This window comes from Heteronotia binoei, chromosome 8, assembly GCF_032191835.1.
Source record: "Heteronotia binoei isolate CCM8104 ecotype False Entrance Well chromosome 8, APGP_CSIRO_Hbin_v1, whole genome shotgun sequence".
Lineage (NCBI taxonomy): Eukaryota > Metazoa > Chordata > Lepidosauria > Squamata > Gekkonidae > Heteronotia > Heteronotia binoei.
In genome coordinates this window covers 120,433,697-120,576,641 of record NC_083230.1, presented here as the reverse complement: position 1 = coordinate 120,576,641, position 142,945 = coordinate 120,433,697, and the positions used below count along the sequence as shown (strand labels likewise).

General features: G+C 47.8%; 3 protein-coding genes and 1 non-coding gene across 5 annotated transcripts; 1 reads left to right on the top strand and 3 right to left on the bottom strand.

Annotated features, from left to right (window-relative positions):
* Nucleotides 1-43,622: 43,622 nt before the first annotated feature.
* Nucleotides 43,623-63,717, bottom strand: LOC132575932 (cobalamin trafficking protein CblD-like). Its single transcript, XM_060244620.1, is given in 8 exon segments — nucleotides 43,623-43,918; nucleotides 50,576-50,662; nucleotides 51,630-51,760; nucleotides 53,531-53,636; nucleotides 58,621-58,758; nucleotides 58,760-58,845; nucleotides 60,735-60,879; nucleotides 63,682-63,717. Coding segments are annotated over 8 exon segments (924 nt in total). The 5' UTR covers nucleotides 63,691-63,717; the 3' UTR covers nucleotides 43,623-43,696.
* A 3,360-nt stretch (nucleotides 63,718-67,077) lies between these two features.
* On the bottom strand, nucleotides 67,078-67,150 carry TRNAS-GCU (transfer RNA serine (anticodon GCU)). The gene has a single exon. It is a non-coding gene; the product is annotated as a tRNA-Ser (tRNA).
* Nucleotides 67,151-76,737: 9,587 nt separating this feature from the next.
* Nucleotides 76,738-120,112, top strand: LOC132575765 (centrosomal protein of 83 kDa-like). The gene is made up of 16 exons (XM_060244455.1): nucleotides 76,738-76,939; nucleotides 84,990-85,253; nucleotides 86,269-86,419; nucleotides 88,549-88,641; nucleotides 90,514-90,645; nucleotides 95,428-95,679; nucleotides 97,508-97,639; nucleotides 99,297-99,411; nucleotides 101,904-102,048; nucleotides 104,613-104,762; nucleotides 107,303-107,378; nucleotides 108,322-108,479; nucleotides 112,619-112,748; nucleotides 115,347-115,450; nucleotides 115,611-115,788; nucleotides 119,978-120,112. Exons 2-16 carry the CDS (start codon nucleotides 85,102-85,104, stop codon nucleotides 120,110-120,112), a joined length of 2,103 nt encoding a protein of 700 aa, XP_060100438.1. The 5' UTR covers nucleotides 76,738-76,939; nucleotides 84,990-85,101.
* A 10,947-nt stretch (nucleotides 120,113-131,059) lies between these two features.
* Nucleotides 131,060-138,951, bottom strand: LOC132576631 (short coiled-coil protein-like). 2 transcript variants are annotated; one of them, XM_060245994.1, is made up of 4 exons: nucleotides 138,918-138,951; nucleotides 135,426-135,497; nucleotides 135,258-135,341; nucleotides 131,060-131,279 (listed from the first exon to the last, which is right to left on the bottom strand). In XM_060245994.1, the coding sequence occupies exons 2-4, from the start codon at nucleotides 135,445-135,447 to the stop codon at nucleotides 131,137-131,139; spliced, it is 249 nt and encodes an 82-aa protein (XP_060101977.1). In that variant the 5' UTR covers nucleotides 135,448-135,497; nucleotides 138,918-138,951; the 3' UTR covers nucleotides 131,060-131,136. The 2 variants fall into 2 exon arrangements, with proteins under 2 accessions (XP_060101977.1, XP_060101976.1); XM_060245993.1 differs by having other exon boundaries at nucleotides 138,931-138,951.
* Between the last annotated feature and the right edge of the window lie 3,994 nt (nucleotides 138,952-142,945).

The following is a 142,945-nucleotide window of genomic DNA, read 5'->3' as shown; positions in this document are numbered from 1 at the left end:
CACGGGGCTCACTTGTGTAATCACAGGCGGCAGGCATGGCAATGAAAGAAAACTGTTCCTGGTTCAGGAACCATTCCTGATTCAGCCAGAACTAGCTACATTGATCCGTGACTTGACTACTGCAGTGCATTGTACTTGGGGCTACCCTGGAAGGGTGTTCAGAAACAGCAAAGTGCAGAATGCTGTGGCTATGCTAGTTGGGGTCAGCTGCTGGGAGCATATACCCCCAATACTACCGCAAATAGCACTCCAATCCAGTCCCAAGCCTAATTCAAGGTATTGGTTTTGTCCAGGGGTGGCCAAACTGCAGCTTGGAAGCCACAGATATTGTGCAGCTCCCAGAGGTCAAGGAGCACTGACCCATAGGTAGGCGACTATTTGCAAGCTCTTCCCCTCCACCACAGAGGTCCCCCGGAGACCTAGAGTGGGGAAAGAGAGCGCAAGAGCCAAGGAAGCCACTGGAAGGAGGGATGGAATTAAAGAGGGTGGTGCAGGGTTCCCCCTTAGTTTCATAGCTCTTGTAGGAGCTGTATTTACTAAACTTGGTGTCAAGGCAAATAGAGAGATGCATAATGATGCAAATAATGGTCAGTGGTACATATATGTCTTTCCTTCTCCCACCAGTGCCAAAAAACAATCCCCTAACCTTTCCCTATGCTGGTTTTATGGGGACTGTTATTCCCAGCTTTTCTTTTTTTAAAGATCTTCTTCGTGGTCTCTGTGCTTCACACTCATGGGGTAGAGCGCCTGCGCCGATCCCTGAATTGGTATCTGAAAAGCCCGGGATTTTTCCGCGCTCAGCGCCAATAGGCATGCGCAGGTGTCCCAGTACGCATGCTCACTGGCACCAGCACGGGGATCCCGCCAGTTCCTTCCTGACCGCTGCGATTCGGGGATCGGCGCAGGCGCTCTATCCCATGAGCGTGAATGCACAGATGACCACTCGAAGATCTACAGTTACAGGTAAGCAACCTGTCTTTATCCTTCAAGCATGGCCGTGTTGTGAAGCAAATACACATGTATTTTTGTCTTTCTGTGCAAAGAAAGTATTAAGAGCTACTAAAGACGGTGTGTATGTTATATTTGTTCATTTCTTGCGGCTCTTAAACTTCAGATGCTTATTCTATGTGGCTTTTACATTAAGCAAGTTTGGCCACCCCTGTTTTTGTCCTTTAAATCCCTACATAGCTTTGGACCTGGGTATCTGAAGGAACGTCTTCTCCCATGTGTTCCTGCCAGGAAATTAGGATTGCGGAGAGAGGCCCTTATGATTGTCCCACCAAAGATGCTCTTTGGTGCATACACCAAACTGGGTTTGGCATCCCATGGCAGCTCCACAGTTCATGGAACAACCTCCCCAAGGGGTATGCCTGGCCCCCTTCTTGATAATCTTCAGGCACCAATCGAAGGCTGTTTTATTGAAGGCGTTTTGATTGGCTCACCTTTTATTATCGGCAGTCCTAATTGGAGTTTTTGAATTCTGACTGGTGGTGGTGGCTAAGCATAAGCATGTGGAGCAGAGGTCCACCGGTGGTCATTAGCCACAAGGTATAGATGGAACATTGTCTGGGGCAAGTGATGTTCTGTATTTTTGGTGTTTGGAGGGGGGGGGCACAGTGGGAGAGTTTTCAGAGTTTTGGCCCCGCTGGTGGACTTCCTGATGGCACTTGGATTTTGTGGCACAGAGTGTTGGACTGGATGGGACATGAGCCTGGTCCACCAGGACTTCTTATGGCCATGCTGGTGGACCTTCTGAAGGTGCCTGGGCTTTGGCCATTGTGTGACACAGTGTTGGATTGGATGAGTCATTGGTCTGATCCAACATGGCTTCTCTTATGTTCTTATGTGACACAGAGTGTTGGACTGGATGGGCCATTGGCCTGATCCAACATGGCTTCTCTTATGTTCATATGTGACACAGAGTGTTGGACTGGACGGGCGGTTGGCCTGATCCAACAAGGCTTCTCTTATGTGACACAGAGTGTTGGACTGGAGGGGCCATTGGCCTGATCCAACGTGGCTTCTCTTATGTTCTTCTGTGACACAGAGTGTTGGACTGGACGGGCCGTTGGCCTGATCCAACAAGGCTTCTCTTATGTGACACATGGTGTTGGACTGGACGGGCCATTGGCCTGATCCAACAAGGCTTCTCTTATGTGACACAGAGTGTTGGACTGGACGGGCCATTGGCCTGATCCAACAAGGCTTCTCTTATGTTCTTCTGTGACACAGAGTGTTGGACTGGACGGGCCGTTGGCCTGATCCAACAAGGCTTCTCTTATGTGACACATGGTGTTGGACTGGACGGGCCATTGGCCTGATCCAACAAGGCTTCTCCTATGTGACACAGAGTGTTGGACTGGACGGGCCATTGGCCTGATCCAACAAGGCTTCTCTTATGTTACACAGAGTGTTGGACTGGATGGGCCATTGGCCTGATCCAACATGGCTTCACTTGTGTTCTTATGTGATGCAGAGTGTTGGACTGGATGGGCCATTGGCCTGATCCAACATGGCTTCTCTTATGTTCTTATGTGACACAGAGTGTTGGACTGGAGGGGCCATTGGCCTGATCCAGCATGGGTTCTCTTATGTTCTTCTGTGACACAGAATGTTGGACTGGATGGGCCATTGGCCTTATCCAGCATAGCTTCTCTTATGTTCTTATGTGACACAGAGTGTGGGACTGGATGGGCCACTGGCCTGATCCAGCAGGGCTTCTCTTATGTTCTTCTGTGACACAGAGTGTTGGACTGGATGGGCCGTTGGCCTGATCCAACAAGGCTTCTCTTATGTTACACAGAGTGTTGGACTGGACGGGCATTGGCCTGATCCAACAAGGCTTCTCTTATGTTACACAGAGTGTTGGACTGGACGGGCATTGGCCTGATCCAACAAGGCTTCTCTTATGTTACACAGAGTGTTGGACTGGATGGGCCATTGGCCTGATCCAACATGGCTTCACTTGTGTTCTTATGTGACGCAGAGTGTTGGACTGGATGGGCCATTGGCCTGATCCAACATGGCTTCTCTTATGTTCTTATGTGACACAGAGTGTTGGACTGGAGGGGCCATTGGCCTGATCCAGCATGGGTTCTCTTATGTTCTTCTGTGACACAGAGTGTTGGACTGGATGGGCCATTGGCCTTATCCAGCATAGCTTCTCTTATGTTCTTATGTGACACAGAGTGTTGGACTGGAGGGGCCATTGGCCTGATCCAACAAGGCTTCTCTTATGTGACACAGAGTGTTGGACTGGATGGGCCATTGGCCTGATCCAACATGGCTTCTCTTATGTTCTTATGTGACACAGAGTGCTGGACTGGATGGGCCACTGGCCTGATCCAGCAGGGCTTCTCTTATGTTCTTCTGTGACACAGAGTGTTGGACTGGATGGGCCGTTGGCCTGATCCAACAAGGCTTCTCTTATGTGACACATGGTGTTGGACTGGATGGGCCATTGGCCTGATCCAACAAGGCTTCTCTTATATGACACAGAGTGTTGGACTGGACGGGCCATTGGCCTGATCCAACAAGGCTTCTCTTACGTTCTTAGTAGGGTATAATGCTCTGCCGTTTGCCTCCCAAAGCAGCCATTCTCCATTTCCCCCCCACCCCCGGGAGAAGTGGAACGAATGTTTTAAACCCACAAATAAGGCAGAAGTGATTAATGTAGTCTGGAGACCAGTTGTGATGCCAAGAGATCTCCAGCCCCCACCTGGAAGTTGGGAACCCTAGCTGTTGGAACCTGGCCTCAGCCAGCTCTCTAAACACAGCCGCACTCCACTTGGCTCTCTGGCCAAACCTTGCGACTAATCGCCCCTTCTCCCAATCAGAAATCTTGCAGTCTTCCCTTCAAAGCTCTGGAGCAGTCTGTTCCTTCCGTTTGCCCCCTCCGGGTGGATGCCAGTTTGAGACACTGCCCCGCCCTAGGATCAGTGAGAAGAGAGCTTCCCAGGAAGCGAAACAGATTTTCCAGCCTCTACTTTCTGAATAGGGAAGCGGCCTTCTAACTAACACGGACAGGAGGCTCTCTAGGAAAGCCTGGGACCTCTTTCAGTCTGATTGCACGCACGCCCCCTTTTCAAAGGGCACTCTTTGCTTTACTCCTTGGTCCCTCAACATTAAAAGAACTGAAAGAGACCCCCCCCCCCTCCCCAAAGGGCAAAACAAATGCATTGGTGCACTGTTTGTGAACTCCTCTCCAGATGATAGAAATCTGTTCCCCTGGAGAAGGTAGAAGGGGCCGTGGCTCAGTGGTAGAGCATGTGCTCAGCATGCAGAAGGTTCCAGGGCCAGTCCCCGGCGTCTGGTTGCAAGTGATGTAAAAGATCTCTGCCTAAGACCCTGGAGAAGCTGGCACCAGTTTGACTAGACCAGGGGTTGCCAAACTTGCTTAAAGTAAGAGCCACACAGCATAAATGTCAGATTTTGGAAGGAAGGAAGGAAATAAACATATGGGGAAGGAGGGAGAAGTGGAAGGGAAGCAACTTTAAATGCATTCTCTAGGCCAGCCAACGGGGCAGTGGGAGTTTCGAGAGCCACACAATATGTGTTAAAAAGAGGCACGTGTATCTCCCAAGCCCCACAGTAGGTCCGCCTCTGGACTAGACAACACAACTTTGAGGGACTGAGGGTTTGAATTCAGTATGAGGCAGCTTCCCACGACCTGATGAGTGCTCCCAGTACCCTTCTCTTTGCCCCTCCCCTTAAAGTCCTTAAAAAAGTCAGAAAGCGTCCCCTAGACCAGGGATGGCTGACAGTAGCTCTCCGAGGTGTTTTTTTGCCTACAACTCCCATCAGCCCCAGTCAGCGTGGCCAATGGCTGGGGCTGATGGGAGTTGTAGGCAAAAAAAAACATCTGGAGAGCCACCGTTGACCTCCCCTGCCCTAGACATTGCCACAGTTTCCTCTTCTGCACAGTTCCAGGAGAAGTTTGGTTTATTCGATTTGTATCCCACCCTCCCCGCCGAAGCAGGCTCAGGGCGGCTCGCGACACGAAGTGACGTCACAATAAAACCGTTAACTCAAAACATCAGTGAAAACAGTTAAAACTATACAAACAATTCGGTGCTCGTTACCATTTAGTTACAGATGGCGTTCAGCATCCTTAGGCATCCTTCAGAGCTAGTATTTCGGCAAAGTTGAAAGCTAACTGAAACGATATTGTCTTGCGGGCCTTGCGGAACTGTGTGTATCGTGAGCTGTGTGTATCGTAGAGCTCTGCCTTTCACGAGTGGCGACGTTGCTGCGTATTTTGCACCCTGTGAGAGCCAGTTTGGTGCAGTGGTTAAGTGTGCAGACTCTTATCTGGGGGAACCGGGTTTGATTCCCCACTCCTCCACTTCCAGCTGCTGGAATGGCCTTGGGTCAGCCAGAGCTCTCTTATCTGGGAGAACCGGGTTTGATTCCCCACTCCTCCACTTCCAGCTGCTGGAATGGCCTTGGGTCAGCCAGAGCTCCCTTATCTGAGAGAACCGGGTTTGATTCCCCACTCCTCCACTTGCAGCTGCTGGAATGGCCTTGGGTCAGCCAGAGTTCTCTTATCTGGGGGAACCGGGTTTGATTCCCCACTCCTCCACTTGCACCTGCTGGAATGGCCTTGGGTCAGCCAGAGCTCTCGCAGGAGTTGTCCTTGAAAGGGCCGCTTCCGGGAGAGCCCTCCCAGCCCCACCCACCTCACAGGGTGTCTGTTGTGGGGGAAGAAGATATAGGAGATTGTAAGCCGCTCTGAGTCTCTGATTCAGGGAGAAGGGCGGGGTATAAATCTGCAATTCTTCTTCTATGTAGACTGGCAGCCCCCCAAACTCTTGCAAGGGGAAGAAATGTGTTGTTGCATCATTTCCCCACCCCCAAAGCAGCACTGAACGCTACCGTGTGCGTCGGTAGATTTCCATTTGCCTTTTACTCCCATCTTAGCAAACACGCCTGTTTGTTCCCGCCTTGCCTTAATTACAGAGGCGCTTAGGAGGAACACGGTGAGCTTTCGATCGGGTTCGGCGGACAATTGGACAGATGATGCCAAACCTGGATTTCTCAGGCGTTGTCGATCCTCCTTTTTCTCCAGGGAACTCTTAAGTGAGACACGCAAAGCCCTTAACTGTAGCCAAACAACAGATTTCCGTTCCTGATGTCGTACAGAGGTTCGAAGAAGGGGCGCGAACCGCCGGTTTATCGTTTATGGAATTTTAACAATGCGTCGCCTTTTTTGTTGGTTTTGTGTATAATTTTTCTGCACTCCCCTTCGAATCCCCAGGGCTCGTAACAAAGGACAACCGCTAGAGGGGATACAAACTGAAACAGTTGTCAAAGAAAATAGTCGTAGAACGCCGTTAAAAGTCAGCAAGGGAAAAGGGAACAAGTTCGGAATCAGAAATTCAGTTATCAAATACTCAATACGAAGGGAATCGGCGGGGAGTTGGCGGGGCAGGTGAGCAGAGGACGAGAAGAGGCAAGCAAGGAAGAGGGAAATGAGCGGAGGAAGAGGCAAACTAACATTTTGTTTATGGCATGGGAGGGTCAAACTCAGTGCTCCCACCCTGCTGGCGCTCTAGGCATCCACCTAGTTTGCCTAGTGGAAGGGATGGCCGTGCATGAGATACAAGTAATTTTAAAATAGCTGGACATGGCAACCACTGGACCACTAGGAATCTCAATCTTGGCCTGATGTTTGAGATTAAGAAGGGTTTTTTAAAAACTGATTATTCATTTATGTTCTGTACCTTTCTCAGTGAGGTTCAAGGCAAGTCACACAGTGCCGGGCAAATGCTTCTCCTAAGGAGGGGGTTCCACAGTATTGGTGCAGCTGTTGAAAAGACCCTGCCCTGTGCTGCCTCTCCTGTTATCTGTGATAGCGGGGGGGACGAAGCAAAGACCATTTGCTATGGTCACATAGGGCACGGGTTCATGTAGGAGAAAGCAGTCAGAGAGAGAGAGAATTTATGTGATTTGTGTCTTCGTAGGCCCAAAGATCTGGAGGGGGACGCAAGGGTCATCCAGTCCAACCCCCTTGCATAATACAGGAAATTCACAACTAACCCCTCCCACACTCTCCCACGCTCTTATGTCCAGAGGAAGGGAAAACACCTCCATGTGAGTACTTTTGTGTGTTTCTTGAGGGATACCTGAACACGTATCTAGTACAGGGGCGGCCAAACTCACTTAACGAAAGAGTCACCTAGAATAAACATCAGATGTTTGAAAGCCGCAAGGAAGGAAGGGAAAATATAGATGGGGAGGAAGGAGGGAGGGAGAAGTGGAAAGAAAGCAACTTTAACTTTAAATGCACTCTCCAAGCCACCAGCTAGCTTGGCTTGGAGAAGTGATTTAAAGAGAGAAATACTTTCTCCAAGCTGGCTGACGGGGTCCTTGAGAGCCACACAATATGTGTGAAAGAGCCTCATGTGGCTCCCAAGCTGCAGTTTGGCCACCCCTGATCTAGTGCATGCGCTAGATCCAGGTGGGCAGCCATGTTGGTCTGAAGCAGCGGAACAAAGTTTTTTGAGTTCAGTGGCACCTTGAAGACTGACAGATGTGTATTCAAGATACGAGCTTTCACGTGCAAGCAAGAATCTGAAGAAGCGTGCATGCACACAAAAGCTCACTGGAGAGCCAGTTTGGTGTAGTGGTTAAGTGTGCAGACTCTTATCTGGGAGAACCGGGTTTGATTCCCCACTCCTCCTCTTGCACCTGCTAACATGGCCTTGGGTCAACCATAGCTCTTGCAGTGTTGTCCTTGAAAGGGCAGCTGCTGTGAGAGCCCTCTCCAGCCCCACCCACCTCACAGGGTGTCTGTTGTGGGGGAGGAAGCTAAAGGAGATTGTGAGCCGCTCTGTGACTCTTCGGAGTAGAGGGCGGGATATAAATCCAGTACCTTCATCTACCTCACAGGGTGTCTGTTGTGGGGGAGGAAGCTAAAGGAGATTGTGAGCCGCTCTGTGACTCTTCAGAGTGGAGGGCGGGATATAAATCCAATATCTTCATCTACCTCACAGGGTGTCTGTTGTGGGGGAGGAAGCTAAAGGAGATTGTGAGCCACTCTGAGACTCTTCGGAGTGGAGGGCGGGATATAAATCCAATATCTTCTTCTTTTTCTTCTTCTCACACCTCGAATAAACTTTTGTTGGTCTTAAAGGTGCCACTGGATGCAAACTTCGTTTTGGTATATGTGAGCTTAATTCTGCCTCAATCCTTTTTCTTATTTTGCAGTACCCGCTTTTCGGATTTTCTTCGTTGGCTGACGCGGCCCATCCATCGCAGCTTTTACAGTGTGGTGCTTTTTAGCATTCCTCACCCCCACCCCCCTTTCTGTTTGTGCCCACCGTTTCCCCTTCGGTGTGGTTCAGGCCAGTCCCTTTACCATCACAGTGCCAAAAAAGCTTTCCTTAAGGCAGTCGGTTTGGGGCTACGATTGTCGGCCGCCGCTCTCTTTTCCGCCTCCCTCCCTCCCCCTAAATCCCAACTCAAAAAACAAGAGCAGGAGAACCTCCCCAGGAATAAAACAGATTCCAGGCGAAGGACATTCTGTTCCCGTCAAGCTGACGGGCAGTTACATCACTTTGCATGTTTGTTTTCCCTTTTCTCGTTCCTAGCCCCTGAAGCATACACAAAGAGGGCAGGAGGAGGGGGGAGGAGTGAGCGAACATGCGCAGCGCCGAAGACGGTGTTGTTGCTTCAGGAGTTTGCCGTGATTTTTACGAGGCTAGCGATTAACTCTTGTCACCCATTCGTGCTTCAGAACTCTTCCCAAGGCTTGAAAAATCGACAGGAAGCTTCCTTTTGAATGTTAGCCTGTGAAGTGGCGAACGAATGTCCAAATCCCAAATAAACAGGGACAATCGGTTGAGAGAGCTCCCAGAGCATTTCAGGAGCTCTTCCTGGTGCATCGCCAGGGCCGGATTAAACCCTGTAGAGGACCCTAGGCAGTCAAAACCTCCGGGGTCCTCTCGTAAATTATCTCAGAGTTGGCACATTTGGGGCCAAGAATCTCAGCTACAAATACAAGCTGATGGGGTGTGAACTGGCAGAGACTGACCAAGAGAGAGATCTTGGGGTCATGGTAGAGAACTCACAGTGTGCAATTGCAATAAAAAAAAGGCCAACGCCGTGCTGGGAATTATTAGGAAGGGAATTGAAAACAAATCAGCCAGGATCATAACGCCCCTGTATAAATCGATGGTGCGGTCTCATTTGGAGTACCGTGTGCAATTCTGGTCACTGCACCTCAAAAAGGATATTATAGCATTGGAGAAAGTCCAGAAAAGGGCAACTAGAATGATTACAGGGTTGGAACACTTTCCCTATGAAGAAAGGTTGAAACTCTTGGGGCTCTTTAGCTTGGAGAAACGTCGACTGCGGGGGTGACATGATAGATGTTTACAAGATTATACGTGGGATGGAGAAAGTAGAGAAAGAAGTCCTTTTCTCCCTTTCTCACATTACAAGAACTCATGGGAATGAAATTGTTGAGCAGTCAGGTTAGAACGGAGAAAAGGAAGTCCTTCTTCACCCAAAGGGTGATTAACATGTGGAATTCACTGCCACAGGAGGTGATGGCGGCTACAAGCATAGGTAGCTTTAAGAGGGGATTGGATAAAAATATGGAGCAGAGGTCCATCAGTGGCTATTAGCCACAGTATATATATGTGTGTGTGTGTTGAACTGGATGGTCATTGGCCTGATCCAACATGGCTTCTCTTATGTTCTTATGTGACACAGAGTGTTGGACTGGATGGGCCACTGACCTGATCCAGCATGGCTTCTCTTATGTTCTTATGTGACACAGAGTGTTGGACTGGATGGGCCACTGGCCTGATCCAGCATGGCTTCTCTTATGTTCTTATGTGACACAGAGCGTTGGACTGGATGGGCCATTGGCCTGATCCAGCGTGGCTTCTCTTATGTTCTTATGTGACACAGAGTGTTGGACTGGATGGGCCACTGGCCTGATCCAGCATGGCTTCTCTTATGTTCTTATGTGACACAGAGTGTTGGACTGGATGGGCCACTGGCCTGATCCAGTATGGCTTCTCTTATGTTCTTATGTGACACAGAGTGTTGGACTGGATGGGCCATTGGCCTGATCCAACATGGCTTCTCTTACGTTCTTATGTGACACAGAGCGTTGGACTGGATGGGCCATTGGCCTGATCCAACATGGCTTCTCTTATATGACACAGAGTGTTGGACTGTGGACCATTGGCCTGATCCAGCGTGGATTCTCTTATGTTCTTATGTGACACAGAGTGTTGGACTGGATGGGCCATTGGCCTGATCCAACATGGCTTCTCTTATGTTCTTATGTGACACAGAGTGTTGGACTGAATGGGCCACTGGCCTGATCCAACATGGCTTCTCTTATGTTCTTATGTGACACAGAGTGTTGGACTGGATGGGCCATTGGCCTGATCCAACATGGCTTTTCTACGTTCTTATGTGACACAGAGCGTTGGACTGGATGGGCCATAGGCCTGATCCAACATGGCTTCTCTTATGTGACACAGAGTGTTGGACTGGATGGGCCACTGCCTGATCCAACATGGCTTCTCTTATGTTCTTATATGACACAGAGTGTTGGACTGGAGGGGCCACTGGCCTGACCCAACATGGCTTCTCTTATGTTCTTATGTGACACAGAGTGTTGGACTGGAGGGGCCATTGGCCTGATCCAACATGGCTTCTCTTATGTTCTTATGTGACACAGAGTGTTGGACTGGAGGGGCCACTGGCCTGACCCAACATGGCTTCTCTTATGTTCTTATGTGACACAGAGTGTTGGACTGGAGGGGCCATTGGCCTGATCCAACATGGCTTCTCTTATGTTCTTATGTGACACAGAGTGTTGGACTGGATGGGCCATAGGCCTGATCCAACATGGCTTCTCTTACGTTCTTATGTGACACAGAGCATTGGACTGGAGGGGCCATTGGCCTGATCCAACATGGCTTCTCTATGTTCTTATGTGACACAGAGTGTTGGACTGGATGGGCCATAGGCCTGATCCAACATGGCTTCTCTTACGTTCTTATGTGACACAGAGTGTTGGACTGGATGGGCCATTGGGCTGATCCAACATGACTTCTCTTATGTGACACAGAGTGTTGAACTGGATGGGCCATTGGCCTGATCCAACATGGCTCTGTTATGTTCCTATGAGCGACCACCCCACTGCCTGTGGCCCCTGCTGCAGCCTGCAGGCCCTTTCTCAAAGCCCCCTTGACAAAGCTGCAGGGGAGAGGCGGAGAGAGGCAAATTTGGCAATGACGCCAGCAGCAGCCACACCAGGCAAGTCGGGCAAAGAGCGGCTCAGTTGCCGGCTGCACGTGCAGGCTGGGAGAGCTTCAAGCAGGGGGGGAATTGGGGTGTGTGGGAACTGGTCTGGGGCCCCTAAAGGCCATAGACCAGTGCCTACTTGGCCTAATTGTTAATCCAGCCCTGCACATCATGTGCTGATGCTTGATGTCAGATTACTGGCAAGCATTGCGTGTACGTGACCCCATCTCTGTGGCTCACTCAACATACTCTAAGTCAGGGGTGTCAAACATGTGGCCCAGGAGCCAAATCTAACCCCCGGAGGGCTCCTATCAGGCCCCCGAGCAACTGGCTGTCATCTGCTTCCTTCTCCCTCTCTCTTGCTTCCTTCTGTACCACGGCTTGCTTTCGTAGGAAAGATAGCTTGCTTTGCCAGGCTCTCTCAATCGCACAACAGAGTTACTGAACCAAGCCTCTCTTCCTTCCATTGACTGAGACTCCCCCCCAGTTCCCTGAGGAAGGAAAGAGCTTCCTTTGCCCAGTTCCCTGGATCCCATGGGAGAAATACAAAGAAAGCACCTTTATGACCAAGTAGTGCTAATGTTTTAAACATGTTTTAAGGTTTTTTCTTTTAAAATCTTTGTGTTTGTCTTTGTCCTTTATAAAGTTTTATATCTGTAACCTAATCTTAAATAGGTACACACATGGCCCGGCCGGACAGGGTCTTATTTATGTCAGATCTGGCCCTCATAACAAATGAGTTCGACACCCCTGCTCTAAGCCAGTGTCCAAAAGACATCTCTCTGCAGAAGGTGATGTCAGGGGGTGTGGTCTCATATGCAAATGAGTTCCTGCTGGACTTTTTCTTTTTAAAAAACTGCTGTGTGAGACAATGGTGACCTCAGGGGGTGTGGCTTAATATGCAAATAAGTCCCTGATGGGCTTTTTCAACAAAAAAGCTCTGTGTGAAACGATGGTGATGTCAGGGGATGTGGCTAGATATGCAAATGAGTTCCGAATGGGCTTTTCGACAAAAAAAAAACCCTGTGTGAAACAATGGTGATGTCAGGGGGTGTGGCCTAATATTGAAATGAGTCCCTACTGGGTTTTTTCTACAAAAAACCCCCTGTGTGAAAAATGATTGTCAGGGGGTGTGGCCTAATATGCAAATAAGTTCCTGGTGGACTTTTTCTACCAACAACGCCCTGTGTGAAACAATGCTGATGTCACGGGGTGTGGTTTAATATGCAAATGAGTCCAGCTGCGCTATTTCTAGAAAAGAAGCCCTGTGTGAAACAATGGTGACATCAAGGGGTGTGGCCTAATATGCAAATGATTTCCTGCTGGGCTTCTACAAAAAAGCCCCAGTGACTCTTACGCTAATATAAGACAGCCCCCTCTTTGTATGGTATTTTGGAGTAAATACAGTACTGCAGGGGTGGCCTGCGGTAGCTCTCCAGATTTTTTTTTGCCTACAGCTCCCATCAGCCCCAGCCATTGGCCATGCTGGCTTGGGCTGATGGGAGTTGTAGGCAAAAAAAACATCTGGAGAGCTACCGTTGACCACCCCTGCAGTTTGGTGTAGTGGTTAAGTATGCAAACTCTTATCTGGGAGAACCGGGTTTGATTCCCCACGCCTCCACTTGCACCTGCTGGAATGGCCTTGGGTCAGCCAGAGCTCTGGCAGAGGTTGTCCTTGAAAGGGCAGCTGCTGTGAGAGCCCTCTCCAGCCCCACCCACCTCACAGGGTGTCTGTTGTGGGGGAGGAAGGTAAAGGAGATTGTGAGCCGCTCTGAGACTCTTCGGAGTGGAGGGCGGGATATAAATCCAATATCTTCTTCTTCTTCTACTTCACTGATTCCGTAGATATTTGTTTGTTTGTTTGATTTATACTATATATAATATAATAATATATCATACTGCAATGGCTAGAGCACAGTTCTGCCCCCAGTTCCTTATTGCAGCCTTTCATTATTGGTATTAATTTCCCTGTTTTGTTTATTTTACACAAGTCATAACTTCTCTGCTAGAAATTCCATTCAGGGGACCTCAAATCTAGCATAATGAAAGTTAAACAGGAGGGATGTGTTGGAAGTCTAGTAATTCGGAGAGAGTTAATTGCAATTTCATAACCAATTTCCCGACGCTTGCAGTTATAATTCCCACCAGGATCCTTTCGGTATCTTTGTAATTCCCACCAAATGTGCGTAATACCTGCTCCTTTTCTTTTGACATACACAGCGTTTCTTCTTCCCGGGATGCTTTTGAGCTTTTAAAAAAAAAAGTAAAGGAAGAAAGAAGGGATTTTAGTTTTAAAACCCACTGGCGCAAACAGAGAATGCCTGAAGTCTTTAGAGATTACCACCAAATTCTTTTTGCCTCTGAGCAGATCAGTAAGGAGATTCCTAGAAAGGGGGAGGGGAGACTGTATTTCCAGTTTATTAAATCAAATAGAATCATAGAGTTGGAAGGGACCGCCAGGGTCATCTAGTCCAACCCCCTGCACAATGCAGGAAACTCACAAACACCTTCCCCTAAATTTACAGCACCTCATTGCTGTCAGAGGGCCATTAGCCTCTGTTGAAAAACCTCAAAGGAAGGAGAGCCCTCTTCAATAGAATCATAGAGTTGGAAGGGACCTCCAGGGTCATCTAGTCCAACCCCCTGCACAATGCAGGAAACTCACAAACACCTCCCCCTAAATTCAAAGGATCTTCATCGCTGTCAGATGGCCATCTAGCCTCTGTTGAAAAACCTCCAAGGAAGGAAAGCCCACCACCTCCCGAGGAACCGCTCTAACTGTCAGGAAGTTCTTCCTAGTGTTGAGCCGGAAACTCTTGATTTAATTTCAAACTCTTGATTTAATTTCAATTTCTGGTCCTACCTTCTGGGGCCACAGAAAACAATTCCACCCCATCCTCTATAGGACAGCCCTTCAGGTACTTGAAGATGGTGATCGTATCACCTCTCAGCCGCCTCCTCTCCAGGCTAAACATCCCCAGCTCTTTCCTCATAGGACTTGGTCTCCAGACCCCTCACCATCTTCATCGCCCTCCTCTGGACCCATTCCAGGTTGTCTATATCCTTCTTAAAATGTGGTGCCCAAAACTGAACACAGTACTCCAGGTGAGATCTTACCAGAGCAGAGTAAAGTGATACCATCACATCATGTGATCTGGACACTATACTTCTGTTGATACAGCCCAAAATTGCATTTGCCTTTTTAGCCACCGCATCACACTGTTGACTCATGTTCAGCTTATGATCCACTAAGACCCCTAATAACAAGAGATAAGCAAGATTTCGGGGGGGGGGGTTAATTGCTGTGTACAAATGTGCAGAATTCCTGTGGCACAGAGTGGTAAAGCTGCAGTATTGCAGTCCAAGCTCTGCTCACAACCTGAATTCAATCCCGGTGGAAGCTGGGTTCAGGTCACCGGCTCAAGTTTGAGTCAGCTTTCCATCCTTCCAAGGTCGGTACATAGGAACATATGAAGCGGCCTTATAGTGAATCAGACCCTCGGTCCATCAAAGTCAGTATTGTCTACTCAGACTGGCAGCAGCTCTCCAGGATCTCAGGCTGAGATTTTTCACACCTATTTGTCTGGACCCTTTTTGAGTACCCAGCTTGCTGGGGGTAAAGCGTAGATGACTGGGGAAGGCAATAGCAAAACACCCCATACCAAAAAGTCTGCCAAGAAAACGTCGTGATGCAGCGTCACCCCAGAGTCGGAAACGACTGGTGCTTGCACAGGGGACGACCTTTACCTTTTTACAAGTATGTACAGAGACAGCGGATTTCATTCACTGTTCATGTGAATGCTGGAGAAATCGATCACTGTCCGTGAAACGTCCCGAGATTTCGATTCCCCCTCCTCATTGTCCCAACCTTCTAATTTTCATCTAGGTCAGGACATTATAGTGTGGGGTTTTTTTGCTCATTTAAAAAAAACAGTCTTCTAGACCTACAGTGTCTCCAAGATTCCTATGATCGGGGATCTTGTTACAGCGATTTCAAAAAGGACAGATTAGAGATCCACAGGAAGGTGGCATGAAGGAGAGAGGGAGACAAAAATTATTTGGAAGTGGAATAGTAGAAGAAGAAGATGATGGTATTGGATTTATATCCCGCCCTCCACTCGGAAGAGTCTCAGAGCGGCTCACAATCTCCTTTACCTCCCCCCCACACACACACACAACAGACACCCTGTGAGGTAGATGAAGATATTGGATTTATATCCCGCCCTTCACTCCGAAGAGTCTCAGAGCGGCTCATAATCTCCTTTACCTTCCTCCCCCACAACAGACACCCTGTGAGGTAGATGGAGATACTGGATTTATATCCCGCCCTCCGCTCCGAAGAGTCTCAGAGCGGCTCACAATCTCCTTTGCCTTCTTCCCCCACAACAGACACCCTGTGAGGTAGATGCAGATATTGGATTTATATCCCGCCCTTCACTCCGAAGAGTCTCAGAGCGGCTCACAATCTCCTTTACCTCCCCCCCACACACACACACAACAGACACCCTGTGAGGTAGATGAAGATATTGGATTTATATCCCGCCCTTCACTCCGAAGAGTCTCAGAGCGGCTCATAATCTCCTTTCCCTTCCTCCCCCACAACAGACACCCTGTGAGGTAGATGGAGATACTGGATTTATATCCCGCCCTCCGCTCCGAAGAGTCTCAGAGCGGCTCACAATCTCCTTTGCCTTCTTCCCCCACAACAGACACCCTGTGAGGTAGATGCAGATATTGGATTTATATCCCGCCCTTCACTCCAAAGAGTCTCAAAACGGCTCACAATCTCCTTTGCCTTCTTCCCCCACAACAGACACCCTGTGAGGTAGATGAAGATATTGGATTTATATCCCGCCCTCCACTCTGAAGAGTCTCAGAGCGGCTCACAATCTCCTTTACCTTCCTCCCCCACAACAGACACCCTGTGAGGTGGGTGGGGCTGGAGAGGGCTCTCACAGCAGCTGCCCTTTCAAGGACAACCTCTGCCAGAGCTATGGCTGACCCAAGGCCATGCTAGCAGGTGCAAGTGGAGGAGGGGGGAATCAAACCCGGTTCTCCCAGATAAGAGAGCTCTGCCTGACCCAAGGCCATTCCAGCAGCTGCAAGTGGAGGAGTGGGGAATCAAACCCGGTTCTCCCAGATAAGAGAGCTCTGGCTGACCCAAGGCCATTCCAGCAGCTGCAAGTGGAGGAGTGGGGAATCAAACCCGGTTCTCCCAGATAAGAGAGCGGTGGCTGACCCAAGGCCATTCCAGCAGGTGCAAATGGAGGAGTGGGGAATCAAACCCGGTTCTCCCAGATAAGAGAGCTATGGCTGACCCAAGGCCATTCCAGCAGGTGCAAGTGGAGGAGTGGGGAATCAAACCCGGTTCTCCCAGATAAGAGAGCTCTGGCTGACCCAAGGCCATTCCAGCAGGTGCAAGTGGAGGAGTGGGGAATCAAACCCGGTTCTCCCAGATAAGAGAGCTCTGGCTGACCCAAGGCCATTCCAGCAGGTGCAAGTGGAGGAGTGGGGAATCAAACCCGGTTCTCCCAGATAAGAGAGCTCTGGCTGACCCAAGGCCATTCCAGCAGGTGCAAGTGGAGGAGTGGGGAATCAAACCCGGTTCTCCCAGATAAGAGAGCTCTGGCTGACCCAAGGCCATTCCAGCAGGTGCAAGTGGAGGAGTGGGGAATCAAACCCGGTTCTCCCAGATAAGAGAGCTCTGGCTGACCCAAGGCCATTCCAGCAGGTGCAAGTGGAGGAGTGGGGAATCAAACCCGGTTCTCCCAGATAAGAGAGCTCTGGCTGACCCAAGGCCATTCCAGCAGGTGCAAGTGGAGGAGTGGGGAATCAAACCCGGTTCTCCCAGATAAGAGAGCTCTGGCTGACCCAAGGCCATTCCAGCAGGTGCAAGTGGAGGAGTGGGGAATCAAACCCGGTTCTCCCAGATAAGAGAGCTCTGGCTGACCCAAGGCCATTCCAGCAGGTGCAAGTGGAGGAGTGGGGAAATCAAACCTGGTTCTCCCAGATAAGAGAGCTCTGCTGACCCAAGGCCATTCCAGCAGTGCAAGTGGAGGAGTGGGGAATCAAACCCGGTTCTCCCAGATAAGAGTTTGCACACTTAACCACTACACCAAACTTGCTCTCCATACATAGTAGTGTAGTGTGGCTCATAGGATTCCCCAGCTTGTTGTTTTTTTTTTTGTAGCAGGAACTCCTTTGCATATCAGGCCAAACACCTCTGATGTAGCCAATCCTCCAAGAGCTTACAGAGCTCTTAGTACAGAGCCTATTGTCAGCTCCAGAAGGATTGGCTATATTGGGGTGTGCATGTCCTAATATGCAAAGGAGTTCCTGCTACAAAAAAAGCCCTGGGGTTCCCATTTATGGAGGTTTGAGGGGGCAGGATAGGATTTGCGGAAGGGCAAAAGCTCAGTAGAGCATAGTTCCATAGAGTCCACCCTCCGAAGCAGTTCTTAGAGGAACTGATAGCTGTCTACTGGAAATAAGTTGCAATTCCGAGAGAGAGAGAGAGAGAGAGAGAGAATTTCTTTCAGATTACTCTTCAGCACCACCACAGCAAGTGGCCACAGATGGTACTGCAGCTTGCAGTTTAACAGGAAGCACAGGGAGGGTAGAGGGACAGGCAGGTTACGACTGTTCCTGTAAGACCTTAGTCAGAGGCAGCTTCTTGCAAAGGTACAATGTGAGCTGGTTTCAAATGGTACATCCAGTTTTACCTGCACTCACAGCCTTGGTAGTCTGCCTGCCTTCTAGCCAGATTCGTTCCTTGGCTAGCTAGCAGATTAGCTGCCTGGCCACCCTGAACCCAGCAGATCAGCTTCCTGGCCTCCCTGAATCTGGAAGCAATCACGCAAAAGGTGCATAATGATAACAGGAAGTTCTGTTTTCAGGAGCTAAAGCAGAACTGGACTTCCTGGTCTTTATCAGGGGTGTCAAACCTGCAGCCCAGGGCTGAATCAGGCCCTCAGAAGGCTCCTATCAGGCCCCCGAGCAACTGGCTGTTCTCTGCTTCCTTCTCCCTCTATCTTGCTTCCTTCCATAACAAATGAGTTCAACGTCCCTGCTTTATGTGTTTTCCTCAATGGGCTGGAACTTCTGAGTGGAAGATCTCTTGTTATTCACTCATGTGGGTTTCTCAAGAAAGACATTTCAGTCCCCCATGGGTCCCCTATAGGGTTTCCAAGTCCAATTCAAGAAATATCTGGGGACTTTGGGGGTGGAGCCTGGAGGCTTTGGGGGTGGGGCCAGGAGCAAGAGTGTGGCAAGCATAACTGAACTCCAAAGGGAGTTCTGGGCATCACATTTAAAGGGACCACACACCTTTTAAATGCCTTCCCTCCACTGGAAATAATGAAGGATAGGGGCACCTTGTTTGGGGGCTCCTAGAATTGGACTCCTTGGTCCAATATTTTTGAAACTTGGAGGGTATTTTGGGGAGAGGCACTGGATGCTCTGCTGAAACTTTGGTGCCTCTATCTCAAAAAACAGCCCTCCCAGAGCCCCAGATACCCACAGATCAATTCTCCATTATACCCTATGGGAATTGGTCTCCATAGGGAATAATGGAGTACCCAGCAGACATTTCCCTCCCCCCCCTCCACTTTCTGATGACCCTGAAGCAGGGGGAGGGCCTCCAAACCGGGGGATCCCCTGCCCCCGCCTGCGGATTGGCAACCCTAGTCCCCCACTCTCTGTCATGAACTTTTCCCCATCAAACGCCAGTTGCAGGCTAATTCCTTTGGCCCTTGCGAGCCAGGGTGTGGTATTTACCGGTTGCTTTCATTACTTCCCCTCATTCCCTCTCCTGCCTCCTCGCTTGCCTTGAAAGCAGAGAATGGAGGCCAAGGAATGCCGCTCGTAAACGTGGCGGGGAGGAATGTTACTGGCATCACTGGGAATAAATCATCTTCTCTTTTTAAACCTTTTCAGGTGCAGATGTTCACCCGGCGAGGATGCCCGGCGCCGAAAAGGTGCGCTCCGAAAAGAAGCTGGCTGCCACGCAGAGAAGGTGGCGTTTTCTCACGGCTCTTCAGAGCAAGTATGATTCAGCGGTCGTAGCGTCGGGCAAACCTGTGAGGAGAGGGGCGTGCAGACTACAGCTTTTCCGTGAGAAACGCGGCAGAAATTGGTTCAGAATCGGTTGGCTAATCTCAGCGTTTACTGGTAAGCAAGCCCCAGGATCGTTGCCTTCGATACCAGGAAGTAGATCCAGGAATTGCAGCTTGCTAGGCTCTGGAGGGGGGGGAATGGATTTGGGAACCTGAGCCAGCCAGGAACAACTTGCTGGGAAATGCGCTTTTATCCCTCTCGCAAGTATTTCTGAAGAAGTCCAGAGTTGGGTAATGGTGTCAGCCTTTGGGAAGAGAGAAAAAAGTTGTTTTCGCTACATCTGTATAACATAGTGGGTTCAACTCATAGAAGAGGCGAGGTTGTAGTGATAATAGCTCTCTTTATTCAGTACAACATAGTGACGGCTGAACTATAACAGAGGTCCCCAACCCCCAGGGCGTGGACCAGTACCGGTCTGTGGCATGTTAGCAACCGGACCATGAGTTGTGTAATTATTTCATTATATAATATCATATAAGAAGAAGGAGATGACGACATTGGATTTATATACTGCCCTCCGCCCCAAATTTCACAGTGGTTTACAATCTCCTGTATCTTCCTCCCCCACAACCTCCCCTGTGAGGCGGGTGGGACTGAAAGGGCTCTCACAGAAACTGCCCTTTCAAGGACAGCTCTGCAAGAGCTGTGGCTGACCCAAGGGCCATTCCAGCAGCCGCGAGTGGAGGAGTGGGGAATCAAACCCGGTTCTCCCAGATAAGAGAGCTATGGCTGACCCAAGGCCATTCCAGCAGCTGCAAGTGGAGGAGTGGGGAATCAAACCCGGTTCTCCCAGATGAGGGTCCACACACTTAACCAATACACCAAACTAATAGAAATAAAGTGCACAGTTGTATCGTCTTGAAACTGTCGCTCATTAATCCGCCACAAACACATCGATTCCCTTCGTGGAATCTGAATGTAGCGTTTGAAGCTCTCTGTCATAAACCATTTGAACCGACGGCTGCGTGTCGTTTAAAATGGTTTAACGTTGAAGATGGTTTTTCTGGTTGGAATTACATCGGCCCGCAGAGTATCCAAACTGAAAGCGTCGTCTGTGCACAAAGATTTGTGCGCTTTGCCATCCGGATAGGGCAGTCTCGAGACCTCATCCTGCATTTGTGCCGAAAGTTAACTCGTCCTTTCATAGGTCAGAAGATATCGTTCTCCTCTCTTTTTGCCCAAATCCAAAACACGACAGAGAAAAGTTGTGGCGCTCCCTAGATGTCCGCAGAGCATTAAGCTTTTGCTTGGGCAGAACGAAGTCCCTTTGGACCTCTGACTCCTTGTTTGTTTCCTTTCGTAGTAACTCACTAGGGAGGGCCACTTCCAAGGCGACAATCAGTAGATGGTTGCGGGGTTCTATCACTGAAGCCTACAAGGCTCGAGGCCTAGAACCCCCCATCAGGAATCACGGCTCACTCCTTAAGAGGGGCCGCTACATCGGCAGTCTATAGGTCAACTTTAACAGAAAGGAAGAAGGCATTTCCATCCACCATTCTTGGTATCCAGCTCTGCAAAACACCCTACAGACTACAAATTGCAGAAGGTCACAGAACAACCAGCACATTCCAGAGAACAAGCAGCACAATCAACAACCATCTTCCTTATCTTCACACCCCTTCCAACCCTCCCAGCAATCAACACAGAACAATGGTCACATTCCACAGCCAGTTTCCTCATCACCACCCTTCCAGGAAGCCCCACCAAACAATGGGCACATCCGCAAACCAATTGCCCTCTCACCACACCCCCTCCAGCCTAGAAATAGCAGCTCTCCAGCAGCCCTGGCCTCACTCAATGCACAGCAGCCAAGAAGGTCAGAGCACCTGCTCCGGCTGCAACGCCACTGAGGATGTTCTCCGCAGCTGAGAACGAAACGTCTGGAAGGAAAACTTTCTCCAGTAGAACACGGCACTTGATCCCGAAAGATTCTACAAACCCTAATGATGATGCCAGCCGTGAAAACCTGAAATCTTTGACAGTCTATAGGTCCTTTCCTTCTATGGAAGTGGTGTTCAGAGCGGCAACCTGGTGTTCGGTCCACTCCTTTACGGAGTGCTGTCGTATAGATAAGATTGCCTCGGCGGAGGCAGCTTTTGGTAGAAAGGCGCTTCAGCCTGTAGTCTGATTCTGGAGACTGAGCAGGCCCACCCTTGGGAACTGCTTTTATTATGTCCCAAGAGTCAGGACTGTCCCACTACTGGGAACACCGGAGAACGGAAGGTTCTGTTCACTCGCCGTGAAGTTTTCCTTCTCAGTGGTCCCGGAGTGGGCCAGTCCTCCCCGCCCATTTTATTTTTTTTGGATCTGCGCTGTCTCCGTGATGGAACGGGCTGACGAGGAAAATCCAGTTCCGTTGCGCAAAATCTGCTGTACACCATGTGGAGCGACACGGTATAGAGTGTGTGGCCACAAAAGGTTTTTGGTTCTACGAAGGTTAATACTTGCAATTTCCTGAAGAAAGGAAGTCGAATTGGTAGGCCTTGAGACTCCTTAATGGACGGTCTGGGAGGGGGGGAAGTTGTTATACTCTGCTTCCTTCCTAGAGATAAGGGTTCCAGGTTCCTTAGGAAGTCGGACGGCTTGGCAATGAACTGAAAGTAGAGGGGAACGTCGCCCCCTCCTGGACTAATCGTTTGCTGGCGCTGCCTATGGAGAGGAGGAGCTGATTTCCAAGAGTCAGCACTGACCCACTCTGGGACCACTGAGAAGGAAGTGAATGGAATCTTCCGTTCACATGAGTCCACATACACAACAATCCGGAAGCAAGGCGCCACGAAGTCGGCCACGGGCTGGCATCAGGGTATGCTGACAAGGGGCCACATCCACAAGCACCCAGGCTTCCAGCTACATGTGCTGCTGAGCATTGTTAGGGGAAAGAAGACGACTGCAGATTTATACCCCGCCCTTGGAACGGGCTGAATCAGAGACTCAGAGCTGAATCCGTGGAACGGGCAGAATCAGAGACTCAGAGCGGCTTACAATCTCCTATATCTTCCCACACACACACAACAGACAACCTGTGAGGTGGGTGGGGCTGAGAGAGCTCTCACAGCAGCTGTCCTTTCAAGGACAACTCCTGCGAGAGCTATGGCTGACCCAAGGCCATTCCAGCAGCCACGAGTGGAGGAGTGGGGAATCCAACCCGGTTCTCCCAGATAAGAGTCCGCACGCTTCATCACTACATCAAACTGGCTCTTAACCACTACATCAAAGCATTCAAGCGGCGGATGGAGCCATGTTCCTGGCATCTGCGGCCACAGCGTCCCCAGCTACTCATGCTGCCTGTTGCCTTCAGGCACGTGGCACGCAGGCAGCGTGGGCAGCTGGGAGCAGCGCAGGTGGTGGGAAGACCTGGAAACGGGGGAGGGACACCCCAGGCAGATGTGGGGGCGTAGGGTGGGTGTAGGGTTGGCAGTCCCCAGGTGGGAAATGTACCTACACACAGGAAACCACCGCAGATGGATTGAACAGCACAGACTGCTGGTGAAAAAAGTCTGAAAGACCACTCAAATCCTTTGCAAGCCAAATTCTGTTATATCCATAGCTCTCATCAAAAGAGCATGTTGTGCTTTTCATATATTACATTATTCGTATCATTGCATTTAGAACATAAACCCTTATCGACGTTCTTAAAGTCACAGTCCCGGGCACTTGCAATTAGTTTGTTCTGCAGTCATCACGCCACGATTGTAATATCCAGCACTAAGAAGAAGAAGAAGAAGATGATGATGATATTGGATTTATATCCCGCCCTCCACTCCAAATCTCAGAGTCTCAGAGCAACTCACAATCTCCTTTATCTTTCTCCCCACAACAGACACCTTGTGAGGTGGGTGGGGCTGAGAGGGCTCTCACAGCAGCTGCCCTTTCAAGGACAGAGACTCAAAGCGGCCTACAATCTCCTATATCTTCCTCCCCCACAACAGACACCCTGTGGGTGGATGGGGCTGAGAAGGCTCTCACAGCAGCTGCCCTTTCAAGGACAGAGACTCAGAGCGGCCTACAATCTCCTATATCTTCCTCCCCCACAACAGACACCCTGTGAGGTGGATGGGGCTGAGAAGGCTCTCACAGCAGCTGCCCTTTCAAGGACAGAGACTCAGAGCGGCCTACAATCTCCTATATCTTCTCCCCCCACAACAGACATCCTGTGAGGTGGATGGGGCTGAGAAGGCTCTCAAAGCAGCTGCCCTTTCAAGGACAGAGACTCAGAGCGGCCTACAATCTCCTATATCTTCTCCCCCCACAACAGACATCCTGTGAGGTGGATGGAGCTGAGAAGGCTCTCACAGCAGCTGCCCTTTCAAGGACGGAGACTCAGAGCAGCCTACAATCTCCTATATCTTCTCCCCCCACAACAGACACCCTGTGAGGTGGATGGGGCTGAAAGGACTCTCACAGCAGCTGCCCTTTCAAGGACAGAGACTCAGAGTGGCCTACAATAGCCTATATTTTCTCCCCTCACAACAGACACCCTGTGAGATGGGTGGGGCTGAGAGAGCTCTCACAGCAGCTTCCCTTTGAAGGACAACTCTTATGAGAGCTATGGCTGACCCAAGTCCATTCCAGCCGCTGCAAGTGGAGGAGTGGAGAATCAAACCCGGTTCTCTCAGATAAGAGTCCGCACACTTAACCACTACACCAAAGTGGCTCTCAAATCCAGTTGCCAACTTTTCTTCTCTAATGGGTGGTTTTGTCAGGTAGCACTTGTAGACTGTAAAGTATTAGGGAAAGTATTTCTTTCACTAAATAGGCAGCAACATGAATCCTAGGTTGACTTCATGTTTCTGCAATCCTTCTTCTCGGCCACAATGTAATATATTACATATATGTAATATATGAGAAGCATAATGTGCTTTTTTGATGTGTTCTATGGCTATAATAGAGCCCCTTGGTGCAGAGTGGTAAAGCTGCTGTACTGCAGTCTGAGCTCTCTGCTCTTTTTGTGTGCAATGGCTGTAGTACCTTTTTGTGCATACTGGCCCTGGGCCATTAGTTACTCAGGGATACACAGTATCCCCAATCCTATGAAGAAAGGTTAAAACACTTGGGGCTCTTTAGCTTGGAGAAACATCGACTGCGGGGTGACATGACGGAGGTTTACAAGATTGTGCATGGGATAGAGAAGGTAGAGATAGAAGTCCTTTTCTCCCTTTCTCACAATACGAGAACTCGTGGGCACTCCATAAAATTGCTGAGCAGTCGGGTTAGAACGGATAAAAGGAAGTCCTTCTTCACCCAAAGGGTGATTAACACATGGAATTCACTGCCACAGGAGGTGGCAGCGGCTACAAGCATAGACAGCTTCAAGACGGGATTGGATAAACGTATGGAGCAGAGGTCCATCAGTGGCTCTTAGCCACAGCGTACTGTTGCAACTCTCTGTCTGGGACAGTGATGCTCTGTATTCTGGGTGCTTGGGGGGGGCACAGGGGGTGGGCTTCTAGTGTCCTGGCCCCTCTGGTGGACCTCCCAATGGCACTTGGGGGTTTTTGGCCACTGTGTGATACAGAGTGCTGGACTGGGTGGGCCATTGGCCTGATCCAACATGGCTTCTCTTGTGTTCTTATGTTCATTAATAAACCTGAAATCAGCTGATTTATGACGACCCCGCAGTGTAGAGTGTTAAAGCTGCAGTACTGCAGTCCTAAACCCTGTTCACAACCTGACTTCGATCCTGGCAAAAGCTGGGTTCAGGTAGCCAACTCAAGGTTGACTCAGCCTTCCATCCTTCCGAGGTTGGTCAAATGAGGCCCCAGCTTGCTTGGGGAAAAGGGTAGATGATTGGGAAAGGCAAGGGCAAACCAGCCCGTATAAAGTCTGCCATGAAAACGTCGTATCACCCCCGAGTCAGAAACGACTGGTGCTTGCACAGGGGACTACCTTTACATTTTTTAATATATGAGAAGCATAATATGCTCTTTTGATGTGTTCTATGAATATAATAGAATTTGACTTGCAAAGAGTTTAAGTGGTATTTAAGACTTTTTCACCAGCAATCTGTGTTGTTCAAGCCCCAGATGGGGGCAGGGAATCCCCCAGTTTGGAGGCCCTCCCCCCACTTCAGGGTCATCAGAAAGCAGGGCGGGGGAGGAAATGTCTGCTGGGCATTCCGTTATTCCCTATGGAGACCGATTCCCATAGGGAATAATGGAGAATTGATCTGTGGGTATCTGGAGCTCTGGGAGGACTGTGTTTCGAGGTAGAGGCACCAAACGTTCAGCATAGCATTTGGCACCTCTCTTCAAAACACCCTCCAAGTTTCAAAAATATTACACCAGGGGGTCGAATCCTATGAGCCCCTCAAAGAAGGTGCCCCTATCCATTATTTCCAATGGAGATAAGAACATAAGAGAAGCCATGTTGGATCAGGCCAATGGCCCATCCAGTCTGACACTCTGTGTCACATAAGAACATAAGAGAAGCCATGTTGGATCAAGCCAGTGGCCCATCCAGTCCAACACTCTGTGTCACATAAGAACATAAGAGAAGCCATGTTGGATCAGGCCAATGGCCCATCCAGTCCAACACCCTGTGTCACATAAGAACATAAGAGAAGCCATGTTGGATCAGGCCAATGGCCCATCCAGTCCAACACTGTGTCACACAGTGGCCAAAAATATATATACTGTATATATATATACACACTGTGGCTAATAGCCACTGATGGACCTCTGCTCCGTATTTTTATCCAATCCCCTCTTGAAGCTGGCTATGCTTGTAGCCGCCGCCACCTCCTGTGGCAGTGAATTCCACATGTTAATCCCCCTTTGGGTGAAGAAGGACTTCCTTTTATCCGTTCTAACCCGACTGCTCAGCAATTTCATCGAATGCCCACGAGTTCTTGTATTGTGAGAAAGGGAGAAAAGGACTTCTTTCTCTACTTTCTCCATCCCATGCATAATGTTGTAAACCTCGATCCTATCACCCCGCGGTCGACGTTTCTCCAAGCTAAAGAGCCCTAAGCGTTTTAATCTTTCTTTGTAGGGAAAGTGTCCCAACCCTTGAATCATTCTAGTTGCCCTTTTCTGGACTTTCTCCAATGCTATAATATCCATTTATAACAGGCATTTATAAAAGGTGTGCGGTCCCTTTAAATGTGATGGCCAGAACTCCCTTTGGAGTTCAATTATGCGTGTCACAGCCTTGTTCCTGGCTCCACCCTCAATGTCTCCTAGCTCCACCCCCAAAGTCCCTGGATATTTCTTGAATTGGATCTGTTAGCCCTAGGTGTGTGGGAAAGAGAGGTGCAATCAGTGGGGGGGGGGGCCTGGTGCCCATGGAAAGCCCCTGCCCAGTGACCCCACACCCCAGTTATGTTGAAATGAAGTCCAGTAGCACCTTTAAGACTAACAGACTTTACTATAGCGTAAGGTTTTGAGAAGCACAGCTCTCTTCGTCAAGCGCATCTGACTAAGAGAGCTGTGTTTCTCGAAAGCTTATGCAACAGCAAAAGTTGCTAGTTTTAAAGGTGCTGCTTGGACTCTTTGCTCTTTTGAAAGCAGAAGCTTTCAAGAAGCACAGCTCTCTTCGTCAGATGTACCTGACGAAGAGAGCTGTGTTTCATCGGAAGCTTGTGCTACAATAAAAATTTTGTTCGTCTGAAAGGCGCTGCTGGGATCTTTCCTATTTTGCACCCAGCAGACTAACGCGGCTAACCTCTCTTTGGATCTGTGTCTGTTTCCAGAATCTTATCTGCGAGCCAGATCAAAGGCAATGCCACACGAGAGTGGCGTTTTTCAAGCCACACGGATGCCTGTGCCAGCTAAGAAGAGGAAGGAGGTCGTGTTCATCCTTTCGGAATGCTCCAGGAGTCCCGTCTAAGAGGCCGGCGGTTCGAATCCTTTGTGATTAATCTCAGAGTCACCCGATCAGAATGTGGAAAGTTGCTGTTCTCAGGAGCCAAGGGGGGCAGAACGGATGACTTCTCATTGAGGACCACAGGAATGTCCCTATCAGGAAAGGGCAGGAAATGCCCAGCTGGTGAAGCAGAGACCTTGGCATTCTTTTCACTCTCTGCAAGTTGGGAGATAAGAAGGGAATTAAGGAACAAAACTCTTTGGAACAAGAACGGAAGCCGGGCCCTGCCAGGACCCCATTCTCTAAGACACACGTGAACCCAGGCCTCGGATTCAGTGGGAGCTCACAGAAGAAGATGATTATATTGGATTTATACCCCGCCCTCCACTCTGAATCTCAGAGTCTCAGAGCAGCTCACAATCTCCTTTATCTTCCTCCCCCTCCCCAACAGACATTCTGTGAGGTGGGTGGGGCTGAGAGGGCTCTCACAGCAGCTGCCCTTTAAAGGACAGCTTTGCCAGAGCTCTGGCTGACCCAAGGCCATTCCAGCAGGTGCAAGTGGAGGAGTGGGGAATCAAACCCGGTGCTCGCAGATAAGAGAGCTATGGCTGACCCAAGGCCATTCCAGCAGCTGCAAGTGGAGGAGGGGGGAATCAAACCCGGTTCTCCCAGATAAGAGAGCTCTGGCTGACCCAAGGCCATTCCAGCAGGTGCAAGTGGAGGAGTTGGGAATCAAACCCGGTTCTCCCAGATAAGAGAGCTATGGCTGGCCCAAGGCCATTCCAGCAGCTGCAAGTGGAGGAGTGGGGAATCAAACCCGGTGCTCGCAGATAAGAGAGCTCTGGCTGACCCAAGGCCATTCCAGCAGCTGCAAGTGGAGGAGGGGGGAATCAAACCCGGTTCTCCCAGATAAGAGAGCTCTGGCTGACCCAAGGCCATTTCAGCAGCTGCAAGTGGAGGAGGGGGGAATCAAACCCGGTTCTCCCAGATAAGAGTCTGTGCGCTTAACCACTACACCAAACTGGCTCTCTGGAACCTTTCTGAGAGTTCCCCCTCCTCCTCCCCACCTTGTCCATTGAATAGTAGGTGCAGCTGCATAACAATCCCTGGATGAGCTCCACCACCTTTTTTTCTACAAAACGACCCCTGCATCAACCAAAGTTGCACATCTACGCAGATAATTGGTGGACGTCCCGTTAAGGCCGAAGATCAAGATCGTCTCCTCGGCGAGCCTGTTGAGTCTAGAACCAAAACGCAGAGTCGAACTCTCTGTACTGGAGTAACTAGAAGTTGTAGATGGTGGAAAAGGCTGGAAACCATGATCTAGAAAACCCGGGATACAAACATCTGGAAACCGTGATCTGGAAAACCCAGGATAAAACAGTTAGTGTTCCTGCAGCTGGTTTGGAACTTGTCCCACCAAGACAGGCGGGACCAGGGCTCAGTGGTAGAGCATCTGCTTGGCATGCAGAAGGCTCCAGACTCAATCCCTGGAATCTTCAGTGAAAAGGTAGAACAGCTGGATTTTGACTCCAGCAGCACCTTATAGAGCAGGGACGGCCAAACTTTCTTAAGAGCCACATAGAATAAATGCCAGATGTTTGAGAGCTGCAAGATGTGAATGTCAGACGTTTGAGAGCCGCAAGACAGGAAGGGAGGGAGGATGGATGGAGAGGGAGAGGTGGAAAGAAAGCAACTTTAATTTTAAATGTATTCCCCAAGCTGCTGGCTGGGTTGGCTAGGAGAAATGATTCGAAGAGATTTAAAGAGAGCTGCAAGACAAGAAGGAAGGAAGGTAAGCAGATAGTGGGAGGCAGAGGTGGACAGAAAGCAGCTGTCATTTTAAACGCATTCTCCAAGCCACCAGCTTGTGTGGCTGGGAGAAGTGATTTAAAGAGACATGCCTTCTCCAAGCTGGCCAACGGGGCGTTGGGACATGGGAGAGCCACCCAATATGTGTTAAAGAGCCACACATGGCTCCCGAGCCACAGTTCGGCCACCCCTGTTCAAGAGCGACAAGATTTTCAAGGCATTTGAGAGTCAAAACTTCCGTCATCAGACGCAAGTCAGAACAGAGATCTCGGAGTCGTCTTATCTCAGCCAGAGAGTGGGTGGGATATTGTGAAGAAGGGGCTCAGATCTACACGGTAATATCGTTTTTTTACCTGGGCAAGTTTCCTTCATGAGGTTGACGGATTTCCACCACTAGCGATCACGTTGTTGGCAATGTGAAACGATCACCTTCCATTTCATTGATTGCTTCTACAATAACAGTCTTCAGCAGTTATTCCATACCAAAGCTGCAATAAGAGGGATAACAATGATAGCAGCAATACATAACAGTAACAGTGGTAATAGCGACAAATTGGGTGGGATTCTAGCAGGAGCTCCTTTGCCTATTAGGCCACACACCCCTAACGTAGCCAATCCTCCAAGAGCTTACAAAAAAGAGCCTTGTAAGCTTGTGGAGGACTGGCTGCATCAGGGGCGTGTGGCCTAATATGCAAAGGAGGTCCTGCTAGAATTCCTTACAGGGCTCTTCGTACAGGGCCTGCTGTAAGCTCCAGGAGGATTGGCTACATCAGGGGTGTGTGGCTAATAGTCAAAGGAGGTCCTGCTAGAATTCCTTACAGGGCTCTTCGTACAGGGCCTGCTGTAAGCTCCAGGAGGATTGGCTACATCAGGAGTGTGTGGCCTAATAGGCAAAGGAGGTCCTGCTAGAATTCCTTACAGGGCTCTTCGTACAGGGCCTGCTGTAAGCTCCAGGAGGATTGGCTACATCAGGGGTGTGTGGCCTAATAGGCAAAGGAGGTCCTGCTAGAATTCCTTACAGGGCTCTTCGTACAGGGCCTGCTGGAAGCTCCAGGAGGATTGGCTACATCAGGGGGGTGGGGCCTAATAGGCAAAGGAGGTCCTGCTAGAATTCCTTACAGGGCTCTTCGTACAGGGCCTGCTGAGAGCTCCAGGGGGATTGGCTACATCAGGGGTGTGTGGCCTAATAGGCAAAGGAGGTCCTGCTAGAATTCCTTACAGGGCTCTTCGTACAGGGCCTGCTGGAAGCTCCAGGAGGATTGGCTACATCAGGGGGGTGGGGCCTAATAGGCAAAGGAGGTCCTGCTAGAATTCCTTACAGGGCTCTTCGTACAGGGCCTGCTGGAAGCTCCAGGAGGATTGGCTACATCAGGGGGGTGGGGCCTAATAGGCAAAGGAGGTCCTGCTAGAATTCCTTACAGGGCTCTTCGTACAGGGCCTGCTGGAAGCTCCAGGAGGATTGGCTACATCAGGGGGGTGGGGCCTAATAGGCAAAGGAGGTCCTGCTAGAATTCCTTACAGGGCTCTTCGTACAGGGCCTACTGAGAGGTCCAGGAGGATTGGCTGCATCAGGGGCGTGTGGCCTAATAGGCAAAGGAGCTCCTGCTGGAATCCCACCCCCGGTGACAATAATAACAGTAAATTTTTGTTGTTGTCGAGTCCGACTCTGCGACCCCATGGACCAAACCACGCCGGGCCCTCCTTTCTTCCACCGTCCTCCAGAGTTCGTTCAAATTCATGTTAGATACATCAGTAACAGTAAATACACGATAGATATTACAAATACACCCATAACAGCTAAAACATCAAGTTAGGCAGCTCTCATTCTCTATTAGGTTCGATTACGTAAGAGGAAAACGTAGCAACGGGCCGGGGTATCATTTTGCTCGCTTCCAGCCGAAAGAGTCTGTAGCTTACAACGGGCTGCAAAACTAGCCACGTCCTTTAAAAGGGGAGGAATAAACATGATTCTGTACCTCCACAATGTTGGACAGTGCAGTAAACAATGAGGTAAGGTTGCAAGACACACACACACACACACCCCTGTATCGCAACTACCTTTGTGGTACAGTGCCCCTACTCAGTACAAGTGAGCATCACGTGTGAATTACAGTCCCTTTAGGAAATAACAGGAAACTGGGGAGGGACGGTGGCTCAGTGGTAGAGCATCTGCTTGGGAAGCAGAAGGTCCCAGGTTCAATCCCCAGCATCTCCAAAAAAGGGTCCAGGCAAATAGGCGTGAAAAACCTCCGCTTGAGACCCTGGAGAGACACAGGGAGGGACGGTGGCTCAGTGGTAGAGCATCTGCTTGGTAAGCAGAAGGTCCCAGGTTCAATCCCTGGCATCTCCAAAAAAGGGTCCAGGCAAATTGGTGTGAAAAACCTCCGCTTGAGACCCTGGAGAGCCGCTGCCAGTCTGAGAAGACAATACTGACTTTGATGGACCGAGGGTCTGATTCAGTAGAAGGCAGCTTCATATGTTCATATATGATTTTACCATTGTTGATTTTACCATAAGGCTCAGATTGCCGTTTTCCCTGGGACGTCTGCCTGGGCACCAGTAGAAATGCTGAGCGGGACAGACCAGTGGAGTGCCGATTTGTCTCTCGTCTCCCAGCCTTATCTGCTTCCTCCCTTCTCCTCCATCTCACCCTTTTTCTTGTGCAAATAGCCCACGTTGTGTGTGGGCTGCCCGACAAACAGGAGGAACAGATCGTCACAGATTCTACGAGATCGCCGGGGAGCCACAGTTCATCTACGTTCGCCGTGTGTCTGTTGAAGCAGCTGGATCGTTCCTAACCGTTTCCCTTCCGGCCTCCCTTCTTTCCCCCAGCGGCGTTACGAGGGTGATGCTTTTGATAGGAATCTTACTTCCCCGTTCCTGGTTGTCAAAGTCCGCACAAAAGGGAAAAAAAACCTGTAACCCAAGTGTGAGGCCTCTCTCTCTTTCTCTCTCTAGGTCAAGCCAAGGACTTTGCTGCAGCAAGAGGAAGTCTGTCCGGAGCTCCCTCAGGAAGCTGGTTTCACGTGGTGGTTTAGATTTAAGTACCTGATGTCTAGCACCATTTGAAATCAGTGTTCTTGGGGAGAGAATGGCGACTTTTCCCCCGTCAGCACAGGAAACCGGATGGAAGGGCTCGCCGGGAAATGTTTTTGTGAACGTCATGTTAAAAACGCAAAGCTGAAACGCCAGAACCCGGTTTGTTTGTTTGGCTAATTCCTGGAAGACGACTCCCATGTTGAAATGTTGTTGGGTTTTTTTAAGTGTCCTGACAAGCTGCATTTCATACTGCGGGGTGCCATTAGCGGCTAAGCTTCGTTTCTTAGGATCCTAGAGTTGGAAGGGGCCATACAGACCATTCTAGCCCGACCCCCTGCTCCGTGCAGGATCAGCCGAAAGCATCGCCGGCAAATAATCATCTGGCCACGTTTTGAAGTCTGCCGATGAAGGGGAGATCATCACCTTCCGAGGCAGCTGGTTCCATCTCTGGATTGCTCTGACTGTAAAAAAAAAATTCCTAATATCCAGCTGGTACTTTTCTGCTTGTAATTTGAGCTCATTACTTTGTCTCATAGAATCATAGAGTTGGAAGGGACCTCCAGGGTAATCTAGTCCAACCCCCTGCACAATGCAGGAAACTTACAAATACCTCCCCCTAAATTCACAGGATCTTCATTGCTGTCAGATGGCCATCCAGCCTCTGTTGAAAAACCTCCAAGGAAGGAGAGCCCACCACATCCCGAGGAACCGCTGCACAATGCAGGAAACCCACAAACACCTCCCCCTAAATTCACAGGATCCTCATCGCTGTCAGATGGCCATCTAGCCTCTGTTGAAAAACCTCCAAGGAAGGAGAGCCCACTTCCCGAGGAACCCCCTGCACAAGGCAGGAAACTCACAAACGCCTCCCTCTAAATTCACAGGATCTTCATTGCTGTCAGATGGCCATCTAGCCTCCGTTGAAAAACTTCCAAGAAAGGAGAGCCCTCTTTCATAGAAACATAAGAGTTGGAAGGGACCTCCAGGGTCATCTAGTTCAACTCCCTGCACAATGCAGGAAACTCGCAAACACTTCCCCCTAAATTCACAGGATCTTCATCGCTGTCAGATGGCCATCTAGCCTCTGCTTAAAAACCTCCTAGGAAGGAGAGCCCTCTTTCATAGAATCATAGACTTGGAAGGGACCTCCAGGGTCATCTAGTCCAACCCCCAGCACAATGCAGGAAGCTCACAAACACCTCCCCCTAAATTCACAGGATCTTCATCGCTGTCAGATGGCCATCTAGCCTCTGTTTAAAAACCTCCAAGGAAGGAGAGCCCACCACCTCCTGAGGAACCCCCTGCACAATGCAGGAAACTCACAAATCCCTCCCCCTCAATTCACAGAATCTTCATTGATGTCAGATGGCCATGTAGCCTCTGTTGAAAAACCTTCAAGGAAGGAGAGCCCACCACCTCCTGAGGAAGCCTGTTCCACTGAGGAATCGCTCTAACGGTCAGGAAGCTCTTCTGTATTCTTGGTGCTTGGAGGGGCAACAGGGGGAGGGCTTTGGGGGTTCTGCCCCTGCTGGTGGACCTCCTGATGGCACCTGGGGTTTTTGGCTACTGTGTGACACAGAGTGTTGGGCTGGATGGGCCATTGGCCTGATCCAACATGGCTTCTTTTACGTTCTTAATTCAAGACACAAATATTGCCGTGTTAGCCAGTGGGCGTCGATGCAGAGCTGATTATTCCTTATAGGCAATACATTTTTGTTTGTTCGTTTTGGAGATACCGTTTTGCGCTAGGACAGAACTGCCGCCTTCTCACGAAGACCCTGGACGCTGATGAAGTCCGAGGAGATTCCCAACTGTGTCATGAACTCACCGCCACCTCTTGCCTTGCCGCAACCCCCTTTAGAGGATGACTGATTTCTTCTGGTGTTCAGAGTCCATTCCTCTTTCTAGCACCATTTGAAATCGGTTATAGTGATGGGGGAGTATCGCCAGGCCGAAGTCTACGAAGCATCGTTACCAACAAACAGCCAAAAAAAATGTCAAGGAGAATCCTCACTGGACAAAATAATAATAATAATAATATATGATGATGAGGCCTCTTTTTCTAGGAGGAGCTCCTCTGCATATTAGGCCACACACCCCTGATGCAGCCAATCCTCCTGGAGCTCTCAGCAGGCCCTGTACGAGGAGCCCTGTAAGGAATTCTAGCAGGACCTCCTTTGTATATTAGGCCACACACCCCTGATGTAGCCAATCCTCCTGGAGCTTACAGCAGGCCTGTACGATGAGCCCTGTAAGGAATTCTAGCAGGAACTCCTTTGCCTATTAGGCCACAACCCCTGATGCAGCCAATCCTCCTGGAGCTCTCAACAGGCCCTATACGAAGAGCCCTGTAAGGAATTCTAGCAGGACCTCCTTTGTATATTAGGCCACACACCCCTGATGTAGCCAATCCTCCTGGAGCTTACAGTAGGCCCTCTACTAAGAGCCCTGTAAGCCTAATATGCAGAGGAGCTCCTGCTAGAAAAAGAGCCATAATCATGATGATGATTCGATTTATATCCTGCCCTTCACTCTGAATCTCAGAGTGGCTCACAGTCTCCTTTCCCTTCTTCCCCCACAACAGACACCCTGTGAGGTGGGTGGTGCTGAGAGAGCTCTGACAGAAGCTGCCCTTTCAAGGACAACTCTGCAAGAGCTGTGGCTGACCCCAGGCCATTCCAGCAACTGCAAGTGGAGGAGTTGGAAATCAAACCTGGAGAGTCAGTTTGGTGTAGTGGTTACATATGCAGACTCTTATCTGGAGAACTGGGGTTGATTCCCCACTCCTCCATTTGCAGCTGCTGGAATGGCCTTGAGTCAGCCATAGCTCTGGCAGAGGTTGTCCTTGAAAGGGCAGCTCATGTGAGAGCCCTCTCAGCCTCACACACCTTACTGGATGTCTGTTGCGGGGGAAGGAGATAAAGGAGATTGTAAGCTGCTCCAAGACTCGATTCAGAGAGAAGGGCAGAATATAAATCTGCAATTCTTCTTGTTCTTCCAGATAAGAGTCTGCGCAGTTAACCACTACACCAAAGCGTGCGCATGTCTCAGTAGTTAGAGGGCCAGAGATGCTAACCCTCGGGTTTCTCTGCGATAGTCTAAAGTTGGACGGGAGCCATGCCATTTTGGAGAGGGCAGTGGGTGGGCTACTTTAGAGATGTTGTGACGCCAGAGCAGTAAAAAGTGTAACACAGTATGTAAATAAGCAGCACAAGGGGAGTCACAATATTCATGAAGCGCTCAAGCCCCACCGCCAACTACCTAGAGCAGGGGGAGTGGCCAAACTTGCTTAATGTAAGAGCCACTTGGAATAAATGTTAGATGTTTGAGAGCTGCAAGACATGAACATCAGATGTGGGAGGGAGGAAGGAAGAGAGGGAAATAGATGGGGAGGGGAAAGAAAGCAACTTTAAGTGCATTCTCCAAGCCACCAACTGGCTTGGCAAAGTGATTTAAAGAGACAAATGCCTTCAAGTTCTTCACACTGGCTGATGGGGGTGGGGGCGGGGGTTGAGAGCCACACAATATGCACGAAAGAGCCCCATTTTAGCCATCTTCCGTTTCTCCTTCCCTCCTGGCCTCATAGTGCAAGAGACTGGATCCGTTGAGGATGTGCCGCCCTCTAGTGGTTGAATGCAACATCTGTACAATGCGCTTCCCTTGCTGTTCAGCTGTTTGTGCTTTTTAAGGGAACACTGGAGCACACTCGAAAACAGGGCGCTGAAATTACTGCCCAAAAAGGGTTCATCAAATGACGATGTATTGTATTGTGTTTTCATGTATGCACTGTGTTGAATAGTCAATATTTAAAAAAAAAACAGAAAAGCTTGCAGGAAAAAAGGAAAGCTTGTGCGCAACACGTATCTGAACTGAAACCTTTTGAAGCAAAAGTAAACTTTTTTATGAAGCAAGTTTCAAACTTCTGATGCTTCAGTGGACTAAAATCTGAGGACGGGAATTTGCAATTCGACGTTGAAAGAGATGTCAACGGACGTTTGGGGAGGGACGGTGGCTCAGTGGTAGAGCATCTGCTTGGTAGGCAGAAGGGCCCAGGTTCAATCCCCAGCATCCCCAACTAAAAGGAAAAGGAAAGGTCCCCTGTGCAAGTACCAGTCGTTTCCAACTCTGGTGACATTGCTTTCACAACATTTTCGCGGCAGACTTTTTATGGGGTGGTTTGCCATTGCCTTCCCCAGCCATGTAGACTTTCCCCCCGGCAAGCTGGGGACTCATTTTAATGACCTCGGAAGGATGGAAGGCTGAGTCAACCTCGAGCCGGCTACCTGAAAACCCAGCTTCCGCCGGGGATCGAACTCAGGTCGTGAGCAGAGCTTAGGACTGTAGTACTGCAGCTTTAACACTCTGTGCCACAGGGCTCTCGAACGAAAAAGGTCCAGGCAAATAGGTATGGAAAAACCTCAGCTTAAGACCCTGGAGAACCACTGCCAGTCAGGGGAGGGATGGTGGTTCAGTGGTAGAGCATCTGCTTAGTAGGCAGAAGGACCCAGGTTCAATCCCCGGCATCTCCAACTCAAAAGGGTCCAGGCAAGTGGGCACAAAAAACCTCAGCTTAAGACCCTGGAGAGCTGCTGCCAGTCAGGGGAGGGATGGTGGCTCAGTGGTAGAGCATCTGCTTAGTAGGCAGAAGGGCCCAAGTTCAACCCACGGCATCTCCAACTAAAAAGGGTCCAGGCAAGTAGGTGTGAAAAACCTCGGCTTGAGACCCTGGAGAGCTGCTGCCGGTCTGAGTAGACAAGACTGACTTTGATGGACTGAGGGTCTGATTCAGTATAAGGCAGCTTCATATGTTCATATGTCAAAGCACTGAACCTCTGGCAGGTGGAATTCCAGAACAGATTCGCTGATTGCCATAAGCATGGAAAGGAAATAAGAATGTTTCAGAATTCATCTGAAGTAGCACCGGAAGATGAATTCACTAGTTGTGAGCAAGACGAGAAAGCCACTAAGATAGAACAAGCAAAGCTTTGCAGCAACACACCCTGAACCTGAACATCAAGTCAAACATTCAGAACTGTGACACGGCGCCTTGCGTTACGGTGTCTGAAACAAACTCTAAATCAAAAATGGAATCTAGAGGTTCAATGTCACGTGAACTTGGACCAATGGGAAGATTGTTGTAATAAAATTAGGAAGTCCACTCTGGACATCAGGTTGATAACTATACAACAGAAAGTATTGCATAGAGTTTATTGGACCCCACTTCGTATGTTTAAGAGAGCAATGCTATCCTCAGCAGAGTGTTGGAGATGTAAGAGTAGAGAGGCGAATCTCACACATATGCTATTTAATTGTGAGGTGATTCAGAATTTTTGGCAACAGGTGTTATTGAAAATAAAGGATACAATTAAACGTTAACTACCATGGCAAGATAGTCACTTAATACTAAACTTTTTTCCGAAATAATGGAAATTAAAGAAGGGGCAAAAATTATGGTTAGGAAGGGCTCTGTTGATAGCAAAACGCCAAATTCTTAAACACTGGAAACAAAATGATGTAATTCCAATTCTTCTTTGGGAAGATGACTTATTGAAACTTGCAGCTTTTGAAAAAATATCGTTTTCTGGTCGTAGACAAATGTGTCGTTTTAATGAGATTTGGAGTCCATTTATGCAAATGATGAATGTTTAGCTGATTTGATTTGATATCGTTGTAAACTGTATCGCTTTACTTTTCTTGTATTCACTATATGAAAGTTAGGTTGATGTTCTTCTTTCTGATATCTATTAATGTTCAACTTGAGTAACTATTGTAATTTTATGCACTGGGGTTTCACAATAAAAATTTTAAAATATGAAAAAAAAAAAAAAGAAAGAAACAAACAACTCATCACGAGGATCCCACCGTTTGGTTCCGAAAATATAAAATAACACTTTTGGGATTTTAAAAAAGGTGATTTATTGACAAATTGCTAAGAAATAACCATGTACCTACTCAGGAAAAAACCCAGTAACAAATAATTTAGTTTTAAATCTTACCTCTCGTGTTCAGTACAAAGCTGAGAACACAGAGAGCTCACTCTTAATACAGAAAGGATACTGCTAAATGTAGCTGCATTAATTCTATGTTAGTGTCGGTTAGTCTATGACTCTTGGGAGACATAAACCACACAGGCTGTTCTCTTCTAGATTTCAAGTACCATCGTTTCCGGGACCGAACAGGGATATTGGTTTGCATTATTTATTTATTTAATTTGTCACGCCTTCCCCGCCAAAGGCAGGCTCGGGGCGGCTCACAGATTAAGGGTCACACAAATAAGCGTGACCAAACAAGATAAAACAACAGAACATAAGAACAATTATTAAAACATCAACAGGTGCTAGTACAGTAGCTTCAGATAATTAATACAGATAATTATACTAAACCCACTTTCACCAAGTATAGCTATATATCCACAGTATTCCAATGTATTTCTCTTTTAGGAGAGTGTATCAGAATGTTTTTTTGTATTGACAAACGCCAATAGGGATACTGGCTGTTTATCTCATTGCCAATACTAACCCAACTGCCACTATATTTTAATGTATTCTTTTTTCTGTTGGCAAACTAGAAGTAGGTTTATGTGTGTGTGACATGTTTAAATCAAACCTCTGAGAAACCTATGCCCTCATTTTAACCCAGAGCTAACACTACAACAGACTCTCATTTATTGCACTTCACTCCCAGGATACTTAATGGGTTTAGCGCATGGACATCCATCTGCTATTCCAACTTAATCCCCCTTGGTTGTTGTTTCAGCCCAGTTAACACTGACTAACAATCACCAGACCCCAACTTGTGACTCCTTTTATCATCTGCTAAAAAACATTTCCATGATTTCGCCTGCTGATTCACTGCCCACTTTCTCTGCATTTAGGACTGCTTGCTATTCCGTACTATTGTCTGACGACGTGTGCTTCTAGCACACGAAAGCTGACATCCTGAATAGAACTTTGCCGGTCTTCAAGATGCAACTCGACTCTTGCCATCGTTCCCCGTATCACTGCCCACCCAACTCACATATAGGATGTTAGCGCTTGCCGTAAGCACTGATACCCAATACTCCTTGAAGCATCTTGTTCGTGTAACAGCAAGAACTGAGCACCGATGCAACCCTCCCCGCCCTCCCTCAGTTCACAGAATCAGCCTTGCTGTCAGATGGTCATCTAGCCTGATCCAAAGGAGAGCCCACCATCTCCCAAGGGAGGCCTGTTCCACTGAGGAACCACACTGTCAGGAAAGTCTTCCTACTTCTTAGTTGAAAATTCTCCCCCCCCCCCATCCCAGTGACTCTGGTTCACCCAGGGGTGGAATTCTAGCAGGAGCGCCTTTGCATATTAGGCCACACCTCCCTGATGTAGCCAATCCTCCAAGGGCTTACAAAGAGCCTTGTAAGCTCTTGGAGGATTGGTGACATCATGGGGTGTGGCCTAATATGCAAAAAAGGTCCTGCTAGAATTCCACCCCTGGACCATCCGCCCAAGCTTACAGTCTTATGCCGACTCTTGTCAGCTTGGACAGCAGCTGCTGTCTGTGTGACTTCTTGAGCACTCACCAAAAGAAGCTTGGGGTGGTTGGAAGAGGAAAGCAAGGTCTCAACTGAGTGGCCCCATCCCCTTTACACCAAGAGGGCACAGCAGCAGTGTAAGGGGTATACTGCTGCTTCTGTAGGTGCGAGCCGTTCCACAGCAAGCAAAATGTCAGTAGGCATTAGGGAGGCATGTTAAAAAGGGGCCACGTTCCATGAAGACAGACTTATTTGAAGAGGGTTTTAAATGAAAGTAGCCTGAAGCTGGTCTATAGATGTTGCAGAATGAGGTGATAGGGCAGACTCTAAGCTGAGTTAGTGTGCGCTAGCTCACACATTTTTGTCTTCGCGCAGGGAAACTGGCCCCAGAGCACACTAATTTGTGCAGGAGCTCACAACTTTAATACGAGTAGCTCACAAAGTAGAATTTTTGCTCACAAAATTAGAGGGAATATTAGTAAACTTTAGTAAACAGCTTAGAAGGAATATTAGTAAACTTTTATTGGGGGCGGGGGGAGAAGATTACTGGGTTTTTTATATATATATAAAAAAGCTCCCCATAGGAAAACAGATTCCACACTAGTAAAAAAAAAACCCACCAACCTAGTGCACCGGAAAGAGTTTAGCATAGTCTGCTAATTGCTATAGTTCTCTAAATACAGATTTTTTTAAAACGCAGAGACTCATTCAAAACTGCCGTTTTGAAGAAGTTTACAATATCTTACACCTCATTCTGATCCGTGAGAAAAGCAGGCTGCAGAGAAGGAGAGCATCTCACGTAGCACCTTTAACCCGTGTAAACAAGATTCCACTAGGGGAAAAAATACATATATATACACACACACACACACATCCTGCCAGAAAAAATACAGATAGACCTCTAGTCACTTAGCCATGGTAAACATTAGCAGCGGGGGTCGTTTAGTAGAAAAATAGGTGGTGGAGCTCATTAGCATATGCCGCCCCCCAGCCAAAAGCAACATGATGCAAGAAAGGAGAGCCCCGGGAAAGCGAGACCTGTTTGGGCTGGCTAGAGATCCAGCCAGCCAAGCAGGCCTTGCTTGCCTGGGGCTCTCTTTAGCCACACACACCCCCAGTCAAAAGGCCAGCAAGCCACCCAAAATCACATAAGAAGTGGAGAAAGGGTGGCGTGGGCTTCTCCAGGGGTTAATGAGGGCTGCTGGGGGTGTGGCAAAGCTCCTGGTGGCTGGCTGGCTGCCCGCTCTCCTAATCCAGGGATTGTTATGCAGCTGCACCTGCTAATTCAATGGACAAGGTAGGTAGGTGGGGTGGAGGGGGGGCCGTCAGAAAGGTTCAGGAGCTGTGCGGTGAGCTCCTGCTAAATCTGAGGCCTGATTATTAGCACATACATCTACTGGAAAACAGCTTACCTCTTGAATTGGCAACTTTGGCACCACAGAAGGGAGCCAAATAGTGACTGATTAACCAGAGAAATCCATGAAGCTAATGATATTTAACAGCTGCGCTGGCCTTAAGCTATTTGTCTCTGAGTTCTCCACAGAGAACCAAGATAAAACGCACATGACCCATCCTGATTCCCCAGCAGCTAAAATCATTCAGACAAAATAAGACCTCCGTTCACAGAATTCAACGTATACCTGCATTCAGCATTTGGGCACATTGGTACCATTAAATAACAGAATCTAAGAGAGAGAACAGAGAGATACTAAGAGAGAGAACAGAATCTGAGGTATTACTAAGAGAATCTGAGGTACCTACTTGCTAAGTATGAGGAAAATGGCACACTGTTCTGTGGTTCACTTAAGAGCAGGTAAGGGAATCTCATTTTGAGATCTGAAAGTGTCCAAATCACCCTCCAAAAAAAAAGGATTTTAGAGTGTTATGCTGGTGTAAACCTCCTGACGATCATTTCTAAGATTTATCCAGTATGGGCTGGCCACACTGTGGCTCTTTCACACATATTGTGTGGCTCTCGAAGCCCCCATCGCCCCATTGGCCGGCTTGGGAAATGCATTTAAAATTGCTTTCTTTCCGCCTCTCCCTCTCTCCCCATCTATTTTTCTTCCTTCCTTCTCTGAAACATCTGACGTACATGTCTTGCGGCACTCGAACATCTGATGTTTTATTCTATGTGGCTCTTATATCAAGCAAGTTTAAATCACTTCTCCAAAGCCAAGTCAGCCAGTGGCTTGGAAAATGCATTTAAAGTTAAAATTGCTTTCTTTCCACCTCTCTCTCCCCCATCTATTTTCTTTCCTTCCTTCCTTCCTTCCTTCCTTCCTTCCTTCCTTCCTTCCTTCCTTCCTTCCTTCCTTCCTTCCTTCCTTCCTTCCTTCCTCCCTCCCTTCCCGCTCTGAAACACTTGACGTTCATGTCTTGTGGCACTCAAACATCTGATGTCTATTCTTTATGGCTCTTACATTAAGTAAGTTTGGCCACCCCAGATCCAGTACGTGTGTGAATGAAAGCTGCAGTTATGTAAGCACTTCCACGGTTAAGCCTAGTAGGCCTGTTAGAACCATATTTCAAGCTAGTGAGCTGTACATAGTGGGGTCATTAGAGGACGCAACATAGCCATCGGTCACGTTTTCCTCCTCCCAGGAGTTTCTCTTCCAGCTCCGAGAAAGTGGACTCCAGGGTTGTGGGTCCTCTTTGGACTTGGCCCCTCCTTCAAGCAGCCCCTCCACCTTCACAGCTGTTAAGAGAGCCAGTTTGGTGTAGTGGTTAAGTGCGCGGACTCTTATCTGAGAGAACTGGGTTTGATTCCCCACTCCTCCGCTTGCAGCAGCTGGAATGGCCTTGGATCAGCCATAGCTCTGGCAGGGGTTGTCCTTGAAAGGGCAGCTGCTGTGAGAGCCCTCTCAGCCCCACCTACCTCACAGGGGGAGACGATATAGGAGATTGCAAGCCACTCTGAGACTCTCAGAGAGAAGGATGAGGTATAAATCTGCAGTCTTCTTCGAAGAGAATGCAAAGCTCATCAAAGCCTTTAAAATGGGTCAAACTTAACTTAGGAGAAGAAGATTCTGGATTTATGTCCCGCCTCCACTTCAAATCTCAGAGTAGCTCAAAATCTCCTTTACCTTCCACCCCAACAAACACCCTGTGAGGTGGGAGGGGCTGAGAGAACTCTCCCAGAATCTGCCCTTTCAAGGACAACTCTGCAAGAGCTATGACTGACCCAAGGCCACTCCAGCTGCTGCAAGCAGAGGAGTGCGGAATCAAACCCAGTTCTTCCAGAAAAGAGTCTGCACACTTAACCACTACACCAAACTAGCTCTCACTTAGATACGATATGCATTGTGCTTTTTAATCATCATGAAATAGGACCTTGCATTCAAATGTATGTAGTACATGCCAACTTGAAATAAACTCTATACTCCAAATAAATACAGAAAATGGAAACAAAACAACATGGTATCTGTTACAAAGCAAGGGTTGTGGTTAATTTTGTATAACAATAGCCAATTGCACACCTGTGAATGTTCTCTCAAAACTGGTTTTGTTGAAAATCAAAGACGCTCCCAATTTACATGCAATCTGTATCAAAACCGCTGCCTCCACAATTTATGTAATATTTTGCAACTTTTACCTAAATTACAGATTTGCTCAGGGACGTCCAGATGGAACTGACATCAAAATGTCAAGGATTCATGTTCTGAAGTATTAATTTCATTGACAACCGGAGAAAAATACCTTAGGTTTACATATATGCACCTCCTCAATGAAAAAGAATAAGAAGACTGCAGATTTATACCCCGCTCTTCTCTCTGAATCAGAGACTCAGAGCGGCTCACAATCTCCTTTATTTTCTCCCCCCCCCCACAACAGACACCCTGTGAGGTGGGTGGGGCTGAGAGAACTCTCACAGCAGCTGCCCTTTCAAGGACAACTCCTGCAAGAGCTTTGGCTGACCCAAGGCCATGCCAGCAGCTGCAAGTGGAGGAGCGAGGAATCGAACCCGGTTCTCCCAGATAAGAGTCCGCCCACTTAATCGCTACACCAAACTGGCTAGGTGAGCTACCATTACGGATTGCGTAGAGGCACAACCCGCTGCTGAAAATAAAACAGATTCTTTTCGAACTTCAGAGCTGTGTAATTTAACACTTCTTGATTTTCCCCAACAGGGTTTGTCGACCAGGGCGTGAATCAAGGCACCTGCGCGGTGCCCTGCCATTCACTTCCACTCAGTTTCTTCATGACGGGGCTGTCGGGTGCGGCGTTGGTGAAAATGCTTCCCACCACCACGTGAGTTCCCCAGAGATTGTGGCGAATAACTTTGCAACAGCCCAGGTCCTCGATGGAGAATCCTAAATGGCGATAACGTTCGTCGGTTTCGAAAAGGGTCTGGTTTGTATAAGGGCCGAAAAACTGAAAGCCAAAAAAAGAAGAAACAGAGGATGGGTCATCAGTCTTAATTAGATTGCTGAATTTATTAGGATTTCAATATATTAGAGAATCATAGAGTCGGGAGGGACCTCCAGGGTCATCGAGTCCAACCCCCTGCACCGTGCAGGAAACTCACAAATACCTCCCCCTAAATTCACAGGATCCTCATTGCTGTCAGATGGCCATCTAGGTCCTCTTGTGGATCAAAAACTGGCTGAGTAATAGGAAGCAGAGAGTGAGTATAAATGGGCAGTCTTCGCAGTGGAGGGCGGTAAGCAGTGGGGTGCCGCAGGGCTCGGTACTGGGTCCCATGCTCTTTAACTTGTTCATAAATGATTTAGAGTTGGGAGTGAGCAGTGAAGTGGCCAAGTTTGCGGATGACACTAAATTGTTCAGGGTGGTGAGAACCAGAGAGGATTGTGAGGAACTCCAAAGGGATCTGTCGAGGCTGGGTGAGTGGGCGTCAGCGTGGCAGATGCGGTTCAATGTGGCCAAGTGCAAAGTAATGCACATTGGGGCCAAGAATCCCAGCTACAAATACAAGTTGATGGGGTGTGAACTGGCAGAGACTGACCAAGAGAGAGATTTTGGGGTCGTGGTAGATAACTCACTGAAAATGTCAAGACAGTGTGCGTCTGCAATAAAAAAGGCCAATGCCATGCTGGGAATTATTAGGAAGGGAATTGAAAACAAATCAGCCAGTATCATAATTCCCCTGTATAAATCGATGGTGCGGTCTCATTTGGAGTACTGTGTGCAGTTCTGGTCGCCGCACCTCAAAAAGGATATTATAGCATTAGAGAAGGTGCAGAGAAGGGCAACTAGAATGATTAAAGGGCTGGAGCACTTTCCCTATGAAGAAAGGTTGAAACGCTTGGGACTCTTTAGCTTGGAGAAACGTCGACTGCGGGGTGACATGACAGAGGTTTACAAGATAATGCATGGGATGGAGAAAGTAGAGAAAGAAGTACTTTTCTCCCTTTCTCACAATACAAGAACTCGTGGGCATTCGATGAAATTGCTGAGCAGTCAGGTTAAAACGGATAAAAGGAAGTACTTCTTCACCCAAAGGGTGATTAACATGTGGAATTCACTGCCACAGGAGGTGGTGGCGGCCACAAGTATAGCCACCTTCAAGAGGGGTTTAGATAAAAATATGGAGCACAGGTCCATCAGTGGCTATTAGCCACAGTGTATGTGTGTATATAACATTTTTGCCACTGTGTGACACAGAGTGTTGGACTTGATGGGCCGTTGGCCTGATCCAGCATGGCTTCTCTTATGTTCTCTTATCTAGCCTCTGTTGAAAAACCTCCAAGGAAGGAGAGCCCACCACCTCCTGAGGAACCCCCTGCACAATGCAGGAAACTCACAAACACCTCCCCCTAAATTCACAGGATCTTCATTGCTGTCAGATGGCCATCTAGCCTCTGTTGAAAAACCTCCAAGGCAAGAGAGCCCACCACCTCCCGAGGAAGCCTGTTCCACTGAGGAACCGCTCTCACGGTCAGGAAGTTCTTCCTAATGTTGAGCTGGAAAGTCTTCTGATTTAATTTCAACCCACTGGTTCTGGTCCTACCTTCTGGGGCCACAGAAAACAATTCCACACCATCCTCTATATGACAGCCTTTCAAGGACTTGAAGATGGTGATCCTATCACCTCTCAGCCGCCTCCTCTCCAGGCTAAACATGCCCAGCTCTTTCAACCTTTCCTCACAGGACTTGGTCTCCAGACCCCTCACCATATTCATCGCCCTCCTCTGGACCCGTTCCAGTTTGTTTATATCCTTCTTAAAGTGTGGTGCCTAAAATACACAATAAGACCAGGCAAGGTCTTACCAGAGCAGAGCAAAGCGATACCACCATTTCACGTGATCTGGACACTACACTTCTGTCATTATTAGAGATATTTGGCTTAAAATCCAAGCTTAACAGCACCACCCTAAGCAGAGAAACATCCTTCTAAGCCTAGTGACATTAGTGGACTTAGAAGGCCATACCTAAGAACATAAGAGAAGCCATGTTGGATCAGGCCAATGGCCCATCCAGTCCGACACTCTTGTGTCACATAAGAACATAAGAGAAGCCATGTTGGATCAGGCCAATGGCCCATCCAGTCCGACACCCTTGTGTCACATAAGAACATAAGAGAAGCCATGTTGGATCAGGCCAATGGCCCATCCAGTCCGACACTCTTGTGTCACATAAGAACATAAGAGAAGCCATGTTGGATCAGGCCAATGGCCCATCCAGTCCGACACTCTTGTGTCACATAAGAACATAAGAGAAGCCATGTTGGATCAGGCCAATGGCCCATCCAGTCCGACACTCTTGTGTCACATAAGAACATAAGAGAAGCCATGTTGGATCAGGCCAGTGACCCATCCAGTCCAACACTCTGTGTCTCATAAGAACATAAGAGAAGCCATGTTGGATCAGGCCAATGGCCCATGCAGTCCAACGCTCTGTGTCACATAAGAACATAAGAGAAGCCCTTTTGGATCAGGCCAAGGGCCCATCCAGTCCGACGCTCTGCGTCACACAGTAGCCAAAAAAAACAACAGGTGCCATCAGGAGTTCCACCAGTGGGGCCAGGACACTAGAAGCCTTCCCACTATTGCCCTGCCCACCCCCAGCACCAAGAAGACAGAGCATCACTGCCCCAGACAGGGAGTCCCATCTACCCTGTGGCTAATAGCCACTGATGGACCTCTGCTCCAGATGTTGATCCAATCCCCTCTTGAAGCTGGCTATGCTTGTAGCCGCCGCCACCTCCTGTGGCAGTGAATCCCATGTGTTAATCCCCCTTTGGGTGAAGAAGGACCACCTCTATTGCGCCGCGCCTCTTCTTAATAGTCTGCTTTACTTTTTCCAATCTCATTGCTGCTTCGGTCTTGCGAAGGTGTCGCTCAACAGTTTCTTCTCCGATGGTAGATAATAGTCCCCGCATGATCTTCAACACACACCATCATTAACAAATTTCTACCTTCCTTTCTACCTTTAATGAGATTAGCCATGCAGACCATTACAGGCCATTCTGTGATCAGCACACAGCAAAGTTTCCATGTATTACATACGACCTTGTCTTGCCTCAAGGCCAATGTTCCCTCTAACCTGAGTTAGTGTGAACCATCTCAGTTTTTTAGCCCCCGGGCCCACATATTTTGTCTTCGCTCAGGGAAAAAAGGCTCCAGAGCAAGCTAATTTATGCAGTCGCTCACAACTTTCTCCACATGTTCACGCCTTTCTCCACATGTTCCCCAAAGAGCACTGCGTTCAGGGACAAAACATCTATCGTCCATCCCTGGACCAAAGGAGACTAGGTTGAATCTGACACGGGCTAGGGCCTTCTCGGTGGCAGCACCAGAATTGTGGTATGCTCTCCCGGAGGCCATAAGGGCCCTGCGGGATCTTTCCACTTCCCGCAGGGCCTGTAAGACTGAACTGTTCCGACTGATATCTAACCTGGAGAGAACTGCCACCCGACATCATTATAGAGTACCAGGTGATCACCGTCAGAAAAGAAGAACTCGCTTATATTGTGATACGGGACCACGAAATGGTTTCAGAATCTTAAATTGTAATTACGTTTCATTGGTTTTTATTGGTTTTAACTTGTGAATATGAATGTTGTCAGCCGCCCCGAGAGGGCGGGATGGAAATTTAAAATCATAATAATAAATACACTTTAATGCCAGTAGCTCACAAAGCAGAATTTTTGCTCGCTAGTCTCCACAGCTTAGAGCAGAGATGTCGAACTCATTTGCTTTGAGGGCCGGATCTGACATAAAAGAGACCTGGTTGGGCCAGACCATGTGTGTGTCTATTTAGGATTAGGTAGCAGAGATATTTAGCCTGGAGAGGAGGCAGCTGAGAGGTGATAAGATCACCATCTTTGTCCTTGGAGGGCTGTCATAGAGAGGAGGGTGTGGAATTGTTTTCTGTGGCCCCGGAAGGTAGGACCAGAACCAATGGGCTGAAATTAAATCCAAAGAGTTTCCAGTTCAACATGAGGAAGGACTTCCTGACCGTTAGAGCGGTTCCTCAGTGGAACAGGCTTCCTCGGGAGGTGGTGGGCTCTCCTTCCTTGGAGGTTTTGAAACCTCCATCTGACAGCAATGAGGATCCTGTGAATTTAGGGGGAGGTGTTTGTGAGTTTCCTGCATCGTGCAGGGGGTTGGACTAGATGACCCTGGAGGTCCCTTCCAACTCTATACTCTACGATATAAATTTTATAAAGAACACAAATACAAATATATTTTTAAAACAATTTAAAACATGCTTAGCACTCATTGGTCTTAAAGGTGCTTTATTTGTATTTCTCCCATGAGGCCCAAGGAACTGGGCAAAGGAAGCTCTGGCTCTTTCCTTCCTTCCCCAAGGGAGGAGCCTCAGCCAATGGAGAAAACAGAGACTTTGCTCTGTAGCTCTGCTGTGCGATTGAGCAAGCCTGACAAAGTGAGCTGTGAGGCAGAAGGAAGCAAGAGAGAGGAAGAAGGAAGCAGACGACAGCCAGTTGCTTGGGGGCGTGACAGGAGCCCTCCGAGGGCCTGATTCAGCCCCTGGGCTACGTTTGACACTCCCGTCTTAGAGGAAGTATCGCTCATATTCTCTTTTGAGAGCCAGTTCGGTGTAGTGGTTAAGAGTGGCAAATTCTAATCTGGAGAACCGGATTCGATCCCCCACCCACTCCTCCACATGCAGCCAGCTGGGTGACCTTGGTACAGTCACAGTTCTCTCAGAGCTCTCTCAGCCCCACCCACCACACATGTTGTCTGTTGCGAGGAGAGGAAGGGGAAGAGATTGCAAACCACTCTTGAGATGCTGAGTGAAGGGTGGGCATAAATCCAATATCCTCCTCTTCCTCTCCATTTTATCCCCACCATAGCCCTACGAAGTCAGTTAGGCTACGAGCAGGGGTGGGATTCTAGCAGAAGCCCCTTTGCCTATTTGGCCACACACCCTTGATGTAGCCACTCCTCCAAGAGCTTACAAAAAAGAGCCTTGTAAGCTTTCGGAGGATTGGCTACATCAGGGGGTGTGGCCTAATATGCAAAGGAGCTCCTGCTAGAATCCCACCCCTGGCTACAGGCATCTGACTGGTCTAAGGCATGATGAAAACTATTCTTGTCTGCTTTTGTCAGGCTGCTCTCAGGGCCGGCCCGACGCCCTGGGGTGCCCTATGAACATATGGAGCTGCCTTTATACTGAATCAGACCCTCGGTCCATCAAAGTCAGTATCGTCTTCTCAGACTGGCAGCGGCTCTCCAGGGTCTCAAGCTGAGGTTTTTCACACCTATTTGCCTGGTCCCTTTTTTGGAGATGCCGGGGATTGAACCTGGGACCTTCTGCTTCCCAAGCAGATGCTCTACCACTGAGCCACCATCCCTCCCCGTTTATGGTCTACTGTTAGTCTGGATGGAGTTTTTAAATCAAAAACATTGTTATTGTGTTAGATTAAACCAATTTGAACTCTAGTGTGCTGGATATGTAACAATAACAGCTGTAGGTGTTGCGAAATTTTTTGCTCCACTGTAATGTTCTGATATCTCTAGACCACTGTTTCTCATTTGCAGGGTCGGGACCTGGTACAAGGCCACAGAAGCCTCACTACCGGGTCACAAAAAAAGCCAAAGCTAGCCCCACCCCACCCCCAGCAAGCCCTAGGTAGACTTGCTGCCTGGTGCCCCACCCCAAAGCGCCCCCATGGCTCCCCCCCCCCACGGCTCTGTACCCCCTCCCCTCACCCCCACCCAGTGTCCCCTAGCCCTCCCCCGCTCTCTTCCCCCTCAGGCTTGCCGGCTAAAAGTAAGCATTGCCGGCTTCCCAGACTGCACCTGTGCGTTTTGTTAAGAGAAAAAACACGCAGGCGTGAGCTGCAAAGCTGGCTTTTAGCCGGCGAGCAGGAGGAAGGAAGGGAGCGAGCGAGCGAGTGGAGCGCTGCCATTAAAAGCGGTGGTAGGCAGGTGAGCAGAGTGTCTGGGGGGGGGGGCAGGATGCCACGCCAGGGGGTGGGTGGGCAGCGGTGGCCCGGAGAGGGCTAGCAGTGGCAGCGGCAGGGAGTGGGGAAGGAGGCAAGCTGAGCCAGATGTGGCCTGGCCCAGCGGGGGGAGGGCGAGAGCCTAATTGGCTTCCCCCCACTTCTCGGCGCCCTAGGCAACCACCGGCCCTGGCTGCTCCTTAAGGTTCCAACTGGCAGGACAGTTTCTCAACGTCACAGTGAAATGGAAAGCATCCCAGAAACAAATTTAGATGGACTGTCACTCCTTTTGTTTTCATTTCCATCTGTTGCCAGTCAATGGCGTTCAACAGTCCTTTGAGAGGGCCAGTTTGGTGTAATGGTGAAGCGTGCGGACTCTTATCTGGGAGAACTGGGTTTGGGAGAACTGGGTCTGGGAGAACCTCCTCCACTTGCAGCTGCTGGGATGGCCTCGGGTCAGCCATAGCTCTCATAGGAGTTGTCCTTGAAAGGGCAGCTTCTGTCAGAGCTCTCTCAGCCCCACCCACCTCACAGTTTGTCTGTTGTGGGGAGAGAAGATATAGGAGATTGTAAGCTGCTCTGAGTCTCTGATTCAGAGAGAAGGGCGGGGTATAAATCTGCAATTATTCTTCTTCTTCTACTTCGATGGAATCACTTACCGTCAGTCCTGAAGTCGGGTCAATGAAATCTGCCCAGTATCCTTCAGCGGACAAAGCGTAGCAAATTTCCTTGGCGCCGTTGATAAACTAAGCAGAGAGGAAACAAATGTTAAAGATTAGTTCCTCGTATGCCGAATGCCCTTTTACGCTGACTGCGTATTTATTGCCTCTGCACCAAATTACTGTAATAACAGCGTTGTAGTCAAGAACGTGGAATTACTTGTCACATGAGGTTTGCTGAAAATTCTATGTTTTAGTCAGAAAGGGATTAATACAGTTCTGTAACTAGGAGAATGGAATTGCTTTGATTGCTCAGGCTTGAGAATAAATAAATATAAGCCTTTTGTTGCCTTTTGAGGATTGCCTGGTTCGAACATTAGTCTTCCAGTTCCGAGTGCTCAATATTTTGTCAATAAAGCAGAAATTAAGCTCAGTTATTCGTTTACAACTGCAGTTCAAATTCTTCCCAGATTTTCTTTCTAAGCAAATTATCTGCAAAATGGAGACATTATAATACCTTCTGATGCTACTCTACAAGGTAAAAAGGTAAAGGTAGTCCCCTGTGCAAGCACCAGCCATTTCCGACTCTGGGGTGACGTTGCTTTCACGTTTTCATGGCAGGCTTTTTACGGGGTGGTGTGCCATTGCCTTCTCCAGTCATCTACTTTCCCCCCAGCAAGCTGGGGACTCATTTGACCGACCTCGGAAGGATGGAAGGCCGAGTCAACCTTAAGCCGGCTACCTGAAAACCCAGCTTCCGCCGGGGATCGAACTCAGGACTACAGTACTGCAGCTTTACCACTCTGTGCCACAGGGCTCTTAGGGGATATTCATTTTCCCTGCACCAAATTACTGTAAAAGTGACCAGTGGGTTACTTTTACAGTAATTTACAATAATCAGTAATCATTACAGTAATATACAGTATTAACAATGCGCATTTGTCTTGCCTTCTATGGAGCATCAGAACTAACATGACACAATGCACAGACTGTACAAAACCCTGCCTCCAAGGAAGATGAAGGGCATTCTAGTCTCACCCCCCCGACGACTTACATTTTCTATGAGAGTCTCTCGCTCACTTTCAACTTCTTCGCTCCAGGAAGTCATATCGTTGGTCGTTTTCTGAGTTACTGTCAGTATGGTTAGGCTGCTGGAAGTCACATCTGGGAACATGGTCTCAAAATCTACAAAGGAGGAAATCAAAGAAAACACCAAGAGCAGCTTCAGTCATTGTTATGCTCTTCTCTCCCATCCGTATTTTAAGTAAAGTTATCGATCCCAGCAGAAGCTGGTTCAGGTTGCCGGCTTCAGGTTGACTCAGCCTTCCATCCTTCCGAGGTCGGTCAAATGAGTCCCCAGCTTGCTGAGGGGAAAGTGTAGATGACTGGGGAAGGCAAGGGCAAACCACCCCGTAAAAAGTCTGCCGTGAAAACGTTGTGAAAGCAACGTCACCCCAGAGTCGAAAATGACTTGTGCTTGCACAGGGGACGACCTTTTTTATTCTCCCAATAGTTGCCTATCAGAATGAAGACATACATCTATTCCTGAGAGGACTCGAAGACTGCTGTACTAAATATCTTGCTTTAAATAATATAAATATATATATATATATATATAAATTTTATTTAGCAAATCATTTTAAAAAACACTATTTACAGATAACAAGGCTAGTGAAAAATCAACAAAAACAGCACATATTTAAAACTACAATCTATCCTATAACTACAATCTATCCTATAACACTATATTCACAGCTAAATTTTTATCCTTCCAGATCAGTTCCTTCAAAGCAAATGCCTCTCATATAGTTGTCTTGAGGAATTGAGAATTTACGTTAGAAGACCTATTTCCATCTCCTCTCAATGTGAATATTCTAAACATTTAATAATCAAAAAAAAATCTCTATAACTTTCATTTTCTGGCAGGATCGCTCTTTCAGTTAGATAAGTGAGCATCGGGTAGCATAAATCTAAGAATTTCTGATATTGATTACTTGTATAATCCTCTTCTTACTTCGCTGTTATTTTAAATATTTTGAGATAATCCGACAGTTTTTGATACCACAAGTCTCTATTTGGTAGGTGTTCTGATGTCCAACGTGAGGCTAACACTAGTCGAGCGATGGCGATCAATAAAGAAATTATTTCTTTCTTATCCTTTGGGATTTCTTTATCTGTAAGATGTATTAAAATTACTTCAGGCTTCAATTACTTCAGACTCAGCCTTCCATCCTTCCGAGGTCAGTAAAATGAGTCCCCAGCTTGCTGGGGGGAAAGTGTAGACGACTGGGGAAGGCAATGGCAAACTACCTCGTAAAAAGTCTGCCGTGAAAACGTTGTGAAAGCAACGTCACCCGAGTTGGAAACGACTGGTGCTTGCACAGGGGACATTTCCTTTCCTCAATGGTACTAAATGTTTTGCACATGCAGAAAATGACCTTTTTCTTAACGAAAGGCCCAAGGAAATTAGTTCTAGTAGTTCTCAGTTCATTTATTGTAATTAGCCATTGGCTGTCACAAATCTACAAAAATCTCAAGAAAAAGGAAAGTAAACTAAAAGTTAAAACATTCGAAGTATCGTGTAAGGTATAACGAAGGTACAACAACAGATACAATACAATGGCAATAACAATAAAGATGCAGATATAAAGCTTAAAGTTATCCCTTCACATTGCCGCCTCGGCACGTATGTTCTTTGCTGCAAGGGCAAAGACTGAAACTATTGGCCATGCTGTGGCTGGGGCTGATGGGAGTTGTAGGCAAAAAACATCTGGAGAGCTACCGTTGGCCACCCCTGAGATAAAAGAAATACTGGTTTTTTCCTCCACTGCATAAGCCTTTAGGCCTAACAGAATTCCTTTGAGTACTATTAACAAAAGGGCCCTACGACTTTTTGCATGCAACATTAGTTCATGAAAGTGATATATATATATATATACAGGGCAAATTCCATACCTTTGCGCAATAGTTTCGGGCACGCTTGTATTGCACATTCCACCTTGGCAGCTTCAAAGTACGCTTTTGCGTTACTGACTTCCTGTTTATGAGGGGCATCCGCATTCTGAAGAAAGAAGAACAGATCGTTCCCAGTCCCGTGCAAACTACAGCAGGAATAGCGATGGAGTATTTTAGCAGAGAGTTTCCCCCCCACCCCCGGCATCTGCAATTTGAAGGTCCACCGAAACGACGGGCAGCTTCTGGACAGCTGAAATGCAATTCTGTTCCTGACAAACTGCAGGATGCTACCTAGGAAGCAGGAGCACCTATCCTCAGGAGCACAGGACGCCCTTTCAAATTTGAGGGTGTGGGGGAGAGAGGTTCACAGGCCTGCTTTCGGACACATTCAAGAGCATTTGTGATGATTTTTGTTTTAGACCAGGGGTGTCAAACATCTGGCTCGGGGGCCGAATCAGGCCCACGGAGGGCTCCTATCAGGCCCCCGAGCAAATAGCTGTCATCTGCTTCCTTCTCTCTCTCTCTCTGGCTTCCTTCTGCATCACAGCTTGCTTTGCAAGGCTTGCTCAGTCGCACAGGAGCTGCAGAGGAAAGCCTCTATTTTCTCAGTTGGCTGAGGCTCCTCCCTTGGGGAGGAAGGGGGGGAACAAGAGCTCGCCTTGCCAGGCTGTCTCACACAGAGCTACTGCGCCAAGCCTTCTATTGGCTGAGGCTCCTCTCCCTCCTGGTCCCCTGGGGGAGGAAGGAAAGAGCCAGAGCTTCCTTTGTCCAGTTCCCTGGTTCCCATGGGAGAAATACAAAGAAAGCACCTTTAAGACCAAGTGCTAACATTTTAAGCATGTTTTAAGTCTTTTTTTTTTTAAATCTTTGCGTTTGTCTGTGTCCTTTATCAAATTTATATCTCTGCTACCTCATCTTAAATAGGTACACGTATAGCCTGGCCCAACACGGCCCAGCCCGACGAGGTCTCATTAATGTCAGATCAGGCCCTCATAAGAAATGAGTTTGACACCCCTGTTTTAGACCTTGTGAGGAAATGCATTTTCTCCTGGGAGGCTGGCAAGGAGCAAAACCTTCACTTGGCAGTTTGGCTGGGTAGTGGGAATTCTTTTCTTTTTTTTTGTTGTATTTGTGTGTGTGGGTACATCCCTGGAAGTCATGGCAACTTCCGGCGACCCCTACTGGGGGCCTGGAGGATATTCGGCGAGGTGGCTGAATAAAGCCTGCCCCTGCTTCTGGCTCTGGTATTCCAAGGATGTCTCCCATCCGAGTACTTGCCAGGGTCGGCCCTGTTCGCTTCCAAGACAGGGCTTCCCTACCGCTTGGTGTATTAAAAGGGGGGGGGGAGACTCCAGACGTTCCTTGGCCCACGTTCATGAAAGCGCTAAGAGGCCTTCCCCCTTCTCTGCGTCTCCCAGGCAGTTATTACAGCAAGGATGTCGAACTCATTTGTTACGAGGGCCGGATCTGACACGAGACCTCGTCGGTCCGGGCCACGTGCGTCATAAAACGTAACGGCAGGTAGCAGAGATATAAACTTTACAAAGGACGCACGCAAAGCTCACAATCTTTAATGCCAGAAGCTCACAAAGTAGAATTTTCGCTCACAAGACTCCGCAGCTCAGAGGGAATATTGGTCCTGGCCTGGTCAGGTATAAATACTCTTTAAGTGTAGCCTTGTGCCCTTGCTTAGGATACAGATGGAATATTTCTGCCTCCAGAAGGATTTCAAGATCCATGTCTCTTATGTTCTTCTGTGACACAGAGTGTTGGACGGGATGGGCCACTGGCCTGATCTATCATGGCTTCTGGACGTTGATTGCATTGGCTTTGGAGCTGGACAATGCATAGGGTTGCCAAGTCCAATTCAAGAAATATCAGGGGACTTTGAGGGTGGAGTCAAAAGACTTTGGGGGTGGAGGCAGGAGACCTTGGGGGTGGAGTCAAGAGATTTTGGGGGTGGAGCCAGGAGCAAGGGTGAGAAAAGCACGATTGAACTCCGAAGGGAGTTCTGGCCATCCCATTTAAAGGGACTGCATTTCTTTTAAATGCCTTCCCTCCATTGGAAATAATGAAGGATAGGGGCACCTTCTTTGGGGGCTCATAGAACTGGACCCCCTGGTCCAATCTGTTTGAAACTTGGGGGGTATTTTGAAGAGAGGCACTGGATGCTATGCTGCACGCTTGGTGCCTCTGCCTCAAAAAACAGCGCCCACTCCCCAGAGCCTCAGATACCCAAGGATCAATTCTCCATTACAGCCTATGGGAATCGGTCTCTGTAGGGAATAACGGAGTGGCCAGCAGACATTTCCCTCCCCCCACCCCCGCTTTCTGATGACCCTGAAGCGGGGGGAGGGCCTCCAAACTGGGGGATCCCCTGCCCCCCCCCCCGGGGATGGAGCAACCAACAAAGAGCAACGGGGATACTGGAGCAGAAGAACAAAGTAACGATGAACCTCTACAAGAACCAGCCTCCAAAACGGGCCACACTGAATGGATGTTAGTATAAGCGGCAGCATGTGAAAAAGAAAAAAAAAACTTTTGAGAGCCCGTAGAAGCAAAAGCGAAACATGGGAACGAGTACTACTGCGTCGCGTCTTACTTCTTCACCCAAGGGGGATTAACATGTGGCTGGGGTGGCCCAAGGTAGCTCTCCAGATGTTTTTTTGCCTACAACTCCCATCAGCCCCAGCCAGAGCTACCGTGGGCCACCCCTGCCACATGTGGAATTCACTGCCACAGGAGGTGGTGGCAGCTACAGGCATAGCCAGCTTCAAGAGGGGACTGGATAAAAATATGGAGTAGAGGTCCATCAGTGGCTATTAGCCACAGTGTGTGTGTGTGTGTGTGTGTGTGTGTGTATATATATATATATTGGCCACTGTGTGACACAGAGTGTTGGACGGGATGGGCCACTGGCTTGATCCAACATGGCTTCTCTTATCTTCTTATGTGACACAGAGCGTTGGACTGGATGGGCCACTGGCCTGGCCAACATGGCTTCTCATATGTTCTTATGTGACACAGAGTGTTGGACTGGATGGGCCATTGGCCTGATCCAACATGGCTTCTCTTATGTGACACAGAGTGTTGGACTGGATGGGCCACTGGCCTGATCCATCATGGCTTCTCTTATGTGACACATAGTGTTGGACTGGATGGGCCACTGGCCTGATCCAACATGGCTTCTCTTATGTGACACAGAGTGTTGGACTGGATGGGCCACTGGCCTGATCCATCATGGCTTCTCTTATGTGACACAGAGTGTTGGACTGGATGGGCCACTGGCCTGATCCATCATGGCTTCTCTTATGTTCTTATGTGACACAGAGTGTTGGACTGGATGGGCCACTGGCCTGATCCATCATGGCTTCTCTTATGTTCTTATGTGACACAGAGTGTTGGACTGGATGGGCCACTGGCCTGATCCATCATGGCTTCTCTTATGTTCTTATGTGACACAGAGTGTTGGACTGGGTGGGCCACTGGCCTGATCCATCATGGCTTCTCTTATGTTCTTATGTGACACAGAGTGTTGGACTAGATGGGCCACTGGCCTGATCCAACATGGCTTCTCTTATGTTCTTATGTGACACAGAGTGTTGGACTGGATGGGCCACTGGCCTGATCCAACATGGCTTCTCTTATGTTCTTATGTAACACAGAGTGTTGGACTGGGTGGGCCACTGGCCTGATCCATCATGGCTTCTCTTATGTTCTTATGTGACACATAGTGTTGGACTGGATGGGCCACTGGCCTGATCCATCATGGCTTCTCTTATGTGACACATAGTGTTGGACTGGATGGGTACTGGCCTGATCCAACATGGCTTCTCTTATGTTCTCATGTGACACAGAGTGTTGGACTGGATGGGCCACTGGCCTGATCCATCATGGCTTCTCTTATGTTCTTATGTGACACAGAGTGTTGGACTGGGTGGGCCATTGGCCTGATCCAACAGGGCTTCTCTTATGTTCTTATGTGACACAGAGTGTTGGACTGGATGGGCCATTGACCTGATCCAACATGGCTTCTCTTATGTTCTTATGTGACACAGAGTGTTGGACTGGATGGGCCATTGACCTGATCCAACATGGCTTCTCTTATGTTCTTATGTGACACAGAGTGTTGGACTGGATGGGCCATTGACCTGATCCAACATGGCTTCTCTTATGTTCTTATGTGACACAGAGTGTTGCACTGGATGAGCCACTGGCCTGATCCAACAGGGCTTCTCTTATGTCACACAGAGTGTTGGACTGGGTGGGCCACTGACCTGATCCATCACGGCTTCTCTCATGTTCTTATGTGACACAGAGTGTTGGACTGGATGGGCCACTGGCCTGATCCATCATGGATTCTCTTATGTTCTTATGTGACACAGAGTGTTGGGGCTGGATGGGCCACTGGCATGATCTATCATGGCTTCTCTTATGTTCTTATGTGACACAGAGTGTTGGACTGCATGGGCCATTGGCCTGATCCAACATGGCTTCCCTTGTGTTCTTATGTGACACAGAGTGTTGGACTGGATGGGCCATTGACCTGATCCAACAGGGCTTCTCTTATGTTCTTATGTGACACAGAGTGTGGGACTGGATGGGCCATTGGCCTGATCCAACATAGCTTCTCTTATGTTCTTGTGCCTTGCTGTACAGAAGAAAAAGTTTGTGGAGCTGGGATCTCCGCGGAAGACTCCTTAACTCAGATTTGAATTCTTACGAGCAGCGCTCCGTGGGAAAGTCTTTGTGACTGGCTTTTTCACTTACACCCTCCTGTTGGAATATGCTGGACATTATTGGCTTATTGGAGAATACTGGACATCATCTGCCTTTTGGTAACTTTGGGTGTGGGCATATGTTCCTTTTTGGTTTGTTATAACGATGTGGCTTTTGCGAAGAAATATCGTGCGTTTTTTCTGAGAGTTGCTTGCGGCGTATGAATTAATTTTGGAGGCTGGTTCTTGCGGAGGTTTTGTGGTTACCTTGTTTTTCTGCCCTACCTGGGGACTGGCAACCCCAACGATGCCTTCCCCAGATCTTGCATGACCACCCGAGGTCCTTGCGTGACGCTGTCGCCAGATTGTCACCTGGAACTCGTGGACGTACTGAGCCATCACAAACCCGTGCCTTTCGCTCGCCAAAGGCTCCGCTAAAACGTCAGGCGAGCCTCTGTGGACTTGCGTTGGCTTCTGAGACGCTGTACCGTGCAGGTGACGGTCGACGGTCGAAACCTATGTTGCCCGGTAGCCGGAATCTCTCGTCCTGAGGTCCAAAAGGTCCCAATACTTCATCTGGCCACACTGTTCTGGGACCTACACGAGAATCTAATTTAATAATCCCCCTCGTTATTTTCAGAAGCGAAACAACGAGCGTTTCCGCGCACACCGCTGCAAGAAGAAAAGGGACAGAAAGGTTCCAGTAACCCAAGGCTGTCGTTCTAAGCATACTAATTAGGAAGTCAGCCTCACCAAATTCAGTGGGGCTCGCATCCTGAAGGTACGGTTAGAATCAGGGAGTATGTTCCACAAGGCAGAGATCTGTTGAAAAAAGCGAGGCCTTTTTTGTAGCAGGAGCTCCTTTGCATATTAGGCCGCACACCCCTGATGTAGCCAATCCTCTTGGAGCTTACAGGGCTCTCAGTACAGGGCCTGCTGGAAGCTCCAGGAGGATTGGCTACATCAGGGGTGTGTGGCCTAATATGCAAAGGAGCTCCTGCTAGAATTCCACCCCTGCTTACAGGGCCTCCTGTAGGCTCCAACAGGATTGGCTACATCAGGGGGGTGTGGCCTAATAGGCAATGGAGCGCCTGCTACAAAAAAAGCCCTGGAAAAAGGTATTTGATTTTTTTTCTTTTTAACCCCAGATAGTCAACAAGGGCTTTTTTAAAATGGGGGAACGCGGCAGAACAGTTCCAGAGCACCTGTTTGGTGTAGCGGTTAAGCGTGCAGACTCTTATCTGGGAGAACCGGGTTTGATTCCCCCACTCCTCCACTTGCAGCTGCTGGAATGGCCTTGGGTCAGCCAGAGCTCTGGCAGAGGTTGTCCTTGAAAGGGCAGCTACTGTGAGAGCCCTCTCCAGCCCCACCCACCTCACAGGGTGTCTGTTGTGAGGGGGGAGGAAGGTAAAGGAGATTGTGAGCCGCTCTGAGACTCTTCGGAGGGCGGGATATAAATCCAATATCTTCATCTACCTCACAGGGTGTCTGTTGTGGGGTGGGGAGGTAAAGGAGATTGTGAGCTGCTCAGAGACTCTTTGGAGTAGAGGATGGGATATAAATCCAATATCTTCATCTACCTCACAGAGTGTCTGTTGTGGGGGGCAGGGAAGGTAAAGGAGATTGTGAGCCACTCTGAGACTCTTGGAGTGGAGGACGGGATGTAAATCCAATATCTTCATCTACCTCACAGGGTGTCTGTTGGGGGGGGGGGGAGGTAAAGGAGATTGTGAGCCACTCTGAGACTCTTTGGAGTGGAGGGCGGGATATAAATCCAGTATCTTCATCTACCTCACAGGGTGTCTGTTGTGGGGGGGGGGGAAGGTAAAGGAGATTGTGAGCCACTCTGAGGCTCTTTGGAGTGGAGGGCGGGATATAAATCCAATATCTTCATCTACCTCACAGGGTGTCTGTTAGGGGGGAGGAAGGTAAAGGAGATTGTGAGCCGCGCTGAGACTCTTTGGAGTGGAGGGAGGGATATAAATCCAATATCTTCATCTACCTCACAGGGTGTCTGTTGTGGGGGAGGAAGGGAAAGGAGATTGTGAGCCGCTCGGAGACTCTTTGGAGTGGAGGGAGGCATATAAATCCAATATCTTCATCTACCTCACAGGGTGTCTGTTGTGGGGGAGGAAGGGAAAGGAGATTGTGAGCCGCTCGGAGACTCTTTGGAGTGGAGGGAGGCATATAAATCCAATATCTTCATCTACCTCACAGGGTGTCTGTTGTGGGGGAGGAAGGGAAAGGAGATTGTGAGCCGCTCGGAGACTCTTCGGAGTGGAGGGAGGGATATAAATCCAATATCATCATCATCTTCTTCTTTGTGGAAACAAAATTTTAAAGTTCATGAGGGGCACCCGTGCGTTTCTCCTTCGTGTCCCTCTTGAGAGTTCCAGCGTGCCTCTCTTCCCAGAAAGAAAAAAAAAAGCCCCCGTCAACTTGAGATGTTAACCAATGTGAAATAAATTCTTGGGAATTGTCCTTACCTACGTCGGGAGGCGCCGCGACGACAGAAGGCTCATCTGAGCTGGAGGAGCCTGCAGTGGAAAAAGCCTTGGGCGCTACAACCCTTCTAACCCAAGAACAACATCCCGGCAGATACGTCACCAATCTAGCTCTGCTAGAAAGCACCTAAAGGGGGGACACAAAGAGAACAGGATGTGGCACTGGCTGCAAACGACAAGGAGGACTTCAGTACGCCAAGCCTCGTCCAATGAGAAAAAGAAAAGAAACACAGTCGCTGCCGTGCGTGAAGCCATTTTCTGCCTTACCGGTTCGATGGTTTTCTCTAAACGTAGTTAAACTTTTTAACGTTTCAGGCAGGAAAATTCTGTACAAGATCTCCCATACGGCCAAGTCTCCAAACAGCATCGGGCATCAGTGTTCCCTCCAAGTTGAGTTAGCGTCAGCCGGCTCACCGTTTTTTACCCTCCGGCTCACACCTTTTTGTCTTGGCTCAGGAAGGATGACCCCGGAGCACCCTGATTTATGCAGGAGCTCACACGACTTTTAACGCCGGCAGCTCACAACGTTAACGGCAGCCGCTCACAAAGTTGAATTTTTGCTCGCAAGACTCTGCAGCTTAGAGGGAACATTGTTTGGCAGGGAGAAAAAAGCCAGGCTAAAGATGTACTCCGATAAGCAAAATGCATTGAAAGAGCAAGCTGGGTTTTTTTTTCAGTTAGTTCCGCCGGTTTGTCTTGAGATGTTACATTTCCCACAGCCGGTGTTCCCTCTAAGCTGAGTCAGTGTGAGCTCCCAGCTCACACATTTTTGTCTTGGGGAAAATGGCCCCGGAGCAAACCAATTTATGCAGGAGCTCACAACTTTAATGCCCGTAGCTCGCAAAGTATGTAACCAGCGATGAAGATCCCGTGAATTTAGGGGGGAGGCGTTTGTGAGTTTCCTGCATTGCGCAGGGGGTTGGACTAGATGGCCCCGGAGGTCCCTTCCAACTCTGTGATTCTATGAAAGTAGAATTTTTGCTCACAAGGCTCCACAGCTTAGAGGGAACACTGCCGACAGCGAAGCCAGCAATCCAGTTAGGGACAGCTGGCCGCGATGCTTGGTCATTATGCTCAGTAGCAGAGAATTCAACTCCAGCCTCACGCAATGGAACTGTGCTCAGGCCTAAGCTTAAAAAAATGACATCGAACTCAGAAAGTCTTCATCCAGACAAACGAGCATAAAATGGCTTCTCTTTTTATTCCTGAATCAGAAAGCAGCCTGAATCGATAGGACCAGAGGAATTAGCTTTGTTCGTCTGTTGCTGCAAAACAGTAAAGAGTCCAGTAGCGCCTTTAAGACTTAACATGTTTCATTGTCGCGCAAGCTTCCGAGAAACGCAGCTCTCTTCCTCGTTTGTGTCTGACAAAGAGAGCTGTGTTCCTTGAAAGCTTACGCTACGAATAAAATGTTCGTCTTAAAGGTGCCGACCAGACTCTTTGCTACTTTGAATCAACAGGGGGCTCAGAGGTGCGGTACCTTCTCCACGCGGCTTTGTTCTGAAGCCTAGTGACCACAAATGCCAGCGTTATTCACTAATGTACTGACACTGATGCTATATTCAAGAGTTGAGTTTACAATTTCAGACTCCCAGGGTAACACAACTTTTAGCTTCTCTGAAAAACTACTGCAAATTAGTTACGCGCTCACAGTTCAGCTATATAAAACGGAGTGGCCAAACTAACTTAACGTAAGAGCCACATAGAATAAATGTCAGATGTTTGAGAGAAGAAGAAGATGATGACGATATTGGATTTATATCCCGCCCTCCACTCGGAAGAGTCTCAGAGCGGCTCACAATCTCCTTTCCCTTCCTCCCCCACAACAGACACCCTGTGAGGTAGATGAAGATATTGGATTTATATCCCGCCCTCCACTCCGAAGAGTCTCAGAGTGGCTCACAATCTCCTTTACCTTCCACCCCCCACAACACACACCCTGTGAGGTGGGTGGGGCTGAAAGGGCTCTCACAGCAGCTGCCCTTTCAAGGACGACCTCTGCCAGGGCTATGGCTGACCCAAGGCCATTCCAGCAGGTGGAAGTGGAGGAGTGGGGAATCGAACCCAGTTCTCCCAGATAAGAGTCCACGCACTTAACCACTACACCAAACTGGCTCTCCAAGGAGGAAGGGAAGGAAGGTAGGTAGGTAGGTATAGGGAGGGAGGGAGGGATAGGTGGAAAGAAAGCAGCTTTAAATACCAGTGATTTAAAGAGAGAAATGCCTTCTCTAACCTGGCTAATGGGCAGTGGAGGTTTCAAGAGTCACATCTGGCTCCCGAGCCACAGTTTGGCCACTCCTGCTATATGTCATTCCTTGGCTCAAGTTATAAGAGTTCCACGGAAAACAATGGCAAAGGAACAATTTACAATTGCAGACTTCATCCTAATCGTATGCATACATTGTTTCTACTAAGGAAAGAGAAAGTTACTCTTGAATAAACATGTATCTAGCAGGCTGTAAAAACGCAATTCTACGGAAACTAAATTGAGAGTTATCCCGCCCCCCATCCCAAAAAACCTCAGTGGGTTTACTTCTGAGTAAACGTGATTTTGTTTCAGTAAACAGCGTGATGTCTTCTTCAAAGACAGTTCAGCAGTGAAGCAAACCGGTTTTATGCAACGCTTTATACAAAATAAAACAGAACTCTAATAGCACCTTGAAGACTAATGAAATTTGTTCCGGAATAAATTCTCACGAATCAGAGCTCCCTCTTCCTATTCATGGGTTGTTCAAACAGCATGCCATGGCTTATTGATTATTCCCGTTTGGGCGTTTCTATTTGTTTTCTCGAGCTTTTTGCAAAAAAAGAACGGAAAAAAGCGCTTTTCCTACACGCCGTGTGAGTTACTCGATCCACAGCACAGCAGTTAAAATACGATGTTATTATAAAGTCAATTTTTAAAGATAACAACATGGTTATTACTTACGCTGGCCATTTCCACGGGCCTTTTCGTTTCGAGGACGACTCTCTCTCTCTCTGAAACAGGCAGCCGCACAAGCGTAACTGGTTACATAACGTGTACTTCTGTTGCAACTTGTTATGGATCTGAGTTATGCTGAACTGTCACATAAGGTTAGCATGCATCATTAACATGCCCTGCTCCTCTTTGCCTGAAACGATTACTAAAACCTGCTCGACAAAACGCAGGGTCAATTATTTCTGCTTTACCTTAATTTTAACATAGAGCAGGGGTGGCCGGACTCGCTTAACGTAAGCGCCGCATAGAATAAACGTCAGATGTTTGAGAGTCGCAGGACAGGGAGGAAGGGAGGAAAGCGAGTAGATGGGGGGAGGAGAGGGAGGGAGGGAGAGCTGGAAAGGAAGCAACTTTAACGTCAAATGCATTCTCCAAGTTGTCGGCTGGCTTGGCTTGGAGAAATGATTTTAAAAACGCCTTCTCCGAGTTGGTCAATGGGGCTTCAAGAGCCACACAATGTGCGCGAAAGAGCCACATGTGGCTCCCGAGCCCCCGTTTGGCCACCCCTGGTATAGAGTATGCTGCGCAAGTAGAGAAACGATATAAGATCACCCACAAAAACATAGCAGAATGTTCAGATACCAAATCTGACCTTAACCCTGATCTCCTAAGTAGTTGTATGCATACAACGCCATTGTATTTTTTCTCCCTAAGCTTCAAATCAAAGGCTGTGTTTAGTTTAATAAGTTCCTAATTGGTAAAGGTTACGGAAAATAACGTGTAAAACTCCAACACAAATAAATGGTGCAAAGTCCTAGCTTAACATGAAGTGCCAGCAGAGAATGCACTGGTATTTCTGTACTGTGATAACAATGAGTGGGGATCCCCATTTCTTCAGAGTTTTCAAAAACAGAGGTGGCCTGTATTCTGTGGCCCCTCTTATACCTGCAAACCTAGGTATGCTCCCCTTGAAGTCAACTCCCATTGTACAAACTGTAATATATTTCTGAGCAAGTATCCATCACAGGGATAGGCCGCAGAGGGTAATTTGTGCACATAGTTTTAGAGCGGAGAAAACCGTCTCAAAAGTTTAATATTAAGTCCTATAACCAAAGCCCTCACTTCCTGAAGCCAAAGAAGTATTGAAGCCGGAGCAAAAGATTTATGACAGGGGTGTTAAACCCGGCCTGGCCCGACGAGGTCTCATTTATGTTGGGACTAGATGACCCTGGAGGTCCCTTCCAACTCTATGATTCTATGTCAGATCCGTCCCTCCTGGAGGTCCCTTCCAACTCTGTGATTCTATGTCAGATCCGTCCCTCCTGGAGGTCCCTTCCAACTCTATGATTCTATGTCAGATCCGTCCCTCCTGGAGGTCCCTTCCAACTTTATGATTCTATGTCAGATCTGTCCCTCCTGGAGGTCCTTCCAACTCTATGATTCTATGTCAGATCCGTCCCTCCTGGAGGTCCCTTCCAACTCTATGATTCTATGTCAGATCCGTCCCTCCTGGAGGTCCCTTCCAACTCTATGATTCTATGTCAGATCCGTCCCTCCTGGAGGTCCCTTCCAACTCTATGATTCTATGTCAGATCCGTCCCTCCTGGAGGTCCCTTCCAACTTTATGATTCTATGTCAGATCCATCCCTCCTGGAGGTCCCTTCCAACTCTATGATTCTATGTCAGATCCATCCCTCCTGGAGGTCCCTTCCAACTCTATGATTCTATGTCAGATCCGTCCCTCCTGGAGGTCCCTTCCAACTCTATGATTCTGTGTCAGATCCGTCCCTCCTGGAGGTCCCTTCCAACTCTATGATTCTATGTCAGATGATCCGTCCCTCATAACAAATGAGTTTGACACCCCGATTATGAAAAGCAAAAAGTCAGTACAGCTTGTATGTTAGACCTGGGGAGAGCTGGGTTCAAATTCACAACAAGCCATGAATCTGATCATATGATCGCACAAGAAATTCTCAGAGCCTAGCTTACCCTGGCTATTGTGAGAATTCAGTGGAATCAAAGGCCCTTCTTGTCACCCTAAACCAGGGGTGTCGAACACATTTGTTATGAGGGCCACATCTGGCGTAAATGAGGCCTTGTTGGGTTGGGCCATGTCAGGCCAGGCCGTGTGTGTATCTATCCAAGATTAGGTAGCAGAAATATAAACTTTATAAAGGACGCAGACAAACACAATTAATTTAAAATAAAGAACAAACCTTAAAAACATGCTTAAAACATTAGCACTCAATGGCCTTAAAGGTGCTTTCTTTGTATCTCTCCCATGGGATCCAGGGAACTGGACAAAGGAAGCTCTGGCTGTTTCCTTCCTTTCCCTTTAAAGGGACTGGGGGGGAGGAGCCTCAGCCAATAGAAGGAAGAGAGGCTTGGCTCAGTAGCTCTACTGTGCGATTGAGCAAGCCGTGCAAAGCAAGCTGTGATGCAGAAGGAAGCAAGATTTAGGGAGAAAGAAGCAGATGACAGCCAGTTGCTCGGGGGCCTGATAGGAGCCTGATTTGGCCCCCAGGCCACATGTTTGACACCTGCACCCTAAACCCTTTGGAAAAACCATGAAATAGAAATGTGAATAAATCCCAAAAGTGTCACTGTCTTAACCAGCTTCACCCAAAGTAACAACTCCTGGAATTCAGGAGGGGAATCCACGTTACTCTGACGCAGCAAAACTATACAGCAGTTTCGCATCTCCTGAAAGACAATAAACTAGGGTCCATTTTTGCAGTGGCGATGGGGATCCTTGCTTCCCACTCCTTTTTAGGGTAGCCACGTCCCCCCTGGACACCAGCAGGGGACGGGGCAAAGATCCAGGGCCAGATCCAGGGTGGAAAACTCCTGAAAATTTGGGGATGGAGCCTGGGTAGGGTAAGGACCTCAGTGGGGTACATTGCCAGAGTCCCCCCTCCAAAGCATCCCTTTTCTCTGGGGGGAACCGATCTCTGCAGTCTGGAGCTGAGCTGTAAATCCAGAGATCTCCAGGTCGCACCTGGAGGATGGCACCCCTACTTTACGGAGCAGGTTAGAAACAACAGGCTCGAGGGCCATGAAATGTGAGAAACACCCTGGGAAGCACCACTATGTGAAATGCAACACTATATAACGACAATTCACTTGGACCTATGAAGCTGCCATCTACTGAATCAGAACCTCGGTCCATCAAAGTCAGTCTCGTCTACTCAGACTGGCAGCGGCTCTCCAGGGTCTCCAGCTGAGGTTTTTCACACCTATTTGCCTGGACCCTTCTTAGTTGGAGATGCCGGGGATTGAACCTGGGACCTTCTGCTTACCAAGCAGATGCTCTACTGCTGAGCCACCATCCCTCCCCTGACTGGCAGTGGCTCTCCAGGGTCTCAAGCTGAGATTTTTCATGCCTACTTGCCTGGACCCTTTAGTTGGAGATGCCAGGGATTGAACCTGGGACCTTCTGCTTAGCAAGCAGATGCTCTACCACTGAGCCACCATCCCTCTCCATATATATGAAGCTGCCTTCTACTGAATCAGACCCTCGGTCCATCAAAGTCAGTATTGTCTACTCAGACTGGCAGCAGCTCTCCAGGGTCTCCAGCTGAGGTTTTTCACACCTATTTGCCTGGACCCTTCTTAGTTGGAGATGCCGGGGATTGAACCTGGGACCTTCTGCTTACCAAGCAGATGCTCTACCGCTGAGCCACCATCCCTCCCCTGACTGGCAGTGGCTCTCCAGGGTCTCAAGCTGAGATTTTTCATGCCTACTTGCCTGGACCCTTTAGTTGGAGATGCCAGGGATTGAATCTGGATCTGCTCACCAAGCAGATGCTCTAACACTGAGCCACCGTCCCTCCCAATGGGGGCATTCCATATCTCTTGACACTATTCTTGGTTTATTTTTTTCTTTCTACACCTCCTACATAAAACACCTACATCATCGGGATTGCTTTAGAAGAATGGGACTCTCATCCACAGAAGTTTAGGTAGCGCTAAAATGTGAGTGTTTAAACTCTCATCTACAATTAAAAGAGCTGTATAGCAAATTTCTTATCAGCTAGCTCAGGGGTGGCCAACAGCAGGTCTCCAGATGTTTTTTGCCTACAGCTCCCATCAGCCCCAGCCATTGGCCATGCTGACTGGGGCTGATGGGAGTAGTAGGCAAAAAAAAAAACATCTGGAGAGCTACTGTTGGCCACCCCTGAGCTAGCGCATAAATAACATGGAGAAGTTTCAGGGTCGATTCTTTCTGGAGCCTCCACCTGATGCCAGCCTCCAGGTGGGACCTGGAGATCTGCTTTTACAACTGATCTCCAGCAGGCAGAGATCAGCTCCCCTGGAGAAAATGGCTGCTTTGGAGGGTGGGGTCAATGTATCATGCTGAGGCCCTTTCTCTCCCCAAGCCCCACCTTCTCCCAACACAGTATTTTCCAACACAAACCTGGGAATCCTACAGAGATCAGTTCTCCTGGAGAAAATGGCGGCTTTGGAGGGTGGACTCTGTGGCGTTGTACCCCACTGAATAGGGTTGCCAATCCCCAGATGGAAGAGAGCCCCCCCCCCCCACTTCAAGGCTATCAGAAAACAGGGGAGGGGAAATGAAATGTCTGCCGGGCGTTCCATTATTCCCTATGGCAGGGAATAATGTTTCCCAAACTTCCCCCCCGTGGCCCAGTTATTTTTACACTTCTCCTTCATGGCCCACTAAAATTCGGGGGTGGAGCCAGACTTTGGGGGTGGAGACAGGAAAGCCTGTCTCTTTCTTCTATAGAGGTCTCCAAGGAAAACAGAGCTCAGGCTTTGCAGCCTGTGTCAGTCTTCAAGCCTAGCTTTTCTCTGCACAACAGAGAGACGGGAAAGGAAGAAGGCAGAGCAGAGCTTATGCTTTGCTGGGGGTGGGGCGGGGCTAGCTTTGGCTTTTCTTGTGACCCAGTATTGAGGCTTCCGTGGCCCAGTACCAGGTCACGACCCTGCAAATGGGAACCACTGCCCTATGGAGACCGATTTACATAGGGTATTATAGAAAATAGATCCGTGGGTATATGGGGCTTTGGGGGGGGCTGTTTTTTGAAGTAGATAGAGACACCAAATTTTCAGCATAGCATCCAGTGCCTCTCCTCTAAGCACCCCCCAAGTTTCAAAAAGATTGGACCCGGGGGGCCAATTCTATGAGCCCTGAAAGAAGGTGCCCCTATCCTTCATTATTTCCAATGGAAGGAAGGCATTTAAAAGAAATGCAGTCCCTTTAAATGCAATGGCCAGAACTCCCTTCGGAGTTCAATCGTGCTTGCCACACCCTTGCTCCTGGCTCCACCCCCAAAGCCTCCCGGCTCCCCCCCCCCCCAAATCCCCAGATATTTCTCGAGTCAGACCTGCCAACCCTCCCACTGAGGTCCCTGTCCTCCCCAGGCGCCATCCCCAAATCTCCAGGAGTTTCCAGCCTGGAACTGGTGACTCTATCCCTGCCCCGCCCCCACCTGTGGCCAGAGGGAACCTGACAACCCCACCTGGTTATGAAGTTGCCAACCCCCAGATTCCCCCTGGAGCAAATGCCCACTCTGGAGGCTGGCTATGTCATCGTGCCCACCCTTCCAGGCTCCATCCCTTAACCTCCAGGAATTAGCGTTGCCAAACCCAATTCAAGAAATATCTGGGTACTTTGGGAGCGGAGCCAGGAGACTTTTGGGGGCGGAGCCAGGAGACTTTGGGGGCAGAGCCAGATGCAAGGTTGCGACCAGCATCATTGAACTCCGAAGGGCGTTCTGGCCATCGCATTTAGAGGGACCGCACACCTTTTCAATGCCTTTCCTCCACTGGAAATAATGAAGGATAGGGTGTAAGGTAGCGGCACCTTCTTTCGGGTTCATAGAACTGGGCACCTGGTCCAATCTTTTTGAAACTTGGAGGGTATTTTGGGGAGAGGCGCTGGATGCGATGCTGAAAATTTGGTGCCTCTATCTCAAAAAAACAGCCCCCCCCCGCAAGAGCCCCAGATACCTGCGGATCAATTCTCCATTATTTCCTATGGGAATAAGTCTCCATAGGGAATAATGGAGTTCCCAGCAGACATTTCCCTCCCCCCCCCGCTTTCTGATGACCCTGAAGTGGAGGGAGGGGCTCCAAACGGGGGGGGGGGTCCCCTGCCCCCTACCAGGAATCCCCTCCCCCCCCTTGAAGCTGGCAACCCCAGACCAAAGGCATCCCACGAGGCGAGACCGTTATCTGTCAATCACCGGAGTGGGGGGCCACCACCCGCCAGGCTGGGCTGGTACCTCTTTCCTTGCTCTCCTCTTGCCCATAAAAAGACAATTCAGGAAAACCAATCGCACCCACCCTTCCAAGATCGATCGGGGAAGGGAAACCCGCCCTCCTCCGCGGGCTGCTATGAGCAGGCTAAACCAATCGAGCCCTGACGCTGACGTACTCCCCCACCCCCGGGATGAAATCGAAGAGGAACGAAGGGAGGGCTGACTAATCGAGCCAGTTCCTCGTCGATGAGCTAGGCTGCTGCGGGAGAGGCAATCGATCCCAGATGAATCGATGAGCCTGCCTGATTCTGGCGCTGGAAGGGCTGCTGCGTGGAATGAATGGAGGCGCCTCCGCTCATTGACTGCGGAGAGCAGAACTGGGAGTGCGGCCCTTGGAGGCATGTTTTTACCCCGGGCAGTCTCCTGCTCAGCTGCCTTCAGGCCAATATAATCTGATCCGCCTATGTTCAGGATTTTGTATAGCACCAAATATCTTAATTTTTTAAAATTGTTCATGTTTTATCGTTTTAAATTTGTAACTGAAATGGTTGGTTTTGCTCTGACTGTTAGCCGCCCTGAGTCCACTTCTGGAGTGGCGGGATATAAATCTAAGTAAATAAAATAAATAAACTGAAATGACTTCGTTTCGTTTCAGTGTCAAAAGCCATAGGAATTCTTGAGGATCCATGCTTCGGACCCACGGTTTCAGGCTGCTGCAGCGCCGCAGTGTTAGGTCCTTGTGAACGGTCCAGTCCATAGTCCTGATCTCCACGTGATGCTGTGGATGATCCTGGTTTTGGTGACGTTCTCTTTAAAAAAGTGGAGGATCCATGAAGATCCGACTCCTCCTCCCCTCCTGCACCTAACAGTAGTAAACTGTGTATTGTAAGGAAACAAAGTCCATTGTGTCTTATACATTGTAATGAAATCACCGTTCCTCCAACATAAACATAGACTAGGCCGAGAGGGCACACTGTGCATACATTGTCATCTTTGGAAGTAGTTCCCGCTGAAGAATTTATTCGTAAATAGTAGATACTGGACGGCAGCCACCACCAATGGTCTTAGATTTATACCTGGGGGTGGGTGCGTGCGGGGGAGTGACTGTGTGTATATATATATTTACGTATATACAGAGGTCTTGTAGAAAAATAGGTGGTGGAGCTCATCCAGGGATTGTTATGTAGCTGCACCTACTATTCAATGGACAAGGAGGTGAAACTCTCAGGAGGAGGAACTCTCAGAAAGGTTCAGGAGCTGTGCTCCTGTGAGTTCCCACTGAATCTGAGGCCTGCATATATACTTCCTTGGCAGATATACGTAAAGTGGCTACGGGGTGGGTGGGTGTAACAGTGAGGGCAAAGGGCGAAGCTCTATTATAGGTTCAGAGGATGTCATACTTTAGTTGGACAAGAAAAACTTCTGGGGAAGAAATGCCCTCATTTTGACCCAGGCTTATTAGCAATAGAAAGAGCCCCGTGGCACAGAGTGCTAAAGCTGCAGTACTGCAGTCCTAAGCTCTGCTCATGACCTGAGTTCGATCCCCGGCAGTAGCTGGTCTCAGGTAGCCGGGGCTCAAGGTTGACTCAGCCTTCCATCCTTCCGAGGTCAGTCAAATGAGTCCCCAGCTTGCTGGGGTGAAAGTGTAGATGACTGGGGAAGGCAATGGCAAATCACCCCGTAAAAAGTCTGCCATGAAAAGGTTGTGAAAGCAACGTCACCCCAGAGTCAGAAACAACTGGTGCTTGCACAGGGGACCTTTCCTTTCCTATTAGCAACAGAAGAATTAACAGGCCTTCTCACAGTCTGATGTGTTACTATTTTATTGGTTTCCCACACTAATGCTACCCAGATCAAAGGTTTTCTGAATTTGTTAATTTTACTATTCTGCCATTGGATTTTAATTTTGTACCACTTCGCATTCTAAACCCCACAAGCTATAAGTAGCTCTGCTTACTGTACCTCATTCCTCATCTGAAGAAGTGTGCATGCACACGAAAGCTTACATTCTGAATAAAAGCTTGGCCTTAAAGGTGCCACTTGACTCCTGCTTTGTTCTACTGCTTCAGACCAACGCGGCTGCCCACCTGGATATACCTTAACATTGTGTGCTTTGCACAGGGATCATGCAGTTTGTCTCTTGCACAACAGTGCTCTTTGGTGTTTTACATTTTTATTAGTTTTCCAAAGTGAAAAAGAGACAGAAGAAAGACAGGGGTGACATGATAGAGGTTTACAAGATAATGCATGGGATGGAGAAAGTAGAGAAAGAAGTCCTTTTCTCCCTTTCTCATAACACAAGAACTCGTGGGCATTCGATGAAATTGCTGAGCAGTTGGGTTAAAATGGATAAAAGAAAGTCCTTCTTCACCCAAAGGGTGATTAACATGTGGAATTCACTGCCACAGGAGGTGGTGGTGTCCACAAGCATAGCCACCTTCAAGAGGGGGTTAGATAAAAATATGGAGCAGAGGTCCATCAGTGGCTATTAGCCAAAGTGTGTGTGTGTGTGTGTGTGTATATATTTGGCCGCTGTGTGACACAGAATGTTGGACTGGATGGGCCATTGGCCTGATCCAACATGGCTTCTCTTCTGTTCTTATGTGACACAGAGTGTTGGACTGGATGGGCCATTGGCCTGATCTAACATGGCTTCTCTTATGTTCTTATGTTCTTAAATAAGAATTGGAAATAAAGAATCAATACAAATATAGTCTAATCTGCGTGACGCTATTTCCTTCAAAACAGATGTTATCAAATAGTGCTCTTTGAAGCCGCTGTTTATGTATCCCCCGCCCCTCAAACTGTGCTGTTTGTATGTGTGTGATCTGTCAGCTGAGGACTCCTGTCACATCTCTGATGGACTGTAGTCAAAATCTGAAAATAAAAGCTCACTAACAGCAAGCAGCTTATTTAAACTCCGCAAAGGCCTTTGGCAGAACACCTGGCTTTCTCTGCTTTTCCACAACTCCGTCGTGACTGAGCAGAGCAAGCCTCCCTAAGGCACGTGCTCAAAACTGGCGACGTAACAGGGAATGTGACATTCTGTGCCTTCACTCCCCATGAGAAAGAGCAGGGCACAGTCCCCCCTCCAGAAAGCTTACAGGGATTCCTATGTAAGGAATGACCCCCTGTCTTCACTCTTCCTGTTAAGGTATGCTGGCTAAGGCAGACCAGTTATAGAATAGGGACTATGCTATCTAGATGGCCATCTGACAGCAATGAAGATCCTGTGAATTTAGGGGGAGGTATCTGCGAGTTTCCTGCATCGTGCAGGGGGTTGGACTAAATGACCCTGGTGGTCCCTTCCAACTCTATGATTCTATGACTATTATATAATAGTATATATAGTTAGGGGAGGGACAGTGGCTCAGCGGTACAGCATCTGCATGGTAAGCAGAAGGTCCCAGGTTCAATCCCTGGCATCTCCCATTAAAAAGGGTCCAGGCAAATAGGCGAGAAAAACCTCAACTTGAGACCCTGGAGAGCCATGGTCAGTCTGGCCTTGATGGACCGAGGGTCTGATTCAGTAGAAGGTAGCTTCATATATGTTCAATACCTTAAATTTATTTTGGTGGCAGCTTTTGATTGTGTGTAACTCCAGAGAATTATCTCATGCAAAATGTTAAACATTTGGAAGCTTTACCACAAGATGGCAGTATAATCCAGACTGCATGCAATTTCAATATACTTTTTTTGTGGGGGGGGGGGGATTGCTGTCAAGTTTCAGCCGATTTATGATCTAATCATCCTCCTCATCAGGGCTTTTCTTGTAGCAGGAACTCCTTTGCATATTAGGCCACACCCCCTGATGTAGCCAATCCTCCTGGAGTTTACAGTAGGCCCTCAACGAAGAGCCCTGTAAGGAATTCTAGCAGGACCTCCTTTGCATATTAGGCCACACCCCCTGATGTAGCCAATCCTCCTGGAGTTTACAGTAGGCCCTGTAAGAAGAGCCCTGTAAGGAATTCTAGCAGGACCTCCTTTGCATATTAGGCCACACCCCCTGATGTAGCCAATCCTCCTGGAGCTTCCAGCAGGCCCTGAACGAAGAGCCCTGTAAGGAATTCTAGCAGGACCTCCTTTGCATATTAGGCCACACACCCCTGATGTAGCCAATCCTCCTGGAGCTTCCAGCAGGCCCTGAACAAAGAGCCCTGTAAGGAATTCTAGCAGGAACTCCTTTGCATATTAGGCCACACCCCCCTGATGTAGCCAATCCTCCTGGAGCTTCCAGCAGGCCCTGTACGAAGAGCCCTGTAAGGAATTCTAGCAGGACCTCCTTTGCATATTAGGCCACACCCTCCTGATGGAGCCAATCCTCCTGGAGCTCTCAGTAGGCCCTGTACGAAGAGCCCTGTAAGGAATTCTAGCAGGAACTCCTTTGCATATTAGGCCACACCCTCCTGATGGAGCCAATCCTCCTGGAGCTCTCAGTAGGCCCTGTACGAAGAGCCCTGTAAGGAATTCTAGCAGGACCTCCTTTGCATATTAGGCCACACCCCCTGATGTAGCCAATCCTCCTGGAGCTTACAGTAGGCCCTGAAGGAAGAGCCCTGTAAGGAATTCTAGCAGGACCTCCTTTGCATATTAGGCTACACTTCCCTGATGTAGCCAATCCTCCTGGAGCTTACAGTAGGTCCTGTAGAACAAAATAGGAGTCGATTGCATCTTTAAGACCAACTTAATTTTATTCAGAGCATAAGCTTGCGTGTGCATGCACACTTCTTCAGACGAGGAATGAGGTACAGTTAGCAGAGTCACATATAGCTGGTGGGGTTTGGAATGCCAAGTGGTGCGAAGTTAAAAACCAATAGCAGAATAGTGAAATTAACAAATTCAGAAAACCTTTGATCTCATTCCTCATTCCTGATCTCATTCCTCGTCTGAAGAAGTGTGCATGCACCCGAAAGCTTACGTTCTGAATAAAACCAAGTTGGTCTTAAAGGTGCAATCGACTCCTATTTTGTTCTACTACTTCAGGCCAACACAGCTGTCTATTTGGATCTGTCTAGTAGGTCCTGTACCAAGAGCCCTGTAAGCTCTTTAAGGACTGGCTACATAAGAGGGGTGTGGCCTAATATGCAAAGGAGTTCCTGCTACAAAAAAGCCTAACAGCAACAATAATAATACTGTTTTCAAGGCAAGAGACGTCCAGAGGTTTGCCATGGTGGTTTTTGACCCTCTGCAACAACAACGGAGACTGCACTCCTCTGTACAGACTTCAGTGTAACCCCCAGTAAATTCAACAAAATTTCCTTCCATACACCAAGATCCAGAAGGGATCTGTTCTGCGCTCAGCTTCCTTCCCAGATAGATCCAGGTGGGCAGCCACGTTGGTCTGAAGCAATAGAACAGGGGTGGCCAAACTGTGGCTCTTTCACACATATTGCGTGGCTCTTGAAGCCCCCCTGCCCCGACCCATTGGCCAGCTTGGAGAAGGCATTTCTCTCTTTAAACCAGGGGTGGCCAACAGTAGCTCTCCAGGTGTTTTCTGCCTACAACTCCAATCAGCCCCAGCCAGCATGGCCAATGGCTGGGGCTGATGGGAGTTGTAGGCAAAAAACATCTGGAGAGCTACCGTTGGCCACCTCTGCAAACCGCTTTGCCAAGCCAAGCCAGCCAACAGCTTGAAGAATACATTTAAAAGTAAAGTTGCTTTCTTTCAACCTCTCCTTCCCTCATGTTCATGTCTTGTGGCTCTCAAACATCTGATGTTTATTCCATGTGGCTCTAACATTAAGCAAGTTTGGCCACCCCTGAAGCAACAGAACAGAGAAGAATATATTGGATTTATATCCCGCCCTCCACTCCGAAGAGTCTCAGAGGGGCTCACAATCTCTTTTCCTCCCCCCCCATAACAGACACCCTGTGAGGTAGATGAAGATATTGGATTTATATCCCGCCCTCCACTCCAAAGAGTCTCAGAGCGGCTCACAATCTCCTTTACCTTCCTCCCCCACAACAGACACCCTGTGAGGTAGATGAAGATATTGGATTTATATCCCGCCCTCCACTCCAAAGAGTCTCAGAGCGGCTCACAATCTCCTTTACCTTCCTCCCCCACAACAGACACCCTGTGAGGTAGATGAAGATATTGGATTTATATCCCGCCCTCCACTCCAAAGAGTCTCAGAGCGGCTCACAATCTCCTTTACCTTCCTCCCCCACAACAGACACCCTGTCAGGTAGATGAAGATATTGGATTTATATCCCGCCCTCCACTCCAAAGAGTCTCAGAGGGGCTCACAATCTCTTTTCCTCTCCCCCCCCCCCCACAACAGACACCCTGTGAGGTAGATGAAGATATTGGATTTATATCCCGCCCTCCACTCCAAAGAGTCTCAGAGGGGCTCACAATCTCTTTTCCTCCCCCCCCCCCCCCACAACAGACACCCTGTGAGGTAGATGAAGATATTGGATTTATATCCCGCCCTCCACTCCGAAGAGTCTCAGAACGGCTTACAATCTCCTTTACCTTCCTCCCCCCCCCACACACACACAACAAACACCCTGTGAGGTGGGTGGGGCCGAGAGAGCTCTCACAGCAGCTGCCCTTTCAAGGACAACCTCTGCCAGAGCTATGGCTGACCCAAGGCCATTCCAGCAGTTGCAAGTGGAGGAGTGGGGAATCAAACCCGGTTCTCCCAGATGAGAGTCTTGACACTTAACCACTACACCAAACTGGCTCTCAGAAGGAGTCCAGTAGCACTTTTGAGACCTACAAAACTTGCATTCCGAATAAAACTTTGCTGGTCTCAAAAGCGCTTCCAAGTCCTACTTCCTTCCCAGAGAGATGGGATCAGCAAGCCCCGCCCCCTCCTTTCCCCGCAGGGACCCCGCTTCCGCGTTCCCGTGATGCTCCGCGGCCTGGCCAACGTCTCCTCCGGTGGGTTCCTGCCTCGGCCGCAGCTTGAGCGTGAAAAAGGTAGCCCAGCCTACGGGTCCCGAGAGGGCTCAAGCGGGAAGGCGGGGCGAGCGGAGCGGAGGCGCCATTTTTAAACGGCCCGAAGAGGGCGGCGGTGCTGTGCCGCGGCCGGCAGGTGAGGGGGAAGCAGGAGGAGAAGGGCGGGAATAGCCGGCCAGGTCGCGGGTCGTCGAAGAAGCCCCGCGGCCCTTGGTCCCCGCTGAAGCTCGGGGGGATCTTGGGGTCTGCGGATCTCGTGGAGGGGGCTCGGGCCAGTGCGCGTGCGCGGCGGGAGGAAGCGCGAGCCAGGTGCCAGGTAACCAGGCAACCGACACCCGCGCGCTCCAACGTCTCTCTCTCTCTCTCTCTCTCTCTCTCTCAGCTAGGGAATGAGGGGGCGTGGCTGTCGTGGGTGTGGCTTCAGGGGGCTCTGCTTGGGCTTAGTTCTCCAGACCCTTTCTTACATTTCCCGGGAAATGCCAATCACCACTTTGGGATCAGGCAGCATTTTTTTCCCCCCCAGGACACTTTGGCCAGGGATCCTGGCCGTCTTCTGGGCGTGGAACGGGTCACTGCATGTGTGTGGGGAGGTATTAGTGAGTTTCCTGCGTTGTGCAGGGGCCTGGACTAGATGACCCTGAAGGTCCCTTCCAACTCTATGATGATACATTTCCCAGGTTCCATTCCAAAATCTCTGGCAACCCTGCCCCCTGCCCCATCCCTTGCTGATTTGGCAACCCTGTCCCCTCTACTCTATGGAGGAGAAAAGGGGCTTCTCCCCCCTACCCTCCTGTTATTGGTACTCTTCCTACTATGGAGGAGAAGGGGGACATTTTTCTCCTATAGAGCCTTTCTGGTCAGGCAGCCGTTTGTTTCCCAGGAAGGAGAGGCAGGCAGGAATCCCCTCCTTTTTGCTTCAAACCTTCTCCCCCCCCACCAGTGCCGGGCAAATCTCTTTCGGGGGGCCAAGCCACCCACCCCCTTCACGCCCCCCACACATCACTTTCATCTTGGCAGGGCGTGCGGGCAGGTGATCCAGCTGCTCTCTGGCTTCTGCCCATCAGATCTGCGGTTGAAGAAGGCATGATTGTGTGTGTGGCTTTGGGGGGGGGGGTCTGCTTAGTGTGTAAGTGGTTCAGAGATTAGTATCTGGGAGACTCAGGTTTTGAATCCCAAATTGTGCCGTGGAAGCTGACGGGGTGACCTTGGGCTAGTCGTGCTTGTCAAGAGTGCCTCTTGTCATTTAGCCAGAACGCTATTCGCTTCTCGCTTGGCCAGCTCCTATCTCTGTGTAACAACTGAAGCACATTCCTTCTGCCTGATCTCAGGGATGGCCAAGGCCGTCTCTGCCTGATATGTGTGCCCTTGCAAGGGGGCTGTGAAAGGACCAGGAGGAAGAGATCGCTTGCTTCGCGCCTTGAGCTTGAATGTATAACGGTTTTTACATGAGGTATAAGCAGAGGGCGCTTGCCCGTCAACGCCAGTTTTCGCAAGAGCTGTCTTGAGCCTAACCTGTCAGTAAGTCAAGTAAAAGTCTATTATTTGCATGGCCTAGTGTTGATCACTGAGCTGCTGGGGACTTGACAATGCTCAGCCTCACAGGGTTGTGAGCATAAAAGAGAGGAGAGGAGAATGATGTCAGCTGCTTTGCAGCTCCGTTGGGGAGAAAAGTGGGATATTAATAAACCAAATCCATAAATTATACTACCCCAGGGATTGTCATTCCACACTGGACACTGTCCTTTCCAGGTCCAGAGCAGTTTCTTTGGTTCCAGGGACTGTCATTCCAGTTGCAGAACACTTCTGCTATCTTGTATTCAGGGCTTCCTTGCTCTCTTCCTGCACTGAAAGCTCCAGCCGCACTTGGTTCTTGCAGCTTGGCAACCGCCTGCCGTGCCTACCAGGAGGAGTTAAATTTGGCTGCCCTTGCCTGTGCCTCCGTCTCCACGCATAACTCTTGTTTGGTGTCGTGGTTAAGTGCGCGGACTCTTTATCTGGGAGAACCGGGTTTGATTCCCCACTCCTCCACTTGCAGCTGCTGGAATGGCCTTGGGTCAGCCAGAGCTCCCTTATCTGGGAGAACCGGGTTTGATTCCCCACTCCTCCGCTTGCAGCTGCTGGAATGGCCTTGGGTCAGCCATAGCTCTTGCAGAGCTGTCCTCGAAAGGGCAGCTTCTGGGAGAGCTCTCTCAGCCCCACCCACCACACAGGGTATCTGCTGTGAGGGAAGAAGATAAAGGAGATTGTAAGCCGCTCTGAGACTCTCATTCAGAGAGAAAGGCGGGGTATAAATGTACAGTGTTGTTGTTAAAGAATAAATGCAAAAATGGCCTTCAAGACTAACTATTATTGTGGCATACACCTTTGTTTTCTAGAGGCTGCTCGATTAGCATGAAGCAGCCTCCCTTGGCAGATCCACCTAAAGAGGCTAGAGGGGGAAATGTAGCAGCAGGGTCAAAGGGCAAGGCTCTATTACAGGCTCAGAGGATGTCATACCTTAACATTGTGTGCTTTGCACAGGGCTGGTGCAGTCTGTCTCTTGCACTTCGGTGCCCTTTGAAGCCGCTGTTTATGTCTCCCCCCCCTCTCTCTGTGCTGTATGTATGTTTGTGATCTGTTGGCTGAGGACTCCTGTCCCATATCCGATGAACCGTAGTCAAAATCTGAAAATAAAAGCTCGCTAACAGCAGCTCCTTTAAAACCCACAAAGGCCTTTGGCAGAGCCCCTTGTTTTCTCTGCATTCCCGAAAACTCAATGATGAGTGAGCAGGGCAAGCCTCCTTAAGGCATGCACTCAAAACTGGGGACGTAATAGGGACTGTGGCATTCCGTGCCCTTCACTCCCCTCGAAATAGAGCAGGGCGCATGACCTCTTCAGAAAGCTGACATGGGGATTACTACATAAGGAATGATCCACTATCTTCACTCTTCCTGTTAAGGTATGCTGGCTAAGGCAGACCAGTTATAGAATACCGTAAGTTTATTTGGGTGGCAGATTTTGGCTGCGTGTAACTTGACGTCACCCCAGAGTCAGAAACAACTGGTGCTTGCACAGGGGACTAGCTTTACCTCTGGGGTGTCAAACTCATTTGTTATGAGGGCCGGATCTGACATAATTGAGACTCCATTGGGTTGGGCCAGGCCAGGCCATGTGTGAAGAAGTAGATACTGGATTTATATCCCGCCCTCCACTCCGAAGAGTCTCAGAGTGGCTCACAATCTCCTTTACCTTCCTCCCCCACAACAGACACCCTGTGAGGTGGGTGGGGCTGAAGAGGGCTCTCACAGCAGCTGCCCTTTCAAGGATAACCTCTGCCAGAGCTATGGCTGACCCAAGGCCATGCTAGCAGGTGCAAGTGGAGGAGTGGGGAATCAAACCTGGATAAGAGTCCGCACACTTAACCACTACACCAAACCGGCTCTCCTACCTATTTAAGATTAGGTAGCAGAGATATAAACTTTATAAAGGACACAGACAAACACAATTAAATACATATTTTTTTAAAACTTAAAACATTAGCACTTGTTGGTCTTTTTTTCAAATAAAGTTCCTTTTATTAAATACTACACCATAACAACATATCAACATAAATAACAACAAATACGCTAATAACAACAAATACACTAATCAGCGTAGAAAATGCAACAGTCAAACCTCGCACACACCTCATAAACACTCTCCTGTTCCCACAAGGAGTGTTAGGGGTTTGTCAATTCAGATTTCTATTATTCCAAAACGAGTCCTTTACTTTTCACCCAAGTATACATAGGATCCCATGCCTCTTTACATTTTTGTAAGTTACCGTCATGCAATCTTGTAGGCAGCATATCTAATTCCGCAGCTTCTAATAGTTTAGATACGAATTCCTCTCTATTAGGTATCTTCGACATCTTCCAGTATTTTGCATATAGTATTCTTGCAATCGTAACTATATGCAGTAATAATTTTGTCGTTGTTTTGGGGATAGCACTTGTTGGTCTTAAAGGAGCTTTCTTTGCATTTCTCCCACAGGATCCTGGGAACTGGGCCAAGGAAGCTGTGGCTCTTTCCTTCCTTCCGTAGGGGACTGGGGGAAGGACCCTCAGCCAACCGAAGGAAGAGAGCTGCTTGAAGGGCACTTGGTGTAATTAGTAGACTGATCAAAGCCACCAAGTAGTACACCGTCTTTCAGTTTGCAAAAATATATTACAAGGATTGTGTACAACACATAATAAACAGTACGATAACGATAGAGGCCGATGTTCACATTGAAATGAGAAGCTTAGTGCTGTGATTAGAGAATGCAGAACAAGGTTCCTAAATAATTGAGCCCTTAAACTGAAGAAGGAATTGAAATGTCATCAAAATCTAGAGAGACGTCTTTTTAAGAAAGCGGCTATGTTGAAGCTACGTTCCGCAGGAGCACCCACCTTGTGAATTTCAGTTGGACTATTTCCAAATTTGGACTTATATCTGTTCATTTGGGGATGGGGTTGTTTGGCCCCTTGGGGTTTCTGTTACTTTAAAAGGCCCTAGCGCCGCCAGCTTCTATCTTTATTGTATTGTTTATTATGTGTTGTACACAATCCTTGTAACATATTTTTGCAAACTGAAAGACGCTGTATGACTTGGTTGAACAAAGCAGGAGTCCAGTTTCACCTTTAAGACCAACCACGTTTTATTTAGAACATAAGCTTTCGTGTGGTCTCTAAGCACACTCCATCAGACGAGGGGATCAGGTATTATTTGGTGGCTTTGATCAGTCAACAGAAGGAAGAGAGGCTTGACTCAGTAGCTCTACTGTGCGATTGAGAGAGCCTGGAAAAACAAGCTCTGCCTCCTCCCCCTTCCTCCCCAAGGGAGGAGCCTCAGCCAATGGAGGAAATAGAGGTTTTGCCCTGTAGCTCCTGTGGAGCTGAGCAAGCCTTGCAAAGCAAACTGTTATGCAGAAAGAAGCAAGAGAGGGAGAAGGAAGCAGATGGCAGTCGGTTGCTCGGGGCTCCTGATTCGGCCCCCGGACTGCATAAGAACATAAGAAGCCATGTTGGATCAGGCCAAGGGCCCATCCAGTCCAACACTGTGTCACATAAGAGAAGCCCTGTTGGATCAGGCCAATGGCCCCTCCAGTCCAACATTCTGTGTCACATAAGAACATAAGAGAAGCCCTGTTGGATCAGGCCAAGGGCCCATCCAGTCCAACACTCTGTGTCACATAAGAACATAAGAGAAGCCATGTTGGATCAGGCCAATGGCCCATCCAGTCCAACACTCTGTGTCACATAAGAACATAAGAGAAGCCATGTTGGATCAGGCCAGTGGCCCATCCAGTCCAACACTCTGTGTCACATAAGAACATAAGAGAAGCCCTGTTGGATCAGGCCAATGGCCCCTCCAGTCCAACGCTCTGTGTCACATAAGAACATAAGAGAAGCCATGTTGGATCAGGCCAATGGCCCATCCAGTCCAACACTCTGTGTCACATAAGAACATAAGAGAAGCCCTGTTGGATCAGGCCAATGGGCCATCCAGTCCAACATTCTGTGTCACATAAGAACATAAGAGAAGCCATGCTGGATCAGGCCAATGGCCCATCCAGTCCAACACTCTGTGTCACATAAGAACATAAGAGAAGCCATGTTGGATCAGGCCAATGGCTCATCCAGTCCAACACTCTGTGTCACACAGTGGCCAAAATCCCAAACAAACCCAAGTGCCATCAGAAGGTTTACAAGTGGGTCTAGAAGCCCTTCCACTTCCCCCCCCCCTCCACGCACCAAGAATACAGAGCATCACTGCCCCCAGACAGTTCCTATAATATACTGCGGCTAATAGCCACTGATGGACCTCTGCTCCATATTTTTATCCAATCCCCTCTTGAATCTGTCTATGCTTGTAGCCGCCGCCACCTCCTTTGGCAGTGAATTCCACATGTTAATCACCCTTTGGGTGAAGAAATACTTCCTTTTATCCATTCTAACCCGACCGCTCAGCAATTTCATTGAGTGCCCTCAAGTTCTTGTATTGTGAGAAAGGGAGAAAAGTACTTCTCTCTCTCCTTTCTCCATCCCATGCATAATCTTGTCAACCTCTATCCTGTCACCCCACAGTCGATGTTTCTCCAAGAGCCCCAAGCGTCTTAACCTTTCTTCATAGGGAAAGTGTTCCAAACCTTTAATCATTCTAGTTGCCCTTTTCTGGACTTTTTCCAATACTATAATATCCTTTTTGAGGTGCGGTGACCAGAACTGCACACAGTACTCCAAATGAGACCGCACCATCGATTTATACAGGGGCATTATGACCCTGGCTGATTTGTTTTCAATTCCCTTCCTAATAATTCCCAGCATGGCGTTGGCCTTTTTTATTGCAACCGCACACTGTTTTGACATTTCTGACAGCCCCACTTTACCTTTTTAACTCCAGAGAATTCTCTCATGCAAAATGCTAAGCTTTACCACAAGATGGCAGTATGATCCGAATTGCAATTTCAAGATAAGTTTTTGGGGTGTTTTTTTCCTGTCAAGTTGGAGCCAATTTATGGTGAGCCCACAGGGTTTTCAAGGCGGGAGACATTCTGAGGTGGTTTGCCGCTGTGCCTCCTTTTTATTCCTTGGTGGGTTTCCTGCCCAAATACTGACCAGGACTGATCCTGACAAAACTGGGTTAGTTGGAGCTATCAAGTTCAGAACGTTAACCAACCAATGCGGCTGACAAAGGTTATTGCTTAAAAGAAAATCAATAATTTTTAAACCAGTAAAAATATTTAATAGCAAGATACAACAACGAATAAGTCTTTAAATATTAATTAAAGATTACTAAATGCTCACGCACGGCCCCGTGGTGCAGAGTGGTAAAGCTGCAGTACTGCAGTCTGAGCTCTCTGCTTATGACCTGAGTTCAATCCCAGCGGAAGCTGGGTTTTCAGGTAGCCAGCTCAAGGTTGACTCAGCCTTCCATCCTTCTGAGGTCGGTAAAACGAGTCCCCAGCTTGAAAGTGTAGATGACTGGGGAAGGCAATGGCAAACCACCTCGTAAAAAAGTCTGCTGTGAAAATGTCGTGATGCAACATCACCCCAGAGTCGGAAACGGCTGGTGCTTGCACAGGGGGCTACCTTAACCTTTTTTAAAAAAAATGCTCATGTAAATGAAAATGTTTTTACGTAAGACATCTCTCATAACTATCACTACAATCATTGTGTCATGACAAGAGTGCATTTTTAACCCGGAGCCTGTAGGGTTCTTATTATCGGCACTGTTTGGTACGCTGCAAGATTGGGACACCGCATTGGCTTGATGTGTAGTCTACCTCATTCTTTTGTATTTTTAAATTATTTTTTTCTTTATTTTGTCTTGCTATAGGCAAGTTTAGACATGCTTAGGTACAGGGAAAAAACAGTTATGTAAAATGCAGTCAACTGCGGCACTCTGCTAAAAAGGTAGAAAGGTCAAGGTAGTCCCCTGTGCAAGCACCAGTAGTTTTCGACTCTGGGATGACGTTGCTTTCACAACATTTTCACGGCAGACTTTTTAACGGGGTGGTTTGCCCTTGCCTTCCCCAGTCATCTACACTTTCCGCCCAGCAAGCTGGGGACTCATTTGACCGACCTCGGAAGGATGGAAGGCTGAGTCAACCTGGAGCCGGCCACCTGAACCTGCTTCTGCCGGGATCGAACTCAGGTTGTGAGCATAGGGCTCCGACTGCAGTACTGTAGCTTTACCACACTGCACCACGGGGCTCTTAGCACTCTGCTACAGCTGCTCAAACGACTAACGTCAGGGAACTTTTCAGCAATAAGGCCAACAGAGGTGGATTATTGAACGCTCTTACGCATCTGTCTTTACAAAGGATTTTTTTTCATCTGAGAACACAGGACAGTTTGACTTGCAATGATACTTCGGAATAAACACCGTTCTGTAGATTAGAACATCTGTCGCACCCAGAGGGACTGTCAAGAATGTAGCAAAGCTTTAGCTGTGGGACATGACATTTCCTACTCCAGACATATTTTCCAAGTAAAGATACTTGCTGTAGTAGAACTCTAACTTGCAAATGAAATGAGATTTACGAAACCAAATAGACGTTAGCGAAAAAAAATGCGTATTTCAGCAAAGACTTATGTTTTCTGTAACGCACCTTGTAGTCGTTAAAAAAAAATTAAACCATAAATGCGTTGACTGCTAATTAGGCGCTTTTCTGTTTGTACAGGTAATTTGGCCTCTGGGGATGCCCTTAAGGGAGAGAACAGCCTCTGTGACGGTGGCAGGCTTGGGCCGACAGCATTTGTACCCGATTGTCGTCTCATTAGCGCTTCATCAGAATGGACGCTCTGCCGAACTTTGTCCCTCCAGCGGGCGGACGGGGCGATCTCGTCGACCCACAAGTAGAATTGCAAAAATTGTTAATTGATGAAAGGATGCGATGCGAACATCATAAAAGCAATTACCAAACTCTAAAGGCAGAGCATACAAGGTATTTACTAGGCTTCCTTTTCTTTATCGGTTGAGGCGGGGAGCTAAATCAAGAATCAAACGAGGAAATGGCTGAGAATTTCTTCGCTGTTGAAGTCCATGTCTCTTTTCACTAATGAAATATTGTTTCTTACAAATTAGGTGCAGGTATTGTGAATTATTAAGCCAGTGTTCCTGCAATGCTTTTCTCTTTTTTTGTAAGTTCTATTCGCATGATGAAAGGCGCTGGGTTTATGTGGCAAGCAGTGTTCCCTCTAAGCTGCAGAGTCTGGTGAGCAGAAATTCTTACTTTGCGAGCTACTGGCAAAGTTGTGAGCTATTGCATCAATTAGTGTGCCTTGGGGTCATCCTTCCTGAGCAAAGACAAAAAAAATGTATGAGCCGGAGGCTAAAAATCTGTGAGCTAGCTCACACTAACCCAGTTTAGAGGGAACACTGGGGCAAACCACCCTAAGGCACCACACCGCTGTAGGTTTGTGTCGGCCATAAGCCACTGGGATGATGAGTTTTCCAAATGTTTGAGAATGCTAACTGTATTTAATACACTTGAGAAATACCCACAGTATTGAAGTATCATTCTTTGTGCCCCTGAACTGTTGTTGTGTCTTGGTATTTTTGCAGAATTCTTCTTAACAGTTAGGTAGCTCATCTAAAGATAGATGTGTTGTAAAAAAAAAAAAGGTAAAGGCAGTCCCTTGTGCAAGCACCAGTCGTTTCCGACTCTGGGGTGATGTTGCATCACAACGTTTTCACAGCAGACGTTTTATGGGGTGGTTTGCCATCGCCTTCCCTAGTCATCTACACTCCCCCCCCCCAGCAAGCTAGGGACTCATTTTACTGACCTTGGAAGGATGAGTCAACCTTGAGTGCCTACCTGAACCCAGCTTCTGCCAGGATCAAACTCAGGTCGTGAGCAGAGAGCTCGGACCGCAGTACTGCAGCTTTACCACTCTGCGCCACGGGGCTCTTTGAGATGTGTTGTAATATAACATAAAATTTTAAAAATGTCTTTCTAGGCTACAGAACGAATACATAAGATCACAAAATGAGCTCAAGCAGCTGCTGGAGGAAAAGCAAACTGTTCACGACAAATTTCAGGTTCTGCTTGCCGAATTTCGAGAGGAATTGCTGAATAAAACGAAAGAAGTAGAGGAATTAAAGACACAGGTAAGGTTATCATAATTTCATTTACATGAAGGAGTTGTGCCTGACCTATGGAGTTTATTATTCTCTCCCTTCCCTTTTAACAATCTCCTTTATCTTCCTCCCCCACAACAGACACCTTGTCAGGTGGGTGGGGCTGAGAGACCTCTGCCAGAAGCTGGCCTTTCAAGGACAACTCTTGCAAGAGCTATGGCTGACCCAAAGCCATTCCAGCAGGTGCAAGTGGAGGAGTGGGGAATCAAACCCAGTTCTCCCAGATAAGAGTCCGCACACCTAACTGTCAAGCATGCGGGTTCAATGACGAGTCGAAGTTGATACAAAGACTATGTTTATTGATAGACCGATACTTTGGTGTAACAGGTTCTTGAGAGTAATGCTGACAATACATTGATACAATACTTTTAAGGCTTACTTCAAAGGGATTCCAAAGGATGGGGTTGCGGGGTAGCATTCACACATAAACTATCATAAATGTCTACATTCCCATAGTGTTATCAGGACTGTGTCCTTGCTTTCCCCAGATAGCTCATACTCCCTTACCGGAATGTATGGGAAGGTGCTGATTACTTGGTTTCAGTTCTTACTACTTCTAATTATAAGCCATAAAGCAAGACCGGGGTGGGGGGGAGGGAAAGAATAACAAGCTAGCAAAGTTGGATCCACCATGATACTTCACAGACCAGGTTAGGCAAGACCCTAAAACAATCAATTATTAATGGAATTTCACCATGCTTGACACTAACCACTACACCAAACTGGCTCCCAGGCTAACCTCAGGATCAAACTAATCTAAAAATAAATATTATTAGAGAGAGAAAGACTACGTAGAACATCAACATGAGCTTTACATAAGCTATAATCATTTTGCATGCAGAGCTGATGATTTCACATACACGGTTGATGAAAACATCAAATGACCGATATAAACGCAGGCATTTTGGCCACAAGGACCTTCCTCAGTGGCCAAAGATATATGCTATTTCAAAGTACATACATTCAGATGTAAATATATGTAAACTGAAGCCAGGTGTTGCTTTCTCACGTGTTGTGTGATTGCTGAAAATTTATGAAGTGGGCCATGGATAACGTCACGGTGACTGGACACGCACAACAAAAACTTCAGTGATGTAATAATAATCTGGTATAAAATTTCCTAGGTCTCTCTGGATGTGTGTGTCATTAACCAAGAGTTTCAATAAAGATTATTTGCCCCCATCCATCCATCCATCCATCCATCCATCCATCCATCTCAAGACTTCCTCCAGGCACCAGTTCACAGTTTCTAACCATCTCCCTGGGATCCGTCGGAACTGCAACATAGTGCAGAGTATCATCTGCGTCTTGCTGACTACCCAGCCCATATCTTGGGATGACATGCCCCAGCAGTTTTGTGTAAATGTTAAAAAAGCAAGACAGAATCTCGTGGTACCCCAACGGATTGGGGCCAAAGGGGCTGAAGAAGAAGACGACATTGGATTTATATCCTGCCCTCTGCTCCGAATCTCAGAGTGGCTTGCAATCTCCTTTATCTTCCTCCCCCACAACAGACACCCTGCGAGGTGGGTGGGGCTGAGAGAGCTCTGACAGAAGCTGTCCTTTCAAGGACAACTCCTAGGAGAGCTCTGGCTAACCCAAGGCTATTCCAGCAGCTGCAAGTGGAGAAGTGGGGAATCAAACTGGGGTTCTCCCAGATAAGAGTCCGCACACTTAACCACTGCACCAAACTGGCTGTCTAGTGGCAGTCCCCAGCTCCACCATCTGAAACCTACCTTTGATGCATATCACCCATCTTCGCTGCAATTCCAATAAGTGGTTTCGTTTGCTTTGATCAGTTGCCAAGTCAGAGTAACCTTGTTCATTTATATGAGCTGACCAGCTAGCCCTGTATCTTCTCTCCCCACCCTGCACCCCTGTACTTTAGGAGAGAATGCAGAAAACTTGGGTACCGATGGAGTATTTCTATTTATCTTTCATGAAACCAGGGAAGAACGCTGAGAGATGTACCTGCAAGCCCTGCACCCTTTAAAGAATATAAGAACACATTCTGCATTTTCTCGTTTGTGGTCTTTGATACAGGAGTTGTCTGGTTAAATCCTCTATTTTTGTTGGTTTTGTTTTCTATTGATACTTAGGTGATAACTCCACAAAAACTGGAATTACTGAAAGCACAAATACAGCATGATTTAGAAACACCTATGAGAGAACGCTTTCGGAAGCTGGAAGAGGTAAGGGGGGAAAAAACCTTCTGAATAAAATGGCAGCAGTTTACCAAACCCTTACTTTCTTATTCACAGTCTGCCTTTTTCACTGAGGCTCCTGGTGAATAACAACAAATAACAGTGCAGTAAGAACAGTGTTATATAAGCAACAGTTACTCCACCTTCAGAGGACGGTGGGAGACAGGGGGGGCCTGGCGTGACTTTGTCCATGGGGTCGCAAAGAGTCGGATTCGACTGTGCGACTGAGCAACAAAAGCAGTGTTAGTCTACTGCAGCAAAAATAAATGGCCACCCCACTGAATGCTGTTCGGCATACGTTTTTATGTACTAGATGCTGTCATTTTGTAGAAAAATAGGTGGTGGAGCTCATCCAGGGATTGTTATGCAACTGCACCTACTGTTCAATGGACAAGGAGGTGGAACTCTCAGAAAGGTTCAGGAGCTGTGCTCCTGTGAGCTCCCACTGAATCCGAGGCCTGACTAGATGTAAAGCAATAACTCTTAATTGGATAGATCTCTGACACGGGAACTATGGGAGGGATCAGGATCTGCCTCATTAAGAACCCCCAAATTGTATCTGACAAAGTGGGCTGCAGTCCATGAAAGCTTCTGCTGGAATAAAATTTGGACAATCTTTAAAGCGCCAATAAGCTCCTGTTCCTTTATACCAAATGAAGTGTTGTAAGCGATATCTTGCAGTCATTAGATAACAGCTCTGTTACCTTTTTACCTTGGAGAGCAAGTTTGGTGTAGTGGTTAAGTGTGCGGACTCTTATCTGGGAGAACCAGGTTTGATTCCCCACTCCTCCACTTGCGCCTGCTGGCATGGCCTTGGGTCAGCCATAGCTCTGGCAGAGGTTGTCCTTGAAAGGGCAGCTGCTGTGAGAGTCCTCTCCAGCCCCACCCACCTCACAGGGTGTCTGTTGTGGGGGAGGAAGGGAAAGGAGATAGTGGGCCGCTCTGAGACTCTTCGGAGTGGAGGGCGGGATATAAATCCAATATCTTCATCTACCTCACACGGTGTCTGTTGTGGGGGAGGAAGGGAAAGGAGATTGTGAGCCGCTCTGAGACTCTTTGGAGTGGAGGGCGGGATATAAATCCAATATCTTCTTCTTCTTCTTCTAAGTCTTTTGTCTTATTCCTCTCAGCTGTTGTATTAATGCGGTTGACACAGGGGCTGGAGCGAAGAGCCCACCTTTGATGAGTTGAAGCTAAATGAGTTTGATGAGTTGATGAGAGCCAGTTTGGTGCAGTGGTGAAGTGCGCGGACTCTTATCTGGGAGAACCAGGTTTGATTCCCCACACCTCCACTTGCACTTGCTGGAATGGCCTTGGGTCAGCCAGAGCTCTTGTAGGAGTTTTCTGTGAAAGGGCAGCTTCTGAGAGAGCTCTCTCAGCCCCACCCACCTCACAGCATGTCTGTGGTGGGGGAGGAAGGTAAAGTAGATTCTATGCCACTCTGAGACTGATTCAGATAGAAGGGAGGGGTATAAATCTATTATCTTCTTCTATGGCAGGGGTGGCCAACGGTAGCTCTCCAGATGTTTTTTCCCTACAGCTCCCATCAGCCCCAGCCATTGGCCATGCTGGGTGGCGCTGATGGAATTTGTAGGCAAAGAACATCTGGAGAGCTACCGTTGGCCACCCCTGTTCTACGGTCTTCTTAATGAGATCCCTTACCTAAGGAAGTGATCCCTTGCCAGATAATGCTTTGGCAAATATAACCTAAAACGTCACCATTAACTCCCTTCTGCAACACGGTATAACTCGTGTTCGGTTTGCACCCGGTAAATATTATCTGCCTGTTTTTTGTGCATGCGCCTGTACTTGGTTCACATCGATTCAGTTCGATCACACATTTCTTCTTCCTCGATTTAGGAAGGAGAAAAATACAGAACGGAATATAACAAACTTCGTTACGAACATGCTTTTCTCAAATCCGAATTTGAGCACCAGAGAGAAGAGCATGGCCGCATTTTGGAAGAGAGAAAAATAAAATACGAGTCTGAGGTAAGAAAGCAAACATACGAAAGAAGAAGAATTCAGGCCATGTGTTTCATTACCTTTCTATGAAAACAGGCAGAACTGCATGTGCGCAGGCCATTTACAATCTAATCCAATGTATGTTTATTTGGAAGTGCCCCTGCCAGGTGAAGCTCTTTGCTAGTGACATCCAGGCCCTGCGAAACCTTTGTAGCTTCTAAAGTTCTGTAATATGGAATTGTTCCACCAGGCTTTCCACTGGGGATAGTTTGCTACCACTTATTAGACCGTGTTAGGTCCCCTTACTTAGTGAACGTCTCATTTCAGATTCTCAGGCATTTGCATCTTTGCATTTCCAGTCAATGCCAATGGCTCTTCTTAAGGGAAGGTATCTTCAGATCCCAATGGCTCAGCGTTTTTGTATCTGTGGAGCTACAGTTTTAAAGGAGTTAATCCATGATATTTTATTTTGTCCCATGTACAAAGAGGCTAGAGCCAAATTTATTGATAACCTGTTAGCAGGGCGTACATTTTCTTCTGATACCAATAAGTTGGTCTTTTTGTTATCTGATACTGTTCCATTTGTCACCTATAGAGCGTCTCTTTTTGACTTGGCTGCTAGAAAAATCAGAGCCAAAACTGCCTCCTTAGATTAGTTGACCTTATTTTAGATGTCTATAATTTTATAGTATATTGATATTTACCATAAATGGGTTCATTGGATTTACAGCTTTTTAACTGTTTAGACATTGTCTCATCATTATGGTTTTATAATATCTTAGCAGTTTAAACCTAAATGTTTGTATTTTAGCATTTTAGTAGTGCATTTAAGGTGTAATTGTTGCATTATACCCCATGTAACCCATTGGTCTGTTTATTGGACTGTTTTTATCTCTGATTTTTTTTTTATGATATCGTGTTTAATCTTGTATTGTGACGGCCAATGGCCATATACAATAAATCTTTTCTACATTTCTACACTTAATAGCAGTGTAATTCTACACTTATTAGCACTTATTAGCACTTATTAGTTGTTTAAAAAAACAACAACAACCAACAACAAGCTGGAGTGTCAGTTGTCAAGTGCCAAATGGTTGTGTTTTATTCTGGGTGCTTGAGCTAGAATGCTGTTTTGCAGTTTGTCATTTAATGTTTTTTGTAAGTGTGTTTTATCTTTACAGATTGTTTTATTGAACATTGTGAGCTGCCGTGAGCAGTCTGAAATAAATAAATAAATGATGTAAATCAAGGGTGTCGAACATGCAGTTCGGAAGCCGAATCAGGCCCCCAGAGGGCTCCTATCAGGCCCCTGAGCAACAGACTGCCATCTGCTTCCTTCTCTTGCTTCCTTCTGCATCACAGCTTGCTTTGTAAGGCTTGCTCGATTGCACAGGAGCTACAGAACAAAACCTCTATTTTATCCATTGGCTGAGGCTCCTCCCTTGGGAGGAAGCAGGGAAGGGAGAGTTTGCTTTGCCAGGCTCTCTCAATTACACAGCAGAGCTACTGAGACAAGCCTCTCTTCTCTTCTATTGGCTGAGACTCCTCCCCCTCCTGGGCCCCTGGGAAAGGAAGGAAGGAAGGAAAGAGCCAGAGCTTCCTTTGCTCAGCTCCCTGGATCCCATGGGAGAATTACAAAGAAAGCATCTAAAACCAATGAGTGCTAACGTTTTAAGCATATTTTAAGTTTTTTTTAAAAATGTATATTTGTGTTTGTCTGTGTCCTTTATAAAGTTGATATCTCTGCTACCTAACCTTAAATAGGTAAACACATGTCTTGGCCTGACATGGCTCAGCCCAACCCAACATGGCCCAGCCCAACAAGGTCTCCTTTATGTCAGATCCAGCCCTCTTAACAAATGAGTTTGACATCCCTGAGTAAATTATTAATTTCCTTGTTTTTCTGCTGTTCATAATCTGGAGAGCTACCGCTGGCCACCCCTGCAGTAGCTCACAAGGTAGAGTTTTTGCTCACAAAGCATTACTAGTTTTTTTTTTAAGTATTGATACTTTTCCTCTGTCTGAAATGGGAAAGAAACCACTTCCTAGCTCTGTCTTTACATTTCCTGACAGAAGGAGCCGTACATAACATTTTGGTGGTTTGGTGTAGTGGTGAAGTGGGCGGACTCTTATCTGGGAGAACCTGGTTTGATTCCCCACTTCTCCACTTGCACCTGCTGGAATGGCCTTGGGTCAGCCAGAGCTCTCTTATCTGGGAGAACCGGGTTTATTCCCCACTCCTCCACTTGCAGCTGCTGGAATGGCCTTGGGTCAGCCAGAGCTCTCTTATCTGGGAGAACCGGGTTTATTCCCCACTCCTCCACTTGCAGCTGCTGGAATGGCCTTGGGTCAGCCAGAGCTCTCTTATCTGGGAGAACCAGGTTTGATTCCCCCCTCCTCCACTAGCAGCTGCTGGAATGGCCTTGGGTCAGCCAGAGCTCTCTTATCTGGGAGAACCGGGTCTGATTCCCCGCTCCTCCACTTGCACCTGCTGGAATGGTCTTGGGTCAGCCAGAGCTCTCTTATCTGGGAGAACCGGGTTTGATTCCCCACTCCTCCACTTGCACCTGCTGGAATGGCCTTGGGTCAGCCAGAGCTCTCTTATCTGGGAGAACCGGGTCTGATTCCCCGCTCCTCCACTTGCAGCTGCTGGAATGGCCTTGGGTCAGCCAGAGCTCTCTTATCTGGGAGAACCGGGTTTATTCCCCACTCCTCCACTTGCAGCTGCTGGAATGGCCTTGGGTCAGCCAGAGCTCTCTTATCTGGGAGAACCGGGTTTATTCCCCACTCCTCCACTTGCAGCTGCTGGAATGGCCTTGGGTCAGCCAGAGCTCTCTTATCTGGGAGAACCTGATTCCCCACTCCTCCACTTGCAGCTGCTGGGATGGCCTTGGGTCAGCCAGAGCTCTCTTATCTGGGAGAACCGGGTCTGATTCCCCACTCCTCCACTTGCACCTGCTGGAATGGCCTTGGGTCAGCCAGAGCTCTCTTATCTGGGAGAACCGGGTTTATTCCCCACTCCTCCACTTGCAGCTGCTGGAATGGCCTTGGGTCAGCCAGAGCTCTCTTATCTGGGAGAACCGGGTTTATTCCCCACTCCTCCACTTGCAGCTGCTGGAATGGCCTTGGGTCAGCCAGAGCTCTCTTATCTGGGAGAACCAGGTTTGATTCCCCCCTCCTCCACTTGCACCTGCTGGAATGGTCTTGGATCAGCCAGAGCTCTCTTATCTGGGAGAACCGGGTCTGATTCCCCCCTCCTCCACTAGCAGCTGCTGGAATGGCCTTGGGTCAGCCAGAGCTCTCTTATCTGGGAGAACCGGGTCTGATTCCCCGCTCCTCCACTTGCACCTGCTGGAATGGTCTTGGATCAGCCTCGTGTTCTGTGTGTCACGTAAGAAACAGGATTCCTGACCGGACTGTGCCCATAGTGTCAAGATCCATTGCCATGTTGTATTTCTGGTATTGCATTCGTGCTGTATTAGGCTGGCTTGCTGTAGTGTATCTGTCTACTGTGTATCAACCCGAAGAATGTGCCCCACACTAGGAGCCAAAAAACACTGCAAAAGAACAGTGGCAGCACAATATATGAAATCCAAAAATACAACAATACAAACTATTGTGCACAAACAAACACTCTTAACTGGTGTATATAAAGTTCTATTATAATGAAATGAACAGCCTACAACAAATTAAGATATCAAAATGGGCATTTGAGAAAGAACTTGGCTGAAGTTTTCAGTTGACTTATGAGGAAGCTGCAGGAGCAGCGGAACGCAATCAAATCCGGGGTTTGTGTGAAGGCTAGAATTTGTCCTTCAGAAGTCAACAAACAACGGAGGGACTCCTGAGGAACATTATTTTTGAGTCTGTGTACTCATTTTGGAAAACTCAGTGACTGTGTGGGGTCCTCCTTGGTATATTGTTTTGAGACTGTTGTTTTCTATTTATACTGTATGAATGTATGCCCACTGTTGTAGGCTGTTCATTTCATTATAATAGAACTTTATATACACCAGTTAAGAGTGTTTGTTTGTGCACAATAGTTTGTATTGTTGTATTTTTGGACCACACTAGGAGCCAGCACAAACTGGCTCTCAAGCAGTGCTCCCTCTAACCTGCAGAGGCTTGTGAGCAAAAATTCCACCTTGTGAGCTACTGCAGGGGTGGCCAACGGTAGCTCTTCAGATATTTTTTTTGCCTACAACTCCCATCAGCCCCAGCCAGCATGGCCGATGGCTGGGGCTGATGGGAGTTGTAGGCAAAAAAACATCTGGAGAGCTACCGTTGGCCACCCCTGAGCTACTGGCATTAAAGTTGTGAGCTACTGGCAATAAAATTGTGAGCTCCTGCATAAATTAGTGTGCTCTGGGGTCATCCTTTCTGAGCTAAGACAAAAATGTGTGAGCTAGAGGCTAAAAATCTGTGAGCTAGCTCACATTAACTCAGCTTAGAAGGAACACTTTTCTCAAGGTCATTGCTATCTTGTCATGAATGCAACGCAATTACAATCCATTTGTTTCTACTTTTCTGCAAGAACCAACTGTCTTTGCAGAGGTGCGCTTTTAGTAACTCAGATTCTGGCGGGACCCCACTGCGGTCCCAGATAAGATATAAAATCTGACACCTATAGCCATCTTTAGTTCTGACACTCCCTTGGAGTGTTCTTCTGACACTCCCTTGGAGTGTTCTTCTGACACTCCCTTGGAAGTGTCTATGTTCTATCTATCAAATAAATAACCTGGAGAGCGTCTTTTATAGAGGCTAGCAGCAGCGCTGACACATCGCACTGTTCTGTTCAACTGCCGACAGGTAGCAAGACTGGAGAAAGACAAAGAAGATTTGCATGGCCAGCTTCTTAGTGTCGATTCTTCAAGAGACAACAAGCAGGTGGAAGCGCTGCTGAGAGAAAAGGCCCAGCTGGTCCAGAAAGTCAAGGTGTTGGAAGCTGAAGTGGCAGAACTTCGAGCCCAGAAAGAAAACTCTGGCATGCAAGCGGAAAATGTCCAAAGGATACAAGTACGTCAGTTAGCCGAGATGCAGGCTGTGGTGAGATCCCTGGAGGTAAGGCATTCTCACGGTCTTCCTTTTCTTTGTGCGCCGGCAGTATTCGGGGGATGTATGTAGAATTGGCCTGAAACTTGTATTAAGCTATCAAGGAAGTGGCTTTCACTCCAGTAAGATTGCAGGGCTCTACACGGGCCAGAGCCTTCTCGGTGGCAGCACCAACACTGTGGAATGCTCTCCCTGAGGCCATAAGAGCCCCGTGGGATCTCTCCCAATTCACCCTATGAGGTGGGTGGGGCTGAGAGAGCTCTCACAGCAGCTGCCCTTTCAAGGACAACTCCTGCCAGAGCTACGGCTGACCCAAGGCCATTCCAGCAGCTGCAACTGGAGGAGTGGGGAATCAAACCCGGTTCTCCCAGATTAGAGTCCACCTACTTAACCACTACACCAATAGATAAACAGAAGATTTGATATAATATAATCTGATCCGCCAGTGCTTTAAGATGCTGTATAGCACCAATATTTTGTCTTAAACTGCAAATTGTTTGTTTGAAACGTTTTATACCAGTAATTGAGATGGTTGGTTTTATAATTATGGTTAGCTGCCCTGAGTCCGTTTTTGGAAAGGGCGGGATATAAATCCAAGGTAAATAAATATATAAGCATTCCTTGCAAAAGAGTGTACTGTTCACTTCTTTGTGTGCCGGCAGTATTCGGGGGATGTATGTAGAATTGGGTCATAGCCCGAAACTTGTATTAAGCTACCAAAGAAGCGGCTTCCGCCTGACTCTGACTCCGGTGAGATTGCTTCCTGGCAAAACAGAGTCCTGTTCAGTGAGAGAGCCAGTTTGGTGTAGTGCAGGGGTGTCAAACCCAATTGTTATGAGGGTCGGATCAGATATCACTGAGACCTTGCTGGGCCGGGTCACGTCAGGTTGGGTCCGATGTTCTGGGGGGGGCTGTTTTTTGGGGTAGAGGCACCAAATTTTCAGTATAGCATCTAGTGCCCCTCCCCAAAATAACCCCCAAGTTTCAAAAAGATTGGACCAGGGGTCCAATTCTATGAGCCCCAAAAGAAGGTGCCCCTATCCTTCATTATTTCCTATGGAAGGAAGGAATTGAAAAGGTGTGCCATCCCTTTAAATGTGATGGCCAGAACTCCCTTTGGAGTTCAATTATGCTTGTCACAGTCTTGATCTTGGCTCCACCCCCAAAGTCTCCTGGCTCCACCCCCAAAGTTTCCTGGCTCCACCCCCAAAGTCCCCAGATATTTCTTGAATTGGACTTGGCAACCCTAACTACAATGCAACACTTGATGTACAATTAATATTCCATTTAGTCTTCAGTTTGCTGTTTTATAATCTAGTGCTTAAACTCTACTAGATGCTGCATGGAAAATTAAGTGAACAAGTCCCTATTACAAAGCAATCTGCAGTCTAAGATGCGTTAATGTACAGCTGATAGTACCAAAAGGCTCCAACCAGATTTGAGGGCTAGTAATCTATTGCAGTTGCCATCCTGGGTGCACACTGGCGGAAACCAGGGGTGGGGAGCAGGAACACAGTTCCGACTGCCTTGGTGACAGGTGTGGCCTAATATGCAAATGAGTTCCTGCTGGGCCTTTTCCTTAAAAAGCCCTGTGCGAAACAATGGTGCCACTAGGGGTGTGTGGCCTAATATGCAAATGAGTCCCTGTTGGACTTTTTTCTTTAAAAAGCCCTGTGCGAAACAATGGTGACACTAGGGGGTGGCCTAATATGCAAATGAGTTCCTGCTTGGCTTTAAAGCCCTGGTGGAAACTTCTGCATAAAAAACTTCTAGGAACAGGAGCCAGGAGTCTCTCCCATGCAGCAATTTAAAACTTGCTTTTCTTAAAAATATGAAGGCGGAGAAACAGTCAGTGAAGCTGCAGCTGGAGCGCGTTGAAAAAGAACTGCTGCTGAGTAACGAGCAAAACGCAGCCTTAACCAGCAAGCTGCATAAAGCAGAACGGGAGATTGGTGCTTTGACTACAAAAGTAAGTGTGTTTTTACCGTTTCTAGGGTGTATTTTCAGAGCTGTCGCAGGAAACGTTATCACTAAGTGTCTCTTTGGAGACAAAACATCTCCATTTACTTTTTTCCCCTTTCTCATAATTTTAGTGCTTGAGAAGTCATAAGCTTACTATGCTTGAAGAGCATCCCTAACATTCTGTTCTCTGGCGCTAATATTGAAGGCAGCAGTTACTTACAGAAGTCACATTTAATAGCCATTAGGGAAACTGCCTTCTGCTCAGGCCAACCAGTGCCGGATTAAACCCTGCGGGGGCCCCTAGGCAATTGAAATCTCAGGGCCCCCCTTGCAAATTATCTCAGAGTTCTGCCACCCGCGGTCTCCATTGCAGCCTGCAGGCACCTTCTCAAAAGCCCCATTGACAAAGCTGTGGGGGAGAGGCAGAGAGAGGCAGACATGGCGATGACTCCAGCTGCACCAGGCAAGTTAGGCAGAAGCCATTACTTAGCCATCACAGGGCCATCAAGGGCCCTGCGGGACTTCTCACAGTTCCGCAGGGCCTGTAAGACTGAATTGTTCCACTTGGCATATGGCATCTAAATGAGGGAGGGCCGCCACCCCACCAGGACTTCTCTTGTATTCATATCAACCGCCTAGGATTCGATGGCTTTGGAGAGAGGACGACACCACATGATCCTGCTTAGATCCAATTAGCGAGAACAGGAAAAGCTACAATGGATATCCACTTGAAAAGGGATGCAATTTATTAAAAGTAAATTATAGAGATTCATTTACCCTTTTGACGTTTCTGTAAATGTTTAAACGTTTTAATAATCTGCCCCAAAGTAGGCAACCGCAGCTACATCATTTCAGCAAGCAGATATACAAAGTTCTTATTGTGTGGAAGATCTCCAGCCATTCCTGCATGGGAGGGAATGGTCCACCATTGATCACAGGGCTCTGGAACCTGTAAATAAAACCGGGTTCTAGAAATGCACTTAGTGAACTATGGATCATAAATTTCTTGTTCCATGTGCTCAGAGAATTATCTTGGGATTCTAGTATTTATTTAATGGGATAGTAGCCACAGAATGCTCAAGAGCCCCGTGGCGCAGACCGGTAAAGCTGCAGTCCTAAGCTCTTCTCATGACCTGAGTTCAATCCCAGTGGAAGCTGGTTCAGGTAGCCGGCTCCAGGTTGACTCAGCCTTCCATCCTTCCGAGGTTGGTAAAATGAGGACCCAGCTTGCTGGGGGGGAAGCGTAGATGCCTGGGGAAGGCAATGGCAAACCACCCTGTAAAAAGTCTGCTGTGAAAACGTTGTGAAAGCAACGTCACCCCAGAGTCGGAAACGACTGGTGCTTGCACAGGAGACGTTACCTTTTTTTAGCCACAGAATACCACATCAGCATTCTGATAGAAAAAGTACCACCCAAAGAGTGCTTTTGATCAGCATTAAACATGAGCTGTGATGGCCACATGTTTGATAAGGTTTCTAGGTTGGGTTTTTTTGTTTTGTTTTTTACTGCTTCACAAGTCATATTGATTATTTCACTTCCTAACATTTCAGGAAGCCGTTTCCAGGGGAAATGCAAACCGCTTGAAAGCGCCGCCCCTAACCCTTTCTGAACGACGCTATGATAGAAGTGGGATCGTGCTAACAATTCCTATTCTGTTCTATAGGCTGAAGAAGTGAAGCACGCAAACAGGTTGGAAATAACAAACGTCAAGCTGGAAGCCGCACGAGCCAGGAGTGAGATTGAAAGAGAAAGAAACAAACTTCAGACCGAAATAGACGGTAAAACTTTGTTACAATCAGCTGTTATTTCTACCAGAACTTTACATCCCACAGTAACAAGGAGAGCCCCAGGTGTGTGAGGCCTGCTTGGGCTGGCTGGATCTCTAGCCAGCCCAAGCAGGCCTCGCTTGCCTGGGGTTCTACTTTCTTGTGTCGACTTACTTTTGGCTGGTGCGTTGGGGGGCAGCATATGCTAATTAAGAAGCACTATTATGCAACAGGGGAAAGGACTGTTTCTATTATTTCACTGGACATCTTTCTATATTGAAGGGAGAAAATTAACAAAGATTAATGTTGATGACAAGTGATCGTCCCCAGGTATTGAATTCTGCAGGAGCTCAGAGGAGCGCAGCTCCTGAACCTTTCTGAGGGTTCCCCCTCCTCCCCACCTACCTTGTCCATTGGATAGGAGGTGCAGCTGCATAACAAGCCCTGGATTAGGAGAGCGGGCAGCCAGCCAGCCACCAGGGGCTTTGCCACACCCCTAGCAGTCCTCATTAACCCCAGGAGAAGCCCACACCACCCTTTCTACACTTCTTATGTGATTTTTGGCAGCAGGTGGCTTGCTGGCCTTTTGAATGTGAGGGGGCAAGGAGAGCCCCAGGTGTGTGAGGCCTGCTTGGGCTGGCTGGATCTCTAGCCAGCCCAAGCAGGCCTCACTTGCCTGGGGTTCTACTTTCTTGTGTCGACTTGCTTTTGGCTGGTGCGTTGGGGGGCAGCAGATGCTAATGAGTTATGCTAAAGAGCTCCACCACCTGATCATCCCTATTATATGTTAACATGGACAAATTTATTGCGGGGGGCACTTTTTCACCATCATACGTCTATCTGACGTGAATATTAAATTTTTCATCTGATCTATCTTTAACAGGCGTGTTATAGCATTTTTGTGAAAAAAGCAAACCATTTTTTAAAAAAACTATTCCTACATTGCAGTTTTAAGTAGAGGAGTACTTGTGTGAGACTTTTCTTGGAAATAAGAATTGAAGTCCAGTAACAGTCTGCCAGTACCATACTCCTGCTAATACTAATTGTAAGCCAAGAGTAAACAGTTAAATATTTATTACAAATAGGGTTTACCACAGCTAAAGTTAAGCAGTTTGAAATCTCATTGGGTTCCACAGGAAAGAGTTGTACTTAGGTTTCTTGGTGAGAGCAAAGGTCCCTCAGTGGCTATTAGCTACAGGGTATTGATGGAACTCTGTCTGGGGCAGTGATGCTCTGTATTCTTGATGCTTGGGGAAGGGCAACAGTGGGAGGGCTTCTAGTGTCCTGGCCCCACTGATGGACTTCCTGATGGCAGCTGGGGGGTTTTTGGCCACTGTGTGACACAGAGTGTTAAATTGGATGGGCCGTTGGCCTGATCCAACATGGCTTCTCTTATGTTCTTATGTGACACAGTGTTGGACTGGATGGGCCGTTGGCCTGATCCAACATGGCTTCTCTTATGTTCTTATGTGACACAGAGTGTTGGACTGGAGGGCCATTGGCCTGATCCAACATGGCTTCTCTTATGTTCTTATGTGACACAGAGTGTTGGACTGGATGGGCCACTGGCCTGATCCAACATGGCTTCTCTTATGTTCTTATGTGACACAGAGTGTTGGACTGGAGGGCCACTGGCCTGATCCAACATGGCTTCTCTTATGTTCCTATGTGACACAGAGTGTTGGGCTGGATGGGCCGTTGGCCTGATCCAACATGGCTTCTCTTATGTTCTTATCAGTGGGAAACAAAGACTCTCCAGATGTCAAGAAGACAGGAGATGTTGTTTGGGGCAAGATGAACTTAGTTAATTCTCAGGTGTTCCTCTCTTGGGCCAAACTGCAATTGGACTTCCTGGTTTAGGGAAGTTTCCTGTCTAACTCCAGTTTATGGTGACATCCAGATCTGGGTGCCGTAAGAAGCTGAGTTTTGTTTCTTTCCCCGCCTCCATTAAAGCACTAATTAGAATAATGAAACTAGCCCCAGCTTGTTAAAAGTATCCAGAAGTTTTGATTGTGGTACTGTGCGTGAGAAGGGATGCGCAAGAAGGGAGCGCACATTCCCAAGACGAAACCTGCTTTGTGTTTGTGACAGACATAGTCACCTGAATGCAGTTGAAGACTTGGATCCTGTGACATCGTTGCCCTCTCTCTGGCCACTGTGAAGGTTTTGCACCATGGGGGAGCCATGCCATAGGATGCAAGCCAAAGAGTCTTCTTACATTTGTGTGGAATTTATTTCTTAAATAGGGACACATTTCTCAGGGAATGTATCCTGTTCCCGGAGATCTTCCTCATTAAAGAAAGAGAAAGAAACAAACTTCAGACCGAAATAGATGGTAAACCGTCCCAATTTATAGCCAAAATGCGCAGTGGGAGGAATCCGGCAAGGCAACAAACAAGGGTGTATTGAACTCAAGGTGATTCACGAGTGTGAAGAAGTAGCACTTTAAATGACAGCTGTTACTAGCAAGGCTGGATACTAACTTTTCAAATATATAAACCCAGAGTTACGCTCCGATAATGAAATATTGAAGACGACGTTAGAGCGGCACAAAGTGCTTTTAATGGAAAAGGATCGGGAGTTGGTGCGCAAAGTACAAGCCGCAAAGGAAGACGGTTTCCAGAAGCTTGCAGCATTTCAGGAGGAAAAGTAAGTGGCTTTGCGCATTTTGTTGAACAGCCCTTATACAGAGTTGAGAACCGAGAGCAGTAACAGACTCCTTCCCTTTTACTGTATACCGCACACTGGCTGTGATCACACACATTAAATAATGCACTTTCAATCCACTTTCAATGCACTTTCCAACTGGATTTTGCCAGTCCACACAGTAAAATCCAGTTGGAAAGTGGATTGAAAGTGCATTATTTAGTGTGTGTGATTGCAGCCATTATGTCTCAGCTAAAAAACCTTGGTGGCTATTGCTATTGAGTAATTTCTACTGTACTTTTCGAGTCTTGAAAATGCTTAATAGATATTGGACCTACAGCCTGCGCTTTCTAAAATTAATCTCCCCCTCTTCCAAGAAGCTTTTGATAGTATAGCACAGGGGTGGCCAAACAAGCTTAACATAAGAGCCGCACAGAATAAACATCAGACGTTTGAGAGCCGCAAGACATGAACGTCAGATGTTTGAGAGCCAGGAGGGAGGGAATGAGAAGGGGAAAGAAATAACTTGAACTTTAAATGCATTCTCCAAGCTGCCGGCTGGCTTGGTTTGGAGAAGTGATTTAAAGAAGAAGAAGAAGACTGCAGATTTATATCCCGCCCTTCTCTCTGAATCAGAGACTCAGAGCGGCTTACAATCTCCTCTATCTTCTCCTCCCACAACAGACACCCTATGAGGTGGGTGGGGCTGAGAGGGCTCTCACAGCAGCTGCCCTTTCAAGGACAACCTCTGCCAGAGCTATGGCTGACCCAAGGCCATGCTAGCAGGTGCAAGTGGAGGAGTGGGGAATCAAACCCGGTTCTCCCAGATAAGAGTCTCCACACTTAACCACTACACCAAAGAGACAAATGCCTTCTCCAAGCTAGCCAACCGGGGGGGGGGCGGGGTGGGGGGGCTTCAAGAGCCACACAACATGTGTGAAAGAGCCGCATGTGGCTCCCAAGCCGCAGTTTGGCCACCCCTGGTATAGCATTTAGGGACGTTGGTAAAAATTTTTGCAGTCGTTAAGTTTTTTCACTTTGGTGAAGGTGATATTTCAACCTGTAACTTCTTTCATGCCATCCCACTGGTATGGAATTCTTGGCGAAAGTATCCCTCCCCCAAGGGGTCCTCCCTGCCAAATGACAGATGGAGATGAGAAAGCAGCACAGTTGGCAGATGGAGGCCTTTGGCAAGACTGCCCAAGGAAGTGGGGAACACGGCAGAGTGAGGGCAAGCCTTGTTTGTATAATACAGCTCATCAGGCAGGCATCATATTTGGCAGAACACAGAGCCACCGCTGCCCCGAGCAGGAGAATGGGCCTCGGCGAGTGTGCTCCTTACAGAACTCCAACAGCCAGTTTGGTGTAGTGGTTAAGAGCGGCAGGCTCTAATCTGGAGAACCGGGTTCGATTCCCCACTCCTCCACGTGCAGCCGGCTGGGTGACCTTGGGTCAGCCACAGTTCTGTCAGAGCTGTTCTCTCAAAGCTCTCTCAGCCCTGTCTAGCTCACAGGGCGTGGGGAGAGGAAGGGAAAGAGATGTGTCAACAGAGGCTAGATGGGCATCTGACAGCAATCCCGATTCTGTGGATTGGGCAGATCATGAGAAGGAGGGCAGGAAGGGTTGCATCTGTGCTTAGTTCTCGCAGCCCTTTCTTACACACCCAGGGAAATACTGATCGTACCTTTGGGGTCAGGCAGCAATTTTTCTCCAGGCCAGTTTTGCCAGGGATCCTGGAGAGGTTTATTATTTATTATTTTGCCAGTGTCCTGGCCCCACTGGTGGACCTCCTGATGGAACCTGGGGTTTTTTGGCCACTGTGTGACACAAAGTGTTGGACTGGATGGGCCACTGGCCTGATCCAACATGGCTTCTCTTATGTGACACAGAGTGTCAGACTGGATGGGCCATTGGCCTGATCCAACACAGCTTTTCTTATGTGACACAGAGTGTTGGGACTGGATGGGCCATTGGCCTGATCCAACATGGCTTCTCTTATGTTCTTATGTTGACACAGAGTGCTGGACTGGACGAGCCATTGGCCTGATCCAGCATGGCTTCTCTTATGTTCTTATGTGACACAGAGTGTTGGACTGAAGGGGCCATTGGCCTGATCCAGCAAGGCTTCTCTTATGTTCTTATGTGACACAGAGTGTTGGACTTGGCGGGCCATTGGTCTGATCCAGCAAGGCTTCTCTTCTGTTTTTATGTGACACAGAGTGTTGGACTGGAGGGGCCATTGGCCTGTTCCAACATGGCTTCTCTTCTGTTTTTATGTGACACAGAGTGTTGGACTGGAGGGGCCATTGGCCTGATCCAACATGGCTTCTCTTATGTTCTTAAGTGACACAGAGTGTTGGACTGGATGGGTCATTGGCCTGATCCAACCTGGCTTCTCTTATGTTCTTATGTGACACAGAGTGTTGTACTGCAGGAGCCATTGGCCTGATCCAACATGGCTTCTCTGATGTTGGCAGGGCTGGGCTGTTGATGGTTTAAGTAATGTGATGAAGAAATAAAAATTATTGCTGCCTTTCACAGTTAATATATACTGCTTAACGTTTCAGACTAGAACTTGAAACCAAATTGGCAGAAATGGAGAAAAACAAAATGGAGCAAGACTGCGAGAGGCAACTGGAAAGGGATCAATATGAAAAGAAAATCTCTTCTCTGCAATTGGCAGAGGAGTCCAGCAGGAGGGAAATTCAGAACCTTAGGTAACATGAAGCGATTGTTAACGGTAACTAGGCGTATACATTTTTAACATTTTACGGAATGTGGCATTCCGTGCTGCGCATATATGCATAGAATATGAACATGGACCTTAATGCCTAGCAGCTTGTTTGTAAGCTGAGCAGAAAAACATGTCTTTCCTCCAAAAATGAGTTCGTACTCGAATGCATATAAACTGAAAACTCTTTATTTTGTAGCTATTTTTCTGCCAGAATCAGCGTGTTTATATTTGTTCTCCAAATGTCGCCATCTGTTCAGTTCTGCAGTACTGAAACCTGAAAGACCTAATAGATGAAGCTTCATCAGCTAAGGCTTTCGAATTTCCATGGCAGTTTATTCACAGTATTTGAAAAATGGCTATATAAGCATGTAAATCATGTGATAAAAAAGTAAAGGTAGTCCCCTGTGCAAGCAGCAGTCGTTTCCAATTCTGGGGTGACGTTGCTTTCACAACGTTTTCATGGCAGACTTTTTATGGGGTGGTTTGCCATTGCCTTCCCCAGTCATCTACGCTTTCCCTCCAGCAAGCTGGGGACTCATTTGATCGACCTCGGAAGGATGGAAGGCTGAGTCAACCTCGAGCTGGCTACCTGAACCCAGCTTCTGTTGGGATCCAACTCAGGTCATAAGCAGAGCTTGGACTGCAGTACTGCAGCTAACCACTCTGCGCCACAGGGCTCCTAGCCCATATTGTTACTCACTTGGTAATGTCCAATAAATGCTAACATTTCCTTGTACTTGCTCCAATGAGACTCTCTGTCTCCTACTCCTCCCAAGAACTACGTGAGTACAAAGGAAAATGAACTGTTGTAGCGTCTCAATAAATTCTATAATATGCGTGTATTTTTTGTTAATGATTTTCTTAACTACTTTACATAGCATATTCTTTTAGAACAACAGGCAGGAGACAATACAAAGACAATTCAGAATACTGCCATCAGATTCCTTCCTCACAGATTTTCACCCAAAGGGTGATTAACATGTGGAATTCGCTGCCACAGGAGGTGGCGGCGGCTACAAGCATGGACAGCTTCAAAAGGGGACTGGATAAAAATATGGAGCAGAGGTCGATCAGTGGCTGTTAGCCACAGTATATATATGTGTGTGTGTGTGTGTGTGTGTGTGTGTGTGTGACAACAGAGTGTTGGACTGGATGGGCCATTGGCCTGATCCAGCATGGCTTCTCTTATGTTCTTATGTTTCGATTAAAGCATCCAATTAAAGCCTCCCACACCACACTGTAAATTGGACGCTTTATTCCAGGGGTGGCCAAACTTGCTGAATGTAAGAGCCACATAGAATAAACACCGGATGTTTGAGAGCTGCAAGACATGAATGTCCGATGTTTGAGAGCTGCAAGACGGGAAGGAAGGAAAATAGATGGGAGGAGGGAGAGGTGGAAAGAAAGCTCTTTTAACTTTAAATGCATTCTCCAAGCCATTGGCTGCCTTGGCTTGGAGGAGTGATTTAAAGAGACAGATGCCTTCTCCGAGCCAGCTGATGGGGTGAGGTTGGGGCTTCAAGAGCCACATGTGGCCCCCGAGCTGCAGTTTGGCCACCTTTGCTTTAATCTGTGAGGAGGAAATCTTTGATGGTACCTTGCTAGAAAAAAAGATTTTAAAAAAATTGCCGGGGCACTCAGGACCAGTTTAATCATCATCGTGAGTTCGCTGAAGAAGAGGCTTTGCCACAAGACGTAGATGTAGAATTCTCGTACGAACATTGGAGTGAATATTGAACGCTGCATTGAATACGTTGCTTGATATTGACTGCGGAACATTGAATTGAATATGTTGTATGATGCTGCTACCATATATGTTGTGTAAGTTAGATCTGGTGTGCCCTTGAGGTAGTATTCTGAATTGCCTTTGTATTGTTGTCTGCCTGTTCTAAAAGAATAGTCTGGGGTAGGGAACAGTGGCTCTCCAGATGTTTTTTGCCTACAACTCTCATCAGCCCCAGCCGTTGGCCATGCTGGCTGGGGCTGATGGAAGTTGTAGGCAAAAACATCTGGAGAGCTACCGTTGGCCACCCCTGCCTTAAGTGATATGTCCACACCCTCCCTGACTGAATTGCCATCCATGCCACCTTGAACTATCTCTGAGCTGTGGCTTAACTGTTTTATTTTTAATCTGTTCTAACTGTTTGATTGTTTTACTATTTATCTGTTAGATTGCTTATTGTTAGTTTTAATGGTTTACTATGTTGGAACCCGCCCTGAGCTCACCACAGAAAAGGACAGGCTACAAATTGACAGCAATAAATGAAATAAAGTAAATATTAGCTCTCCCAAGAAGTATCCACAGCAATCATCTTTATTAAAGGATTCCATGGAAACCGGGCATTACTTTTAGATCCCATGCAGGAGGATTAATATCGGATCAGGCCAGCTTTCATTGTTCTGGAGTCGTTTCCCCTCCGTTCTTTATGCCGCTATCAGATTTTAAATTTCCAAATATCAACCTCACCTAAATTTCTCTATTTCTTAAAAAATATAAGATACTACATTGTGTTACTTTTGCAGGCTGAAGCTTCAACAGCAAGTCATTAATTCCGAAGGGCTGGAAAAAGAGAGAAGCGGCAATGCTCACCTCAAGCAGGTGAGGGTTTTGATGGCGTGACGTGTTTCGTCTTTTTGTGATACAGCGTTCGACCGCTCGGTTTTAATTCAGAAAGCAACCAGTCTAAGGGACGTTTGCGTTCCTGTGTTTCCACTTGGGCTTGCCAGTTTTAAAAAACAGGTAACGGAAAAGAGTTCTGCTGGATCAGGCGAGAAACCTATTATGTCCAGCTGCAGTCAGCCATAGAGCCAGTTTGGTGTAGTGGTTAAGTGTGTGGACTCTTATCAGGTTTGATTCCCCACTCCTCCACTTGCAGCTGCTGGAATGGCCTTGGGTCAGCCGTAACTCTGGCAGACGTTGTCCTTGAAAGGGCTGCTGCTGGGAGAGCCCTCTCCAGCCCCACCCACCTCACAGGGTGTCTGTTGTGGGGGAGGAAGGTAAAGGAGATTGTGAGCCGCTCTGAGACTCTTTGGAGTGGAGGGCGGGATATAAATCCAATATCTTCTTCTTCTCTTGGGAGTCTCCCGAGAGGCACAGAGGCAGGGGTTTTCTCCCTACCTTTGCACCCATTGTCCTTGAAAGGGCCGCTGCAGTGAGAGCCCTCTCAGCCCTACCTACCTCACAGGGTGACTGTTGTGGGGGAAGGAGATAAAGGAGATTGTGAGCCCCTCTGAGACTCTGATTCAGAGAGAAGGGCAGGGTATAAATCTGCAGTTTGCTGCTGCTTCTTCTTCTTCTTCTTCTTCTTCTTCTTCTTCTTCTTCTTCTTCTTCTTCTTCTTCTTCTTCTTCTTCTTCTTCTTCTTCTTCTTCTTCTTCTTCTTCTTCTTCTTCTTCTTCTTCTTCTTCTTCTTCTTCTTCTTCTTCCTCTTCCTCCTCACAAGCCTGGCAACAACACCACCGCAGGACACATCCGGCTTGCCGTCTAGAATTTTGACAAGCAATACCGAATTCATCTCTTATCGTTTCTTTTTTTTTGACAGCACATCCAAGAGCTGCAGCTCCGCGTGGCTTCGCTTTCGCAGTCAGAGCAGGACTTCCTGGATTCCAATCAGAAACTCAAAGAAATGCTGGAAAGGTTAAAAAACGAATGCCAGAATGCCAGAAGTCAAGCAGAGAGGGCTCAGTTAGAGGCAGCGAGGTACGTGTTATATCAGGGGTGGCCACACTGTGGCTCGGAAGACACACGTGGCTCTTGCACACATATTGTGTGGTTCTCGAAGTCCCCTCTGCCCTGTTGGCCAGCTTGGAGAAGGCATTTGTCTCTTTAAACCACTTTGCCAAGCCAAACCAGCCAGCAGCTTGGAGAATGCATTTAAAGTTACAATTGCTTTCTTTCCACTCTTCTTTCCTTCCTGTCTTGTGGCTCTCACACATCTGACATTCACGTCTGGTGGCTCTCAAACATCTGATGTTCACATCTTGGGGCTCCGGCTCTCAAACATCTGCCGTTCATGTCTGGCGGCTCTCAAGCATCTGACGTTCATGTCTGGCGGCTTTCAAGCATCTGACGTTCATGTCTGGCGCCTCTCAAGCATCTGACGTTCATGTCTGGCGCCTCTCAAGCATCTGCCGTACATGTCTGGCGCCTCTCAAGCATCTGCCGTACATGTCTGGCCCCTCTCAAGCATCTGCCGTTCATGTCTGGCGCCTCTCAAGCATCTGACGTTCATGTCTGGCGGCTCTCAAACATCTGACGTTCATGTCTGGTGGCTTTCAAGCATCTGCCGTTCATGTCTGGGGCCTCTCAAGCATCTGCCTTTCATGTCTGGCAGCTCTCAAGCATCTGCCGTTCATGTCTGGCGGCTCTCAAGCATCTGCCGTTCATGTCTGGCGGCTCTCAAGCATCTGCCGTTCATGTCTGGCGGCTCTCAAGCATCTGACGTTCATGTCTGGCGGCTCTCAAGCATCTGCCGTTCATGTCTGCCGCCTCTCAAGCATCTGACGCTCATGTCTGGCGCCTCTCAAGCATCTGCCGTTCATGTCTGGCGCCTCTCAAGCATCTGCCGTTCATGTCTGGCGCCTCTCAAGCATCTGACGTTCATGTCTGGCGCCTCTCAAGCATCTGACGTTCATGTCTGGCGCCTCTCAAGCATCTGACGTTCATGTCTGGCGCCTCTCAAGCATCTGACGTTCATGTCTGGCGGCTCTCAAGCATCTGCCGTTCATGTCTGGCGGCTCTCAAGCATCTGCCTTTCATGTCTGGCGGCTCTCAAGCATCTGCCGTTTATTCTGTGTGGCTCTTACATTAAGCAAGTTTGGCCACCCGTGTTATATCTTACTGCAGGCACTGAGAACTGGTCTTTGCCTCAGGCCAGGGGCACCATAAAGAAGCCATAAATGGAGAGGCCTAGCAGGGCTTCCTCACCACAGTATTGGCTGGCTGGCTGGAGATGCGCCCAGAGGTGAATCACGCAGATGCAGCCGCGTGACATGCAGAGCTGTCTGTGGGGATCATGGAAACATCTCTGATTTTTATTAATTGGGCTTTACTCGTATGCCGCATCGCAGCCTGGGAATTGCTCCTCTACCGCTTGGGATTCTGCTCCCTTCATATGGCCTTCCCCCATTGCTCAGTACTGTTAAGCTGGAGGACCGTCTCAGTTCACATTCACTTACCTGTTTGCTCAGGTCCTCATCCGAGCCCCTGCTCCTTGTGCCTCCCTACCTGAGCTAGTTACGTGGTCATGCCAGCAAGAGCCTTTTCGGCCTCTGCACTGCTATCTAGCTTGAACTACAGCTATTAGTCTTACACCAGTTTGGTGCACTGGTGAAGTGCGCGGACTCTCATCTGGGATAACCCAGTTTGATTTACCCACTCCTCCACATGCAGCCGCTGGAGTGACCTTGGATCAGCCACAAGCTCTCTCAGAGTTGTTTTGCTCAGGAGCAGTTCTCTCAGAGCTCTCTCAGCCCCGCCTACCTCACAGGGTGTGGTAGGAGGGGAAGGGAAAGGAGATTGTAAGCCGCTCTGAGGCTCCTTGGTAGTGATGGGCAGGGGTCTAAGACCAATCTCTTCCTCTAGTCAAATGCACGTCTAGGTTTCCCCCCCAGGTATTCTATTTAAAAAGGGAAGGGCTTCTCTTGCATTCACTTACAAGGTAACCGTTTTGTGTGTATCGCCTTTTTAAGGGGGCCATCTGTAATTAATGATCTCTGGCTTATTTAACTCCTTTGCATCCCTGCCTTTCTCCCCAATGGGGGGGACCCAAAGCAGTTTGCATCATTCTCCTCTCCTCCATTTTATCCTCACAACCACCCTGTGAGGTAGGTGTGGCTGAGATGGTGTGACTGGCCCATGGTCATCTGGCCGGCTGGGTCTCCCAGATAACTAGCCCAACACTCTTTGCTACTATACCGCACTCACGCCCGATATTTGCTTTAATATTTTTTTTCCGTCAGCTGTTTGGTCTTTCTAGTTTGTTACGGATACAATCACAATAGCTAAGATTTATATTTTGACAGCTTCATTTTGATTGTCTCATTATTGATAGCTGCCTTGAGGAATAAAACACCTTAATAATAAGCGACCGTAAGAAACTCGCCCTGTAGGTTGCGTGGGCACAGCTGCCTTGCTTTGTGTTGGAGAGCCAGTTTGGTGTAGTGGTTAAGTGTGCGGACTCTTATCTGGGAGAACCGGGTTTGATTCCCCACCCCTTCACTTGCACCTGCTGGAATGGCCTTGGGTCAGCCACAGCTCTGGCAGAGGTTGTCCTTGAAAGGGCAGCTGCTGTGAGAGCCCTCTCCAGCCCCACCCACCTCACAGGGTGTCTGTTGTGGGGGAGGAAGGTAAAGGAGATTGTGAGCCGCTCTGAGACTCTTCGGAGTGGAGGGCGGGATATAAATCCAATATCATCTTCTTCTTCCCCCTATCCTCAGAGAGAAAGAGGACAGGTAAGGATCCATGTTCCCTCTAAGCTGTGGAGTCTTGTGAGCAAAAATTCTACTTCATCAGCTACTGGCATTAAAGTCGTGAGCTGCCGCATCAATTAATTTGCTCCGGGGCCATTTTTCCTGAGCTAAGGTAAAAATGTGTGAGCCAGAGGCTAAAAAACTGTGAGCTCACTCCCACTAACTCAGCTTAGTAGAGGGAACACTGGTCAGGATGCCTATGGCGATTAACTATGTAGAGGGATTCTGCTAACTAGGCTATGCTGAGTACTATAGAGAAAAAACCCACTCCGTCTTTACGAAGAATGAGCTGGAGCCTTGTGAGAACGAGAGAGGATTTTTGGGTTCCACTTAAAAGCCATCAGTCTTGAAAAAGGCAACGAAACGTTTGACACTGGCTAACGTGGGCTGGTTTTATGTGGATGGACTTATTCTAGAATGATTAAAGGGCTGGAACACTTTCCCTATGAAGAAAGGTTGAAATGCCTGGGGCTCTTTAGCTTGGAGAAACGTCGACTGCGGGGTGACATGATTGAGGTTTACAAGATAATGCATGGGATGGAGAAGGTAGAGAAAGAAGTACTTTTCTCCCTTTCTCACAATACGAGAACTCGTGGGCATTCGATGAAATTGCTGAGCAGCCGGGTTAGAACGGATAAAAGGAAGTCCTTCACCCAAAGGGTGATTAAGATGTGGAATTCACTGCCACAGGAGGTGGTGGCAGCTACAAGAATAGCCAGCTTCAAGAGGGGATTGGATAAAAATATGGTGCAGAGGTCCATCAGTGGCTATAAGCCACTCTGTGTGTGTGTGTGTGTGTGTATTTTGGCCACTGTGTGACACAGAGTGTTGGACTGGATGGGCCATTGGTCTGACCCAACATGGCTTCTCTTATGTTTATTGTACATCTCACTGACTGAACATGCAAGACGGAAAAGGGATAATTTGTTTAAGTATCTGTGTGCAATCTGGATGAAAAAATTCATTACGGACTGTTCTCTTATGATTTTGGTTTATGAGTCAATAGCAGGCTCTTAACTTTCTAGAAGTGCCTGTGCACTTTAATTTACTTGTCTGCAGACTGTCTGAATTCATTTTAGCCCAGACTGTTTGAGAATAGAGGTTATGTCTAAGTGCCTACGGGCACTCTTGCGTTTCATATTGCAATCTGTTTAAGGTAGAAGCTTTGGAATATGAAAGTGCCTTTTGTGTACATTTATATTGTTCATCTTAGATGACCTAGGCGCAGAGTCTACTCAGAATGAGAGGCCAGATTTCCCCTATTACATATACCGGTATATGTTCTGATAGTGTAGTTTCACCCTGACTTTTTTCTGGTATAAATCAAGCTAGGCTTGCAAGCCAAAAATTGCTTCTTTTCCCCCTTAGGAATATAGAAGACAAGCGTGTGGAGTGGATGGAGGAGAAACATAAACTCGTTCAGCGCGTCACAAAGGCAGAAGAAACCTACGACCAGATGAGACAGAAATTACACCGGGCATCAGTTGTTCAGAAAAAGGTATGTTACTCACAACGAATGTCAGTCAGTCATATTTATTACAGTCATTAGACCATCCATGTACAGGAGAAAAGATACAAAACAAGAGTTGACAATTGAAAAGTTTGCATTCTTATATATGCAACATATGTCTGCAGGAAGTGTTTTCTTCTGGTTTAGATGAATTGTGTTTCTGCGTTCTGGTTCTGCTTTGCGACAGCGCCATCCTCAACAGAGTAACACTCTTTGAAATCCAGAGGAGTGAGCCGTGTTAGTCTGTTGCTGCAAAATAGTAAAGTCCAGTAGCACCTTTAAGACTAACAGATTTTATTGTAGCACAAGCTTTTGAGAAACACAGCTCTCTGCATCACCTGCTTCATGTTATCTCTGTGCATCTCTGACAAAGAGAGCTGTGTTTCTCAAAAGCTTACGCTACAATAAAATGTGTTAGTCTTAAAGATGCTACCGGACTCTTGACTATTGCAAACCCTTTTAAGCCCACCAACTTCATTGCTTAGGATGAGCCTCTTACTAATTCATCAAACATATTATTGACCAGGGGTGGCCAAACTTACATAACATAAGAGGCACGTAGAATAAACGTCAGACATTTAAGAGCCACAAGACATGAACATCAGATGTTTGAGAGCCATAAGGGAGGGAAGGAAGGCAAATAGATGGAGGGGAGGGAGGGGAGAGGTGGAAAGCAAGCAACTTTAACTTAAATGCATTCTTCAAACCATTGGCTGACTTGGCTTGTGGAAGTGATTAAAGAGAGAAATGCCTTCTCCAAGCCAGCCAACAGGGCGCTGGGGGCTTCGAGAGCTGCACAAGATGTGTGAAAGAGCCACATGTGGCTCCCGAGCCACAATTTGGCCACCCCTGGTATTGACTGTTAATAACAAATATGTTTGAATCAAAAACGCCTAAAAGATAATAAAGTCTCTCTCGAGACGTTAAATAAGCGGCCCCGTGGCGCAGAGTGGTAAAGCAGCAGTACTGTGATCTGAACTTTCTGCTCACAACCTGAGTTCTCTGTGATCTGACCCAGTGAAAGCTGGATTCAGGTAGCCGGCCCAAGGTTGACTCAGCCCTCCATCCTTCCGAGGTCGGTGAAATGAGTCCCCAGCTTGCTGGGTGGGGGAAAGTGTAGATGACTGGGGAAGGCAAGGGCAAACCACCCCGTATAAAGTCTGCCGTGGAAACGTTGTGAAAGCAACGTCACCCCAGAGTCGGAAACGACTGGTGCTTGCGCGGGGGACCTTCCCTTTCCAGGAAGACGTTAAATGATGTTTTAAATTGTTTTATAAATTCACAGAAATGTGATAAAGACATAGAAAAACCGCTCAAAGATTGGAGCATAAATAAAATTCCAGTGCAGGCTTCGTTTCAAAATACTGTTTTTGTTTGCAAAATCATAAATAAGGTTTGTTGTCTAACAGATTCATTCAGTGTGATTCTGTTCTAATAAAACAGGGGTGGCCAACGGTAGCTCTCCAGATGTTTTTGCCTACAACTCCCATCAGCCCCAGCCAGCATGGCAAAAAACATCTGGAGAGCTACCGTTGGCCACCCCTGCAATAAAACAATACTATTGTTTTCTAAATCATATGAATATTTTCCCCTTCCCCAAGTAGTTTATGAGAAAGTAATGCACTCGTTTTCATAATATTCATAGAAGTGTGGAATCATAGAGCTGGACGGGGCCATAGAGGCCACCTAGTCCAGGAGTGCGGCCACACTTGCTTGACGTAAGAGCCACACAGAGTAAATGGTGGATGTTTGCGAGCCGCAAGACACGAAGGTCAGATGTTTGAGAGAAGGAAGGAAGGAGGCAAATGTAGATGGGGAGGGAGGGAGGAGGGAGAAGCGTAAAGAAAGCGACTTTAAGTGCACTCTCCAAGCTGCCCGCTAGCATGGCTTGGAGAAGTGAGTGAAAGAAGAAGAAGAAGAAGATATTGGATTTATATCCCGCCCTCCACTCCGAAGAGCCTCAGAGCGGCTCACAATCTCCTTTCCCTTCCTCCCCCACAACAGTCACCCTGTGAGGTGGGTGGGGCTGGAGAGGGCTCTCACAGCAGCTGCCCTTTCAAGGACAACCTCTGCCAGGGCTATGGCTGACCCAAGGCCATGCTAGCAGGTGCAAGTGGAGGAGTGGGGAATCAAACCCGGTTCTCCCAGATAAGAGAGCTCTAGCTGACCCAAGGCCATTCCAGCAGGTGCAAGTGGAGGAGTGGGGAATCAAACCCGGTTCTCCCAGATAAGAGTCCGCACACTTAACCACTACACCAAACCGGCTCTCCAATGCCAAACCGGCTCTCCAAGAGACCAATGCCTTCTCCAAGCCGGCCGATGGGGCAGCGGAGGCCTCAAGAGCCACACAGTGTGTGTGAAAGAGCCACGTTTGGCTCCCAAGCCGCAGTTTGGCCACCCCGATCTAGTCCAACCCCCTGCTCCATGCAGCATCAGCCGAGAGCACCCCTGACCACTGTGTGTCCAGCTGCTGCTTCAAGACTGCCGGTGAGGGGAAGCTCACTACCTCCCTGCTTATTAAGGTGCTGAGGATTGTCACGCCAATCGATAATGGTATCCTTAAATATACGGATTTCTTACTTACAGAGAAAGACACTGAACGACAATAAGCAAAAGAAACTGCTGGAGAAGATAGAGCTCTTAGAAGCCAAGAAAGAAGAGCTGGAAATTGAAAAACAGGTGTTGAACAGGTAATTTTTGGTATTGCTCAGGTTGCAGTATGGTTCCGCCATGTGATAAAACAATATTGCTGCACGATTAGAGATGTGAGTTGCTGCTGCACATCTGGATATGCCATTTTAAAGCCTTGCACTGGGAAGTTAACGTCGCGTCTTTTGTTGTTTCTTTCAGACAGAACGTTCCTTTTGAAGAACACATCCGGCTTCAGAAAAGGCTAAAAGACTTGCAGCGCAGACACAACGAATTCCGCCAATTGATTCTGTATCCCAGCATCCCAACCCAGAACCCCATCACTTCATTGTCATCCACTGTTGTCCCCAGGCCCGAGGCATCCTTCTATCATCTCCAAGTGGGTGACTTACTACCCAAAAAATCCCCAAAGGTTCATTTCACAGGGCGATAAGCCATTGCCAAGGCAGTAATAAACAGGAAAGGGGCAGGAGGCTTTCAAAGCTGCCGTGGCTGGGTTTTCTGGAAGTTTTGGATACCAGAAAGCATACAGAATGCAAGCATACCCACAGCATAGCTCAGGGGTGGCCAAACTGTGGCTCGGGAGCCACGTGTGGCTCTTTCACACACATTGTGTGGCTCTCGAAGCCCCTACTGCCCTGTTGGCCAGCTTCAAGAAGGCATTGGTCTCTCTAAATCACGACTCCAAGTCAAACCAGCCAGCAGCTTGGAGAATGCATTTAAAGTTGCTTTCTTTCTACCTCCCCCTCAACTATCTTCCTTCTTTCCTTCCTGTCTTCTTGCGGCTCTCAAACATCTGACATTTATTCTATGTGGCTCTTACACTAAGCTCTGCTCACAACCTGAGTTCGATCCCCAGCGGAAGCTGGGTTTTCAGGTAGCCAGCTCCAGGTTGACTCAGCCTTCCATCCTTCCGAGGTCGGTAAAATGAGTACCCAGCTTGCTGGGGGGGGGGGGAGTGCAGATAACTGGGGAAGGCAAGGGCAAACCACCCCGTAAAAAGTCTGCCATGAAAATGTTGCGAAAGCAACGTCACCCCAGAAGCGACTGGTGCTTGCACTGGGGACCTTCCCTTCCCTTACACTAAGCAAGTTTGGCTGCCCCTGGCATAGCTTATGTTAAGTAAGGAATTTCTGTGATAGACTCAGAATCCAAACAGCTGTTTTAGGTTATACTCAAGAGCTTGGAGTCTCCGACATACCGAGGTAAAGGTTCTGCTTGGGGTGTGTATGTGCGTTTTTACTTTGAGTCCTTTGTCCTCTCCTAAACTGCATTCTGAATCGGTTTCATTGCAGAGGGCCAAGAGCGTCTGGGATTCCCCTTATCTTCAATACCCTCAGTGGTTATCTGTCCCAAGGCAGCAGTTAGAGTTGCCAGTCCCCAGTTGGAGGCAGGGGATGCCCTGGTTTGGAGGCCCTCCCCCCACTTCAGGGTCATCAGAAAGTGGCGGGGGGGTTGAATGTCTGCTGGGCACTCTGTTATTCTCTATGAAGACTGGTCCCCAGGGCTTTGGGGGTAGAAAATGCCCAGTAGGAACTCATTGGCTTTCAGCTGAGGCCTCCCCCTTCAATCCATCCCAGCACTACAAGATCTGCTGGACCTGGACAACAGGTCACATCTGTCAGGCAGAATCTGCCACTTTAGTCTTTGTCATTTTAGATTTTACGTATTTTAAATTGGGTTTTTATTGGTTTTTTACTGTTGACTGTTTTTACGATGTAACCCACCCTGAGCCTGTTATAAGAACATAAGAGAAGCCATGTTGGATCAGGCCAGTGGCCCATCCAGTCCAACACTCTGTGTCACAGAAGAACATAAGAGAAGCCGTGTTGGATCAGGCCAATGGCCCATCCAGTCCAACACTCTGTGTCACATAAGAACACAAGAGAAGCCATGTTGGATCAGGCCATTGGCCCATCCAGTCCAACACTGTGTCACATAGTGGCCAATATATGTGTGCATGTATACACACACACACACACACACACACACACTGTGGCTAATAGCCACTGATGGACCTCAGCTCCATATTTTTATCTAAACCCCTCTTGAAGCTGGCTATGCTTGTAGCCGCCGCCACCTCCTGTGGCAGTGAATTCCACATGTTAATCACCCTTTGGGTGAAGTACTTCCTTTTATCCGTTTTAACCTGACTGCTCAGCAATTTCATGGAGTGCCCATGAGTTCTTGTATTGTGAGAAAGGGAGAAAAGTACTTCTTTCTGTACTTTCTCCATACCATGCATAATCTTATAAACTTCTATCATGTCACCCCTCAGTCGACGTTTCTCCAAGCTAAAGAGCCCCAAGCGTTTTAACCTTTCTTCATAGGGAAAGTGTCCCAAACCTTTAATCATTCTAGTTGCCCTTTTCTGCACTTTTTCCAATGCTATAATATCTTTTTTGAGGTGCAGCGACCAGAACTGCACACAGTACTCCAAATGAGACCGCACCATCGATTTATACAGGGGCATTATGATACTGGCTGATTTGTTTTCAATTCCCTTCCTAATAATTCCCAACATGGCGTTGGCCTTTTTTATTGCAATCGCACACTGTCTTGACGTTTTCAGTGAGTTATCTACCATGACCCCTTCTACGGGAAGGGCAGGCTAAAAATTGAATAAAAGAATTAAATAAAATTGGCATGTTAGGCCACACCCATTGACACCAAACCATCCGGAACTACGTTCCTGTGCATTCCTGCTCAAAAAAAGCCCAGCCAGTCCCCATAGGGTGAATTGATTCATGGGTACCTGGGGCTCCGGAGGAACTATTATTTGAGGTAGAGGCACCCAATCTTCAGCATAGCATCCAGCGCCTCTCCCCAAAATGCCCTCCAAGTTTCAAAAAGATTGGACCAGGTGGCCCAATTCTGTGAACCCCCCCAAAAGGTTCCCCTTCCATTATTATTGGAGGAAAGGCATTTAAAAGGTGTGGGGTCCCTTTAAATGTGACGGCCAGAACTCCCTTCGGCGTTCAGTCGCGCTTGTAACAACCTTGCTCCTGGCTCCACCCCAATATCTCCTGGCTCCACCCCCAAGTCCCCAGAAATTTCCTGAGTTAGACCCTGTAGACTAGTGGGTGGAGCGTCCCAAGCAAAAGGTGTGGATGCTTCCGCCAATGCAAAAGAAAAAGGGGAGAGAAACTTCTGCAGTGGCTTTAAAAGAGAAACATAGAAAAGTGCTTGGAGGATGACTGACCACTCTGGAATGTCCTACTGCCTCCCCACCCCCGGCTTGAAGAACTGCTATTCCAGAAACACAAAGCCTTCTTGGGTGTGCGGATCTGGCAGTCAAAAAGCTTATGGTTTCCGTGTCAATTTCCTTTCATAGCAGATATACAAACATAGCCAGCTTCAAGAGGGGGTTAGATAAAAATATGGAGCAGAGGTCCATCAGTGGCTATTAGCCACAGTGTGTGTGTATATATATATATAAATTTTTTTGCCACTGTGTGACACAGTGTTGGACTGGATGGGCCATTGGCCTGATCCAACATGGCTTCTCTTATGTTCTTATGTGACACAGAGTGTTGGACTGGAGGGGCCACTGGCCTGATCCAACATGGCTCCTCTTATGTTCTTATGTGACACAGAGTGTTGGACTGGAGGGGCCACTGGCCTGGTCCAACATGCCTTCTCTTATGTTTTTATGTGACACAGTGTTGGACTGGATGGGCCATTGGCCTGATCCAACATGGCTTCTCTTCTGTTCTTATGTGACACAGAGTGTTGGGCTGGATGGGCCATTGGCCTGATCCAACATGGCTTCCCTTGTGTTCTTATGTGACACAGAGTGTTGGACTGGATGGGCCACTGGCCTGGTCCAACATGGCTTCTCTTATGTTCTTATGTGACACAGAACGTTGGACTGGATGGGCCATTGGCCTGATCCAACGTGGCTTCCCTTGTGTTCTTATGTGACACAGATGGGCCATTGACCTGATCCAACATGGCTTCTCTTATGTTCTTATATATCTATAAACATAGGAGAGCCAGTTTGGTGCAATGGTTAAGTGCGCGGACTCTTCTCTGGGAGAACCGGGTTTGATTCCCCACTCCTCCACTTGCAGCTGCTGGAATGGCCTTGGGTCAGCCATAGCTCTCACAGAGCTGTCCTTGAAAGGGCAGCTTATGGGAGAGCTCTCTCAGCCCCACCAACCTCACAGCGTGTCTGTTGTGGGGGAGGAAGATAAAGGAGATGCAGAGTGGAGGGTGGGATATAAATCTTCTTTCTCTTGTATGATAGACCTTATATGAATCTGAACATTTGGGGGTTAAGCACTCCTAACTGACCAGTGCGGGATAAAAATAAACTCCAGGCCGCAGTACTTTTTTTAAGTGGTCTTTGGTATTTTCCAGTATACTCAAGCTCATACCTCCTGCCTCCCTGCCGTATTGTGCTGGGACACTTTATTAAAGGCAAACAGAGACAAAAAGCACAAGAATAAAACTGCCTTTTCCACAGATGACGTCTTTATAGCCTCTGTCATAAAAGTATTATTCGCAGCAGATATATCTATCAACTTAATGTCCTTTCCTCCTTTGGTTTGCCTTTTAATTTCAAGGAGGAACAGCATCAAAGAGAACTTTCTCTGCTCCGCAAACGCCTGGAAGAACTGGAGACCACACAGAGAAAACAGCTGGAAGCGCTCGGTGCCTCTACCGACCGTGTTAGATCAGTAGCAAGTTCAGACTCTTGATACGTATGTTGGAAAAGGATGGTCCACCACCTGGGAACACTAAATCTGCTCCAACACTAAACGATTAAGCATTAGATGCACATTCTCCCTTGCCAAAAGCATTCACACAATGTGCCTTGAATGAAATACTGAAGTATATCCTTTGTTGTTTTGTAACATTTTGAACTAAAAAGTTAATTTCAACCAATACAGTCATGCAAAATAAAAATAACTTGAAGAAAATATCTTCTAAATTCAGATTATAAGGCTTATAATCAAATTTAAGGTTATACGTTGTGCTAAAACTTTTTCTAATAATGTTTGTATGCAAAAATTCCTTGTAAAATCTTTTGTTTTATATATATATATATATATATATCCATTTTTCATTAATAGATTACTGTGATTTGGAAGTGGGCAGCAGCAGTCCATGCAGACTAGAAAAGGAGGTGGAATTTTGGGATCACTAATTTTATATAACATAATACTTGATTATTTGCACTTTAACGTGACATTATGGGTTACTGAAAGTGATTGTTCGCACTTTAATATGACATTATGGGACACTGAGAGAAAAAAACAAGTCCTTCAGCTATCATAAATGAAGTATGAATATTTACCTTTTTTACAGAGATATTTGTATGCTGTGCAAATAAATGTTTTTAACAATGATCAGCCAGCGACTTGGAGAATGCATGTAAAGTTTCATTTCCACCTCTCCCTCCCCTATCTGTTTGCCTTCCTTCGGGCCCTGTGTGCCATAAAACATAATGCCAGGTCGCCGTTCCCAGCCTGCTCTCTCTGCCTCCCAGCCTTTGGCTGTCCAGATGTGTGGTAGTGACAACCATGGTGCCCTTTTTTGCCTTTGCTCTTCCACTCGTTTCCGAGGCCAAGACGTCTTTCTCCTCAGAGAACAAGGCAGCCCAGTTGCCTCCCAATCCGTGTTCCGGCCTCCCTCCTCTCTCCTCCACTGGCCCCATCCCTTTGTCAGCAAACCACTGCTCTGTGCCCCCGCCCTTGCCAACCCACCCCCTTCACCGTCACCAGGGGTGGAATTCTAGCGGAAGTTCCTTTGCATATTAGGCCACACCCTCCTGTAAGCTCCAGGAGGATTGGCTACAGCGGGGGGGAGGGGTAGCCTAATATGCAAAAGAGCTCCTGCTAGAATTTAACGTTTCTTTATTTCCACCTCTCTCTCCCTCCCCTCAACATCGTTGAGCTGCGGTTGGAGGAGGTAGAAGGGAAAAAACACCACCGCTCCTCTTTCTCCACCTTTGCTGCCATCCCCTCCCTCTATTTTACCTCAGCCTTAATCCCACCCACTCCCCTGTGGCTTGGGAGCGACATGTGGCTCTTTCGCATATGTTATCTGGCTCTCAAAGCCCCCCACCGCCCCTGTTATGGCCGGCATGAAGAAGGCATTTGTTTCTTTAAATCGCTTTTCCAAGCCAAGCCAGCTGGCAGCTTTGGAGAATGTATTTAAAGTTGCTTTCTTTCCACCTCCCTCCCTTCCCCCATCTGTTTGCTTGCCTGGCTGCCTTCCTTCTTGACTTCCGGCTGTCAAACGTCTGGTGTTGATTCTACGTGGCTCTTACATTCAGCAAGTTCGGTATTAACCCTAACCCTGCCCTAACCATTTCATTTTTATTTCTTGAACACTTTTGACCACACACCTCACCGCATGTGCCCACCTGTGTGCCCCCCCCCCAAACAACCCCCTGCCTTCCCTCCCTCGTACCACTTGCCTGTGGGTCGGATAAGAGCTCTGGACGGGCCAGTTCCGGCACTTGGGCCGTAGGTTTGACACCCCGAACCGCTACAATGAAAACAAGGGTAGAATAGAAACATGACTGAGTCGTCTACTTTCCCCCAGTGTGTCGTGTAAGTTACAAACCGGTAACAATTCACCGAAGCTGCTAACAGACCAAATTAGATAAACGTAAAAGCTTTTATTTAATAGAAGTTCCGGAATACAGCACGATTGGTAGTTGAACAAAAAAGGCCACAATAGTGGGTTTCAAGGATCTTTTTACACCGTAACTATATCTAGTATAACAAAGTTCAGTAGTACATTAACAAGCTACCTAGTCATACCTGGATGGCACGTCCACCCCACACTGCTGGTTTCATGATTTAGTGTCGAACTGGTAGTAGGGAGACACAGTCCCCTAGCCCCCCCAAAAAAGTAGGCAGAGTTGAACTCAACTCCTCGCCTGGACTGTTCCATGAGCATTGCCCCTTGGTTCACCCGCATCTACCACTGGAACTAGCAAGAGGGAACGATAGCCCAAATCGCTCGTCTTAATTCAGAACAGGGTAGGTCCGCTCCAGCTTTCATAGGAAATGGGGAAAGTATTCATGCTTTTTCGAGGAGTTCTTCAAAGCAAACCCCCTATATAACCACTTGGCTATGTTAATGGAACTGAGAGCCAGTTTGGTGTAGTGGTTTAAGAGCGGCAGACTCTAATCTGGAGAACCGGGTTTGATTCCCCACCTCCTCCTCCGCATGCCGCCCCACTGGGTGACCTTGGGCGTTTCCCTGTTCTCTTGCCTTGGCCAGTGGCTGAAATGAACTGGAAACTGTGCCCCACAATCCTTTGCAGTTCCCACAGTGGTTTAAGAGCGGCAGACTCTAATCTGGAGGACCGGGTTTGATTCCCCACTCCTCTACATGCAGCCCTCTGGGTGACCTTGGGCTGTTCCCCGTTCTCTTGCCTTGGCCAATGGCTGAAATGAACTGGAAACTGTGCCCCACAATCCTTTGCAGTTTGTTTCATATATCTGATGTAGAAAAGACTGTCTGGAGTTAAAAGAAACAAGTTAACATGGTCCTCCCGCTCAATCTCAGCAACTGACCGCATGCGATTCACTATAGAATCCTACAGTTGAAAGGGACCTCCAGGGTCATTTAGTCCAGCCCCCTGCACAATGCAGGAAACTCACAAAGACCTCCCCCTAAATTCACAGGATCTTCATTGCTGTCAGATGGCCATCTCGCCTCTGCTCAAAAACCTCCAAGGAAGGAGATTCCCAAATTGTCAAGGGAAAGCTTTTACTCATTAGAAGATGGGATTGTTTTATCCCAGTGTTTCCCATTTGCAGGGTCGTGACCCGGTACCGGGCCACGGAAGCCTCACTACCGGGTCACAAGAAAAGCCAAAGCTAGCCCTGTCCCCAGCAAAGCTAGCTCCACCCCATCTCTGTGTTGTGCAGAGAGGAACTGGGCTGCCTCTCCTTCCTTCTCCCCCACTCCCAGTGTTTGAAAGAAAAGTTAGCATCCACTGGCACTTTAGACCCATGAAGTGTTCTTCAAGGTATGAGCTTTCATGTGCCTTGCAGTATATTCTTTTGGGGAGATTTCCCCGGGAGGCCTGGGTGGCAAAGAAGGGTGTATGTGTGTTTTTTCATCCAGGAGGGGCGGGGAGTGGGCATTCTAGTAGCTGGTTTTTTTTTACCAAACAACCCCTGGGCAGAATTTTTGCTGGCTGGGGTCATCTGATGGTGAGGAAGGCCTTCCTTCCTTCCTTCCTTCCTTCCTTCCTTCCTTCCTTCCTTCCTTCCTTCCTTCCTTCCTTCCTTCCTTCCTTCCTTCCTTCCTTCCTTCCTTCCTTCCTTCCTTCCTTCCCTCCCTCCCTCCCTCCCTGCAAGTGATGCTCTGTCTGTATTCTTGGTGCTGGTGGGGGGGGGAAGCAACAGTGGGAGGGCTTCTAGTGCCCTGGCCCCACTGGTGGACATGCTGGTGCTTATGGGGCATTGTATGAGGGAATTTTGGACTGGATAGTCCACTGGCCTGATCCAACATGGCTCCTCTTATGTTTATGTTCTTTCCATGTCTTTCTTTTCCTTTCCTTTCCCTCCATTTCATTCTTTCCCTTTCTCTTTCTTTCCTTCCATTTTTACTGGATGAAACTTTTCTGTTCATCATGCTGTTGTTGCAGACATAGGAGCTCTGTCAATGAAAAGTTGGCACCCCCAGTTGTAGCCAGGTGGCCTTCTATGAGATTTCTGTGTGAGTGAGTGAGAGTAAGAGGTGTGGGGCAAGAAGAGATTATTGGAGATTACTGCGGTATATCTCAGCAGCACTGGAAGAGATGGTACTATGAACTTGGCACCATTTTACTGGCCCTGCTTTTTAACAGCTGTCTGACACCACAATTAAACTCCTGCTGTAGATATTAAAAAGGATGAAAGTAGTTCACTGGCTAAGTATCTGCACAACAGATTGCTTTTAAAGGCATGGGAAACACAGCCAGTAAAAAGCTGCAAGTCCCTCATAAATATCCTTTTTGGGATAACTGCAGAAAAGCTTGTATGAACTTCATATAACTTGAAATTAATTCATTAATTGCAGTACAATTCTCTCCTACCTTTCACAGCAATTTCCCCATGTTTCAACCAAAGAAAAGTATGAAAAATAGCTGTCAAAAGATTTTCTTGAAACCACGCAAGCTTGGTTGTAGCTTGAGGCAGGGTTCCAGTAGCAGCAGCTGAAGGAAGGGCCTACTAAATGTGTCAGCACATTTTGAGGTACAGCAGCTCCCAGGGCCCAGTGTGGGTGGTACAGTGCTGGCATTCCTGATGGCAATGGCAACAGCACTCCCAACTGCATACACTGGCCAGTGCTGTTGAGGAAGGGATGTGTAGGTGGTGCAGGCAATTGAAAATGGGCTTGCAAGCTGGAGAAGAATACACAGATAGGTGCATGCAGGTGTGGGGGTTAAAAGAGAGGACCATCCACTTTCCATCCCCATTTTGGTTCAGCATGAGTTTCAGAGAGATTTTTCTGAAAATGAATTTACTTCCAAAAGAAGAGGCTGGTTTGGGGGAGTGCCCTGGAAGCGACATCACAGGAAAAGGTGGAGTTTTGGTTCAGTGTGCCCCGAAAGTGACATCACTTGGTCCTTGACACCACAGGAAATGACGTAATTCCTGTCTCCCGGCTCCACCTCCAAAGTTTCCTGGCTCCACCCCCAAATTTTAGTGGGCCACAAAGGAGAAGTATAAAAATAACCAGGCCACGGGAAAGAAAAGTTTGGGAAACCCTGTTTTATCCAGTTTATCATGTCTCAAAGATGATAGATCTGAATGCGTGCACAAAAAAGCTCACACCTTGAATAAACTTATTGGTTGGTCTTAAAGACGCCACTGGACTCCAAAGCTATTCTCCTGGCTTTGAGAGAACTTGTGGCTGACCCAAGGTCACATCAGCAGGTGCATGTGGTGGAGTGGGGAATCAAAACATTGAACAGAGATTCCGTACTCCACTCTGAATCTCAGAGCGGCTCACAATCTCCTTTATCTTCCTCCCCACAACAGACACCCTGTGAGGTGGGTGGGGCTGGAGAGGGCTCTCACAGCAGCTGCCCTTTCAAGGACCACCTCTGCCAGAGCTATGGCTGACCCAAGGCCATTCCAGCAGCTGCATGTGAAGAAGTGGGGAATCAAACCCGGTTCTCCCAGATAAGAGAGCCATGGCTGACCCAAGGCCATTCCGGCAGCTGCAAGTGGAGAAGTGGGGAATCAAACCCGGTTCTCCCAGATAAGAGAGCTCTGGCTGACCCAAGGCCATTCCGGCAGCTGCAAGTGGAGGAGTGGGGAATCAAACCCGGTTCTCCCAGATAAGAGAGCTCTGGCTGACCCAAGGCCATTCCGGCAGCTGCAAGTAGAGGAGTGGGGAATCAAACCCGGTTCTCCCAGATAAGAGTCTGCACATTTAACCACGACACCAAACTGGCTCTCTACGGATACATGCAGTGACTAATCCCCTTACTAGCCCCTTTATACAGGATTAGGCTAAGTCTGTTGAGCAGAAAGACTGAATTGACTGAGAGGCCTTATTGGATAGGATCACAGCTATGCCACTTCAGTGCCTTTTGTTTTAATAAAGTTCTGCCCCCCCAAAAAAAAATAAAAGAAAAAGAGAAAAGAAAATTCAAGCTCTATTGAGGTCTACTGAAGATCTTCAGACGGATATTAAAAGATTACAGTCACTTTTGGGCCTGCTTATTGGAGGAAATTGCTAGATTGAGATACACCATTGAGAGGTTCCAACAGGAGGGCTGGGGTGGCCCCAGAAGAGAGTTGGGACCGCTCACCGTGTAACTTGCAGTTGCTCCGTCCCGTTTCTTCGGGGAGATGTGGTTGTCTCCATGGCAGGAGGAAAAAATTCTACCCCCTGACTGGGAAGACTATTCCTGGAAGTGGAGCCATGTGAAAGCCGAGACGATCCAGGGCAAGGGGTGTGTGTGTGTGTGTGTGTCAATTCAGTTTGTTAAGTTTTAAATAAAGCTGCGTTCCCCCGACAAAGGAAAGAAAATTCTAGCTCTGTTCTGAACCTGAAAGGCAAACCAAATTTTCTACCCGCTAAGACCGGCAGTAAGTTGACGAGAAAGACTTACGGAGAGAAAAGAGCTCTGCTCAAAATCTTCCGGGGTGAGCAGCAGTGTCCCCTCTAAGCGGAGTTAGCGGGAGCTACCTCACCGGTTTTTTTAGCCTCCGGCTCCCACAGTTTGGTCTTAGCGCAGGAAAAAGAAGGCCCGAGAGCAAACTAATTTCTGCAACAGCGCACAACGTTTTGCTCACAAAGACTCCACAGCTTAGAGGGAGTGTTGGTGAGCAGGTACTTCCGCTCACACAAAGCGTTGGGTTCTCCCACACCCCGATGAAGGCCTCCGTGTCACACACGACACTGCCCCAGGAACCACCAACCGTGGATCCTCAGGAGGAGCTTTACAGTGGGCACATGAGGAGGCTACAGGGGGATATGGAAACTTTATATGCCACAAGCTCCATTCACGGCTTGTTGTAAAATCACCCATCTTTAGGGAAAATTCAGCAAGATGCCTACTCTTTAAAACACTGCAACTGGCAAAGGAATACTATCGCATAGGGATGGCCAAACTGAGCCCCGTGTGGCTCTTTCACACATATTGTGTGGCTCTCAAAGCCCCCGTCATCCTGTCAGCCAGCCTGGAGGAGACATTTGTCTCTTTAAATCACTTATCCAAGCCAAGTCAGCTGGGAGAACGCACTTAAGGTTAACGTTGCTTTCTTTCCATCTCTCCTGCCCTCCCATGTCGTTGTCTTCCTGCCTTCCTGTCTTGCAACTCTCATACATCTGACGTTCTAGTCTTGCAGCTCTCGTACATCTGACGCTTATTGAACATATGAAGCTGCCTTATACTGAATCAGACCCTGGGTCCATCAAAGTCAGTCTTGTCTTCTCACACTGGCAGCGGCTCTCCAGGGTCTCAAGCTGAGGTTTTTCACACCTGTTTGCCTGGACCCTTTCTTGGAGATGCCAGGGATTGAACCTGGGACCTTCTGCTTCCCAAGCAGATGCTCTACCACTGAGCCACCGTCCCTCCAATTCTATGCTTATTCTATGAGGCTCTTACATTAAGCAAGTTTGGCCGCCCCTGCTATAGCATAACCAAATATTATATTAACAAAGGAAGACTGTAAAGGTCAGGGAATCGCTCCCTCAGAGACCAATACTTCTTCCCAGGCTTCTTTTCTAAAAACCAAAGTCTTTCTGAAATCTTCCAAGCCCATAATATTGCAAAAGATCATGCTATGTTACCAAATCTTTGTTGTTTTAAAGTACTAGCTAAAAAGGCCAAACTGTCTTGCCTTTTTCCTACCAGAATATGAAAGAGCATTGAGAAGCGCATGTACATACACGTGGCACAGGACAGAGAACATAACAGCCATGCTAGGTCAGACAAAAGGCCCATCTAGTCCAGCATTCTGTTCACACAGTGGCCAGTCAGTTCCTCTGGAGGGTCAAAGGGCAGAGAGGCCGAGGCCTTCATAAGAACATCAGAAGAGCCCTGCTGGATCAGACCAGTGGTCTACCTAGTCCAGCCTCCCATCTCACACAGAGGCCAACCAGTTCCTCTCAAGGGCCAACAACCGGCCAGAGAGGTTGAGGCCTTCATAAGAACATCAGAAAAGCCCTGCTGGATCAGACCAATGGTCTATTGAGTCCAGCCTCCCATCTCACACAGTGGCCAACCAGTTCCTCTAGAGAACATAAGAGAACCCATGTTGCATCAGGCCAGTGGCCCATCCAGTTCAACACTCTGTGTCACGCAGTGCCCAAAAAATCCAGGTGCCATCAGGAGGTCCATCAGTGGGGCCAGGACACCAGAAGCCCTCACACTATTGCCCCTCCCAAGCACCAAGAACACAGAGCATCACTTGCCCCAGATAAGAGAGTTTCAACAATACGCTGTGGCTAATAGCCACTGATGGGCCACTGCTCCAGATGTTTATCCAATCCCCTCTTGCAGCTGGCTATGCTTGTAGCCGGCTATGCTTGTTGTTGGTGCGGCAACAACAGGCAGAGAGGCGGAGGCCTTCATAAGAACCTCAGAAGAGCCCTGCTGGGTCAGACCAGTGAGCGTCCACCTAGTCCAGCCTCCTGTCTCACACAGTGGCCAACCAGTTCCTCTGGAGGGGCAACAACAGGGCAGAGAGGCCGAGGCCTTCATAAGAACCTCAGAAGAGCCCTGCTGGATCAGACCAGTGAGGGTCCACCTAGTCCAGCATCCTGTCTCACACAGTGGCCAATCAGTTCCTCTGGAGGGCCAACAACAGGGCAGAGAGGCCAAGGCCTTCATGAGAACATCAGAAGAGCCCTGCTGGATCAGAACAGTGAGGGTCCACCTAGTCCAGTCTCCTGTCTCACACAGTGGCCAACCAGTTCCTCTGGAGGGGCAACAACAGGGCATAGAGGCCGAAGCCTTCATAAGAACCTCAGAAGAGCCCTGCTGGGTCAGACCAGTGAGGGTCCATCTATTCCAGCCTCCTGTCTCACACAGTGGCCAACCAGTTCCTCTGGAGGGGCAACAACAGGCTTAGAGGCCAAGGCCTTCATAAGAACCTCAGAAGAGCCCTGCTGGATCAGACCAGTGAGGGTCCACCTAGTCCAGCCTCCTGTCTCACACAGTGGCCAATCAGTTCCTCTGGAGAGGCAACAACAGGGCAGAGAGGCCAAGGCCTTCATGAGAACATCAGAAGAGCCCTGCTGGGTCAGACCAGTGAGCGTCCACCGAGTCCAGTCTCCTGTCTCACACAGGGGCCAACCAGTTCCTCTGGAGGGGCAACAACAGGGCATAGAGGCTGAGGCCTTACCCTGAGGTTACCTCCTGGCTCTGGGATTCAGACACCGGACTGCCTCTGAATGCGGAGGTTCTCCTCAGTCACCATGGGTAACTGCCCATGATAAAACTATCCAATCCCCTTTCAAAGCCTTCTAAGTCATCAGCTGTGATCACATCCTGCGGCAGCGAGTTCCACAAATTAACTATACGCCGCGTGAAGAAACATTTCTTTTGGTTTGCTTTAAGCCTCTGTTTCGGAGCCAAGGGGAAGTCATGCAAAGAGCTCATTCCAAACAAGATTTTTTTTTTCACACCACTCTACACAACATTCTTAAAGTTTGCTAGTGAATAGTACCACAGTAAAAATTGAGATATTTAAAGTAGTTGGCAGTGTATGACACGTTTGCTTAAACACAAAAAGCGGAGAACGATTTCAAAAGCGCTCTTCTTCGAACTGTAAAATAAATATTCTCCTCTACGCTATCTTTGCACATTGCCGAAAGCTAACACTACAAGACTTCCACAATCCAGTCGTCCATGATAAATCGTAACTAGGAACGGGCACGAACCGGGAGGAAATCGAAAGGGTTCCATTCAAATGGCTTTCATAGGCGGCGTGTGCACTCAGAAGTGAATACAAAAGAAGAAGATATTGGATTTATATCCCGCCCTCCACTCCAAAGAGTCTCAGAGCAGCTCACAATCTCCTTTACCTTCCTTCCCCACAACAGACACCCTGTGAGGTGGGTGGGGCTGGAGAGGGCTCTCACAGCAGCTGCCCTTTAAAGGACAACCTCTGCCAGAGCTCTGGCTGACCCAAGGCCATTCCAGCAGCTGCAAGTGGAGGAGTGGGGAATCAAACCCGGTTCTCCCAAATAAGAGTCCGCACACTTAACCACTACACCAAAGTGGCTCTCCTACAGGAGTAACTGGAAGGGTGCGTTGGGGAAGGGGGGTAATGCTAAGGGTTGGCTGCAGTCAGGGCTGTAGCAACCGGGAGGGGCACAGGGGTGGTGCCCCCTATAGAACCTTCTGCAGCACCCCTACCTAATCTTCCCCAACACACACATCCACTTGCCCCCGTGCATTCACTTCTGAGTGCGCACACTGCCTACAAAAGCCATTTAAACTGAAGAAGAAGATGACGACTGTAGATTTATACCCCGCCCTTCTCTCTCAATCAGAGACTCAGAGCGGCTCACAATCTCCTATATCAGGGGTGGCCAACGGAAGCTCTCCAGATGTTGTTTGCCTACAACTCTCATCAGCCCCAGCCACTGGCCATGCTGGCTGGGGCTGATGGGAGTGGTAGGCAAAAAAACATCTGGAGAGCTATCGTTGGCCACCCCTGTCCTATATCTTCTCCCCCCACAACAGACACCCTGTGAGGTGGGTGGGGCTGAGGGCTCCCACAGCAGCTGCCCTTTCAAGGACAACCTCTGCCAGAGCTCTGGCTGACCCAAAAACATTCCAGCGGCTGCAAGCGGAGGAGTGGGGAATCAAACCCGGTTCTCCCCGATAAGAGTCCGCACACTTCGCCACTACAGCAAACTGGCTCTGAATCCTTTCTCTGCAAGGGAAGATTAGGGAAGACTGGGTGGAGGTGCTGCAGATTCTATAGGGGGCACCACCCCTGTGCCCCCCCCCCCCACACTGGCTACGGCCCTAGCTGGAGTACTCTGCATGGCACACGCACACACACCCCAACAACCATCCCTTCCGGGTGCACACACCGCCTATAAAAGCCATTCAAACGGAACCCTGTCGATTCCCCCCCCCCAACCGGTCCGTGCCCACCCCAAATCTTAACTGTCTAGAACTGCCATTCAATCAATATTCAATGATGCTACGAACTACGGGATTCACTCGGGTAGCCTTGCAATTCAACACAAAACAAAAGCAGCAGCGATGCAATGTTAACGTTCGGTTCTCCGCGCCTTACTTCCGTTTGCTTTTTGTGTCAGTGGTCTGGAAAACGCTAGAGGCGGACATAAGGTTTTCTATATATTGTCCAAGAACTTGATTTTCTGATTTCAGTTTCAGGTTTTCTTCTTTAACGGCGTCAACTCTGGCAGACAGATCTGTAAAGACAGAGACACTCACCGATCAGGGTTGCATTCAGGCGGCACAGCTGTGCCTTTGGGTGTTCAGTTAGAAAACATTTGGGCTACGATTGCCTTTGCTTTAAGCATTTGCTAAGCATTTTTCACCAAATGGTATAGAACTCTGGCGACTTTAGCCAATATGTTTCCTGGGTTGAGCCTTAAGTGTTGGCACTGTAAAAAAGAGAAGGGATGGTACACCCACATGTGGTGGGAGTGCCCGGAGGCCAAGAAATTATGGGAAATGGTAGTCGGAATGATAAAGGAATTCTTTCAGGTAGAGCCGAGAATTAACTTTGAATTAAAGCAGATGACTATATTAGGGAATGAGACAACAGGGAAGAATGATCAAGATTTACTAAAAGCAATGATATCAGCGGGTAAAGCGGAAATAGCGGCAGGATGGAAGGATAAAAGTAAATGGAAGGAAAGAACTTGGCATGACTATCTCTTCGATTTTATCCAGTCGGATATAGCTGCTATAATGTCGCAAGAAGAATCATGGGAGGAAAGAAGATCAAGAATCAAAGAAAACCTACTTGAAATGGGCGAAGGAAGAAAGGAGAGTGGACATTCAGTGGAAGCTTCAAGTCCTTTGACCCTGGCTGCAAGAAGAGGATGTATAGACTAAGGGGTGGGTGGGTTGCGGGGGGAAATGTAAAATGGATACCAGAAAGCATGTAGAGAAATGGATAATGAATAATAATAATAAAAATATACATATAGAAAAAAACGGGGGAAAAAAGCATTTGCTAAGAGGTGTATTGCAGCTTGAAGAAGCTCTTTGCTAAGATGTCTGTTATACCCTGAATATGCTCTCTACCAAGAGGTTTATTGCAGCTTGGAAAAGTCTCTGCTAAGAGGCTTTTCTAGCTTGAAAAAGCTTTTGTGAAACATGGGTATAAGTACAACCTTGTCCTTTCCTCTTTGAAAATTTGGCTGCATCCATTGAGAGACATTCATCACTGGGAATATCACACCAGGATTATATGGAGAAACTGGACAATTTTACCATATAAAGGAAAAGAACTCTTGGTGTAAATGCTTCCTTTTGTTCAAAGGACCGAGTATTATAGTTGTTTTGATGAAAGCAATATATGTGGGTTAAATACAATTATTTATATTTGAATGGTTTTTCTTGTTGTGTCGTTGGATATAGAAGCTGGTTCCCGCGGGGCTTTTTGTTTCCGTGTTGGTCTAAAGCAGCAGAACGAAGTTTGAGTCCTGTGGCATCGTTAAGACCAACAGTGTTTTACTCTGGGTATAAGCTATCGTGTGAACCAGCTGCCGGAAGAGGTGAGGGCCCTGCGGGACCTTGGGCAGTTCCGCAGGGCCTGCAAGACAGCCCTCTTCCGGCTGGCTTACAACTAACTGACAGTGGAAACTCTATGGAAGGTTGCAGTGTAGCATTTTGGCAGATCGTTTGTTCTATAGGTTTTCTATTTTACTGTTTTAAATTGTTGCAAATTGACGTATTTTTAAAACCAAACTCTATGTTAGATTTTATATGTTGTGAGCCGCCCTGAGCCGCTTCGGTGGGAAGGGCGGGATATAAATTGAAATAAACTGAAACTGAATGCACGCTTCATCAGATGCAGTGGAATAATCAGTGTTAAGAAGACCCTGCCCTTTATACCCCGCCCTTCTCTCTGAATCAGAATCTCAGAGCGGCTTACAATCTCCTTTATCTTCTTCCCCCACAACAGACACCCCTGTGAGGTAGGTGAGGCTTGAGAGAACTCTCTCAGAAGCTGCCCTTTTAAAGACAACCTCTGCCAGAGCTATGGCTGACCCAAGGCCATGCCAGCAGGTGCAAGTGGAGGAGAGGGGAATCAAACCCAGTTCTCCCAGATAAGAGTCCACACACTTAACCACTACACCAAACTGGCTCTAAGTTACTGCATCTCCCTGGTTTGAAACAAACTATGCATCACTGCATCCCAAACCACCAAACTTTGTGTGGATGCAGTAAATTCAACTTCAAATCCCTGTTCAGCCATGAAGCTCACCACCATGCCTTAAAATATGTGATCCACCCTACCTAAGAGAGCCAGTTTGGTATAGCCACTCTGAGATTCTTTGGAGTGGAGGGCGGGATATAAATCCAGTATCTTCATCTACCTCACAGGGTGTCTGTTGTGGGGGAGGAAGGTAAAGGAGATTGTGAGCCGCTCTGAGACTCTTCGGAGTGGAGGGCGGGATATAAATCCAATATCTTCATCTACCTCACAGGGTGTCTGTTGTGGAGGGGGGAAGGGAAAGGAGATTGTGAGGCCACTCTGAGACTCTTTGGAGTGGAGGGAGGGATATAAATCCAATATCTTCATCTACCTCACAGGGTGTCTGTTGTGTGGGGAGGAAGGTAAAGGAGATTGTGAGCCGCTCTGAGTCTCTTCGGAGTGGAGGGAGGGATATAAATCCAATATCTTCATCTACCTCACAGGGTGTCTGTTGTGGGGGAGGAAGGTAAAGGAGATTGTGAGCCGCTCTGAGTCTCTTCGGAGTGGAGGAAGGGATATAAATCCAATATCTTCATCTACCTCACAGGGTGTCTGTTGTGGGGGCGGAAGGTAAAGGAGATTGTGAGCCGCTCTGAGACTCTTTGGAGTGGAGGGCGAGATATAAATCCAATATATTCATCTACCTCACAGGGCGTCTGTTGTGGGGGAGGAAGGTAAAGGAGATTGTGAGCCGCTCTGAGACTCTTCGGAGTGGAGGGCGGGATATAAATCCAATATCTTCATCTACCTCACAGGGTGTCTGTTGTGGGGGAGGAAGGGAAAGGAGATTGTGAGCCGCTCTGAGACTCTTCGGAGTGGAGGGCGGGATATAAATCCAATATCTTCATCTACCTCACAGGGTGTCTGTTGTGGGGGAGGAAGGGAAAGGAGATTGTGAGCCGCTCTGAGACTCTTCGGAGTGGAGGGCGGGATATAAATCCAATATCTTCATCTACCTCACAGGGTGCCTGTTGTGGCGGAGGAAGGTAAAGGAGATTGTGAGCCGCTCTGAGACTCTTTGGAGTGGAGGGCGGGATATAAATCCAATATCTTCATCTACCTCACAGGGTGTCTGTTGTGGGAGAGGAAGGTAAAGGAGATTGTGAGCCGCTCTCAGACTTTTCGGAGTGGAGGGCAGGATATAAATCCAATATCATCATCTTCTTCTTCTAATCTAATGTACTGAATAAAATGGAAACAAGTCCTAATAGGGTTCCAACTCTTCCTTAACTGCAAGGAGGGAGGGTTGCCAACAACCCAGAGCAGTGGTGGTCAAACTTGCTTAATGTAAGTGCCGCATAAAATAGATGTCAGATGTTTAAGAGCCACAAGACATGAACAAAGATCACACACACATCTTTATTAAAACTCTTAATATATTCTTTGCACAGAAAGATAAAATACATATCTATGCACTTTACAATATGACCAGGCTAAAAGGAGACCTTAAAAAAAAAAAGCTGGGAATAACAGTCCCTATAAGACCAGCTCAGGGAAAGATTAGGGAATTATTTTTGGCACCAGTGGGAGAAGGAAACACACATGTACAATACAAATCACTGAATAGTGTTCACATAATTATGCATCTCTCTTCCTCTTGACACCAAGGTTAGTAAATACAGCTCCTACCAGAATAATGAAACTAAGGGGGAACCTCTTAGTTCCTCCTTGATTTCTGGGAGCCTCACAATATGTGTGAAAGCCATATGCGGCTCCTGAGCTGCAGTTTGGCCACCCCTGACCTAGAGGAAAATCATGACACCTCTATTAAAAGGACCAGGTATTTCTTCTAGGTTATTGGCACCCCCCAACCTGTAGATTGTCAATGTGTTTGTAAGACTGCAAACCCACGCTCACACCTGAAGCCACCCTGCTGAATGGACACTCGCTAGGATAATCAGGGGTACCGGATTGCTGCCTGTATTTGCATCCGTGCTTGTAAATAAGTTACACTAACCTTCAAGTGTAATGCTGCAGTTCCAAAACCTGATTAATAAGCGCGTTTTCTCTTCCAATTCCACTTGATTTTCAGCCTCAACCGCTGTCAAGAAACAGATCATGTTGAGAACAGCTCAATATTGTCATGAATGAGCGAACACAAAAAAAGGAGTAAAATGCCATCTACCGTCCATATCTGCATTCATCATGGTCGAATGAACCTTCTCGTCTCTTGGATTCTGTACTTCAGAGATGTGCTCTGTTTAAAGGGGAGAAAAACACCATGAACAGCATGCATATTAACAGACCCAGATCGCCCAGTTTAATAGAAGAAGAACTGCAGATTTATACCCCGCTCTTCTCTCTGAATCAGAGACTCAGAGAGGTTTACAGTCTCCTTTATCTTCTCCCCTCACAACAGACAGCCTGTGAGGTAGATGAAGATATTGGATTTATATCCCGCCCCTCCACTCCAAAGAGTCTCAGAGCGGCTCACAATCTCGTTTAACTTCCCTCCCCCCACACACAACAGACACCCTGTGAGGTAGATGAAGATATTGGATTTATATCCCGCCCTCCACTCCAAAGAGTCTCAGAGCGGCTCACAATCTCCTTTACCTTCCCCCTCCCCCTGCACAACAGACACCCTGTGAGGTAGATGAAGATATTGGATTTATATCCCGCCCTCCACTCCAAAGAGTCTCAGAGCGGCTCACAATCTCCTTTACCTTCCCCACCCCCCACAACAGACACCCTGTGGGGTAGATGAAGATATTGGATTCATATCCCGCCCCTCCACTCAAAGAGTTTTAGAGCAGCTCACAATCTCCTTTATCTTCCTCCTCCACAACAGACACCTTGTGAGGTAGATGAAGATATTGGATTTATATCCTGCCCTCCACTCCGAAGAGTCTCAGAGCGGCTCACAATCTCCTTTACCTCCCCCCGCCACAACAGACACCCTGTGAGGTAGATGAAGATACTGGATTTATATCCCACCCTCCACTCCAAAGAGTCTCAGAGCAGCTTACAATCTCCTATATCTTCTCCCCCCACAACAGACACCCTGTGAGGTGGGTGGGGTTGAGGGGGCTCTCCCAGCAGCTGCCCTTTCAAGGACAACCTCTGCGATAGCTATGGCTAACCCAAGGCCATTCCAGAAGGTGCAAGTGGAGGAGTGGGGAATCAAAGCCAGTTCTTCCAGATAAGAGTCCACGCACTTTACCACTACACCAAACTGGCTACGTGATACCAAACTGGATAGGTTACATTCAGGGCTTTTTCTTTGTAGCAGGAGCTCCTTTGCATATTAGGCTACACACCTGTGATGTAGCCAATCCTCCAAGCGCTTACAGGGCTCTTAGAGCAGAGCCTACTGTAAACACCAGGAGGATTTGCTACATCAGGGGGGTGCACATTAATTCTAGAGCCTGTCCTGGAGTTCTGACAATGGTATTGCCAAGGTGCCACCTGTGCCCAAGTTAACCAGATCACAGTATAGTCGGTCCCTGGGAACAATTTTATATACCATTGCGAACTACATAGCGGAAGCAGATGAGGGACATCAATGCAATAGTAAACACTGCCATTCAGTACAATACCTTGCCATTCGCTTATCCCCAAATAACTAACAATTGCAATAAACTCCTACTCTAAAGAGGAGCATTTCCTGTTTATCAGATTTATATCCACTCCGAAGAGTCTCACAGCGGCTTAAAATCTCCTATATCTTCTCCCCCCACAACAGACACCCTGTGAGGTGGGTGGGGCTGAGGGGGCTCTCACAGCAGCTGCCCCTTTCAAGGACAACCTCTGCGATAGCTATGGCTGACCCAAGGCCATTCCAGAAGGTGCAAGTGGAGGAGTGGGCAATCAGACAAGGAAGGTGGAATTCTAGGAAGAATGCACAGTATGGGCGCGCTCACCCTACCCCGAATAATGCGTTTCCAACTGGATTTTTTTCAATTGCGCAAGAATAGCAAAAATCCACTTGCAAAACACATAATTTAGTGTAGTGTGTGCGTACCCTATGCGGCGGATCGGAATTAACATCCAGTTGCAGGGTGGGTCTAGGTGCTGGACTTAGGGTTGCCAAGTCCAATTCAAGAAATATATGGGGGCTTTGGAGGTGGAGCCAGGAGACACTGGGGGTGGAGCCAGGAGCAAGGGTGTGGCAAGCACAATTAAACTCCAAAGGGAGTTCTTGGCCATCACAATGAAAGGGACTGCACACCTTTTAAATGCTTTTCCCTCCATAGGAAATAACGAAGGATAGGGGCACCTTCTTTTGGTTCTCATAGAATTAGACCCCCTGGTCCAATCCTTTTGAAACTTGGAAGGTGTTTTGAGGAGAGGCATTGGATGCTATGCTGAAAATTTGGTGCCTCTACCTCAAAAAACAGGGCTCCCTAGAGCCCCGCAGATTAATTCTCCATCATACCCTATGCTATGGGAATCGGTCTCCATAGAGTACGATGGAGTGCCCAGCAGACATTTCACTCTCCCCCCCGCCGCTTTCTGATGACCCCGATGAAGTGGGGGGAGGGCCTCCAAACCCCCACCTGGGGATTTAGCAAAAAATAGAACAATCTGAGTAGCACAAAACAATCAATATTTTATCATAGTCTTAAAGACGCAGTGACATTCAAAGTTCAAAGAAACAATCACATACATGCCCAATGGAAAAGTCTCTCACTCAAAAATCACTATAGTTGTGTATAAAATCTAGTCCTCAAGGGAGAACAGACATCAGTGTAGTAAGTCTATACGTCAATGGAGACTAGGCTGATGGCTATTCTCCCTGGATTCACGTTGTGAGACGGTCAACTAGATTTTATACACAGTAATAAGTGATTTTAGGGAGCCCCATGGCGCAGAGTGTTCAAGCTGCAGTACAGCAGTCCTAAGCTCTGCTCACAACCCAAGTTTGATCCCCGGTGGAAGCTGGGTTTTCAGGTAGCCGGCCCAAGGTTGACTCAGCCTTCCATCCTTCCGAGGTGGTAAAATGAGCACTCAGCTTGCTGGGGGGAAAGTGCAGATGACTGGGGAAGGCAACGGCAAACCACCCCGTAAAAAGTCTGCCGTGAAAACGTTGTGAAAGCAACGTCGCCGCAGAGTCGGAAACGACTGGTGCTTGCACAGGGGACCTTTCCTTTCCTTTCCTTATAGTGATTTTATACTAGACTAGATTTTATACACAGCTATGGTGATTTTGGGTGAGAGACTTTTTCCATTGGACTTGTATGTGATTGTTTCTTTAAACTTTGCACGTCACTGCGTCTTTAAGACTACGATAAAATATCGATTCTTTTGCGCCACTCAGATTCTTCTCTTTTTTGCTATATCTGTACTGAGCATCCTCGTTTACCACCCACCTGAGAACTGGCAAACCTAGCTGGGCTCCTTAATTTTCCATTCCCCGCTACGCTAACATTTTGCTAATGGGAAGATGCCAATCCTTGAAGAGCTTCCGACGTACGGCTCCTTGCATCTCTAAAAGGCAAGATTTTGCATCTCACACCCCAAATGCAGCCAGGCAAGAATCAACCCTCCATCAGCACAAGCTGCCCCTGGTGGCCTGGCCTCCCCAAAGGCGGCGCTGCACCCTTAACTCCCCATGCAGGAGGAGCTCAGGCCTGAGCATCCCTCCCTGCATCCCTCTCCCCGTGCGCCCGCTCACCTGCACACCTTACCTGCACGCTCCAACCCCAGCCTGGTCCAGGGAAACCACTGCGCCTGCGCGGCCTCCCCCTCGCCCAGCCGACTGCGCACGCGCTTTGCGCCTTGGAAAACAACCTGCGCGTCGGAGGGCGGGTCTTCGGGGGGGAATCCTAGAAGCACCAATCGCGAGCAGGCTGAGCTCGCCGCTCCGAGCGAAAGAGCCAATAAGAGAGGCGGGGAGACATCAGCCGAGACTTCCGGGCCCGTTCTATAAGGCAGTTAAATACCTCATAGAAGGCGCCTCCCTTCTGCCATACAGTTATGAGGGGGATTATCTGCTGCACAGTTATGAGGGAAATTAGTTTAAACGAATCAGCCCTCACAGTCTAAAGCCCGCAAATACAGTGAAAAGCCCTTCCAGCCAAACCACCCCTCAGTCATCCCCCAGTGGGGCCAAAACTGAGGGAAAAGGCCTCGCTCTGACATGTCTTCGGAATATACCAACCCCTCGACAAAGAGGGGGGAGAGGGAAACGCCTCTCCTTTAGTTTTGAAGGGACTGCTCGACCCAAACCTTCCAGATGCACAGCTGAGTGTTTAAACTTATCAAACGCTGCATCTGGTTAAGCTAAGAATATCTTCGATTTCACCCCTCCCCGCTGCAGTTTTAAGAACATTTATGCTCCCCCCCCCCTTATCTGTGTTTGGAACAGTCCTCCAGTCCAAGGAGAACAGTTTGCAAAAAAACAAAATAGGAGTCAAGTTGCACCTTTAAGACCAACTTAGTTTTATTCAGAACAGACAGCTTTCGTGCGCTCTCTAAGCACACTTCATCAGACAAGGAATCTGGTACAGTGAGCAAAGCCACACATAGCGGGTAGGCAGTGGCTCAGAATGCAAACTGGTACAAATTTAAGATCCAATGACAGTATAGTAAAATTATCTGGTAGGGAGTGGTTTAGGATGCAAAATGGTACAAATTTAAGATCCAATGACAGTATAGTAAAATTATCTGGTAGGCAGTGGCTCAGAATGCAAGCTGGTACAAATTTAAGATCCAATGACAGTATAGTAAAATTATCTGGTAGGGAGTGGTTTAGGATGCAAAATGGTACAAATTTAAGATCCAATGACAGTATAGTAAAATTATCTGGTAGGCAGTGGCTCAGAATGCAAGCTGGTACAAATTTAAGATCCAATGACAGTATAGTAAAATTATCTGGTAGGGAGTGGTTTAGAATGCAAAATGGTACAAATTTAATATTCAATGACAGAATAGGAAAATTAACAAATTGAGCAAACCTTTGATCTGAGTATCATGACCATGCAGAAGCAATAAAACAGTAATATGTGAGAATGTCTGTTAATGTCTGTTAATGACTATATTGTATTAAGCCTGGGTCAAAAGGAAGGTATTTATATCTCAGAAGATTTATATCTCAGATTTCCCATCCAACTAAATCTTCTGAGATATAAATACCTTCCTTTTGACCCAGGCTTAATACAATATAGTCATTAACAGACATTCTCACATTTTGACATATTACTGTTTCACTGCTTTTGCATGCTCATGCTACTCAGATCAAAGGTTTGCTCAATTTGTTAATTTTACTATTCTGTCACCGAATCTTAATTTTTTTTTTTACCATTTTGCATTCTAAACCACTCCCTACCAGATAATTTTACTATGCTGTCATTGGATCTTAAATTTGTACTAGTTTGCATTCTGAGCCACTGACTACCAGCTATGTGTGGCTTTGCTCACTGTACCGGGTTCCTCGTCTGATGAAGTGTGCTTAGAGAGCACACGAAAACTTACGTTCTGAATAAAACTACGTTGGTCTTAAAGGTGCCACTTGACTCCTATTTTGTTCTACTACTTCAGACCAACATGGCCGACTACTTGGATCTGTCTTAATGGAGTGTTTGCAAAAAGCACAGGAAACTTGCAGGAGGCTTCCCTCACAGTGCCAAGGGATTTTGTTGGTCTTAAAGGTGCCCCTGGACTCTTAACTTTGTTCCTAGATCCAGAGGAGTTAGCCGTGCTAGTCTGTTGCTGCAAAATAGTAAAGAGACCAGTAGCACCTTTAAGATGAACGAATATTGCTGAAGGCAGCATAAGCTTTTGAGAAACACAGTTCCATGCATCTGATGAAGAGAGCTGTGTTTCTCAAAAGCTTACGCTATAATAAAATTTGTTGGTCTTAAAGGTTCCATTGGATTCTTAACTTGCTTCCTAGATCCAGAGGAATCAACTGTGTTAAACAGTTGCTGCAAAATAGTAGAGTCCAGCAGCACCTTAAGGACTAACAAATTTTATTGTAGCATAAGCTTTTGAGAAACACAGCTCTCTTCATCAGATGCGTCTGGCAAAGAGAGCTGTGTTTCTCGAAACCTTGTTACACTAAAATTTGTTGGTCTTAAAAGGTGCCCCTGGACTCTTAACTTTGTTCCTAGAACCAGAGGAGTGAGCCGTGTTAGTCTGTTGCTGCAAAATAGTAGAGTCCAAGTAGCACCTTTAAAACTAACAAGTTTTATTGTAGCATAAGCTTTTGAGAAACACAGCTCTCTTCACCAGATGTATCTGATGAAGAGAGCTGTGTTTCTCAAAAGGTTATGCCACAATGAAACTTGTTAGTTTTAAAGGTGCTACTTGGACTCTACTATTTTGCAGCAACAGATGTATCTGGCGAAGAGAGCTGTGTTTCTCAAAACCTTCTGCTACACTACAATTTGTTGGTCTTAAAGGTGCCACTGGACTCTTAACTTTGTTCCTAGTTCCAGAGGAGTTAGCCGTGTTAGTTTGCTATTGGTGCAAAACGGCAGAGCCCAATAGCACCTCTAAGACTAACCAATTATATTGTAGCATAAGCTTTTGAGAAACACAGCTCTCTCTGTCAGGAAAAGAGAGCTGTGTTTTTGGAAAGCGTATGCTACAATAAAATGGGTTAGTCTTAAAGCTGCTACTGGACTCTTTACTAACTTTTGCTCCATTAACCTTCTCTTTGCTGAATGTAATGTCAAGATTTTGCACAAGAGCCACCACTATGAAGTCCCTGTATAGGACAGGGCTGTAAGATTGCAATTTCACTGCATACCAAATCCAGTGAAAGGGGGCTGGTTCTCATCTGTGTGTGTGAGAGAGAGAGTGTTGTGTCTTGCAATTCGGTCCCTGAATTTACAACACAGCGCGAGTGGCAGTGCGCGCGCACGGAGGTGACCAGTGGGAAATCGCAGGTTGCTGGATGTAAGGACTAAATGCAATCCGCCTATGAAGACCTGTGGCGGGAAGTTTAACTGGTCACAATTGGACCTGGCCAGGTAAGGGGGTTGTTCCAGGAGATGTATATAATTGGAGCCCAGCCATGTTGTCTTTGTGATGTACTAGCCAATAAAGCATGTTGCCTTCTAAACGTCTCGGAACTCAGTACATTAGAGAGAGAGAAAGAGACAGAGACAGAAAGAAAAACATTCGGTTGAGCTTTATCCAGAGTAATATTATCTGTAGAAGACCTTTTTTACGAAAGGAAGTAACTTCTTGATAAAAAAAAGAATTGTTCCTGTCAGTTTGGGTAGGATTCAAATCAAAAGTTATTGTGTCTAAAATAAAACAGTCCCATAACCTCATAAGCCATGCGTGTTTGGAGGGTGAAGTTGGCTGTTTCCACGTTGTCGCAATAGCATGCCTTGCTGCTACGAACGTAAAAGAAATCAGTTCTCGGGTATGTTTGGGTATGTTCGGAATTTCCCATAGATTTAATAAAGCCAGTTCGGGAGTAGGAGGTAAAGATACTCCAGATAAGAGAGGTTACTTCTGCAAAGATTGGGGTCCAAAAAAAAGGTGGACAACTCCACCAGAGGTGAAAAAAGAGAGCCTAATCCTCCACAATTCTTATAACAGTTTGGCGAAACAGATGAAGTAATACGAGATAACTGAAGAGGTGTTAGATACCAACGCGCTGTAACTTTATAAGTCTGTAATTGAACGTTATGGGCTTTGGACTTATACAGCCCCGCGCACTATTTTAATGGCGGGGGAGGGAGGGAA

Bases quoted from the DNA above. Each gene is read 5' to 3' on its own strand.
- LOC132575765 (XM_060244455.1), top strand. From the start codon at position 85,102: ATGGACGCTCTGCCGAACTTTGTCCCTCCAGCGGGCGGACGGGGCGAT. The intron at 88,642-90,513 runs GTAAGGGGGGAA...TCCTCGATTTAG, and splicing joins GCTTTCGGAAGCTGGAAGAG to GAAGGAGAAAAATACAGAAC. The intron at 102,049-104,612 runs GTAAGTGGCTTT...TTAACGTTTCAG, and splicing joins GCAGCATTTCAGGAGGAAAA to ACTAGAACTTGAAACCAAAT.
- LOC132576631 (XM_060245994.1), bottom strand. From the start codon at position 135,447: ATGATGAATGCAGATATGGACG. The intron at 135,342-135,425 runs GTAGATGGCATT...GTTTCTTGACAG, and splicing joins GATGAATGCAGATATGGACG to CGGTTGAGGCTGAAAATCAA. The intron at 131,280-135,257 runs GTTAGTGTAACT...CTGTCTTTACAG, and splicing joins CTGCAGCATTACACTTGAAG to ATCTGTCTGCCAGAGTTGAC.